Below are 144,179 nucleotides of genomic sequence, written 5' to 3' on the forward strand. Positions count from 1 at the left end.
GGAAATGTCACCTGGCATTATAATAAATAGCCACAGGATATTTTAGTGAATAAACTGAAATTTTATAACTAAAGCCAGCTTTACTTTTTGTTTAAGTTCTTTTGGCTATTATAAAACTATAATAAAAATTTGAACTTTAAGAGGAAGATTGAAACAAATGCAGTAATGGTAACAGCAGCAAGTATATTTTTTATAAAGTATTTTCTTAATTACGGGGCTGAATTTGATGATTAAATTGAAAATACACTATCTTGGAAAGTACAATTTGAACTTGAAAGTGAATACATTTAAAATGGATCAAGTACTATATTTCCTTCTTTGGCAGGAAGAATAAAATTTGGGAAATCTCTTATTTTTAATACCACTGGTTTTTGTTGTTTTGTTTGTTTCATTTTTACACAAATGACTGTTTGGGGACATTTTTTTGCTGGTGTCTACTACATTTCTCCAGAACTCATTTTCAACTTTTTGCACTTCTTAGTTGAAAACACTTAGAAAGATCAATAGAACAAACTAATTTTTACAAGGAAGATGTTTTAATGATTCATATCTCCTTTTTCTTTTAGAGGAGAATATCCTAAAATGCTGTTTGGGGACTTCTATTCTCAGTACCACAATGAAATAAACTTCAGGAAAGTTACAAAGCCATCGGTAGTCATTAGTTTTTCAGGATCAGTAAGTCAAATGGTGTTCCAACTTTTCTATGACAGAGCCTATATATCCAGAACCTATAAGGACAATTCATTGTTACCTTTGCACCTCATTGAGAACAGTTGATGAGATCCTGGATATCTTTCACAAACATTTTCACATAAAATTTGTTGCAGATTGGACAGATACAGGGTCATTGCTGTTTTTTCCATGGAATGGTGCACATGTATCTACTAAAGACATTGTGTGACATGGTGCTATACATGATCCAGCTATCAAGGGCTTTGGATCATTAGGGTAAGAGATATGAAATTAGTATCAGACTTTCAGCATCTTAGGTTTTGAGTGAGAAATAAGAACAGAAGAATTTCAGATAAACATTTTTACTGAGACCTTAATGCACACCCTGGAAGACAGCGGATGATGACTCAATTGCCTGTGTCCCTGCCACACACACAGGAGACTTGAATGGAGTTCAACCTGGCCCATCCCAGCTGTTGCAGGTATTTGGGGGATGAACCAGTGCATGGAGGATCTCTCTCCCTCTCTCTGTTTGTGTGTGTGTGTGTGTCCTGCCTCTCTCTCTTTCCATGTCTCTGTCACCCTGCCTTTCAAATAAATGAAAATGAATAAAGCTAAAAAAAAATCTTTTGACCATAAAAGGAAGCCTGGTTACAAGATGGTACCCAAGCAATGAGTCATTTATTTGAAAAAGTGAAGGCATATAAAGAAAAACACATTCTTTGACAATAGTCAATGTCTCACTACGTACATTTGGCAGGATTTGTCTGACAAATAATTAGCATGAGACAGTTAAAAAAGAAATGGGTTTAAAAATGATATTAGTACTTACAAAATTATTGGGAAGTGGTGAAAATTTTTGCTAGCATTTAACTTTGCTTTCAGCTTTTGAATAATCAGGAAATGTTAGGCATTTGGGAGGGCTCTACTGCCAGTATATCTAGCAGATTTTTTTCCAGGAGATTTCCCAGGAAAGCCACCAAACTTCATGTCTGCTGGAGTTCATTCATCACTTTATTCTGCCTAAAGACTGGATTTTGTTTTCCTTCCTTCTGTATCTCACCTGAGTCCTCTGATGATGAAGCATAAAGAGGTTTTCTGGAAGAAAGTATAAAAATTTAGTTTCCACTTCTCTGGTCCTGAGGACAAAGAAGGTGGTAGGAATGAAGTTGAGATGACAACAGATAGCAAAGCACAGACAGGCCAATCACAGTGTTTCTAGAAATAATTTCACTAAGAAATTTTAAGTTGTAATGCACATTGAATATGTATAATTTTTTAAAACAATGTATAAGAAGTGATTCTTCTATTTGCTTGTACCTCCTTGATACAGCTATATTTGTAATATTCTTAGTAATTTGGGCTATTTTTGTGATTATAAAATCATTGGTTTTCAGTTTGTTACTGACATGGTCTCATGATTATTCTTTACCTTTCTGAAATTCTATATATTCATCTTATAATAAGCACAGAAGATTAATAGTTTAAGAGTGTGATATTAATTGCATTAAAGGCTAGGAAATACCACAAGTAGTAGATGAATAAATACCTCATCCTATTTTCTACATTAGAAATATATAATGGAAATCCAAAAGACAGTGTAGGACAAAAAGGGTATGATTTTACTGCCTGTTATATGAATAAGAAGGGAGTAAGGTGTTATGATTGAGTAGTAGTATTCAGAGTACTGAAATACAGACAAAAATATTTAAACCATTAATAAAATATTTGGATGAGATGCTATCTTGCCCTTTTTGCTGTATACATTAATTTTGTCATTACAATAAAACCAAAATATAAACTGCCATGAATCTTACTTGCTTAAAATAAAACTTGTGTAGAAGGTAAAGTAGCAACATGCTTGTTCAATAAATTGCTACCAATGGAGGAGATTAAAAACTTGCTATGAAAAAGGTAATTTTGATTTAGTTGTAGGCTCATCACTAAACAGACTAAGAAGGAATCAAGTATTAACAATTGCCTCAGATTTGCTAGATGGTAATGATCCATAATTCTCCATGTGTAATGAATGTAGTAAATTTTAAGCATTCTTCTCACATAAATAGGCAGACAGTTTTGAGAGGTGTTTATACACTTAAAGGATTTCTGTACATATTTGGAAAACAGATATTAGAATCAGATAACCGCCGCTGGAAGAATAATAGTTTAAGTTTGTAGATTTATATCATGAAAATTATTGTAATATTCTTCATCATTAGCTTATTTTATGAATAATATTAACCTAATGCATTAGTCTTGATCTTAGTTCCAAATTGGATTGTGAAGTTGCCTTACTATTCACTGTTTTTTTCTTACAAACATTAGTGTTTTCTTCTCATTCTTTGTTTCTGATTTTTATTTATTTTAAAGGCAGAATTACAGAGAAAGGCACACAGCAAGAGATCTTCCATTTGCTGGTTCACTCCCTGATTGGCCACAATGGGTGAGGCTAGGTCAGGCTAAACCCAGAAGTTAGGAGTTTTATCTGGGTCTCCCATGTAGGTGCAGGAGCCCAAGGGCTTGTACCATCATCTGCTGATTTCCCAGGTACATTAGCAGGGAGCTGGATCAGATGTGGAGCAGCCAGATATTCAACTGGTGCCAATATGGGATGCTTTTCCCACTATGCTAAAATGCCAGTCCCAGCCTTCTCTTATGTGATACAAAGAATTATGTATGCCTAGCTAAAAATGTCTATTTGGGCTGATATGGATCTTTTTGCCATGTTTTGATTTTTACTGTGATAAAGGATTGGACATTTGACATTGTTATTGGAAATATGTGGCATTCTTTACACTAAGCTAGACAATAAATAATTCATTTACTGTGAATTTATTCAACTAGTGCTTGTATAGCATTTGAGTTTAAGAGCTTTGAAGTATGCAAGGGCTAGAAGACCTAGAGGAACTTCTAAGAGGTAGGCATATATGCTGGAGTTATCCTAGGTGGAAGATTCTACTTGTGCTTTTAATTGAAATTTTCAAATAAGTTGTACAAGCCACTATTCTTTATAAGAAATAACAATGAATAGAGTTTAAAATATAATATAATTTACTTTCTTCCTCTTATTTGATTAATATTTCAACAAAGTTTCTACTAACTGTATTAGCCCCTAAGATAACCATTATTATGCAAAGATCTGAAGGCAAAAACCTGTCCAGTAAAAGTACAAAAGAAATCCAAAGTAAACAATAGGAATATTTATGGAAAAATGGCAGTGCCAAGTCATTATCAATAGACACCTTGAATGCAAACGGTCTCAAGTCTCTGGTTAAAAGACACAGACTGTCTGAATGGATTAAAAAACAAAACCATCTATTTGCTGCCCACAAGAAACACATCTCACTAACAAAGATGTATGCAGATTGAAAGTGAAAGGATGGAAACAGATATTCTATGCTAACAGAAAGCAAAAAAGTGCAGATGGTGCCATCCTAATATCAGAAAAAAAATAGACCTTAACATAAAAACCTTTAAAAGAGACAAGGCCACTATGTAGTGATTAATAGATCAATTCAACCAGAAGATGTGACTGTAATAAATGTAAATGCACCAAATCACAGGACATCTGGCTATTTAAAAGAAATGTCAATATGTCAAAAAGGGAGACATATACTCCAATAAAATAGTAACAGGGTATATCAATGCCCACTTTCATCAATGGACATATAAACTAGACAGAAAATCTACAAAGAGAAAATAAACCTAATTGATAGTTTGGACCAAACAGACCTGACAGATATATACAGAACTTTTCTCTCCACAATTGCAGAATACACATTCTTCTCATCTGCACATAACACTTTCACTAGGATAGACCATATGCTGGGCCATAAAGTAAGTCTCAGAAAATTAAAAAAAAATCAAAATCATACCATGCATCTTTTCTGATCACAATGGAATGAAGCTAGAAATCAGCAATTCAAAAATCGCTACATCATATGCAAAAATATGGAGACTGAAAAACTTATTCATGAGTGAGCAGAAGGTCATAGAAGAAGTCAAAAGATAAATCAAAATATTTCTGGAAACAAATGAAGATGACAATACATCATATCAAAACTTATGGTATACAGCAAAAGCAGTGTTAAGAGGGAAGTTTATTGCAATAAGTGCCTAAAGGAAGAAATTGGAAGGGTACAAAATAAATGAGCTACCAATGCATCTCAAGGACCTAGAAAAATAACAACAAACCAAAACCCAAATTATTAAGAGGAAAGAAATAATTAAAATTAGAGAATAAACAAGCACAACTGAAACAAAAACAAAACCACAAATTATCAATAAAATGAATAGCTGCTTGTTTGAAAAAATAAAAAAAAAAAAGATACAGCATTGGTCTAACTAACCAAAAAACAGAGGAAGAAAATCTAAAGCCATAAAATCAGAGAGAAAAAGGGAAATGTAACAACAGACACCACAGAAATAAAAGAAATTATCAAGAATTACTACAAAGAGTTGTATGTCACAAATTGGGAAACCTAGAAGAAATGGATAGATTCATAGACACATACAATCTACCAACGGAGTCATGAAGACATAGAAAACATAAAAAGACTAATAAGCAAGATAGGCACTGAATCAGCAGTAAAGACTCTCCCAACAAAGAGAACCCTGGAACTGGATGGCTTCACTCCTGAATTCTACCAGATATTTAAAGAAGAACTAATTCCAATTCTTCTCAAGCTATTCAACACAACAGAATGGGAAGGAATCCTCCTCCACCCCTTCTATGAAGCCTGCATCCCCTTAATTCCTAAGCCAGACAAAGATACAACAGAGAAAGAAAACTATAGATCAATATCCTTGATGAACATAAATGCAAAAATCTTCAACAAAATATTAGCCAATGAAATCCAACAACACATCAGGAAGATTATTCACCTGGATCAGGTGGGATTTATCCCTGGGTATGCAAGGATGGTTCTGGCTAAAACTTCAAGGACTATATTAAATAACAGTGTTGAGAGTGGGCATCTTTGTCTGATTCTGGATCTTAAGGGGATTGCTTCCAGCTTTTCCACATTCAATAGCATGCTGGCCATGGGTTTGTCATAAACTGCCTTGTTTTTTTTTTTTTTTTTTGTTTGCTTGTTTGTTTTGACAGGCAGAATGGACAGTGAGAGAGAGACAGAGAGAAAGGCTTTCCTTTTCTGTTGGTTCACTCCCCAAAGGCTGCTGTGATCAGCGCGCTGTGCTGATCCAAAGCCAGGAGTCAGGTGCTTCTCCTGGTCTCCCATGCGGGTCCTGGGCACAAGGACTAGGGCCATCCTCTACTGCACTCCCGGGCCACAGCAGAGAGCTGGACTGAAAGAGGAGCAACTGGGACAGGATCCGGCGCCCCGACCGGGACTAGAACCCGGGGTGGCAGCACCGCAGGCAGAGGATTAATCTGTTGAGCTGCGGCACCGGCCTTATAAATTGCCTTGTTATGTTGAGGAATGCTCCTTCTATACATCCTTCTAAACATTCATTGTTAGCCATCACAAAGCACACCAAACACCGGAGTAAGGGAAAGAGTTTATTGGGAAAAGCCAGCAGGCTGGAGGGAAGGTGTGAAGAGGGAAAAGGAGAGTAAGAGAGAAAGAGGAGAGAGAAGAAGGGGGAGTGAGAGAGGAGAGAAGGCTAGAGAGAGTGAGCAGGAGAGAAGAGAGAAGCCAAGAGAGCCACGTGTTCAGGAACTGGTCCTTTTAAAACTTTGCCCGAGGGCGGGCAGGGAAGCAGGAGCAGAAATCCCATTAGGATGGGGGTGGAGCTTGACAACATGGGTTGGGCCATGTGGCCACCTGGCTTCCAGCAATGGCGAGGGGAGCCAGGGCATAGAATATAAATCAGGGTGTAGATTGTGCCATAGATAAAGCTGCACCAGTATCCTAACATTCATGAAATAAACTTGCATTTCAGCAAATGCTTTCTCTGCATTTATTGAGAAACCATATGATTTTTGTTTTTAAGTTTATTAAAGTGATGTATGACATATATTGATTTGCAACACCCAGAAATGGGTGAGTGCAGGGGCCCAAGCTGGGTGGCCTCAGATGAATTACTCAAATTCTATCCCTATCTGTAAAATGAACAAAATAATAACATTTATCTTATGGGTTTATTGTTTGGAAAATACGTGCAAAGTAATTTGAAAAATGTCTGACAAAAGTGTTAGACAGATGTTTGTTCTATTATAATGTTACAGACTTTTGAAGCAGAGAAGAACTACCTTTCAAAGCACATTAATTTCATCAAGGAGTTATTTTTCAGAGTACAATATCAATGGCTGTCTTATTGACTTAACTGTATAAGTCAATGAGTATAAGCATCACTGGAACAAATGTGGTGAGGGAAATTCTCCAGCCCTGCGTGGAACTCACTGCCCTTTAAGAACGTGACTGAAATGACATGCATGTGAATTTTGCACTAAAATGTACCTCAGCAGGAGACATAAAAAGAAGAATCACTGGTTTATATATATTTGTGCCTCTGGATTGTTAATGAGTATAAAGGCAAAACGTATTAGAATTTTCTGAACTTAAGGACTCATTGAAATGTGTTGTGTCTGCATTATTCATTCATACAAATGAGATTCCTATGTTAATATTTTCTGAATATAAGAAAAGAGCAATATTTCATTTTGCTACTGTATACTCACTCATCAGTACACTTGATGAAATGCTGTTTGATATTGGGTGCTAATCCCCAAAAAAACTATTTCAATTCAATTATTCTTTTCTTGTCAAAACTTCTCCCAATACCACTTTGCTTTCATATCAATAAAATTAAAAAGAAAATCAAGTAGAAATTGAAATAATAGATATTTACTTACTTTTTACAAAATTATATTTGATGATTACAAATACAATGCGTTCTGGCCTGGAATTTACTGTAAACCATATTGAGTTCTTCAGATTGTCATCAAATGATTGAGAAGAAATAAGTATCTTCAGTGTAACTAATATGAGTTATTATATGAATATATGATATATATTCATATAATATATATGAATGTATATTATATGAGTATATATTTTGATATATATGAATATATATCAAAATTTTTTTTTAACAGGCAGAGTGGACAGTGAGAGAGAGAGAGAGACAGAGAGAGACTTTTGGTTAAACTATTTTGAGATCAGTTTTGAGGTCACAGTGAAACTGAGTGGGAGTACAAGATTTGCATACACAGCTTCTCCCTGCCAAACACAACTTCCCCCAGTCAACATCCTGCATGAAAGTTGTACATTTGTTAATATTAGGTGAACCCGCACTGACACATTGTTATGATTCCAAATCTATAGATTATAATAGGGTTCAGTTTGGTGCTGTACATTTTATGTGTTTTTACAAACATAAAATAACATGCATGCAGCATAATGCTGTCATGAAAAAGAGTTTCACTGCCCTAAAATTCTCTGATGTGCCAGTATTCATCCTTGTGCTCCTCTGACTATGACAATCACCAATGGTTTCTCCGTCTCCATAGTTTTATCTTTCCCAGAATGTTCGTTATTGGAATCCTACAATACAGAATCCTTTTAGATTACTTCCTTTACTTGATAGTATGCATTTACAATTCTTCTATATGTTTTCATGATTTGATAGCTCATTCCTTTTTAGCTCTGAGTAATATTCCACGATGTAGGTTTACCAGAGTTTCTTTTTTTATCTAATCATCTAATGAAGGAATTATTGACTGCTTCCAAGTGTGGCAGTTATGAATAAAGCTTTTTCTGAAGACCCATGTGTAGATTGTTGCCTGAATCTAAGTTTTCAACACCTCTGGGTAAATACCAGACTATGGAGTTATTGTATGATAAAAGTGTGTTTAGTTTTGGAAGAAACTGACAAACTGTTTGTCTATAGTGTCTGTACCATTGTTCCATTCCCACGAGCTAGGAACAAAACTCCTGTTACTCTGTATCCTCATCAGCAATCTGTGTGGACAGTATTTGACTTTAGCCATTGTAAAGGTATGCAGTGGTATCTTGTTTCAATTCCAGTTAAAAATTTCAATGTATTTTTAAATTTTTTTTATTTAGTAAATATAAATTTCCAAAGTACAGTTTATGGATTATAATGGCTTCCCCACCCCCATAATTTCCCTCACACTCGCACCCCTCCCACCCCCTGCTCCCTCTCCCATTCCATTCACATCAAGATTCATTTTCAATTATCTTTATATACAGAAGATCGATTTAGTATATATTAAGTAAAGATTTCATCAGTTTGCACCCACACAGAAACATTTCAATGGATTTTTAACAGATATTGTTTTGAGGGTAACTAAACAATTTTGATTTCATTTACTTACCAATAAATGATAAGAATATAATTATTACAATGTTATTTCCACTTGCGTTTTTCGGTTGAAACACACTAGAAAAAAAGATAAGACTGTTAACAGATTGAAAACAAATAGCAACTGTTATGTAGTTAATATTCAATGACAGGTGACTTTGCAAAGCAGTGTTCTAAACAGTTTAAAATGTTAATAAAATAGCTATTTTATGAATATTTAGATAGTCTTAGCATGCAAAATAATTAAGAACAAGGACTTGAGCCGTACTATTTTTGTTAATATTCTCACTTTGCTTTTTATTAGTTATATGACCATTACAGGTTAAATTGTGTTCCCCATATTATGTGTTGACAATTTCTGGTATCAATGAATTTGAACTCATTTGTAAGTTAAGAAGATACCAGTAGGGAAGCAATAATGCAGTATGTCTGGAGTCCTTAAGCAAGAAAATTATTTTATGAAAAGTGAAACATAAAAGAAGAAGGACTTGGGACAATAGAGGCAGACACAGCTGCAAACCAAGGAGTACTAAGGATTCACAGCCTCCAAAAGAAGCCATGATGGAGCAAGGAAGATTTTTACCCTGTGTTTCAGTGAACATGGCCCTGCCAATAACTAGGTTTTAGACTTTCAGACTCTACAACTAAGATGATCATTTCTGTTGTTTTAAACCATTTATAGAGCTTAGTGTATAGCTGCTGTAGAAAAATAATGCAATGGCTTTGAGCAAAGCAAATGGCTTCCCTGTGCCCCAGTGCTCTTTATTAGGGAATATGGAATTCTATTCTGGCAAAATGACTCCCAAACTCTTGTTCTAAAGCATCATCACTCTATGATGCAAAATGTCTACTTCTACACAGTGATAAGCATGATGACAAATAATTCATAGTCAATTAAAATGCTTAAAGATGAGTTATTCTTTTCAAGTAGCAAAAATATGTGTTTAATTTTCTTGTTTGTTTAAAATTGGCATAAACTTTAAAACTCAGAAAGAAAACCAATATTCTCTGATGGCACAGTAGTATATAATTTAGCAAGAACATTTTAATATTTCCTCTGGAAGAATCTGAGATGAATCATTAGAGATGAACTATTATGTGGTTCAACTTCCCAACTACTGATAAGATGCAATAAAGCATCAACGTGCAGAGATATTATCCCTATGTAATATACTTTAAGTAATTATAACTACTCTTTTCAATATCAAAATGTGAAAGTTGCCATACAGACATTGAATTCTTATATGTAAACCAGCAAAATTCACATGATAGAGATATTTGCTGTTATTTTCTTTATTATAACTGCAATTATATTTATTTTTCCACAGACTATTCTTTGGTTTATCCTCAATGCTTTCTACATAGAGTATATTTTTCCTGCTTGTCTAAAATTTGATTTTTAGGTGCTTGTGAATACACAGCATTTCCTTTTCTTTTTTCCCTTCATTCAATACAACAACTTTAATGTTTCATAAAGCTTTCCATAGAATATAGGTTGCCTGGAGGAAAGTTGTAGCATCCTGATCACATAGTACTGTATTCAATTATGGTACGAAAAAAAGCAGTTGATGACAAAAACTACATATATCATTCCTTGGCTTTCCCTGGCTAATTGATTTCATGACAATCTTGAGTTAAAATTTTATGTGTCAGGGACTTCAAGTTAATTTGTATATCTAACAATATGTGTATTATAATTATTTGTTGCTGTATCCTTAATGAATATTATTGTATTCCTGTCCAGTTTGGAAATTTTGGCCTTGTAGAAAACATTTATAATTAAAATTAATCAATAAGGAACTATGAAATAATCTATGTATATGTAGAAATAATATTCTACATTTCTGTTGTTCTTGGTTGATTGTTAAAGAACATAATCCCACCCTTAAGTGACATCAAATGTATTTTCTTCTGGATTATTAAAATGAAACCTTGAAGTTTTGGTTCCTCAACTCATCTAAACCCTACTTTTGAGATTTGAGTTAATGGGAGAATGTCTGAAGGGATCTATTTCTAGAGGCAGCCAATTTAATTCTGAAATGAAGTTAGATTATGATAAACATGAACCTCAGGACCTTGTTCCAAAAGACAGGATTTCTTTATTTTTATGACTTAGTATTGCATAGTGTGTGTGTATATATGTATGTGTAACATTATATATATATATATCACATTTTTTCATCCAATCGTTAGCTATTGGACATCTGAGTTCATTCCACATATTAGCTATGAAGAATTGAAATGCAATAGACATGAGAGAGTACAAAAAACTCTTCCATATTCTGATTTCATTTAGTTTGGGCAAATTCCCAGGAATGGGATGACTAGGTCATATGGTAGATCTATGTTCAGATTTCTTAGGAATCTCCATACTGTCTTCCATAATAATTGTACTAGTTTACATTATCCCCAACAGTGGAATAGGGTAACTTTTCCCCCCACATCCTCATTAGCATTTATTATTTATTGATCTTTGGATGATAGCCAATCTAGTGGGGATGAGGCAAAACCTCATTGAGGTTTTTAGTTGCATTTCGCTAATGGTTAGTGATCTTAAACATCTTTTTGTGTATCTGTTGGCCATTTGAAAAAGGCCTGTTTATGTCCTTTGTCCTTTTCTTAACTGGATTGTTCATTTCGTTATTTCTGAGTTTCCTGAGTTTTTTATAGATCTTGGATGTTAATCCTCTATCAGTTGTTTGCAAATACTTTCTCACATTCTATCCTTTGCATCTTCACTTTGTTGAGTGTTTCCTTTTCAGTGCAGAAGCTTCTCAGCTTCATATAACATTTGTCTATTTCTGTTTGATTGCCTTTGCTTCTAAGGTCTTTACCAAGACGTCTTTGCCTATGCCAATGTCTTGCAGAGTTTCCCTGATGTTTTCCTCTAGCTATTTAATGTTATCAGTTCATATATTTAGATCCTTGATCCACTTTGTGTTGATTTTTTTATAAGGTATAAGGTAAGGGTCTTGTTTCATACCGTTTTATGTGGACATCCAATTTTCCCAACACCATATGTTGAAGAAACTGTTCTTTCTTCAGGGATTTTTTTAGCTCATTTATAAAAGATTAGTTGGTTACAGCTGCATGGATTAATTTCTGGAGGTTCTATGCTATTACATTGGTCCACCTGTCTATTTTTGTGCCACTACCAGCCCTTTTTGATTACAACTTCCCTATACTATGTCTTGAAATCTGGTATTGTGATGCCTCCAGCTTTGTTTTTGTTGTTTAAGACTGCTTTAGCTGTGTGGTGTCTCTTGTGCTTCCATATGAACTTTGGTTTGTATTTTCTATATCTGAGAAGAATGTCTTTTTTTTTTTATTGAAATCACATCGAATCTGTAAATAGCTTTGACTAATATGGGCATTTTGATGATATTAATTCTTCCATTTCATGAACATGGAAGATTTTTCTAATCTCTATGTCATTTTATTTCTTTATTTAATGTTTTATAATTTTTAATTTAGAAAATCTTTCACATCCTTGGTTAAATTTATTCCCAAGTACTTAAATTTTTTATAGCGATTGTCAATGGTACTGACCTTACCAGTTCTTTCTTAGCCATGGCATTGTCTGTGTATACAAAGACTATGGATTTTTGTGTGTTGATTTTATATCCTGCAACTTTATGAAACTCTCTTATGAGTTTCAATAGTCTCTTAGTGGAGTCTTTGTTGAGCTTAGATTGTTAGCAGAATTCATTCCTTTTTAGTTGTATGAGTGAGATTTGTTTTTCCTTGCTGATTCTCTGGCAGGGAACACTCTCATCTCTTATTGGTTGCCTACATTCCTTGTCATGTGGTTCCTTCTACATTCAAAGATGGTTCTAGAGAATCTCTTTCAAATTTGTCTCACATTTTGAATCCCTGTCTTTGACCTTGAGACTCAGATACAATTACACATGTGTTTAGCTCAGGCCCACCAAGATCATCACCTGTTAGTCTTAACCAGTTTAGAACTTGGATACATTGTCAAAAATCTCTTTACAGCAATGCCTAGATTAATATTTGATTGAGTGAGTTGGTGAGGCTTTGGGTAAAACAGGGTAAAGAGTTGGAAGACTATTTTAGATTTCTGCTTAGCACATACCATAAAGATTGCCAGAGTAACTGGAAGCTGGGAAAATATGAAGTCACGTTTTCCTAATGTGCATCTGTGAAGTATGGAACACATTTCTGATCTACTTTTAGCAACTGTCGAGAATCACAAGCCATGAGTACTCCAATTCTGTATGCTAATCTGATTTTCAGCCTTATTATTTCTGAAATTTAATTTAAGTTCCATCCTTATTCATTTTATTTTTCATACTGTATGTAAACAATACTATGTACTTTATAGAAAGAGGATGGAGAAAAATGTGTTTTTGAAAAAGACTCTACTTTCATGATTCCATTTCTGTTTTGAGATTATGTAAAGAAGATGTGATTTTACCATGTGGAAAAATAAGAAAACTTAGAGAGGAATATTAGGTAGTTTTCCTTGGAGAAAAGTATATAAAACCTGTTAAGCAAAGGCACAAACTGTGATTCTCCCTCAAAGCTCTTTGAAAATGAGATAAGTAATGACCTAGTTTGTGTGACTTAGCTATCGGCTTTACCAGAGGAAATGATTGTGCAAGAAAGCTATTTAATTTCAGTAATCCAGAATTTTACTAAATAATTATAGAGTACAGAGTAATATTTATCAGAGCTATGATAAATGTAGCAAATAAAATATTTTAAATTAAGGTATTTTAAAATTCATATATAGTGCCTTCACAATGCCTAGAAGTTATGTGAATGTTAACAGAACAATAAAGCAATAAATATGAGGTCTTTAACAAAATGTACTGAATGTGTGCTGTGTAAATTTCTAAAGAATGACAGAAGAAGCACCGTTTTTGTGCTCTTGAAATGCTCATTTATTCCAGAAAATGTTTCAGCTTAGAGTGTCTCATGTGTTTTTCAGTTTAGAAATCACAAAGTTGCATGCCACAGTAACACTGCTCTATTGAAATTATATACTGTGAAATTTTCAGCTTGAAGGAGAATTTGTGATTGATGGGTGCTTACAGCCTACTTTTTTCATAGTGCTCAGTCTTTCTTCATTTGCGGGCAGAATCATTTTAACAGGCATTAGGCTCTGCTGGTGACTTTAGAAGAAGAACCAAACTTGATTTAGGATCCATAAAGTAGTTATATATTTTAATAAGAAATCAATTAGATTTTCCAACCCCTATAAACAAAATAAGCACATAACTGTCCTAACAATGTCTTGTTGGAGAGTGGCAAGAGAGGGAGGGGAAGAAAGAGAGAAGGAGAGAGAGAGAGAGAGAGAGAGAGAGAGAGAGAGACATGTGTTTTAAGCATAGGCCTGTGGATCTATAAAAAGTGAACCCATAGAGGAAATCCCAATTATGTTTCTTTCTGGTTAAGGTGCTTGTTAAAATAAAGGTATTCTTGTGTGAACCATGTATGCTTTAGGAAGAGACAATGGCCAGTGTAAGAAGACATTGTAATGGTAATGTGGAGATGGGACTGGAAAATTAGCTTGGGAATTGCTTTTGAAGTCTGCCAGAAGCAGCAGTACAAACCAGAAATTTTTGTTCTTTAGAAAATGGGAATGGAAACCACCACTTCTGTTTTCTTTTTCTTTTTTAAAACATTCACAGTGCATTCTTTGAGAGAGAATGCTGGTGCATTGTAAATGATGAACATTAAATTATATTAATATTCATAAAATTAGGAAAAATTATAGGAATGAACTACTAAGGAATATATAACAAAGGGCTGAAATATGCTTTGTAAGTTTTGTGCCTGCAGTGTCAGCATCCCATATGAGCACTGGTTCAAGTCCCAGCTGCTCTACTTTCAATCCAGCTCTCTGCTATGGCCAGGGAAAGCAGTAGAAGATGGCCCAAGATGGCCATCTGGGGACTGAACCAGATGGATGGACCCCTCTCTTCTCTGCCTCTGCCTCTCTGTAACTTGGTCTTTCAAATAAAGAAATAAATCTTAAAAAAATAAAAGACAAAAGCTTACAATGCATATTTCAGCTGTTATAGCTGAAGATGGGCCATCATCTACTGCTTTCCCAGGCCATAGCAGAGAGCTGGATTGGAAGTGGAGCAGCTGGGACTTGGACCAGTGCTCATAGGGATGCTGACACTGCAGGCAGCAGCTTTACCAGCTATGCCACAGCATGGGCCAGCTTTTGTCTTAATAATAAGCTAAATCAACATATATAAAATCTCCCTTTTTGAAGTTTATAAGACATTTATTTCCCTAGGGTATGTATATAGTCTCTTACAACATCTACCTTTAAATGAAAATATTTAAAAAGAGTGTCAAATTGTTAAATCAGCAACAGAAGTCACTGTGTACTTACATCCCATGTGGGATCTGTCCTTAATGTGTTGTCTAAAGTGCAGTGATGCTATAACTAGTACTGAAACAGTATTTTTACACTTTGTGTTTCTGCGTGGGTACAAACTGATGAGATCTTTACTAATTATATACTGAATCGATCTTCTGTATATAAAGATAATTGGAAATGAAAAAAAAAAAAAACCTGGTGTTAAATTGGAAATGGCATAGGAAATTAATTAATTAAAAAAGTATTATGTAGGATCTCTGTCTTTAATGTGTTGTACACTGTTATTTAATGCTATAACTAGTACTCCAACAGGATTTTTTTCACTTTGTGTTGCTATATGGGGGCAAACTGTTGAAATCATTACCTAATATATACTAAACTGATCTTCTGTATATAAAGAGAATTGAAAATGTATCATGATGTGATTGGAAGGGGAGAGGGAGAGGGAAAGGGGAGGGTTGTGGGTGGGAGGGAAGTTTTGGGAGGGGGAAGCCATTGTAACCCATAAGCTGTACTTTGGAAATTTATATTCATTAAATAAAAGTTTAATAAAAAAAATAAAAAATAAAAAAAATTTGAAGAATATGTAAATTTGTTTTTATGGCAATAATTGTTACTGACGTAACTGTTTACTGACTCTATTCTTCATTAAATATAACCGGGAGATCTTTAAGGCTGAATTCTTGGCCCGGCGCTTTAGTAATATTTTAATAGAGCATATTTCTTTAAAAAAATCAGAAATGCCTTACTAACTAATGATTCATTCAACTTAGCATTTACACTCTGACATTGATACCAAAATCTACCATTCATTTTTTCCTCCTTAATATCAGTAGAAGATATTATACCAAAATCAGCACTCAACTTTCCTTGGTACCAGGATTTATACAGCCAATGTTGAATACAAGTATAAGGTAGGACTTTAGCACAGCAAGTCTTACATTGATGCTGTGGCAAAAGCAGGATTCCTGATCTCTGGGATCTCAGATGATGGAAGAAGGCTCAAGGACAGACATTTCAATGTTACATAGGAAAGTTTTTAGAATTATTGAAAACCTGACTGGAAGTGTTCAGTGGGTTTTGAATGAGAAGAAGGTTGTAATTTGTCAGCTTTTCTATAAAGATAATTAAATATTAGGTGATTATAATTTCATAATGATTGTCAAGCATAAAAGAATGAACTCAAGGAAATAGAGTGAATACACAATTTGGAAAATTTTGTACAGACTAGTTTGATTTTCCTAATATCCTCTGTTTCAATTAGTTGTAAAGCACTGAAGTTGGTCTTTGAATTTTCTACTTCCCGTAGATTTCAATCTCGGACTTTCAGCAATGCATTGTATTAATTTACAAAGTATAATTGGACTTTCCCTGCATATTTGGTTTAGGTTTAACATTTTAACAATAATCCCTGGAGTTTAAGGGAACATAGTGAAAGCTGTTCTCAAACCCGGAAACCAAATATAACTTTTGTTAATTTAGAAGTGTTCAGTTACAGCCACTCTCAAATCTTCCTCTTCTCAACTTGAAAAACTAATCTTCCAGGTGTACTCATGTGGAAAGCCGACTAATAGGCACAATTATAATTTTAAGAAGAACCTTTAATTTTTAAAAACCTCCAGTACCCCAATAAAACTTTGCTTCCCATCTGGTGCTAAAGACAGAAATTTTGAACTGATGTCACATAAAGTAGATTATTCATCATAAAATGTTTAATTTGATATGTCTCTTGGTGACCAAAGCACGTGCTAAGAGAATCTCATTTTTGGAACAAATGTTTAATAATGACACTTTTATTGTACCATTTGAGTTTCCCATGAAGAAAAATCAAAGCAGTCTTTTGAATTAAAGCCTCAACTAATCCATGCCATTTAATAGAATTAAGCTAAAAATATCCTTGAAAATGAATTGATTATAAAGAAAATATTCTTTTGTATTTACAACATGGTCTCTGAATTAATCTAATATCATGAATTCTGAGTTTCATTATTGCAATATTGCAATTCTTCAATTACAAATGTATCATTCATTAAAATGTGTCATAGTCTTAACATTCATCACTGGTTATTCCATCAAGCATTACATGATGGAACTATTAGGTAAAACAAATTAACTCTGCAAAGAATTGAATATTTTATTTGCTTACAAATTAGCATGTAACTACTCCCTCTAAATTTTAATCTCATTAATAAAACTAAAGCTCCAGTAATAATATGTTTTAGGAAAGATTCACAATAAATATATAAGGCTACTTTAAGCAATGTGTAAACTATTTATAAGCTGCAAGTTTAATGTACATCTGTTTATATGTGTGCAGTGTGTCAATGGTGGTAAGTGATTCACATTTGGCAAGTTAATTAGAGATCTACTGAGAAGAGCAACAAAATGGTACTCAGAGTAGGCTGCCAGGGGTAAGGAATTCTAGAATAAAAGACCTGAGTATTCATTGAGATACTAAGGTACAGTTGTCTGCAAAGAAGGTAAATTGTTGATACATCTTGTGCTCTCTCTCTCTTAAATATATTTGAGTTTTTCTTAGTATAATTTAAAATAGCATATTATAATGTTAATTAATATCCATAGACAGATGCCTTATCCATTGTGCTACTGGTCCTGAGACATTATTAATTTTTTAAAAACTTTTATTTAATGAATATAAATTTCCAAAGTACAGCTTATGGATTACAATGGCTTTTCCCTCCCCATAGCTTCCCTCCCACCTACAACCCTCCCCTCTCCCGCTCCCTCTCCCCTTCCAGTCACATCAAGATTCATTTTCAATTCTCTTTATATACAGAGCTGTGTTAATATTATAATTTAAAGTAAGTGTACAATTGGAATTCAAATTCTAAGTAGAAATTTCTCCAAAATGAAAATGTTTTGCTTCATTATCTGTGTGAAATGTATATTCCTTTTTGTGGTTTCAGACTTTTTGATATTAGACATTTATTAAATTATACCTTTGAGATAAAAGCTAATTTCATGCTCAGCATGGAATCTTATAGCAATTATTAAGTATAATTATACTGTAGTGAAACATATGATTTCCAATATAAACAATAGTACAGTATATTGTAGTCTACATTTTAAATTAAATGTTGGTAAAACTTATGTAGGTTTTAAATTTAATAATAGTAAAAACAATGAAACTGTGTAGGAGAAATTGATCTGGAATTTAAAGAGAATTATTTTTCAAAATAAGCAAGCTTATAAACTAAATTGTAAGAACATTTACAAAACAAAAAGCAAGAAAGTTATGTTTTATGATGGCAAGAGGTAAGATAAATTCGATTTAATATACTGTGAATGAAGAACAATTTCTAATATTAAATTCTGGATGAGAAACGTTTAGGAAAATAAATATTACATTTCCTATATGTATTATTACTAATTTTTCTTGCCTAGTATTTCAGTATAAAAAGCATTCCTTTAATACACTTAATACTTAGTTTAAAAAGTCACTAAAACAGATAAAACAAAAAAGAATACAGGAAGTTAAGATTAAAAAAATACTTAATCCATTATAAAAAGAAAGTTAAACTTAGAAGCTGATTTTTGATTTTCTTATAAATGTATCACACATTTAGTATAGTGGTTAACTCATTGCTTGGGATGCCCACATCCCTGCATGGAATCTCTGGGTTTGAGTCCTTGCTTCACTCCAGATTCCAGCTTCCTACTAATACTTACCAAGAGAGGCAGAACTGATTGCTAAATGGTCCCTGCTAGCCAGTTTGGAGACTTGGGTTGAGTTCCAAGTTCCTTGCTTTGCATTGACCCAGCTGTAGCTGTTGGAGTCATTTGGGGAGTGAACCAATAGATGGAAGATCTCCTTCTCTCTCCCTCTCCCAATCTCTCTCTCTCTCTCTCAAATAAAATAAATTGCAAAAACCATATCAATCAGTGCACTGTTTTAAAACCATAAAACAAGTCAGTTAATATAAAGCTGAAGTAAAATAGCCCATTGATAAGATTGTGACAAAAATAACATGCATTTCTCAGAGGAGAAATATTCACTTATTCTTAGATATGTGGGATTACCAAAATATCACCAAAACATGTTAAGATACCTTTGAGCTGATTGATTACTGTGCTAAGGGTGGCCAACAGATCTGTAGTCTTGGTGGTATTTCATAAGGAAATAGAAGTGATTTTAAAACCCAAGGATAAAGTGTTCTACAGGATTTGGTAAGGTACATAATATAATAGTTAATGATTTTTGGACACAGAAAGGTAAGGGTATTGAAACAAGGAATCAAAGAATTTTGAAGTATAAACTGACCTTCTACCTTTCTATTAAAGAATTGATAGGCCTTTCAGAATTTTCCTGGAAAGAACAAAACATTTGCAACATTTCTCTTCCTATACAAGAATCTTCCTGAAAAGTAAGTTGGTGAAGATAGTGGAAGGGTAAAATCATGTTTATGTAGAAAGTATACCTGTAGTTGCTCTGTATTCTCAGGTCTCTATGGGTTTTAAGATAAGTGCAGATGTAACAGAAGGATAGGGTAGAAGGGAGAGGTCTGAGCTCTAGTTTCCTGTGTAGTTGTCAGCAGAGAGGGTGACAGAGGGTGAACAGTCAAGTGTCAAAACACAAGCAGGGGGAGAGGCAAATTAAGCAGAAGAGGGGGAGGAGAGACCTATGAAAGAAAGATGCAAATAAACATACGAGCAAGATCATATAAAAATAAAATGGAGGAAGTGTTATTTTTTACTTTTTTGACAGGTAGAGTTATAGACAGAGAGAGAGAAACAGAGAGAAAGGTCTTCCTTCCGTTGGTTACTCCCCAAATGGCCACTAGGGCCAACGCTGCACAGATCCAAAGCCAGGAGCCAGGTGCTTCCTCCTGGTCTCCCATGCGAATGCAGGCGCCCAAGCACCTGGACCATCCTCCACTGCCCTCCGGGGCCACAGCAGAGAGCTGGACTGGAAGAGGAGCAACCAGGTCTAGAACTCGGTGCCTATATGGGATGCCCGCGCCGCAGGCGGAGGATTAACCAAGTGAGCCACAGCACTGGCCCCAAGGAGGAAGTGTTTTGAAAACTGGGGCTAGGAGTTTTATTTCTTTTAATTTGTCTCTAAATCTACATAATTGGCACCAGAGAATTTTTTTTTCTTTTTTCAATGAAGTACACTCTTCCATATGATACAGCATGCCATTACAAAATGTAATAAATTCAGAGACAGCTGATCATTTTGATCAAGGATAAATTAGTAGAGAGCAATCTACTGTTAACTGTAGTCACTTTTAAAAATAAGAAAATATAAATCAATTATCTGTAAAGTGACTAACCCACTTTATGTCTGCACTGCATACAACACACACCATGATTACACCCACAATGAATTAATGAATGATAACTTCACATTCTCTTCATAGTTAATCCAGTGAGGAACACCTAACAGAGTTCAATTAATGTAATCAATGATGTTGATATTTTTCTTTCTTCTTCATTATTTTTAGTTTTTTTTTTAAATTTTCAACAGATTCAATATAGTTCACAGATACAATTCTAAGTATGTAATGATATTCTCTTCATCCTTCCTTCTCCCCCTCCTCACCTTCTCACCTTCCCTCTTTCTCCCTCACTTTTTCTTTCTCTTTCTCTTTCTTGACATAACATATTTTTAAATTTACATTATAGTAAAGGGCTTAATGTGCCACCAAATAAAAAGTTTAACAAAAAAACAAAAAGACACCTAGTTTATTGGGAATATAGGCAATGGTTACAAATAATATAAATAAACTGAATGGAAAGATGCCCATTTCATCCATATACAGTAAATTTAAAGTAATCACAAATTATTGAAACTCTAGTAATATAATATATTCAGTTTCTCCAAGAAAACTCAGATCCTGGAGTGGCCATTTATACTAGCTATTAAGGCTCCTGAATACCATTATCAGAGTACCTGGATTTGATTCCCAGCTTGGGGTTCTAATTTCAACTTCTTGCCAATGTAGGCCCTGGGAGGCAGTGGTAATGGTTCAAATAATTAGCTTCTTGCCATCTATGTGGGAGACCTACAATTAGTTTCAAGCTCCAAGCTCCTGGCTCTCAGCTTTGGCCCCAGCCTAGGGCTTTTTTTGAAATTTGAGGAGTGAATCAGTGGATGGGATCTCTCTCTCTCTCTCTGTCTCTCTCACTCACTCTCTCTCTCTGTATCTCTGCTTCTCACATAAACAAATGAATAATTAAAAAACACATCAAATCCTTAACAACATGCTTTTCTAGTGGGTGCATATTTTTATATGGAAACTTAGCTGTGTATTACTTTTAACACAGAAATGTAACATTCATAATCATTTTCCAATTGCTAAAATTTAGATCAATACTATTGAGATTATAGGAACCTGATGCTTATTTTGTATTTATTATGTACTAAGCAGTTTGATTTGTGTTCTCTAAATATCGCCGTGAAGTAACCATGTTATACCCAGTTTTCACAAAGGAGAAGAATTATATTCAGAAGGCTAATCAACTTACGGTATAACAGGTAGCAAAAAGGGAACAGTTTAGGTCTAATTCCATAGTTCATGTTTTACCTAATTTATTAGAGATTTTTATTTTTTTACCAAATTTTGAGCTCACCTACCCCGTGTACCTAAACTATATGCCAGAAATTGAACCAGATGTTAGATATATGGTTGGATATTTCTGAGAATACACTTAACTTCCCATGGAAAAATAAGCAATACTTAAAATACTTACTTTGGAATTTTTCTCTGAAATTTATTTGAGATAAGGCTGTAAAATCATATTAGAATTCAATGATTTAATAATATGGTGGAAGTATAATTGAAGTTTACCAAGCTGATGTGTGACCTACATGACATTTGCACAGCCTTAGTGAGTTGAAGCCTGTTCTGATGCAATGCAAGAAGAGCTCACCTGGGAAGAGAAGGATAACAGGAACAGGAGAGAATCATGACCGCCTTTTCAGGAATAGAACAGACAGAGAATTTGAGGCCTTCCTTCATCAAGAAAGGAAATCAACAGCCTTTCAAAATATGGATCATAAGTCTCCAGAACTCCAAGATCCCTATTACTTTGACATTTTCAGTATAATGGCTATTATTTTTTCTGCAGTGTAGTTCTATAACATTTTGATGTGAGTATATCCCTGAAGCTCCCCACATCCCTAACTCCCTAGTTCGGTTAGATATAGATAAACGTGTTCTAGTAACAACGTTCCTTATTCTGATGGACAACCAATTTCACCTGCTTGACTAGATTTCCTTCTCATTTAAAGGGAACAATGATCACGTGATCATTATGTATTTGTAATGTAAGATCAGTCATAGATAAAATGTAAACAAATTGATGTGACAAGTTCCTATAAAGCTTTACAAAAAGTACAGTAAAAAATAATAAAAATTTACAAAATCCAGTGGCAGGCCCGATTTGAGCATCGGGTTGTAATCTGAAAACTCCTGATAGAGAATCCACATGATAAACAGATGAAGACTGTCATTTGTTCAGCTGTTGTTTCAATCTCAAGTCCTCTTATGAGGTTCAGCCAGGGTTGGAAGATCTACATCTATGGTCAAATGGTTTTCTGGCAGGCTTTAATTCCCTATGGTCTGTTGAATAGAAATCGCCCTTATTTCCAGTGTGTTAGTTTCTTAACACAGTATCTTACTTTCCATAGAGAAAATGAGAGACACAATGAGTAAGAGAGTGTTAAGATAGAAGCCGTAGACTTCTGATAATGCAATATCAAAAGGGACATACCATTACTTTTTCAGTATGCTATTGGCCACACAGAACAACTCTGGTACAAGGTGAGGGAGGCTACACGAGTGAGAGTTAGGAAGCAGGGATCATTGAGTGCCATGTTCGACCCTGGGTTCTCTAAGGTTCTGTATCCACCCATGATTGAATACTACGGAATCATTTCCTATAGGTGAAAGTAACAAATATGTTTTAAGTTTTTAATACCCTGTAAATAATGATTTTACTGTCTCTTTAAAAATGATTTTACTTATTTATTCAAAAGGCAGAGAGAGACAGAGATCTTCTATCCACTGCTTCACTCCTCAAACACGGGTAACTGCTAGGTCTGGACCTGGACAAAGCCAGGAGCCAGGAACTCCACCCCAGGCACATCAACAAGAAGCTGGATCAGAAAAACAAGAGGGATGTGAACAGCAGCTCAAATATACGACTCTGGTATAACAAGTGGTGGTATAACCTCCTGCCCAGTGTCAGCCCTCTGCCTGAGTTGTCCCATCAGCTCTGAAAACATAAGCTCTAAATGTGCTGGTTTGAAGAGAACAGGCTGACCAAAGAATGAGACTTGTGAATGTGGGACAGAGAGCATCATGATTTGTGATTTGGAAGCCCAGACACTGAATAAAGCTGAACAGAAATCCTGCTAGTAAAGAGGACTTCTAATAGGGTTTTGTGCTGAGCTCTGATCAAAAAGAAACACAAAAAGGACATTATTGCATAGTTTAGATAAATCATACAAGATAATAAGTCTTCAGTGGGATCCAATAAAAGCACTGAAATTACTCAAGAATATCTGATTATTGGAAAGTTCAAGTATGAAAAATACATGTTTATTATTATAATGTAAAACATATTTGCTGTATAATAGCTACAGATACACAGTATTTCTGACTTTCTTAGAAAAACTAAATAAATCAAACCAGCTAGGCCAAGAATAAAATATAATTATAAAACAGAAATATCACTAGGATTGGTCTTATGGTAATAAATCATTTTTATAAACCTGATGCTAAAGTGAACAACGAATAGCATAAGGTTTTCTTTTTCCCCTATGAGTTGTTGAAGTAAATGTCTTGTATGAATTAGATTTAAAGGAATTGTTTTTTTTTTTTTTTTTTGACAGGCAGAGTGGACAGTGAGAGAGAGAGAGAGACAGAGAGAAAGGTCTTCCTTTGCCGTTGGTTCACCCTCCAATGGCCGCCGTGGTAGGCGCACCACGCTGATCCGAAGGCAGGAGCCAGGTGCTTCTCCTGGTCTCCCATGGGGTGCAGGGCCCAAGCACTTGGGCCATCCTCCACTGCACTCCCTGGCCACAGCAGAGAGCTGGCCTGGAAGAGGGGCAACCGGGACAGAATCCGGTGCCCTGACTGGACTAGAACCCAGTGTGCCGGTGCCGCAGGCAGAGGATTAGCCTATTGAACCGCGGTGCCGGTGGAATTGTTTTTTAAAAAGATTTATTTATTTATCTGAAAGGCAGAGATACAGAGAGAGAAGGAGAGAGAGACAGAGACAGACAGACAGAAAGAAAGAGATCTTTCATCTGCTATTTCACTCCCCAAATGGCCGCAATAGCCGGGGCTGAGCCAGGCTAAAACCAGGAGCCAGGAGCCTCTTTCTTATCTCCCATGTGAGTGCAGGAGCCCAAGTACTTAGGCCATCTTCTTCTACTTCCCCAGGTGCAATAGCAGGGAGCTGGGTGGAAAATGGAACGGCCAGGACTTGTGGGATACCCATTATGCCCATATGGGATGCCAACACTGTAGGCAGAGGCTTAACCCATTACACCACAGTGCCAGCCTTTAAAATAATTCTTAATGAATGAGATATTAGATATTTTTGCACTGAAAGTTAGAGACTTTTAACTAGATACACATGGTTAAAATGAAGAATGCTATTAACAAAACTGATGCAAATACAAATACTAAGATACTCACTGTTAGTTTTATTGAACATTACAAGACAAAAGATCTATTTATAAACAGTCTAAGCAAAGCCAAATGATTCTTGATTCTGTAAAATTCTTTAACATCCCTTGTTCAATATCTCAGGTTAAAATAGAAATGGAAATATTACCAGATAATAGTGCAATAATAGATAAAAATACAGTATTCAATATACTAAATAATATAGTTTTAGATGATCACCACGTAAGTTTCTAACTTAGTTATTTAACTATTCTTGATGTAATGGTCTATCACTATAATCACTCTATGTTCTATTTGCATAACGAAACTGTTCTTGTTCTTATCAGAGTCATTTATGGTTGAAAGGTATTCTTGACTCAAACTGCAGCTAAAATTGTATTATAGGAAGAAGCCACCTTAAATAAACATAGTGGTGAACATACTTTATTACTGAAATGTACACATTTTAGTGCCACCTATTGGTAGGAAGAAGAGATTTACATAGAATTATTTCATTTATATATTTGAATTAATGGATAGTGTACACATGCTGAGGAAAATGTACCTAAAATGTATAAACTATCTTGGAATGGTTTGATAAACTAGCAGTAGATTAAAATATAGAAACTATAGGTAATTTAAGTAGTTGAATGATTAAAGAAAATAATATTCACAAGCTATACTTTAAATAAGTTGCAATTTTCATGTATTTGCATTTAGAAGTCTAAAAAAATTTGATATCTTTTTTGGAAAGTATGCCCACCACCAATCTTATGTCTTTATTTTCTGTAGACAGGGTTAGTACTGTGGTTATAACATGGACAAATGCCAAAGTTTAGGTCCACAGATGTATCTCAAGTGCGAAAATTAGTCCGAGAACTGTGAATATCTCAGAATCTGAACATTTCCTGTGCCAAATTTATATAATCCTCACCTATAACTAAGATTCCTGTGTACTGGGTGTTCTTTGAAAACTTCCTCAAGGCTAAGCCCAAATCCATTCTTCTTTCTTTAATGTTGAGTGATTCAATTCTGAGGAACCTGTCTCTTATCAGATCCTATTATCATTTTATAAACAGTATATACTGCTCCATTTTTTAGTAAATCATAAAGAGCATTTATAAAATTAAAAACTTTGGTTCTCAAATATGACTACCTAACACTTTGGATTCAAAGATTATTTTGGAATAAATAGCAGTTGATTCTATTGCTGTTATTATTTCTTCTGCAATAATTGTAATTCTGAAAGGCCTGTAACTGAGAAAGTAAGAATCATGAAAACAAAAGTACAAAAAAAGTCTCATGATTAGTGTTCTAGAGTTCACTAATTGATAAAATTTTATTGCAGTGCCTGTCTTACTGCTGTATTTTCATAAGCTATATCTGAATAACCAGTACTCCAGGTTGCTTATTTATTTTTCTCCAAACTATGGAACCTATATTTGAGATGAACACTTTTTAAATTTTATTTCAATTATGCAAGTTTCATGTATTTCATACACACAGATTTAGGAACATAACGACACTTCTCCCCCTATGCTCCCCCCTCCACCTGTGCTTCAACCCATCCTCCTCCCTCTCACATTCCCACTCTGAATTTTTACAAAGATGTATTCTCAGTTTGCTTAATGATCATATAGTTATTCCTACACTAAGTTAAAGATTTCAACAAATAGTGTGAAGAAAAAAAGAAAAGAAAAAAAACAAAACACTGCCTCAATGAAAGAGACAAGGATTTTTAAGAGCCGGGTGAAACAGATGCTGTGATGTTTACTTTACCAGTAAGGGGAAAGAACAAGCTACTTAATGTTGTAGTGACAGTATATCAGGAAGGCTGAAGCTCTTCAATTCATGCCCCAGTTCAGTCACATACTAATTGTAACTGAAATTCAGGGATAAGATTTTTGCAAGGAGTAAACAGGACAATGAATTACTCCTTTCTCATTTTACTTTTGCATAAGTTCTTGCACTGCTAATTCCACCTCAAGGTTTGCATTCCCAGAGGACCTCACTACTGTCCAGGGGACCCAACTCCTTCACTTCTTTTTATTGTATCCAAACTGGGATCATCTCTCATGTGAACCTCTGATGCAGGTTTCCAAATGATTAACCTCTGTCCACTCTGTTATTTCTTTTTTTTTTTTTAATTTTACAGGCAGAGTTAGACAGAGAGAGAAAGAGAGACAGAGAAAAACAGAGAGACAGAGAGAAAGGTCTTCCTCTTTCCGTTGGTTCACCCCCCAAGTGGCTGCCACGGCCAGCGCGTTGCAGCCAGCGCACTGCGCTGGATCCGAAGCCAAGAGCCAGGTGCTTCTCCTGGTCTCCCATGCGGGTGCAGGGCCCAAGCACTTGGGCCACCCTCCACTGCACTCCCGGGCCATAGCAGAGAGCTGGACTGGAAGAGGGGCAACCGGGACAGAATTGGTGTCCCAACTGGGACTAGAACCCAGGGTGCTGACGCCACAGGTGGAGGTTTAGCCTAGTGAGCTGGGGCACCGGCCTGTCCACTCTGTCATTTCATGGTTAACTAGTCAAACATGATTCAGCCTGATCATCTCTTCAAGCTCAGCTCACAACTATTCAGTTCTTCTCGTTTTCTCATGATAAAATCCCAAGCCCTGCATTTGGTGTGACTTCTGAACTGGCCCGTGCGTATTTCGGAAGGCCCTTGTCACTCTCTTCATCACATGAGATTTACCTTTTCAAATGCGCTCTGTGACTTGGGTCTTTCATGAGGTGACATCCATTTTGTGGATGCTCATGGACCAAAGAATTCCAGATGTATCTGACCAAGGGGCATTATGAAACACTGAACACTGAAACACACGGAACAAGTTTTGTAATCAATAACTACAGTCACTTTGTATTGCACTCAGAGATTTTCTGTTACTTTATTCACTCACAAATTTTTAAAGTGTTATGAATCACACATAAGCTGAAAAATAGAGCCAAAGACTTGGGTTTGGAAGATGACTGCTGGTAGAAATAGTCGTCACAGAACGAATGCAAACATCCTTGAAAACTTTTAAGATTTATTCCTACTTTTCTGGTCACTCCCTTTTACTCCACTCACTTCATCTGTACATATTTCTAACATTTTTCCTCTTGAGATTATAATGGTCTAACACACTACTTTTTTTCTTAGATCTAGTCATTCCAATCAAGTTTTACAGATAACAAGTGAAATCTTTAGAAAGTGGAATCTTATCGCTTCTCGGCCTTTTGCTAAGATCAAGTGCAGAAAGTGGAATTCTGTACACGGATCCTGCTTTAAAGTTGATCCTATTTGGGTGCTTCTCTGACTTCATTTTCTGCTACTTCTCACAATCAATCTTTTTTTTTTTTTTTTCAAGTCATAGTAGTTATAGTTGCCAGATCAGGTTATTTATTTTTTAAATCTTTATTATAAGCTTTGGTTATGTTAAACCAGATCAGGGCACCAAAACTAGTAATAAGAAATAAAGTACATTATTGTGGGGAAAGTGGTGGAAGAAAAGTTCTATAAGGAGATGGTTGGAGCATCAGAGAAAAGTCACTAACAAGGCCTTGTTGAGTAGATGACTTGAGACCATGAAGTTAACAAGCTCCATTGTTTTTTGCCCTTGACCTCTTATCTCTGTGCTCCCGTATCTGTGCCTGTATGGTAACTGGTGTCACAGTAACTGACAGGTTCAACAGCTTGCCTGGCTGCCCACAAGTCTGTTAGGTAAATGGTTGGCTCTGGGCCACTTTTGTTTGTAAACCCATGTGAGAACCTGGGGGTGGGGGCTTGGCTAGATGCAGCTGCTTGTGGATGTGTGGCTGTTTGACGCTAAGTGTGGATGTTTTAGATGCTGTGTGTGTGTCCAACTGCTGTGCTGGACAAAAGCAGATATCTCCTGTGGCCCCACTACTGTCAGGAGCCCATGGCTGTTCCTTGTGCATTTCTCACCACCACTGTGAGTAAAGGAGATATAAACCCACAAATAGCTCTGAGTTGTTCTCTGATCTGTCAGAATCCAAATCTGCTTGTCCTGGGCCCTAAGCCCTGGCCATACAGGGCCCTTAAGGAAAACTGGTGAAGTCTGTGAAAGTAGCTGCTTCCGTATCTGTTGGTGAACTTAAGTCAGTAGATCAGCAGTCAGGAAGATCAGATCTAAGTAAAACAGAAAAAGGCCAAGCTAGAAACTTTGAAAATATCTACAAGGACAAAGCAAAACTTGCTTCTAAACTGAATGATGCAATTAATCTGTAGAAAGTGCCTTTCACCCCAGAGTTGCATGTGCCTGGCACCGTACTTGAAGAAAAAGAGGGAAGAGATCTGATGGGAGCTGAAGGATTTATGGATCATTGAGCACACCAGTGAGAGGAGCCAGTGGATTAGCAATAAACCTAATGCTGGCCATGCATGGAGTCTCACATTGAACTTCTGTAGGTAAAACAATATCTGGACACTCCAAATATCACTTGTATTTCTTATGCCCTACTCTAACCAAGAGGAAAGGTGGCTTTGGAAAATTTGGTTCCCATGTGGCTAAATCAGCATAGTACAAAGCCACGCCACTCTGTTATTTACTCTCTAATCATTTTGGTGAGGTCAGTTTTCTCAACTGTATCACATCACCTCCTCTCCAATAGAGAACCCTCTTCTAACTCTACAACTTGTCCTAAATATCTCTCCTCTGAGAATGTTTGTAATTGTCTATCATTATACTTAATACATTATATATTGATTAATTATTAAATTTACTACCTGAATGCCATTTCTTTAAACCCGGCACATAAGATTATTTTAAAATTATTAATTGAGAGAAATAAATTAATAACTTTTCTCACATACTACCTCTGATATTGATTTATTTATCTGCCATCCCTACTATATTATATGCTACCTGAGAGTACAGTTGAGCAGTTTATTGGAGCATCTATATTCTCAGCATCTACCAAAAGCTAGTGACTTTATATATGCACAGTCAATTTTATTCAATAAATGATTGTATATACATGACTAGCTTTCTTTCCCAGAGTGGAGGGAGGCTTCCCTGACAGATTTGTACATTTTCCACTTGTTCTTACTGCTAATTGGCCACATAGGCAGAGGACACCTAATAAGTATCAGTTGACAATGTTCCAGGGAGTTAAATTAAAATCAATATATGAATTATAACTGACAATTCTGGATGCCTAATGGGTTCATGGATAGATATTTCATGAGTGACACAAGGAATTTTAATATATTTGTGATTTGACTTGTCAAAAAACCAACTCATTGATCATCTTTATAATCCCCAATGAAGGATGCTAACTCATGCATAGAGGAAATTACAGCTGCTGTCACAAAACATGATCAATCATTTAATAATTACTTTCAGTTAAATGTTCATAGATAAATTATATCATTTTGCTATTTGAATATCAGCTTTGCCTCATCACTTTTATGACTTCTCTTATCTTTTTGTGAGGCGTGTAAGTGCTTTGCCTACAAATTTGAGTAAAACAGACCATTTGCGACATACTCACATGTTGACATCCTAGGAGAAAAAAAAATCATTAAACTACTCACCAGTTGAATGTAATTTAGCACCAGGCAAGTTTACTAGGCAGCACATTTATTCAGCCTAATGCACTGTGTTCTGATTTCTAACAACAGAAACCAGCTGATTTTCACAGTCAATAACAATTTACAGATAAAAATATATCTGTTTTACTTGACTGACTTGCAAAATACCTTACAAGTATTAATGGTTTAGCTGTTTTTATTTTTCCAAAGCAACATGATTCTGATAATCTCAATTTGGTATGTTTCATAAAATAGCTTCCATTTATTCTCATTCTCCCTGCTTGCAAAAATCTCTTGATCATCTTTCCGCTTCTTATGCTCTCTTTTATTTACATTTTTTTTCAGTTTATATTTCTTCCAGAAAACCTTATTTAGGATCATTTAAAGAATCGCTTACTACTTTCATTTCTGAACAACTTCTATTCCTACCATAACAAGCTACATTTTACCAGATCGATTTCTCTCTGAAAGCAATAACTGTAAATGATGAATGATTTACAAAAGCAAAACAACAACAACACCATTGCCTAAAGGAAGCATGGAATGCTCAACATAGTCAATACTTCAGTGACCAAGTTTTAGAACAGAAATGGCTTAAAATTAGGTGAACAATGCATTTACTTTCTCTTTCCATAATCCGGATATGGGAGTTTTCAGATGTGAAAATTGCCATAACTCCAATTTGTATGTTCAAGTAAACAAAAAAAAAAAATCATAACTTTCTTCAGAGCAATAGAATTTGTAAATAGTTCAAAATAAATTTTATAGAACTAAAACATGAAGAACTTGATAGATAGTTTTAACTGTTCCTTAAACAGAGCTTAAGAGAAAATTGTTGATTTGGAAGGACCGTAGGAAATATCTGGATTAAAGTGAGAAGACATTAGAATGATGAATAACATAAAGATCAAACATAGTCTGTTGTAAAACACAAGAAACAGAGAACAAGAATAAGGTAGCAGCAATATTTAAGGAGATATTACCTTAGAATTTTGCAGACTGACATAAGCAATTGAGTCACAGATTGAAGAAGCGCTCAATAAAAGTGCATTTTAGACCTTTTCCAGGTATGTGCCATCTATCCATTAAAGCACTTTTATGTGATGTTTTATATTTTCATCTATGCTTTTTTTTACTTTCCAATATTTTCAGTCATATTTATTGATTCAACGCATAGATAATGTTCAGAGATCTCAATACGAGAGCGATCACAATACAATCGACCAGCAATACACGTGACTGCTTCTCAGTGTTGACAGAAATAAATGACTTGTGACAAAGCATAACATCTTCTTTGTGTAGCTAATTATGTAATGTCCCCTGGTACTACGGCAGAAGGAGGAAATTGATTCCTAACCTATGAGAGTAATTAGCTTTTATTCTGAGAATAAGGATTTATAATAGCTCTAAACATCTGTGTGAAGCCAATGGGAAAGAACCATTAAGATGTCTACTGTAATGGAAATTTACCTGGGCCAATGAAAAACTTTCTTCTGTGTGTGTGTTCATGAAATGTGTTATATATGCTTAAATCATTTTGTTCACATAAGTGTATGTATTTACTAAAAATTGGTAAAGATATAAGGGAGAGCATTTAGTGCAGTAGTTAAAATGCCACTTGGTTTGGCCACATCACATATCAGAGTCTGGATTTGAAACCTGACTTCACTTCCTATTCCATCTTGCTGCTGATATGTATCCTGGGAAGCAGCAAGCAATGGCTAAAGTCTTTGTACCTGGGCCTGGATTTAATTCCTGGACCCTGGCTTCAGCCTTGCCTGTCCTTGATGTTGCCGGACGTTTGGAGAGTGAACCAGTGCATGGGAGATCTCTGTCTCTGTCTTTCTGCTTTCGAATAAAATAAACAAATATTTTTAAAAAATAAATGAGAAAAATGTATCTTCCAATGGGAGATGATTCTCTGATTATCAGATACATGATTTCTCCAACACTATTATTGCAATTACTTGAAGACTCCCATTACAGTTCCCAGAGTTGTCAGTATTTTTTCATCATGCCCTGGCTACTAAATGAATATTCCTTTTTTATAAATGCCTTTGTTTATGACTCTTCACATCTAAATAGGAAATATACTTTCAATGACTTAGGCAGCTTTGGCTTAGTTCCATTGGATGTTGCAGAATCAGCAGGTGTTAGTAAGCTAATGTATTTGCTCGATAGTGTTGAAGCAAATGAACAGGTCTACACTTAGGCAACCTGATAACTTACTGTCACGCACCCTTAGCCAAGTGTCCTCCAATCCTTGATAAACTCTTGCTGAATCACTGGTTTGAAATGTGTTCTCTGTAGGACTTCCTTGGCAGCAGCTGTGTTAGGGTAGGACTCTCCATCTGTGACTCAAGAAAGCTGCTAATCTCTACCAACAAAAGATGTGATATCAAATGTAACAGAAAACTGTTTCAGAATCCACACAAAACATTCACCTAAAACTGCAAACCAAGCCAGTCATTTCACATACTCTACATTGCTTGGTGTTAATGCTCACTCGCTCCCTGACATGGTAAGGTGAATTATGCAATACCCATTTAGTTCATCAGGATCCAATAAGCAAACAAAATACCTTCAATGCAGTGCCATACTCCTGGAGCTTCTATACAAATTTAGCACCAGATTTTGGAAATAATATTAAAGTATGTTTTTGGAGAGTAGATAAAATGAGAATAAAAAACTTCTTAGCACTTTGTGTGCTCACTCTCAGTATTGTATTTAAGGAAGAATAAGAAAAATAAAAATTAATGCATTTCCCCTTAAATAAGCATGGAATCTGTTAAAGAGACCATGCAAACAGGTAATCACAATATAGTTTGACCTACTGAACATCAGGGCTAAGCTTACTATGTTGTGGGAACACAGTAGGGACACCTTGGGGACTTGGGTTGTGATTAGTACACAGAATTATATAGAGTGCATTGGAGACAAATATCTGAAAAGGAATGGCAAATGCTTTGTGCAAGGACACAGATTTAAAAAGGTCAGATAAGGCAGTGTGCCACTTTGGTGTAAAGCAGATAGTTCTGGGGTCAGTGTTGTGGCACAGACTGTCAAGCCACCACTTGGGGCACTTTCGTCTCACAGAGTAGTGCTGGTTGGAGTCCGAGCATCATTGCTTCATATCCAGCTTCCTGCTAATGCATCCTCGGATGCAACATTTGACACCTTAATTGACGCGGCCTCTGCCACTCACATAGGTAACTCAGATGCAGATGCAGTTATTGGCCCCTGGCTTTGAACCCTAGCTGTTGGGGACTCTTGGAGAGTGAATCAATGGATGAAGATCTCTCTCTCTCTCTCTCTCTCTGCCTTTCAAGTAGTTGAAAATAAATAAATAAACATTAAAAATAAAATAAGAGCAATTCCAGAAAAAAATAAAAGCAAGTAGACAAGTAAATAGAGCATCAAATTTGACAAAAGAAGTTATCAACGTAGTCAGAATCTAGAGCAAGGTGTTGGGCCCGGCACTGTGGCATAACGGTAAAGCCGCTGCCTACAGTGCCAGCATCCCACATGGATGCTAGTTCGGGCCCTGGCTGCTCCACTTCTGATCAAGCTCTCTACTATGGCCTGGGAAATCAGTGGAAGTTGGCCCCAGTCCTTGGGCCCTTGCACCCACGTGGGAGTCCAGGAAGAAGCTCCTGGCTCCCAGTTTCAGATTGGTGCAGCTCCTCCGTTGCGGCTAATTGGGTAGTGAACAATCAGATGGAAGACCTCTCTCTCTCTCTTTCTCTCTCTCTCTCTCACTCTCTCTCTGCCTCTCCTACTCTCTGCATAAATCTGACTTTCAAATAAATAAATAAATCTTTTAAAAAAAAAGAACAAGGTGTTAACATACTAATTAATGTGGATTTTGTCTTAAATGGAAAATGTGGAAATGGCATACTTAGATTTGCATGTAGGGAAGAATATTAACTTGACAATGTAATAAATGTCTAATCATATTCATACAGACACACAATTTTATATAATTAAGCAAGAGATTAAATAATGGCAGAAATAGGATCAAAATGAAAGGATCCATATTCCCATGCTTTATTTTGAAAAATTGCTTTTTACATTTTTTAAAGCCCTCTTGAACTAATTTTTAAGATTTATTTTATTTATTTGAAATACAGAGTTAGAGAGAGAGGTAGAGAGAGCTCCAAGATGGTGGAATAGGGAGGGAGCACACTGATAGTCCGGGCAAAGACAGTTTAGTAAAAGTGGAGATACTGTAGGTTCAGGGAAGAGTTAGGGAAAAAAACAGCAGAAGAAACTCTTCCTGAACTAGTGGGACATGGCAGACCTATGTGGAGGGCACGGGTGCCCACGTCTCGGGACCCCAGCCACCGAATCTATGAATCTATGCACCAGCGCTGGAAAGGGAGGTGAGGTGAAACCTCAGTAGCCCAAGACACTGGCAGGAAAGCAGAAGGAAGAGCCTAGAGGGAACGAAGCTTGAAGCCCTGTGGGGGAAATTTCACCAGCCTAACTAGAGGAGAGAAAAAAAAATATATATATATATATACATATATATATATATATATAAATAAAAGGGACCAGTACAGACATGATTCTCTCTCTCCACTCACCTTACAAAGATGAGCAGGACAAAGAGCAGGTGCCATTTTGGACATACACAAAAGCTGTGCCCACCATCAGCCAAGCAGAAAAACCTGACTCTGGTGGGGAGAAACAACAGGAGGTTAGGACCTAGTGAATGTGTGCAACTAATGAACTGAGACTGTCAAAACAAACAAACAAACAAACAAAAAAACAAAAAATGAGAGTGTGTGAGAGGACTCACAGAGTACCGGAGATGTGAGTACTCTCCGGAGACACCATAGTCTCAGTAACCTTGGCAACCCGGTGGGGGATTGCAGGGGAATTTGATCTTACACTGAAGACTGCACAGATCCTTTGTGTGGTCCTTGGGACAGAGCAGACAAATATTATACCACAGGAGCCAGAGCTCAGACATTGACTACCTTCAATTCCACTCAGCCGTGCGGAATTACTTCTCTTCTGAATAAAAAAAAAGAGAGAGAGATAGAGAGAGAGAGAGCAATAGAGAGAGAGAAGATTTACCACACCTAACCTGGGTGTGTCACCTTTGGCACACCCTTAACCATGAAGAACTAAACAGAGCTCCTTTGGCCACACCCATCACAAGCCTCTAAGGATCCATCAAAAGGAGACAGCCCACTTAATCTAGAGTCATAGTATACCAAGAAAAACCAACACGGCGAGGGAAAAAAAAAAAAGAAGAAACCAAAGAATATCTCTACAATGCCAAGCAACAAACGAAGAAACCAGGGAAACAAGAACAAGGAAGACATTATGATGCCCCCAAATGAACAAGACACCCCAATTCAAGATTATGAAGATGATGAGATAGAAGAAATGAAAGATACATATTACAAAAAATTTATGATAAAAACATCTAGAAGTTCCCAAAAACAAATTCTTGAACTACAGAAATCATTAATGGACAGGATAGAAAATCTCTCTCATGAAAATGAAATCTTAGGCCGGCGCCGTGGCTCAACAGGCTAATCCTCCGCCTTGCGGCGCCGGCACACCGGGTTCTAGTCCCGGTCGGGGCACCGATCCTGTCCCGGTTGCCCCTCTTCCAGGCCAGCTCTCTGCTGTGGCCAGGGAGTGCAGTGGAGGATGGCCCAAGTGTTTGGGCTCTGCACCCCATGGGAGACCAGGATAAGCACCTGGCTCCTGCCATCGGAACAGCGCGGTGCGCCGGCCGCAGCGCGCTACCGCGGCGGCCATTGGAGGGTGAACCAACGGCAAAAGGAAGACCTTTCTCTCTGTCTCTCTCTCTCTCACTGTCCACTCTGCCTGTCAAAAAAAAAAAAAAAAAAAGAAAATGAAATCTTAAGGAGGAATCATAATGAAATGAAGAAACTAGTAAAACATGAAACTGTGATAGTGAAATCAAAATGAAATGAAGAATTCAATAGATCAAATGACAAACGCATTAGAGAGCCTTAAAAATACAGTGAGTGAAGCAGAAGAGAGACTATCGGACTTAGAAGACGGAGCACAGGAAAGTATATAGTCAAACCAAAGAAAAGAAGAAGAAATTAGAAATCTAAAAAATATTGTTAGGAATCTACAGGATACTATTAAAAAAACCAACATTCGGGTTCTAGGAGTTCCTGAAGGCATGGAGAGAGAGAAAGGATTAGAAGGCTTTTTAGTGAGATACTAGCAGAGAACTTCTCAGGTGTGGAGAAGGACAGAGACATCCTAGTACAGGAAGCTCATGGAACCCCAATAAACATGAACAAAAGAGATCCTCACCATGACACGTCATAATCAAACTCACCACAGTGAAACATAAAGAAAAGATTCTAAAATGTGCAAGAGAGAAACATCAGATTACTCTCAGAGAATCTCTAATTAGACTCACAGCAGACTTCTCATCAGAAACCCTACAGGCTAGGAGGGAATAGCGAAATATAGGCCAGGTACTAAGAGAGAAAAACTGCCAGCCCAGAATATTAAACCTTGCATACCTCTCATTTGTGAATGAAGGTGAAATAAAGACCTTTCATAGCAAACAGAAATTGAAAGAATTTGTCACCACTCGTCCAGCCCTGCAAAAGATGCTTAAAGATGTGTTACACACAGAAACACAGAAACACGGCCATCAATATGAAAGAAGGTAAAGGAAGAAAACCTACCAGTAAAAGATCCTAGGAAGCTCAAAGCATATACTAGAAAATATCTTTGGGAAAATGGCAGGGCAAAGTCACTATTTATCAATAGTCACATTGAACGTTAATGGCCTCAACTCTCCAGTTAAAAGACACAGACTGGCTGAATGGATTAAGGAACAAAACTCATCTATTTGCTGCTTTCAAGAAACACATCTATCCAACAAAAGTGCATACAGACTGAAAGTGAAAGGTTGGAAAAAGATATTCCATGCCAACAGAAACCAAAAAGAGCTGGCGTAGCCATATTAATATGAGACAAAATAAACTTTAACACAAAAACTGTTAAGAGAGATAATGAGGGGCACTATGTAATGATTAAGGGATCAATTCAGCAGGAAGATGTAACTATTATCAATGTATATGCACCTAATTACAGGGCACCAGGTTATTTAAAAAATATGTTAAGGGACTTAAAGAGAGACTTAGATTCCAATACAATAATATTGGGGGACTTCAATACTCCACTCTCAGAAATAGACAGATCAACCAGATAGAAGATCAACAAGGAAACAGCAGATTTAATCGACACTATAGCCTAAATGGATCTAACAGATATCTACAGAACGTTTCACCCTACATTCTTCTCAGCAGTTCATGGAACTTACTCTAGGATTAACCACATACTAGCCCATAAAGAAAGTCTCAGCAAATTCAAAAAAATTAGAATCATACCATTCAGCTTCTCAGACCACAACGGAATGAAGCTGGAAATCAGCAACTCAGGAATCCCTAGAGCATATGCAAACACGTGGAGACTGAACAACATGCTCCTGAATGAACACTGGGTCATAGAAGAAATCAAAAGAGAAATCAAAAACTTTCTGGAAGTAAATGAGGATAACAACACAACATATTAAAACTTACGGGATACAGCAAAAGAAGTGTTAAGAGGAAAATTTATAGCAATAGGTGCCTACATCAAGAAATTGGAAAGGCACCAAATAAATGAGCTTTCAATGCATCTCAAGGATCTAGAAAAACTGCTGCAAACCAGACCCAAATCTAGTAGGAGAAGAGAAATAATTAAAAACAGAGAAGAAATCAACAGGATTGAATAAAAAAAAAATTACAAAAAATCAACCAAATGAAGAGCTGTTTTTTTTTTGAAAAAATAAACAAAATTTACATATGATTGGCCCAACTAACTAAAAAAAAAAAAAAAAAGAATCGAGAGAGGTAGAGACCGCTGGTTCACTCCCCAAGTGGCTGCAATGGCCAGAGCTGCCCTGATCCAAAGCCAGAAACCAGGAGATTCATCTGGGTCTCCAATGCGGGTGCAGGGGCCCAAGGACTTGGGCCATCTTCTACTGCTTTCCCAGTCCATAGCAGAGAGCTGGTTCAGAAGTGGAGCAGGTGGGACTGGAATCGGTGCCCATACGGGATGCCCGCACTTCAGTAGAGGGCTTTAACCTGCTGCACCACAGCACTGGCTCCATCTTAAACTATTTTAATTGACCTCACCAGAAGTTTGACATCGCTACCTCTGCTGCAGGTATACTGGGATCACCATTAGGAGAAGAGGAGAATTCAGTGGAGTCCTCAATAGGCTGCTGATTTATCTAAGGCCACAGAGAAAGAACAGAGAGCTCAAGGTAAGTTTCATGCACTTCAAGCCAGGGGTTTTCTTTTTTTCTTTTTTGCACCAAATATTATACAAAGGAATGCTAGCCAGCTATCTATAGAAATACAAATGTACTATCTAATCCTCTATTCTTTCATTTACCAGGATCATGGGACTAACTCTTGGCTATGTAGCAGAACTATGACATAATCTTTTAATTGAACTGGGAGTTTGAAATGTCTCACTTGTGCATTGTGAACCTGGATAGATGATGGCCTTTTCCTTTTAAGTTTTATTCTTTGACATTGTTTACACACAGTACGCCAGCCACAGTAAGTTATCACTAACTGACAATAGAACAACAGATTACCATTAACAACATGAGCTGCAATTTTTCCAAGAAATTATTATTTCTAATAAATATAATGCAATGCACAGGAGGCAGCACTGTATAAATGTGGAGAATCTGAAACCAAAATGAAATACATGGTAGCATATCTTGGAAAGGAAGTAATGATACTCATATCCATATTGATGAGGTCTCTAGAGGAACAAATTCATTTCAGGAAGAGAGCCATTGTAGACTCCCAGCTCCTGGGCCCCATGAAATAGCTGCAGCACTTTACCAAACAATGTAGCAATATGGAAATACATCATTAATAATTAAGAAATAACAAATAGTCTAGAAGTCTCAACAACTCTGTATGTACACATGATCTTAGCTTTTATAAACACACACATATACATACACATGTATATAGAGAGAAATGTAATTTGTGAACTCAGAACAAGAATTATGAATTATCTTTATTTGTCTAACAACACATTCATGCTATGAATTGACATGAAGAAGGGAGAGAGTTCTCTTCACTTGGATCTCCATAATAAAAAGTGGTTTTCTCTGCATGCACCAGTTTAAATGCCACCTGATGCAGCTCCTCCGAGCGGTCCCTAGAAAATAATGAGCCGTGAGACAACTGCCAGATGGTTTATGGGCTTATTCATTACAAGATACAACCGCAGCTTATTAACAACGAAGACGAAAAATAAAACCAAGCTGGATTTGAAGCAAGAGGTGAGATGTGTTAACTGAACAGAACCCCAGAATATTTTCATTTAAGTTAATTGTCACTTCTCTGTATATGTATTACAGACACAAATATCCAGTAGTTAGTTAATTAAAGAGTTAAATGACAGTGCCAGTATTTCTTCTGATTAGAGATTTTAAGTGGTACACTTTGATGTTTTAATATATGCTGATTCTCAGCCAATCATTAGCAGTCTTCCACACGGACAAACATATGTTATTATCCTTAACGGTGTTACGACTTCATAGAGTGTGAGGGTGTTCAGGGAGAACACACGTGGAAACTTTTTTTTTTTTTTTTTTGACAGGCAGAGAGAGAGAGACAGAGAGAAAGGTCTTCCTTTTCCGTTGGTTCACTCCCCAATGGTCGCTGCTGCAGGCGCACTGCGCTGATCCGAAGCCAGGAGCCAGGTGCTTCTCCTGGTCTCCCGTGCGGGTGCAGGGCCCAAGGACTTGGGCCATCCTCCACTGCACTTTCGGGCCACAGCAGAGAACTGGACAAGAAGAGGAGCAACCAGGACAGAATCTGGCGCCCCGACCGGGACTAGAACCTGGGGTGCCAGCGCTGCAGGCGGAGGATTAGCCTACTAAGCCATGGCGCTAGCCGGAAACATTTTTATCTCAAAAATCAGCCATGTCGGGGAGCCATTCCCCTTCAGCTCTGGGTAGCTGGGTTCCCAGGCAGCTGTAACTTCGTCTTTCTGGCAGTGGAAAGCTGATCTCAGGAACTGAATTCCCTCAGGTTTATAGGGAAACAGTCTGCTCCATGTGTGTCATTTTCTCAGCATATAGACGTTTTTTATTTTCAGTTTGTTTCATGCTGCCCTGCACACTTCCTCAAAATTACCTAGGGGTATTCTCTGCTTCAAATTCATTTGTTCTCCCCAGGAATGGGATCATAAAGGACATTTGTGAATGAGTTAGTAGTAGATTGCCAAGGTTATGGAAAGTTGGGTAAAAACTTTCAATACATGCTAAAGATAAAAGTAATTGGAACTCTAAAAGAGACTTCACTTCACTTGTGTGTATGTGCTAAAAACTAAGGTGGTTTTTTTATTTGCAAGAGTTCAGTGATCATTTTTATAAGAAAAAAAGTTTTTGATGGTTATAGTTTCACAAAAATTGTTCTGATAATCAAGAAGAAAGACTGAAAGGTGTATTTTATTCTATCAACAAATATTTCCTAAGAACCAACAGAAACCTTTTCTCTGTGAACTGATTCAGCAATCAGTAAACAGACACAGATCCTTTTCTATGGGAAGTTGTATGAGGGAAGACGCATGACAAATAAACAAGAAGACATATCACACATTGTAGCCCCCTGTTATCCATTGGGGAGAATTCCAGGACTCCTGGTGGATGCCTGAAATTATGGCTAATACTGACCACTATATATAGTATATATACCTATGATAAACTGTAATTTATTAATTAAATACAATAAGAGAGTAACAATAATGATGAAATGGAATATTTTAACAATATCATGTAATAAGTTATGTGAATCTGACTTTTTCTCCTCCTTTCTTCCTCCCTTCCTCCGCCCCTCCCTTCCTTGCTTCCCTTGTCTAAAAATATCTTAATGGATTTACCTTTGTTTTGATGATGTGAAGTGATACAATGTCTTTGTGATGAGATGAAGACAATGGCATAAGTATTGTGACTTTGTGTTTGGCTATGATGTCCTTGCTGCTTGAACACAAAAACTGAGATGCCATGGCAGCTGATTTAAAGCTGAGATAGCTAAAGTGGCTAATGGATAGGTAATATACAGTTTGAATTTACTGGACAAATAGATGATTCTTACACAAGACAGGAGAGAGTGAGGCCATGTAAGATTTTATCACAATACTCAGATGGCATAGTTCAAACTTTTTGAATAATTTACTTCTTGAATTTTCCAGTTAATATTTTCAGATCATGGTTGACCACAGGGCATTGAAACTGTGGAAAAGAAAACAATGGGTAAAGGGGGACTGCAGCAGTGTATCCTGTAATATGTGCTATGAAGACAGACAAAGCCATGTACATGGATGAAGAGGAATATGAAAATAAAGTTCTATTTTACAAAGAAAATATGAGAAAACTCTTTGCCTTTCTAAAAGGCTTGCATTTTATCTAAGAAACTTGCAGATAATTGGGGGACAACTCTCTAGCAGTAAGTGCAGAAGGTTAGTGAAGGGAGTCTGCTTTGCATGTTTAAATAGGAGCAAAAAGACCTTTGAGAGTTAAATAAGAATGGAGGATGCAAAAGACAGCTAGGGAGAGACAATTGTTAAAGGGAACTTTCTTAAAGTGAATTGATAGACAATGGGACTTATGGCAAAATATGAAGCCATTGTGAAAGGTCTATTTTTTTTTTAAAGATTTATTTGTTTCAGAGGACAGAGAAAGAAAGAGATCTTCCAAATATTGGTTCAGTCCCCAAATAGCAACAACCTTTAGGGCTGTGTCAGGCTGAAGCCAGGAGCCCTTAACTCCATTTTAGTTTTCTACATGAGTAGCAGGAGCTCAAGTACTTGGACTATCTTCTGTTGTCTTCCCAGGCATGTTAGCAGGGAGCTGGATCAGAAGTGGAATAGCTTGGACTTGAACTGACACTCTAGTACAGGATGATGGTGTCACAAGTACCATCTTCACAATTGCCACTGACTTAAGTTTTAAAAGGGATTCTTGGGACTGCAGGATAGGCAATTGACCAAACAGGAAAGAGTTGAAACAGTAATGCCTCAGAGAATATTTTAGTGGTCCAAAAAGGGGCTGGATAAAAATATTGGAAGTGGAAAATTGAGAACTGGTTAGATTTTGGATATGTTCAGAAATAAAACCAAAGGAAAACAGTGGAAAAGAGTAAAAGACAAATCCAAAGCTCTTGGCTCAAACAACTGGAAACTGAAGGAACCATTTACTGAGAAGCGAAGAAGACAGGCTCCCATCCATTTTGTTGTGAAAGACAGGGTTTCATTTTTTTTTTTTAATGGCTGAGTAGACATCCTACTCATGGCAAGGTTTTACATAAATCTTAAAATAGGATTGGAAGAAGAATGCCTGCTAGATTTTATTTTTACTCAACAAAATGAGAAAATGAATTAAAGATAATTTTCCTGAAAAGAGGGACTTCTTTATTCCAGAGATAGAGACATGAGTAGTAGGGTGAAGCACAGGCATCTCTGACAAGAAACCCTATGTGTGTTCCACGTGGAATAAATTTGTGTAAACTCTGCAGCAAAGGTGTCTTCTTGTACCTCAACTTCTGTTTTATAACCTGAAAGGACTAAAAAATTCTTTGAGAGGCAATCAGTGGCACATGATATTAAATCAAGAAGAGCTATAGTTCCATAAGGTTTCCAAACCACAATTGTCCTGGCGTTATTAGAAGAATGAATACAGAAGAACTGATGGGGGCCAGGCAGCCTGAACAGGTTTCAAGCTTTTGCTAAATGGACCAGAGAGGATTGGGGCTCAGTGAAAATTCCAATCATATCAGCAGAAAAGCAATGGAGGCTATTTTAAAAAATGAAAATAGTTACAGTCATACCCTGTAGCACAAGACAGAAGACAACTGCTGAAGATTTAAGACTTCCTTCCCCTGAAGACTTTTAGTTCAGAAACAATGAACCAAATCAATTTTAGTTTGCTTTTGATCAGAATAAAATCTCAAGAACTGACAAAGTTATACAATGGAGGGGATGTAGCACCACCATGAATTTGGTTATAAAATTAGAACATGTTCCAAGTTTTGAGACCTTGAGGTCTCAAAATCATTACAAGTATTTTCATATTTGATCCTCACAAGCCAACAAAGGAGGTAGACTGTGACTTCCTTTTTGACAAACGAGGAAAATTAACAACAACAACAAAAAGATAAAGCAACTTTCTCAAAATCACATATGTGGTAAATGGTAGATTTAGTTCTTTTTTTATTCTTTAAAGACTTATTTATTTATTTGAAAGTCAAAGTTACACAGAGAGAGGAGAGGCAGAGAGAGAGGTTTCCCATCCACTGGTTCATTTCCCCAATTGGCTGCAACAGCCAGAGCTGTGCTGATCCAAAGCCAGCTAGGAGCTTCCTCCGGGTCCCCAAAGTGGGTGCAGGGGCCCAAGGACTTTGGCCATCTTCTACTGCTTTCCCAGGCCAAAGCAGAGAGCTAGATCAGGAGTGGAGTGGCTGGGAATCGAACAGACACCCATGTGGGATGCTGGTACTTCAGGCGGCAGCTTTACCCGCTACGCCACAGCACCAGCCCCTAGATTTAGTCCTAAATCCAGAGAATCTAAGGAAGCAAGATTCACCACAATTTATAGATGAGGAAATTGAACATCATGGAGACTTGGTAACATGGTTGAAATAATAGAGTTGAACTCTGGACTGAGCAAACCAAATGTAAACAATTTTATTGCCTTGGTTAAAGGTATTGCCTCTGTATATTCAGAGAAATTCTCCTTTCCAGGGCTTATTCTAACTTGTTAGCTATGGTTTTTTTATTTTTAAACAGTTACAGAAAAAGAAGGAGAGAGAGAGGGCGAGAGAGAGAGAGAGAGATGTGTTTTTCACTGGGGGCTCACTCCTCCAAATGCCTGCAATAGCTGGTGCTGGGCCAGGCCAAAGCCAGGAGACAAGAATTACATCTGTGTCTCTCTTGTTGGTAACAGGGACCCAAGTACTTGGGCCATCGTTTTCTCTCTCCCAGGGTGTACATTAGCATGAAGTTGAATTAGAAATGGAGGTAGAACTGGATTCCAGGTACTCCAATATGGAATCTGGGTGCCTTAAGTGGTAACTTAATCCATTGTTCCATGATGCCACTTAACTACTTTTTAGACATTCACAAAGTATCATGAGGGGAAAATACAGAAAAGTGAGAAAAGTCTTCAAAACTGTATTTTCTATTCTACATGTACTAACTCAACACAGTAGATTCAAGTCTGGCCTGGCAAAGAGTGCACAAAATACAAATGTTGACTTTATTAGGACGAATCATGAAAATTGTACTCACTCATGTTAGGGTCTGAGTTGCTGTTTTTAGATAATATAAAGAAGTACTAGAGACAGGCTAATTTACTATTCTTAAGATTTATATATTTATTTGAGAGAGTTATGGAGAGAAAAGGAGAGAAATTGATTCTCCATCCTCTAGTTCACTCCCCAAATGGCCACAACATCCATAGATGGACCAAGCTGAAGCAAGGAACCAGGAGCTTCTTCAGGATCCCCCACATGGCTGCAGGGGACCAAGGATATGAACCATCTTTCACTGCTTTCCTAAGCATAATAGCAGGGAGCTAGATGGGAAATGGAGCAGCCAGGACCTGAACCAGTGCTCGTATGGGATGCTGAGCTGCAGACAGCAGTCCAACCCACTGTGCCACAGTACCAACCTGCAGACAAGCTACATGATGAAGGAAAGTGGTTTACTTAGCTCACATTTTTGGATGGCATCATATAGTCAGAGACAGGAAGCAGGTGTGTGTGTGTGTTTGTGTGTATATGTATGGTCTCCCTCTCTCTCTTTTTTCTAATATAGCCACAAATATTTAAACATAGGGGCTCCAACCTGTTAACTTTATCTAATCCTAATCACCTCCCAAAAAGCCACATCTAAAATCCTTAGACTAGGTTTCCACTCTTTAATAGATCACAATGGGGACTAAATTTCAACAATGAGACTTTGGGAGCAACACACTCAAAGTATGTCTGAGCCATAGCATCAAATACCCTATTGATAACACATGTAGCATATCTTAGGAGAGAGAGCACAGGTTTTACAAGTAAAATAACACTTTATTGCCTTACATTTCTTCTCTATGCTATCCTGAGTTCCTGGCAACTGGACTCATTCATTTCTACTGCTACTAATATTTGGAAACTTTTTTTATTAGAAATGCTTAATAGAACATGTAAGAGGACACAATGATGCTTATTTTATTATGTCTGTATGTGATTATAAGAAGTATCAAAAATTTATTCCATTAGTGTGAAGTTTAATAGTTTCAGAAAGAGCATGTCTCAGAAGTCATTAGCACTTTTGGATTCAAGTTTCATTATTAGCTTGGTCAGTCATACACAAAATATCTATCTAGTCTACTGACTCAATTTGGTTTTATACACAGGCCAGGGGACACAAAAGGGAACTTGAATACTAAGATGAAATTATAGCAGCTGCACTTTAAAAATATCAACCAACCAAGGAAAGGATACCTGAAAATAGATGCCCTGCGTAACTTTACAGCAAATAGGATAATATCTGCTGTGATTTAGGACATTATGTCTAAAATTAGCTTAATAAGTGGTTGCTTCCAAATTAGAACAACTCATTATTTCTAAGTAACATGTAAGACCTACTTTAACTAGTAAAGCTGGCTTTCTCTTTGATTTTCTGCTTTTCTTTTTCCTTGTGTATAATCAATATGTTGTGACCAACTTCATCTTCACAAACATTTTCACTTGTTCTTTGCTATTTTGTCCTTTACTTTAGAATGTTCTGAAGTTAAAGTAGTTTGGAGAGACTTTAATCTCCCATGTCTAGCCATTATAAATTCTCCCTTGTTCAAATACTTACACTTGCTTTCTATACATTTTAGTTCAAATTTGTTCATTCATCCATAGATGCATTTGCTGAACATTAATTATGTGGGTGTATAATGTGTAGTCTTGATGATACAAAGATGAGGACAGTTTTCTCTAGCTCACAAAAAATAACCTCTTCATCTCTTGTTTGCTTTTGAAGGTTTTCATCAATTAACCCTCAGTAACGAGTTATCATGTTCTGACACAGTCTGCATGCAGTCATGGAAGAATGTCTTCAAAGTTGACTATCGATTTCATCTCTAAATGTAATTCTTTTCTTTCTTGTGATTACTTCTATTAATAGAGTCCATCCTATTCAAGGACAGTGAATATAATATGCATCCACATAGAATCAATTGCTGTCTTAGTAACAACATTTAAATGTAAAGACCACACAAGTGTTCTAGTCTTAAGGGAGTTATCTCAATTCATTTATTATCCATTCTGTCATGTATGGAAGGAATCAGTTGGTGAATGGGGATGACTCAGCTGCTTCATCAGTCTAAGAGATTGTCATCTGTTAGGTGGCTGTGAGCTCTTCTGGTTAAATCAGTTTCTACCCAGAGATATCTGTATTTGCCATGGAGGTAATAGTGATTTAGTATAATCACAACTACATTGTCTTGATAAAGTTACCATGTCAACATGAGAAGCTATCAGTGCTATATTTACTTATTTCTGGAATCAATGCTGAATCACATTAGTCTGCATTTTAAGGGATTTTTCAAGAGTTTATGAAAAAATTTCATCATCATTTAAAAAATTTTTTTCATTTGTTACTGACCATCGTCTCTTGAGAAAGTAATGCAACAATTCCAGTGTCTAAATCAATGCAAATTTAGATTTATAATGTAGTCTAGGGAACAATGAAATGCAGATTAGAAATCATGAATATTTTGTAGAAATATTTTGCATGTTGAGTACTATCAGCACCACATTCTTTTCCTAAGTTGTCATCATAGCAAATTTACACATCTAAGTGGAAAATCAAATCCTGAGCGTCTCAGTTTCCCTGTTATTTTTGCCATCATTTTTATAAATGTTTATCTGGAGTAAACACAGGAAATAATTACACAGGACCATCACTTCAGTGTATACAAAGTGCTCTGAGAATACGACAGAGTTTCTATTAGCATGAACAAACCAAGAATGAAAGTTATGATTATAATATGTGCATACCAATAAATAAATGTAGTTGGGGAAAAGGTATATGAGGATGAAGATAATTTATTTAATGGCCAAAATCACCATCCTATGAGCATACTATTTTCTGATTTACTTGCTTATATATTTTTGAAAGTGAATATTCTTTATAGAATAGTCTATTTTCAATAAGTCTTATTATTTTTCATGACTATCAAGAGTGTTCACTCAGGTTCCTATGTCCAATATTCCTTTGATACTATTATCTCAAAATATTAGCAGGAATTACCTTTTCAGCAAATCAAATAATAACCTATAATCACTCATCTTTGTCACAGTTTATATAACACAAGACTTTCAGTTTCTCCTTGTATCTGGAATATTCATGACCCTTAGATTTTTTAAAAACTTATTTGCTTATTTTTATTTTATTTGAAAATTAGAGAGAAAAAAGAGAGACAGAGATCAATCTTTCATTCACTGGTTCACTCCTCAAATTTTCACAAAAGACACTGCTGGGCCAGGCCAAAGACAAAAGTCTGAAACTCCATGTGCATCTCCTCCTGGGTGTCAGGGACTCAAGTACTTGAAAGATCTGCTGCTGCTTCCCAGAAGGAAGCTGATTTAGAAGCAGAGTAGTCAGAACTTACATCAGGCACTCAATATATGGGATGTGGGCATCCTAAGTGGTGGCTTAAGCCACAGTGCTAAATACTTGCACAGACACTTAGATTTGATTATACTGTTCTTATTTGATGAGCAAATTTCTTCTATTTTCATCAAACTTTCATCTTTTAAGCTATCTTATTCCACATTTTTTAAAGCTTTATTTTATTTATTTTGAAAGGCAGAGTTATAGAGAAAGAGAGAGGAAGAGAAAGATAGAGGGCTGATTTCTGCTGGTTCACTCCCCAGATGACCTCAATGGCTAGGGGTAGGCCAGGCTGAAGCCAGGAACCAGAAGCTTCCTCTGGGTCTCCCACATTGGTGCAAGGACACAAGCACTTCGGCAGTCTTTCATTGCTTTCCCAGGTGCAATAGCAGAGAGTGGGATCAGAAGAGGAACAGTGCCCATATAGGATGCCAGCACTGTAGGCAGGGGCTTAGCTAGCTATGCCACAGTGCAGATCTACATGTTATAACAATATATATAACAGATTCTACATGTTATAACAATCCCTCTATAAAAGTGACACCTCTCTTTGCTGCAACCCATAATATTTGCCTACTAGAAAACTCTAATTTCTGTAACTAACTTCCAACTCTCTATAACTGGTCTATTTTAAGCAGCCAATATTTAACTTCATTTTTCTTAATTTGTATACTATCTCCCTTATTTGTTTTATACCATTGTTAATTTCATTCCCCATTGTATTACTGTAACATCACAAGAAATGTGTATTTGATCCTTGCTCTCCTGTTCCTGGGGCAAGAGCTTCTAAAATCCTTGAAATTTCCTCAGAGATTGAAGAGGAGCATATTTTCTTTTTCATAACAAGCATCTTTCAAATATACCTAAGTTTATGTTAATGAGGTAGCTCTCCATGGATCACTAAATAACTTTAAAATGAGTGAGGGCTACCAGAGAAATCAAGTGATTATAGGCCTGAACTTCCAAGCCCACCCCAACTTGCAGGGAGGGGAGACTGAGTTTAATCACTGATGGCAAGCCTACAAGATGACCTAGAAGTTCCATGGCATCCAACACCTTCCCTCACCCTGCACTGCTGTCCTATACATCTCTTCTCTATGGTTGTCCCTGAATTATATCCTTTATAAACTGGTAAAGATAAATCAAGTTTTTCCATGAGTTTGGTGAATAGTCTGGGAAATTACCAAAACTGCAAGGGGTTATGGGAAACATTGATTCATGGCCAGTGAGTCAGAAGTCAAGCAAAGCTCAGACCTGATTTAGCATCTGAAAAGAGGTAGTGTTGTGGCACTGAGTCCTTTGCTTGTGGAAACTGATGTTAACAGGTAGGTAGTATCAGAATTGAATTAAATTGTAGGACACCGAGTTAGAGTTTGCAGAAAAGTAGAGAATTGCTTGGTGTGGAAAAATCTCACACATTTGGTTTCAGAAGTGCTGTGAGTGTAAGATACATGATTTTCTTTGAATTATCAATAAAAAATCTTACTATACCATAAAGCTATCTATGAAACAGCTAAAATAATTGCACTTGCACAGCTATTCAAACATTTTTATGTTCCTGTCTTACAATGTTTATTGCCATCTTATATTACAGCTATCTCCATATCCTTTTCCTTTACTGTTAAGGGGTAGAATATATCCAAAGCTAGACAGGCTTGCATTGAAACCGATAGTATATATTCCCAAGTGTGAGATATTGGGTGTAAGATGTTAATTTTTATCCTTTCCTGACCTCTGAATTATTAAATTCAGAACATTAAAATCACTTGGTTGCTTTAAAAATTCTGATCACAGAATTATACATCCTGATATTTCAATTTAATTATTCTAAGATATGAGATGGTCATGGATATTATAGAGATTCCAAGATTATTGCAATCTACCTCCAAAGTTAAGGACACAGATTAATGTTAGTGACCAACTTTCCTTTTCCACATCTTTCTTTTATTAGGGCATTCTCATATACTTTTTGCTTAACAGTTATTTTTGAGTGAAGAATTATGTTGCAAGTTGATAGTTCACAGATGTTCCCAAAAAAGGAAAAACAAAGCCTAGAACAAGGCAGCTACTAAAAAGGCACGTGAAAGAAGCAGACAGGAAAATTTATTTGGGGTCAGAAAACAAAGGTGTGTGGTAAACTTGAGGGCCATTCATTTCTAATTTCAATGATTTAAATAAAAAAAAAAAGATCTGGTGAGAACTTTTTTGTTTATTTGATAGAGTTAAGACTGTGTGTATTTTTTTTTTGTAAATTTATTTATTTGAAAGAGTTACACAGAGAAAGAAAAAGTATCAGAGAGAGAGAGAGAGAGTGAGAGAGAGAGAGAGAGAGATCCTTCATCTGCTGGTTCACTCCCCAATTGGCCACAACAGCCAGAGCTGCGCCAATTGGAAGCCAGGAGCCAAGGGCTTCATCTGGGTCTCCCATGTGGGTGCAGGGGCCCAAGGACTTGGGCCATCTTCTGCTGCTTTGCCAGGCCATAGAAGAGAACTGGATCAGAAGTGGAGAAGCTGGGACATGAACCGGTGCCCAAATGGGATGCTGGCACTGCAGGTGGCGGCTTTACCCACTACGCCTCAGCGCTGGCCCAAGCCAGTGTATATCTTTTGAAATAAAATCTTTGTCCAATATCTGGCTGCTGAGATTTCCTTCCAGGATTTAATATGCATTTCTCAGGTTGTTACCATCTCAGATAAATCCAAACAAAACTAAGGAAAGCTTCAGGAAATAAAAGCTTTTTGGCTTCAACATTGGATGATTTTTGCTTTTATGAACTCATCATTTGCTTATGGAATCAGTTGACACTTTGAGAATTCTATTTATATTCCACACTGAACTACAGTGTGGAATTACATGATGATATGTAATATTTATGATCAAGGTATGTACAGTCTTGTGGAAAAGGTAAATGAGTAGAGAAGGAAAATAAAACACAAAAATGCAATGTAATGAATTTTATGCATTGAATATGTACAGCGAACAATGAGATCTGTCATAGAAAAGTCAAAGTTGTTTTGCTAAAAGATGAAAATAATCATAACCATTCTCTCCTTTTTTGATTCTCAAAGTTTAAGTTTAATATTTTAATTGCATATTGAGTTCTATGAAATTGAAAAAAATTTTATAGTGGATGGAAAGTGTGGTATTTCCAGTGGATTAGCAATGTTAGCATGCAATCATAATGTACGTAAGATTAGGCAAAGGGTTGCATTGTTAGAGCAAATCAAGGAAAGATGAGGAGAAAGAAAACCAAGTTGTGCTCACATCTTATTTTTTAGAAATAGTAAAACTGATGATTTGAGAAACATTATTGATATACTTAAATTTGGTTGATAGATCTCAATTTTATCAACTGTGCAGATTGAAAATTACTTTGAATAAATAATCATCACATACACATTCATGCACAAGACCAAACAATATAAAGACATAAAAAGATGAATGATAGATTAAGACAACTTGAGATTTAGAAAACTCTGCTTGAAAAAGATAGAGAATAAAATAAGTAAATTAAAATAGTGAACAAAGAGCAAATAGTACTATTTTTCCCACAAGAATCTATTTAAATTTTGCCATTCTTGGTGATGGAAGGAAATAGGAGAGCTGTTGCTAACAGAGAATCCAATGAATGGTGTTTAAAGTGGTGCAGAATGGATTTTCATTAATGAACTTCTAGGTCAAAATAATAATTCAGTCAAGAGGATATAAATCAGTTATGAAAGATAAGATGCACACTGAGAAGATAAAGAAGAAAGAAATTACAACACTTTAAAGAAAAAATAAAAGTATTAGATCTTTATGCATACAGGAATGTCTGAAACAGGAAGAGCGTCAATATACCAGACACATGTTGGATTCCTTAATCGAGTATCAACCCTGAGAGAAGTAAAAGCCTGGTTTGTCTGTCAATATGCTGCTTGATCTCCTTTAAACTGGATTAATTTTCCTTCCACAGTAAACCTCCCTTCATTGCGTGACTGCTGGACTGCTTTCTTCTGGGTCTGTTCCAAAAAGTGACTCCCTATCTCATCCCTCCGATCAAAACCTAAACTTATCCTCTGTGAACCCATGGCATTTGTATCTGCCCTAACTGACAGTTATAGTGCATTACGTTCATTTATGTCTTTCTTCACTAAGTTTGTACAGTGAGATTTTATGATAGTAATGCTTTCATTAGCAACCGAACTGTTTGGACTGACTGAAATGTGTTTAAGGAGTTCTCCAGTACTCTTGCACCGGAGAAGATAAATAATTTGAGAGAACAGTTAGCACACTACTGAATTCATAAGCTTTATATGCACTATAGCCTTATGGAAACAGATTTTAAATGACTGTTGCAAATCACCAAAATTTTTCAATAAATGTAAACATTCATTTTTTTCTGAGTTGAAAACATTTCAAAAACTTCAGATTTTTATGCATATAACAGATGGTTCTATTTGGTTTACAAAGTACAGTGTGTCTAGGGATAATTGGTAGTGAATATTGAGGAAATGTGACTGAACTGCTATGGAGTATAACCCATAAATAAAACATACCTGTAAAACTGTTAGGAGCGATAGTTAATTGTTCCATTTGGAATAGCACAAACAGTTGAAAGTGTTCTGATTGTACCATTTGTCTGCTAAGTCACTTAACATTGGCATTTTGCAACTTTATATCATATTTTCATAAACCAAACTAAATCCCTGAACTCATTCAATTCTTCCACAGCTTTCTAGTAAACAAATGACATTAAGCCAAACCACACCTAGACAAGTTAAAGATATCAGGATTAGATAAGTTAAAGATACATGCAGAAAGCCAGTAGCTGGGCCGTAATAATCATACCTTCATTATAAGAAATAGCAAACAAAAAACATCTTATGTTTATATTTCATTTAATTCTTCTAGTTATTCTTATGTAGCACATACATAAAACCCATATTTTCAAATAAGATATTTTCAAAGATTTCATTTCATTTTATCTGAAAGGGAGAGAAAGAGAGAGAGAGAGAGAGAGGCAGAGAGACAGAAAGGTATATTCCTTCTGTTGGTTCACACCCCAAATCCCTGTGACAGCCAATGGTGGGCCAGGCTGAATCCAGGAGCCAGGAACTCCAGCTAGGACTCTCACATGGGTGGCAGGAACCCATGTACTTGAGGGATCATCTGCTGCCTCTCAGGAAGCACGTTAGCAGAAAGCTGCATTGGAAACAGAGTAGCCAGGACTTGAACTAGGCACCGCAATATGAGAAGCCGTCATCCCAAGCAGCAACTTAAGCCACTGCGCTAAACACCCTTCACCAGATGGTAGAATTTTGACAAAGGTTAAAATAGATTAATATCAAACTAATCATATGGCAAAGATAACTTATGTTAGGATAACGGAAGGGATCACACAAACAAGACAAGTGTTTGCTAATACTAACTGATAGAATCAAAAAGGGAGAGAAAGATCCAACATGGGAAGTGGGATACACAGCAGACTCATAGAATGGCAGACGTCCTAAACAACACTCTGGCCTCAGAATCAGCCCTCAAGGCATTTGGATATGGCTGAAGAGCCCATGAGAGTATTGTAGGCATGGAAAGCCAAGATACCATGGAAAAGAAAAAAAAAAGAAGAAGAAGACCTAAATGAAAGATCTCTGCAAGTGAGATCCCAGTGGAAAGAACGGGGCCATCAAAGAAGGAGGTACCTTTCTCTGAAGGGAGGAGAGAACTTCCACTTTGACTATGACCCTATCGGAATAAGATCGAAGTCAGCGAACTCTAAAGGCTTCCATGGCCCTGGCAACTCATGACTAGAGCCTAGGGAGATTACTGACGCCATGAACAGGAGTGTCAAATTGTTAAGTCAGCAACAGGAGTCACTGTGTACTTACGTCTCATGTGGGATCTGTCCTTAATGTGTTGTCTAAAGTACAATGATGCTATAACTAGCACTGAAACAGTATTTTTACACTTTGTGTTTCTGCATGGGTACAAACTGATGAGATCTTTACTAATTATATACTGAATCAATCTTCTGTATATAAAGATAATTGGAAATGAAAAAAAAAAAAAAACCTGGTGTTAAATTGGAAATGGCATAGAAAATTAATTAACTAAAAATATTATGTAGGATCTCTGTCTTTAATGTGCTGTACACTCTTATTTAATGCTATAACTAGTACTCCAACAGTACTATGTTGCTATATGGGGGCAAACTGGTGAAATCTTTACTTAATATATACTAAACTTGTCTTCTGTATATAAAGAGAATTGAAAATGAATCATGATGTGATTGGAAGGGGAGAGGGAGCGGGAAAGGGGAGGGTTGTGGGTGGGAGGGAAGATATGGGTGGGGGGAAGCCATTGTAACCCATAAGCTGTACTTTGGAAATTTATATTCATTAAATAAAAGTTATAAAAAAAAAGGATAACAGAATCAATGAAAAGCTCTAAAGTTTAAAGGTATTAGGTATGCTTTTTGTATGCTTTACTGAATTTTAAACTTGCAACAGAGGTAGGCTGTGCATTGCCTGTGCTTTACCAATGGACATTTAAATCGCAGAGAAGTCATTAACTTAAGGTTACCCCGCACTCCGGCAGACTTAATTTTAAAATTCCTGAATTTTCCTTTTAAAACTAATGTTCTAATCTCCAGATCTCACTGATCTAGCAAAAAAAAATCATAAAAATAATTTAAAAGCACATAATAAAATCACTTTAACTTTCTCAAGAGTTTTAAGTAATAATTCATTGGATTAAGCATTCTAAGGAGTAGATAGGAAATAGGCTAAATATTGGAAATAGTACAATGAGCATAACATAGTACACAATAAAAGGAGAATTTAGTGTAACAAGAAGATAATTAAGTGTAATTTCTGAAACATTATGCTAAAGGTACCAGAGGAATCATTTTGATTTATATGTAGGAAATTAACTCTCTTCCAAGTTTACAACCGGAACCTATGACCCACCACTTATTAAATTCGAATTTTAGATTTGTCTACTGAAGTGTATTTGTAGTGCCCTCAAAAGAGGCATTTTGTCATAAAAATGCATTGGAACGGGTAGAAGCAAGAAAGTAAACTTTGCCTTGGTTTAAATTCTACTTCCTTGGGGGTTTGGCACTGTGGTGCAGTGAGTTAAAGCCGCAGCACCCGCATTCCATATGGGTGCCTTTTCGAGTCTGGGCTGCTCAACATTCTATCCAACTCCCTGACAATGCATCTGGGAAAGAAGCGCGGAGGATAGCCAAGTCCTTGCGCCTCTGTTCACCCATATAAGATACCCAGATGAAGCTCTTGGCTACTGGATTCAGCCTCGACCATTCCTGGCCAATGCAGCCTTTTTGGAAGTGAACCAGCAGATGGAAGATCTCTCTCTCTCTCTCTCTCTCTCTCTCTCTCTCTCTCATTCTGCCTCTCAAATAAATAAGTAAATCTTTAAAAATTTCTGCCTCCTTATCTTGCTAACTATGTAGTCTTGGCCCAGTTACTATAGATTATTTTATTTCTGCTTTCTCAGGTATAACTTAAAAATAATAGTACTCACCTGCTTAAGACAATTGCTGAAGTATTAAGATATAAAGGTTAAGAACAATGTCTGGCACAGAATGTGATCGACTGATGACAGTAGTTATTCACTTTCTACATGAAACAGAAGTAGAGGACTACAGTTCGGCTGCTAGTATATTTTTGTGCAAGAGGAAATGAAGGGAAGAAGTGAAGTTGTGGTGAGTCCAGACTCTAGTTAATTGTAGAATGAGGTAATTTTGGGATGGTGGGGACTTGGGAAGCAAAGAGAAAAATATTATAGGGAAATAGAGTCCTTGGCTGGCAGGTATGTAAAAAATTGGCTTAAGGGAAAAATAAGTTTAAGGGACATATTATTCCATGCCATGTTAGATAACACCCTATGGAAATAATTTTGAATGATCAAATGGATACGGTTCACACACACACACACACACACAGAAGCTACCCAGCTGAGCTTAGTGAACAAGGTGTAAGTTAGTGGTTTGATAATCTGTCCTTTGCTGCAACTTCTCAAATTCCAATTGTTCTTTTTTTTTTAATGTTATAACGTATCATAATAAATATCCACATAGTAAAAACAATGAAATTAAGTCCATTTAAAGAAAATGAATGCAGGCATCGAGTCATGAAGTATTTCCAACATTATTTTAATGTGAAATTCCAAGTTAACTACTGTGTTTATTACAGATTTGTGTCTAGAATTACAGATTCATTTTTAAAATTTTTAAATATTATTTAGTTATTCATTTTGAAAAGGAGAGAGAGAAAAAAATCTTCCATCTGCTGACTCTCCAAATGCCTGCAGCATCCAGGAGCCCAGGACCATATCCATGATCCTTGTCTTCCAAGTGGGTGGCAAGGATGTAACTACTTGAGTTGTCACTTGTTGCCTCCCAGGGCTCACCTTAGCAGGAAGCTGGACTCCAGAGTGGAGCTGGGACTTGAGCCCAGGCATTCTGATACAGTACGTGGGTGTCCCAAGTAGTGGCTTCACTGTTGTACCAAATGGCCATTCCTTTTTTCTTTTATATCCATATGTTATATAGATGATGCTAGAAGAATAATCTTGAAATATTTACCTTTTAAATATGCACTTGATAATTAAATGTGAAGGAATGGAGTTAAAGTACTTATTATTTTGAAAAGATTAGTGTTAGGGAACCATTCATGGAGAAAGTAACTGTAGTGCCTTTTGAAACAAAGTAACTGCACAGTAGCGCTGGAAAGAAAAGTAGAAAGGTAACCATGCCAGCTGGTAAGATTTGAAAAGGGATGGCCTAACTAGAAGGCCTAACCACAAACTGCCATTGCCATGAGGATGGGACCCTGAGGGGTCGGAATGTGGGCGGGGCTAGCCTCTAGAAACTGTATAAAAGGGGACCCTCAGCCGCTGTAAACCAGAGGTTGCTCAGCGTCTCTTCCCGGTGGTAGTGCCTAGTGCCCGCGGGGAGAAGCTCCTAGTCCACAGCGCCTAGTGCCCACAGGAGCAGGCTTGAGCGATCTCTCCTAGTCGCCTAGAGTACCAATAAAGTGTGTTTAGCTTGACCTTCCTCAGTCTCCTGGACTCTTCCTTCGTGGCAACCTGGCCAGTTTCCGGAGGGGGAGATCCTGACAATTAGTGTCAATAATTTGAAATAGCTTCTTTTAGGTCATAATGAGGAAATAAAATTATTCAGATGCAATGCAACTTTTTTCAGTTATAATGACTCAAAGACAAAAGTGCTTCCAGCTAAAGTATATTCTCATCACACAGACAGTAAAATGAAATTAAGTCCAGCCCCTCAATTCTCAGCATCTGCATTTAATGGCTAAACTCCGAATGCTGCTCCTTTCTTTTCTCCTTCTTTTGGATTTTGACCTCTGGGTCTCAGAGCATGCAAGGTATTCTGAGATCTTTTGATCTAACTTATTTTGCAATTCATTTTTCAGTCTGCCTCTAGTTAAAATAGATTAGTACTCATAGATATTATGTTACAAAGCCCAGGTCAGTACACTGAAATTTTGCAAGTCATAGCAAGCAAGCATTTAATTCTTGGTTTCATTTAAATAGTTATTTAAAGATTGGAACAAAATGACCTTGAGAGGTTATTTGGTCTATTTTTTGCACTTTGGCCAAAAATTATTGCTTAAATAGATGTCTGACTTTTTTTTCACTCTGAAAAAAAAAAAAACACACTTAAGGGACTTTAGGATCTACCTTAGTGTTTTATTCATCTATACAAACCTTTAAGATTATATTAATCTTATATTTAAATTGTAATTTCATTTTATTTCTTCTTTGTCCTTAAAGAAAATAACCAAGTGATTTTTCCTGCAATAACTTTGTGTTTTGAAGTTTCTTTTTCACGTGTTTTCTCCAAGTCTATTATCTTTTGGCATTCTCAGCTCCACTGCAAAGAATAACTTGCATGCGTCGTGTGACAAAGTTGAAAAGAAGCTCAGTTCCAAAGATGAAAAGTAAAATCTGACAGATTAATATTTATTCAATTCCCAATAGTTTCTTATTTTCTAGAATAAAACAACATTCATACTACTTCTTATAAACAGAAGACAACTGAGTGGGATAATGTTAATTAAAATGCATACTTTGTAAAATATAGTTCTTAAATTTTTTGACGCCTTAGGTTTTACATTTTTTCCTCACATCTTTAGCCACTGAAATCTTTTTGTCAAAATTAAATTTTAAAGAAATAGTAAGAAGATATGTTTGTGGCAACTAACTTCCCACTAGGGTTGAAAAGTAAGAGTGGAAGATGCTTGAGGAGTTTTTTTTTTTAATATTTAAATTTGAAAAAGAGAGGAAGGTCAAGACATTTCATGTTCTTTCTCTGAACTTCAGTCTTCTTATGCTCATATTCATTTGTACCTTCAAATGTGCTCCTCTCTGAAAAATCCCACTCAGCCTCCTCCTCACCAGAGTTTTCACTGTTTGGGGGGATGGAATTCATGGTGACACCACAGTAAGTCATAAACTGATAGCATGATATAAATGCTTACCAGTTGCACTTTTAAAGAATAATGCTACTACTCTCTCTCTCTGATCCTCAATTTTGCTTTCTGTGATTTCATTTACTCAGTCAACTGCAGTCCCCAAGTATTCAATAAAAAACTCCCAAAATAAGCAGTTAATACACTTTAATAAAGTCTGTTATACTATTTTGTTATAAATGTTCTATTTTATTGTAGTTATTGTTAATAACTTACTGTGCATAATTTATAAGGTAATCTGTTTATAGAAATGTATATATAGGAGAAACATAGTATACATAGCGTTGGGTACTATCTTTGGTTTTAGGCACACATAGGACATCTTGAATGTGTCCTCTGTGGATAAACAGGGGTTACTGCAATATTATTCAAGGTCCAATGTTGGTATATAAAATAACCAGTCCTTAGAAATTATGGAAACTGAATTTTCTCAGAGGCCATATTTAAGACAACTGTAATTCAGAGAAACTTAGAACATGTTATAATGAATTTAAAGAATAATAATTTTAATATTTCATAAATCCACTTTGCATTCTGATATGATTTCACAATTTAAAGATAAAGAAAATGAAAAAGGAAAAGAACTTGACTCATAAGTAGAAGAAACCTTACAAAGAGGATCAGATTATTATGCCAAATTGGCCCTCTGTCTATTATTGTCCCAGATTCTATTTTAACCTTATACCTTTAGGCATTTTTGTGCTTTTAAGGCTTTAACTACAAAAAAAAAAAGAAAGAAAAAGACATCGAGCTGTATTATACGCTTGATGCTCAATAATAACCATGGAACATTGTTTTTAATTGAATAAAAATTGTATATATTTATGAAGTAGACTAACATCTGGAAGTGTGTAACTTTATCAGAAGAATTCTTTTTTTAAAAAAAGATTTTATTTATTTATTTGAGAGGTAGAGTTCCAGATAGTGAGAGAGAGAGAGACAGAGAGAAAGGTCTTCCTTTGCTGTTGGGTCACCCTCCAATGGCCGCTGTGGCCAGCGCACCGTGCTGATCTGAAGTCAGGAGCCAGGTACTTATCGTGGTCTCCCATGGGGTGCAGGGCCCAAGCACTTGGGCCATCCTCCACTGCACTCCTGGGCCATAGCAGAGAGCTGGACTGGAAGAGGGGCAACCGGGACAGAATCCGGCGCCCCGACCAGGACTAGAACCCGGTGTGCTGGAGCTGCTAGGCGGAGGATTAGCCTGTTGAGCCATGGCGCCGGCCTTCAGAAGAACACTTGTAAGATTTTTAAATTTTATGATTTGCAAAGTAGGTATTCAGTATTTATTTCAAGTGAATTTAAAAATTTCATTTAAGTTATACAGGTTTCAAATATTTCATACATACATATTAAGGAACATAGTGACACTTCCCCTCCTACCCTCCCTCATGCCCATCAAGGATATGGTCTACATTTCTCTTTTTCTGTTGTATCTTTTTCTGCCTTAGAATTAAGGTGATGCAGGCTTCTTAGAAGTAGTTTGTGAGGATTCTCTCTCTTTCAATTATTTTGAATAGCTTGAGAAAAATTGGAATTAGTTCTTTAAATGTCTTGTAGAGTTCAACAGTGAAGCCCTCTGGTCCTGGGCTTTTCTTTGTTGAAAGGGTCTTTATTACTGATTCAATGTCCCTTTTGCTTATTCATCTGTATAGATTCTCTATGTCTTCAGGACTCAATTTTGGTAGATCGTCTGTGTCTAGGAATCTATCCATTTCTTCTAGGTCTCCTAATTTTGTGATATACAGCTCTTTGTAGTAATTCCTGTTGACTCTTTTATTGCTGTGGAATCTTTTTTACATTTTCTTTTTTGTCTCTGATTTTATTGATTTGGATCCTCCCCCCCTTTTTTGGTTAGTTGGGCCAATGGTGTATCAGTTTTATTTATTTTTTTCAAAAACCAGCTCTCCATTTCACAGATTTTTTTGTTGTTTCAGTTTGGTTTATTTCTTCTCCAATTTTAATTATGGATTTCTTATTGTTGATTTTGGTTTTGGTTTGTAATTGTTTGAGATAAACTGAAATTCATTTATGTGGTACCTTTCCAATTTCTTCCTTTAGGCACTGATTGCTATAAAAATCCCTGTTAGCATTGTTTTTCTGCATCCTGTAAGTTTTGGTAATGATATATTGTTATCTTCATTTATTTCCAGAAATTATTTCATTTCTCTTTTGATTTTTACTATGATCCATTGTTCATTCAGGAACATGTTCAGTCTCCATATGTTTGCATATGGTCTAGAGATTTTTAAGTTGTTGATTTTCAGTTTTATTCCATTTTAGTCAGAGAAGATGCGTGGTATGATTTCGAGTTTTTTGAATTTGCTGAGACTTCTTGATGGCCTAGCATATGATCTATCCTAGACAAAGTTCCATGCACTGATGAGAAAAATGTGCATTCTGCAACAGTGGGGTGAAAAGTTCTGTAGATAATAGTTAGGTTCATTTGGTCCATAGTGTCAATTAGCTCTGTTGTTTCTTTGTTGATTTTCTTTCTAGTTGGTATGTCCATTGATGAAAATGGGGTGTTGAAGTTCCCTGTTGCTATTTGTTGAAGTGCATGCCTCCCTTTCAATGTATTAACATTTCTTTTTAAATAGTCAGGTGTCTTGTAATTAGATGCATATACATTTATTATGGTAAAATCTTCCTTTCCTGCTGAATTGATCCCACATCATTACATAGCACCCTTCCTTGTCTCTTTTAACTGCTTTTATGTTAAAGTCTACTTTTGTCTGATATTAGGATGGCAACATTTGCCATTTTTTTTTTGTTTTAGGTTAACATGGAATATCTTTTTCCATCCTTTCACTTTCAATCTGCATGTATTGTTGGTGGTGAGATGTGTTTCTTGTAGGCAGCAAATAGCTGAGTCTTGTTTTTTAATACATTCAGCCAGTCTGTATCTTTTTTTAAAAGATTTATTTATTTATTTGAAAGGCAGAGTTACAGAGAGGCAGAGGGAGAGAGAGATAGAGAGAGAGAGAGAGAGAGAGAGAGAGAGAGAGAGAGAGAGAGAGAGAGGTCTTCCATCTGATGGTTCACTCCCCAGATGGCCACAACAGCCAGAGCTTCACTGATCAGAAATCAAGAGTGAGGAACTTCTCCAGGTCTCCCAAGGACCTGAGCCATCTTGCACTGCTTTCCCAGCCATAGCAGAGAGCTGGATCGGATATGGAGCAGCTGGGAATCAGCACCCATATGGAATGCTGGCACTACAGGCGAAAGCTTTACCCATCATGTTACAGTGCAGGCCCCCAGTCTGTATCTTTTAACTGGAGGGTTGAGGCCATTTACGTTCAAGGTGACTATTGATAAGTAATGACTTGGCCCTGCCATTTTTCCATAAATATTCCTATTGTTAACTTTGAATTTCTTTTGTACATCTACTGGGGGATTTTCTGCCTTCACAGTCTTTCAAAATGATGGCTATCTTTCTGTGTTTCAGTGTGTAGCAATTGCTTAAGCATCTTTTGTAAGGCATGATGAGTGACGACAAAATCTTTCAATTTCTGTTTGTTATGGAAGATTTTTATTTCACCTTTATTCATAAATAAGAGCTTTGCAGGGTACAATATGAGGGTTTGACATTTTTTTTTTCTTTTAAGACTTGGATTGCATCTTGTCATTGTCTTCTAGCTGTGAGGTTTCTGATGAGAAGTCAGCTTTGAGTTTAATTAGGTAACCTCTGACAGTAATCTGGCATTTCTTTCATGCACATTTTAGAATCATTTCTTTATGTTTTACTGTGGAAAGTTTGACTATAATGTGTTATGATGATGATCTTTTCTGGTCATGCCTGTTAGGAGTTCTGTGTGCTTCTTCTACTTGGACGTCCTTTCCTTCTCCAAATTGGGGAAGTTTTCTGCAATTATTTAACTAACTAGGCCTTCTAGTCCTTCCTCTATTTACACACCTTCAGGAATTCCTGATACCCATATGTTGGGTGGTTAAATAGTATTCTAGAAATCTCCAACACTGTTTTTAAATTTTCTAATTTTTTCTTTTTTTTCTGACTGTAAGATTTCTGAAGATTTGTCTTCTAGTTTAGATATTCTTTCTTCTGTCTCATCAAGTCTGCTGTTAAGGCTTTCCACCACATCTTTTATTCTCAATTAATTAATTAATCTCAATTTCATAGGAAAAAAATTTCATTCATGTCATGTATGGTTTTCTTTAGTTTGTGTATTTTCTTCTTATTGATTTTGAGTATCGTATGATTAATTTTTTCAATTCCATTTCCGGCTTTTCTTCAATATCTTCATCTTCACACTCTAATATTGAAATGTTGTTGTGTTCCTTTTTGCATGAGAAGTCATGTTGTGGTCATTATTCTTGTTTCTTGAGTTTCTGTGTTTGTTTATAGGTGTTTTTGGAGTTAATTTTATTCACCTTTGATGGCTTTTATCTTTGAGCTATGCCTCTGTGGCTTAGTGGAAAGTCTACGCTTTCCTTGAATACTAAGAGATTTGTTGTAGATGTGGCCAGGGAGCTCTGGTAAGCGATCAGAATGGGGTGAGTATTCAGGGTAACACCCAAGTTGGGAGAGGGATACCTCAATGCCCCAGTGTGCCCCCCGGTGTGTTCCTTGCCACTCTATGAACCACACAAATGTTCTGCATGGTCCTCACTGTGAGCATGGTTCCCAAGGAGCTCTGAGCATGAGAACCACACCCAGTGACTGCCCAAAGACCCAGCTACACCCTGTACCTTCTCATGTAACTACCGAGTCTCCACAGTTTCAGCATACAAGGCTCCCACAGTTGCTGGGTGCAGAGGTTTATCTCTGCCCTACCAGCCTATCCAGTCAACAGAGAGGCAGATGTTCCCCAAGACAGCTCCACCTAGACATCTTGATTCTGGGAGGCTGTGGGAACCTCACCTTCCTCCATAGTTGCCAGCCACCTCCCAGCCAGCCTCAAAGTCAGTGGGGACTACAGCTCATTCCTTCCCTAGAATCTCTGGATCACTTGTGTACACAAGAGCCACCGGCTGAATGTTGCTCTCTCCCCCCACTGCCTTCAGTACTGCCGAGAACATGGCATTCTGTCTCAGCCAGTTGCTGAGTGCCTGCACGAAGTCTTCCGCAGCTCCTGCCCAAACCCACAATGGTGCCTGCCCTTTTTCAGCCAGGCAGCAGGTGCTATTGTGAGGAAGTTGGGGTGAGTTAAACATGCCCCTTCTACTTCCACTGGGTCTTCAGGTAACCACTAGCAACTGCTAGCCCCCAGGGTTCCAGACCAGACTCACACCACACTCTCCCTTCAGCTTTATCACCGTGGGTTGATACAATACAGTCACCTCCGTCTCCAAGCTGCTTCCCACTCCAGCTCTCGGCTGCTGCAGTTGTGCATTTTGTTCCTATTTGTGGTGCATTTCCAGACTGCACCCAGGTCCACGGCATCCTCTTCTGCTTGTAGGATTCCCAGTGCGATTTTCTCTCCAATTCCCTTCCTTCCTTCCTTCCTTCCTTCCTTCCTTCCTTCCTCTCTCTCTCTTTCTTCCCTTTCTCTCTCTCTTTTTCTTTCTTTCACTGTTCATCCCAAGCCTAGTGCAATATGTTGTTCCCTAATCTATCATCTTAGAATCTCTGGGATGACACCTCTTCAAGTGATGTTAAAAGTAAGAGGTAAGGAGTGAGCATTTTGTGCAATGGTTAAGCTGTTGCTTAGGATACCCACATCCCATCTTTGAGTGCATGATTGAAGTCCAGGCTCCTCTGCTTCTGTCCCAGCTTCTGGTTAATGCAATATATGAAGTCTCAAATACTAGGATACTAGGGTCTGTGCCATCTGTGTGGAAGACCTGAACTGAGTTCCAGGCTCCTAACATTAGCCTCATCAAGCACTAGATGCTGTGGGCTTTAGAGGAGTGAGCCAGTGAATGGAAGATATCTCTTTTTCTATCTGTGTGTCTTTCTCCCTATCAATTGAAAAAAGAAAAAGTAAAGATTTTTAAAATATATTTAAGTAAATTTTCAATTTTACATGACAATAAAATATTTACATCTAAACATATAGCTTTAAAATAATTCATGGATACATTTTTATCCTTAGTGTATGCTCTTCCTCAGATTTTATTTTATTATAACTCTATTTTATGAAAAAACTGACAATTTTAAAAGTTTTTCAGATTTAATTGGATACAAAGTCTATGGCAGGTTCTTAATGAATTTTTGCATTCGATATTTTCTTGAAGAGTAGTCTAACAGCCTCACAAACACCATTTTATATTAAAATAAAATTTAGTTGTCAAGTGAAATGAAATCCAAATTCCTTAGAAAGCTCTGGATTAACAGTAGACTGGTAAGCAGGTCGTATGTGAGTTTCTATACCGCTTCTTGAACTTGTAAATTGAAGAAAACTAATTCAGATTGCTTAAGCAAAACATGTTGCTCTGTTTATGTTAAAAGCTGTGAGCAAGACAGCTTAATGAAAATTGGATACATTGCTGTATGTTGCTTCAAGCGCCTTGTAGCTGTAGACATATTTAATTATAAGTTCTAATAAGAATATCCATGTGACACAAGGAAAACATAACTATATTTTTCAATTAGGAAACACATTCATGGAATACAGAGAAACAGAACACAAAACCATGTCAGTATATATCATTCTGCATTTTTCAAAGGTGTAACCATGTGTGTTGTTACCTGCACTATTGTGAATCTGAAGTATTAAGTCAATAAATTGTTTTTCTATTGCCAAATTAATTAACCAATTAAGTACCATTTCTGTTATATCATTTGCTGTGGAATAAATATCTTATTAGACATGTGAGCTGTCTTTAATGACAAGTTGAAATTATTCTGTTAGAGATAAAAAGTTGGGGAAGCAGTGTCATGGGTGATAATCTGAAGAAAGGGCACCATTAGATGACACAAGAGGAGGATTTATAAAGCATATCAGGCAGAAAGCTGCTTCCTCAAAACCTACAACTGGAGCCCAAAAGGCCTGCTGACTTTCCATTGTTGGTCACTTAATACTCATTGGGAGCCAGTTAGAAGGAACAAAGGTTATTTTACACATTCTGGTTCTTGATTAAAAACCTTTGGGACTGGTGCCATAGTGCAGTGTGTAAGGCCACTATCGTGGGTAAATCCCATATGGGCACTGGTTCAGGTTCTGGCTGCTCCACTTCAAATCCAGCTCCCTGTTAATGTGCCTAGAAAAGCAATGGAAAATGGTCCAAGTGCTTGGGCCCCTACACCTACCCACATCGGAAACCAGGAAGAAGTTTCGGGCCCCTGGCTTCGGCCTGACTCAGCCCTTTGAGGAGTGAACCTGCGGATGGAAGATCTTGCTTGCTCTCTTTCTTTCTCGCTCTGTCTGTAACTCAGCCTTTCCAATAAATAAATAAATCTTAAAAAATTGCTTTCCTTAAATTTTCAGGTAGCATTAAAATTTAGGAAGTCTTGCTTATTTATTACTCTAGAACATATCATAGTGATTGGATGTGTGGTACAGAAAGAGCACCCTGATGAACTAGAATGATTTGAACATAGTTGTCACAGTCAGTAGTACAACAGAGTGTTGTTATCACCAAAGTAACTGAGTCCTGTCAGACAACAGTGAGTCACACCATAAAAGCAACAACCACAACAAACAACAACAAAGAGCAAAATCTTCAAATTTTGAGCAGTTTGTGTAGCTAATCGTGTTATCCCCAAGGATATCCCCAAGGCCTCCCTAGCAGAGCCATATCTGATAAGAGACAAGAGATTGAATAGAACAGGGTGCATATTGAGTTTGCATGGCCTGAAACTAGAGTGCTGTTGAACCATAGCCATGTCCAAATAGCTACGTGGCTGTATTTTATTCACCCATAACTTTTCTCAGAGAAATTAGACTTTTAAGGCAGCTCATTGTGTCAAATATTATTTATGTTATTACACAAGCAACTTTCAGTTCAATTCTTTCTCACTGTTTGTACTGACAGAAATTTTGAATGTATTCCTCTTTAAGTTAGATTATCTTCAGGAGTTTTATTCTCTTGGCCTTACTTTCTCCATGTCTGTATGAAGCAGGCATTCTGATAAGAGTCGGTGCAAAGATGTGCCTTTCAAAGTTGATATTTGTTAGCTTTCTGATTCCTGGGTCCCCGCATTGACTGACACTACATTAACATAAAATTTTGCAATTTTTATACGCCTGCTATTTTTAACTTGAATACATCAAAATTAGTATAGAGCTTACTGAGTTATTGAGAAATAGAATTTTTACAATGACCTTTGCTTTTTAAATGCCAGTAACATTAAGAGGAGGAGTTTAATATAATTAAATAACTCAATAAATTCACAGAGGATTTTAGTGGAATCTAATAACTGCAAGCCTGGAAAAAAGTGCTGAATTCTCAGGCACATCAGTAAGTAGCTGAAGCCAGCATTCTGATATGGGATGCCTGCATTTCAAGGCAGCTTAAATTGCTGTACCACATGGTAGTCCCTACTTCTGAATGACTAAATTTGCTAATTCTGATTTTGTGTGTGTGTGTGTGTGTGTGTGAACTGGCAGCAAGACGATCCATTAAAATGTCCTACCAAAGAAAGAAGGAGGAAAAGGAGGAGGAGGAGGAGGAGGAAGAGGAGACAATGACGATGACATGGGGCTGTTACCGGAGAATGGCAGGGTTCTTGTCTTCGCGCAAGAAAGAATTCAGGCGTGAGACAGAGTAGTGGAAGGTAGAAGTAGCAAAGTTTATTAGGGTAGGGACATCCACAAGAACGGATGGGCACCTCTTTGGACAGGACCTGAGAGAGACTGCAGTCTCTCGGATGAGGCAGTGGGGAGGAACAAGGTTACATGGTTGAGTGAAGAGATTACACCTGGCCAGGCAGGCGGGTGACTCAGCAGAGAGGCAGAGGGCTGAGTGCGCAGTCCGGTTGAGGCCCAGGGTTTTTAAGGAGGTGGGTCTTTGTCCTCACACATTTCCTTCTGAAACAAAGGATTTTATGGATGTAAATATTAAGAAGCTCCTATCTGAGTTTTCCCTTGAAGGTACCAGACAGGAGGAAGCCTAGCTGGCGCCATCCTGGGTTCAGAGGAAGGGTGAGCAAGACCCTCTAGAGAATGGGGATCCAGAGCAGGGTGTTTGCAATGCGGATACTGGGCTGCATCTGGGAGATTGTGGAAGATTTGTCAGGCAGAAGGGGCGGGACCTCCACCTGGCAGGTTATCGGGTAGAAGGGGGCAGGGCAGAATGCGAATACCGGGCTGCCCCTGAAATGTTATCGTGATGACTTTGAGATGCAGACGCCTATGCTGGACATAGATGTCTTCTCTTTAGGCCTGTCACACACACATAAGCTCATATCTAACTTCCTACCTAACAGGGCCGACATGGCATAGTGGGTTAAGCTGCTGCCTTGTGACACTGGCATCCCAAATGAGCACTTGTTCAAGTCCCAGCTGCTCCACTTCCTGTACAGCTCCCTTCTAATATGTTTGGGACAGAAGCAGAAGATGGCCCCACTACATGAACCCCTGTGACCCAGGTGGGAAACCTGGATGGAGTTCCAGGCTCCTGGGTTTGGCCTTGCCCAGACCTGGCTGTTGCTGTTGTGTCCATTAGGACAGTGAACCAGCAGATGGAGGATCTCTCTCTCTCTCTCTCTCTCTCTCTCTCTCTCTGTCTTTCAAATAAATGTATGGATATTTAAACAAATTAAGAAAACAGATACCATGGGTCCCATATGAAAGTAAGAGTTCAAATTGTTTACAGATACTTTAACACTATAATTTTTTTAAGGAATATGAGTTTATTTAACACTGTAATTTTTTTTAAGGAATAGGAGTTTAGAGCTAACGTCCTCCTAAAGGACATTTTTTAAGATTGGCATTTCAGCAAATGAAGGCTGTCAAAAATATCAGCAAGTTATTGGAGATCAACACCAGCTTGTGCTGTTCCTCACCAATGGTATTTCCTATAGTTGAGGCTTCTCACAGTAGAGTGTTTGCACTGTACGTATTATAAAACAGCAGATATTCCTGATCCAGAAGTGCTTGGACTCTGCAACACATGGGACACTAGAATGAGGTTTCTGGATTCTGGTTTCAGCTTCGTCTAATCTTGGCTATTGCAGTCATTTAGTGACTAAACCAGTGGAAAAGAGAGCTCTCTCGCGCGCTCTCATTCTTACTATCTCCCTCCTCTCTCTCCCTCTCCTCTCTCTATCACTTTCTCTCTCTCCTTCTCCCTTTTTCTGCCCTTCAAGTAAATAAATCTTCTAAAAAAATTCAGAAATGTATTTTCTTTTTTTTAAGTTATAATTTGTTTTTTTCCCCTGGAGTTAAAATATCCAGGAAGAAAAATCAATAAACAAAGTTCTCATTTGTCCATTTATTAAGAATATAGTTAATTTTCTTAGTTAATAGCACACATACATAAACCAGGAGTCTGTAAAAATCCCTTTTTGTTCAAGGCGGTGCCTGGACTGAAAGAATATCTAGGGGCTGGTGCTGTGGTGTAGCGGGTAAAACTGCTGCCTACCGAGCCGGTATCCCATATGGCGCCTGTCCGAGTCCTAGCTGCTCCACTTCTGATCCAGCTCTCTGCTATGGCCTGGGAAGCAGTGGAAGATGGCCCAAGTCCTTGGGCCCCTGCACCCATATGGGAGACTCAGAGGAAGCTTCTGGCTCCTGGCTTTGGATCCGTGCAGCTCCAACTGTTACAGCCAATTGGGGAGTGAACCAGCGGATGGAAGACATACACTCACACACCCCTCTCCCGTCTCTCCTTTTCTCACTTGTGTAACTCTGACTTTCAAATAAATAAAAAGAATCTCTAGGAAAAAGGGGAGACTCTAGGCTGGGAAGATTCCTGGGGGATCCAAAGGTACCAGGTCTTCCAGGAGTAAGAGATAAGTCAAAAGGAAGACCATTGATCAGCAAGATCCAGCCCTACAAAGACGTTCCAATTTTTTTCTTTCTTCTTTTATTTATGTGCTTAAAATATGCAATTTGATGACTTGACATAGGTTTGCATTGTGAAATAATCACAACAATGAAATATATATATATATATATGATATATCTATCACATCACATAGTTACTGTGCGTGTGTGTGTGTGTGTGTGTGAATACACTTAGGATCTACTCTCCTAGCAGTACAATTATACAGTACAGTAAAGTAGTCTATAGTCACTGTGAAGCACATTAGATCATCCTAATCCATTCATCTTTCATAACTGAAAATTTATACCCCTTGATCATTCCCTTGTTTTCCTTTCTTTGTAACCCTGATAACTAGTTTACAATTCCCTACTATTTTAATTTCTACACAGAATTGAGATCATACAATATTTGCTTTCTATGTTTGGCTTATTTCTCTTAGCACATTATCCTTCCAGCCCATCCATCCTGCTCAAATGGTAGGATTTCCTTGTTTTGTAATGCTGAATAAAATCACATTGTATGTATAGACAATATTTTCTTCATCTATTCATTCAACAATGAACATGTAAGTTGTTTATTTTGCTATTATACAATGAATATAGGGATACTAATACTTTTATTTGTTTATGTATTTGATAGATACAGTTAGACAATAAGAGAGAGAGAGAGAGAGAGAGAAAGGTCTTCCTTCCGTTGGTTCACTCCCCAAATGGCTGCTACAGCCAGAACTACGCCAATCTGAAACCAGGAGCCAAGTGCTTCCTCCTGGTCTCCCATGCGGGTGCAGGGCCCCAAGCACTTGGACCATCCTCCACTGCCTTCCCTGGCCACAGCAGAGAGCTGGACTGGAAGAGGAGCAACTGGGAGCAGAACCCAGCACCCATTTGGGATGCTGGCACCGAAAGCAGAGGATTAACCAAGTGAGCCACAGCACTGGCCCTGATAACTTTTCAAAATCTCATTTCAGTCCATTGGATAAATACTCAACAACAGTATGGATTACATGGCAGCTGCATCTTCAGTTTCATGAAGAACCTCCACTATTTTCTGTAATGGCTATACTGACTTAACACTCCTCAAAAAAGTGTTTCAGGGTTCTCTTATATCTGCATTCTTTCAAATACTTATTACTTTTGTTTTTTGATACTAGCCATTCTAACAGGTGTGAAGTATTTTCTTACTGTAAATTTACATGATGTGTGGTAATATTGAGCACCTCTGCTTGTATCTACTGGAATTTGTACATCTTGTTTGGAGAAATGTCTATTTAAATCCTTTGCCAATTTTAAAAACTGGATGATGTGGTTTTTTTTCTATTGGATTGTATATTTTGAATGTACCATAATATCCTATGCCATTGTCTTTCTGATGGGGCAAGAGTGTCTTAACTCAGTAAGAAGGATAAAAGAAGAATTAATAAACTAATTTGGAAAAAATAGTTAATATTTTACATTTTATATTATTCAGTTACCTCACTAGAGCATATTAAACATCTTTGATTCATCCAAGTATCCAGAGGGAGAATGAATGAAATTGTACATGATTAACTCCAATTAGTTTTCAATGGACTAATATAATTTATACATTTGTAGTAACATTATCAATGGTCATCTGACAATTAGCTTGGGTAATGCTAAGTTGTAAAAAGAGCTTCTCATTAATTAAGATATTAAGAAAATAAGTAAGTGGAGGGAGGTCCTGGATTGTGCTGCTATTTTATATTCATGATGTGCTAGTAACTTTCATAAATCTAAGACTTTTGTGCCAATAGCATAGGTACAGCCAATTAACTTTTCAGCATTAATTTAAAAGGAAGAAAATTGTTTATTTGATTCATAAAATCTTCTTGAAATATTCCATACAATGAAAGGCTTATTTCCTGCTTATAATTGTTTTGGTTCAGTGACTAAATTATATTTACATTGAATTTGTGACTTCCGATATCTCAGAAGATACTTTAGGAAGTCTGAGACAACTTCCTGTACATAGTTTTAATGAGACTGCCCTTATAAAGTGATTTCTAGTGCTACAAATAAATTCTTTCCAAGCTGGTCATCAGATTTTAAAGCAAGTGGAGGATAAATTATGAATTAAGAAATCATATAAAAATGCTTCAACTTCTACTTTGTCAAGTGTTTTAAAAATCAATGTTTCTTAAAAGAGGCCATGATGCACGACAGACTCCAACTAACAGTTGCAATTATATATTTACTATTGTTATGCTTGTCAGAACCCTTCAATTTAAGAATATAAAATTAGCATTGTTTGTCAGAAAATTCAAGCACAATACCAAAGAGGAGAACAAAATCTTCTATTTTAATTGAGTCTGATATTATATGGCTTATTAATGATTATAATTAAATTCTGAGAAGCATACAAACATCATTGTATTGGATAACACATTGTTTTGAACCAATAAAATTAAATTTTCTTTGATTCTGAATCCTACCAAAATTTGTTACAACTTAGTACACAATACCACATAAAAAAACCCCTTATGTGTTCTGATGACAACAGATTTCTGGGTTGCAGAATTTTTTACTTCTTTCAAATTACAAAGAGAGATAGGTGTTTGTACCTCAGTTGATGATGCAATAAAACAAAGGGAAAACACAATCAAAGCAGAATGGTTTAGCAGTAACGAAGAAGCGTAACAACTGTTACGGGCATTCACACACAATGATCAGGTACGGATGCACAGGACCAACATAGGGCTGCTGGGGGTGTGGCACTCATGTAATCACTCATTTATACTTCCTATTCTTATGACATTTCCAAGTGTGTAAGTCTGCTCATCCATAAATCTCCTTTCTCTTTCTCCCCTTCTATGTTTTGTGTAGTTTCTACTTTTCTGCAACCAAAATTCATCCTAACTGCTGTGTCCTGGTAAATTAGGTCAGTGCACCTATACATAAGACATAAGCAAAGTTCCCTAGTAGTATTTTCTGAAGGTAGTACTTATAGTAGGTGACTGACAGATTGGGAAATTATATATTTAAATAAATAATGGAATAACAGTTAAGATCTAGAAGCAACTATTTTAAATCAGCAAGCAACCACACAAAAAAGATAAAATAAAAGAGAAATGAACTAACATAATTTGTCAAAGGAAACACATAAATTACCAGTTTCATGAGTAAGTAGAGAAACTAAAACTATAGTAGCTAGATAGAAATCTTTATCCATAACATTGACAAAAAGATAAATACTGTTAAAGTTGATAATACCAATTATTGATGAGAATGTGGGAAAACAGAACTTTTCATGCACTTCTAGCAGAAGTATAAATAGAAGGAAGTCAAAATAAAATGATCACTTGCAGTATTTAGCAAAATCAAGTAATGTATGCGTGTATTCAATATCCACCTAACTCATTCTTGGGTAAGAGTATAGGTATAGAGGGAACTCATACAGGGCTATCTATCATCATGACAATTCAATAGTTGAGATTTAAATCTATCTAGACATCTATTAATAGGCAAATGTAAGGGTGAAGCTTAATACACCTATAGTACTAAATAGAACAAAAGGGAAGCTATTTACAATAGTCAAACATAAAGCACTTGAGGCAGGCATTTAGTGCAATGGTTAAAATGCCATTTGAAACACACATTATCATGTATTGAAATGCCTGGATTCAAGTCCTAGCTCCGATTCTAACTTGAGCTTCCTGCTAATGTGCACCCTCACAGGCAGAAAATGAAGGATTAAGTGGGTGGGTCCCTGCTACCGATGTTAGAGACTTAGACTGAGTGCTGGGCTCCTGGCTCAAGCCTGGCCCAGCCCTGGATCTTGTAGGCATTTGGGGAGTTGGAAAATCCTCCCCCCAGTCCCCTTTACAATGAATGAAAAATATACACATAAATTTAAATCTTGACAATTAGTATGATTTAGTATTTTGCCTAAAAGTTGCTTAGAGCTTAAAATATTGCCTATTCCTTAAAATAATTTTAATTTCATAAAGGACACATTGAATTGAAATAAAAAAGCAAACATTAAAATAACTTCATTCCCTTTCACTGTGGCTCATACCCTCCAATATTTTGAAGTTCAATATCTGGATGTATCAAAAGGAGAATTCGCAAAGGTGCAATTTATACTATTCCTATGCAATTTACTTTTTGATTGAATCTGAAAATGATTTCATAGGCACTCAATTCATATTGATGGCTAACCTGCTGTACCAAAAGACATATTTAGAAACAGCGCATATTGATTTTTTGTGCCAGTAAAAACGTAGATATATTTGAATGCTGTGATAATTTATCTGAAATACAAAACATTTAGGTGAGTTTTCTTAAATACATTTATGTTACCCACTGGACAAAGAGCTCTAAGTCAGGCATCCTTTTGTCCTTGCAGGCTCAATAATAAAAAAGGTTTTATATACCTGTGAAATCTATGTATACAAGGTGGCCAATTTCACACTTGTACAACTCCATTATAAAAAAGCATTCGTTCAAGTTTGTTCAACATTTCATCCCTCTATCTTACTAGTCAGAAGCAGCTATTCAACATATAGAAAGGAATATGACATACTTTATTCTAAGATAACCCTGGTGTGGTGAGGGACTACAAAAAAGTGTGAAATAGGGAATAGTCTCTTCCTTCAAGATTAATCTTTTTTTCACTTTCTGATACCTATATCTTTTCAGTCACTTGCTCTGGTTGTTCTACTAAACTTTGAATTTCAGGTTTTAGTAGGCAATGGGAAAAGCTAGAGCAAGAGAGCTTTTATGAATGAGAAATTAATATTTCTACTTAGGTACAAGTTTAAAGCCATAGAACTTTTTACATTCCGGCAAGAATGCTTATGCCTGTGAGTTGAATGATCAAACCTAGAATGACAAATCTAAGAGTAGGCATTGAACAGAATTGCAGGTCAGCAGGCTACCAATTAACTTTGAAAGATCTGAGAAACAGAGTCCAATTCACAGATGTAGACATCAACGGGGGAGTTTAATTCATAGGAATTGTGGGAATAAGGAAAGTTGAGAATATTAGAACTAGATCAGACAAAGCAAGATAGGACAATAACTTACAAGGCGGGTATGAGGATACTTTAAAAAGTTCATGGCAATGTGCAGATGAAAAATATCAATGTGTTTCAAAACATTTTCACACCAAAGTAAACTTATCTTTTAATTCCTTTTTCCATGAATTTTTGAAGTGCCCTCATATTGCAAGCAAATATTCAGAAATGTCTGAACTGAGTACCATCACTAAAATCTCACTTGTGACTCAAGTAAATTATATATTCTACAATACATATTACTTTAGAATTTATTTCATTCTTGAGTTTACAAAATCTTCTATGTAAAGTTTAACAGGGACAAATAGTTCTAGAACTATTGAAGTTCTCATATTAATGATTATAACTGAGTCAAAAATTTGGAATAATGTAAAAGTTAACCATAAGGTGAGACAATTGAAGTATTGATTGAAATTTCTCCTTGTATACTAAACCAAGGGCATGATTATTTCCAAAGTGCTGATTGTCTTGAATTTATAGTTCAGGGTCAAGAAGAACAGTTATGTGGAATACTAATCAACCAGAACTTCAAAACCAATATCTAATAAGATGCTACAAGAAAATGACTTCCATATAAATTTGCATTTTAATAAGAGAAACCTTCAGTACCCCCAGAAAATCAATCTTTAATGTTAGAACTATCAGGAAATGATGAAGACATTTATGAGAAGGAAATTCTTATCAAGAAATCTATTAGGTATGTTACTTCTTGAAATCCTTTATTATATAGTATAGATAATCAACTTCTCCTAAGTGTAAAGTTGCATCTGTTATATATATCAAAATATGAATAAGGCAAACAATTGGAGTCACCCTTTATAGTTTGTCATTTTATCACAAACACATAGAATAATTAACATTCATTTAACATCCAAATGTGGACTGGCATCTACTCATATGCCATGTCTCAGCTGTTGTATTGTTTTTGTTTATTTATTTTTTTGCTTTTATCATACTGAAACTAGTTCTCTCAATTTTTTATTCATAATTTTTAATATGTTCTTATACTATTCCACATTAGAACTATATGCTTGTATCCCCAGCCAGAATATGATATTTCGTGTGTAAATCTTTGTGTAATTTTATGTATTTTCCTAGCAAGTAGTATACTGGTCAGTTGGCTCTCCATAGGAAACAAAGAACGTTGATTGTGGTATCTGTTAAACTGTGAAGCACAAATATTCTACCATGGTGCATTTCAATTGACCAGCTCGGCTTCACTAAATTGAATGTTTAGTTGGGAAAAAATTAATAGCTGACTCCTACAGAGACTGTATGATATGAACCCAGCATTCAACTAGTCACTGAAATAATACCCATTAGTTCTTAGTCTGTGCTAGGTGTTAGACTTTCCATATATAACACATTCAACAAATATCTAAACTGCATATATTTACTTCTGATAAGTTGACTAATGCTTTTCAATTCCAAAGGAATACACAAGTGTAATTCAGAAGCTAAAGTCATTAAGATAGAAATCATATGCACCAAGACGCCAAGCTCTCTAGACTTCAACTGCCTGGATTTGATTGTCGGTTCAAATGTTGAAGAACTTTGTGATCTTGATTAAAATGTTTGCAATGAGGATAATCCTAGCCTTATATCTAGGAATTGATATATAAACTGAATATTTTTATCTCTTTGAAGTAACTAGACCTTGCCTTATTATTAGTAGGCAATCTGTAACTACCAAGTTATATCATTTCTTTATTTTTATAACTGAAGAGATGTCTATGAAACACAATGCTTTAATTGCAAAAAAATCAGCATCATTGATTAAGCAGGGATGAAGTTTTTAAGAGAAATCCCTTTCTGAGTGCTGAGGAAATAAATATTTCAGGTAAATAATTGGAATCATGAAAGCTTGTTTCAAGTAGTGTAAAGATTCTACTGCTATATTCAAGACATCAAATAATAGGGATGCTGAGAGCATTTCTTCCCATCTCATCTAATAGCTTGCATTTACCTGGCCCAAGGAAGACATGATGATGTCCCAAGTACACCCTAGTTTCTTCAGGCATTAATGTTACCTAAAGTGGCTTACTATCAAATTCAGAACAAAGAAATCAAGTAAAGAGCAAAACAAGACAGGACTGAGAAAATACATGAAGTAATTCTATTCATATCTCACTACAGAGAATCTATATAGACATAATCTGTGGCTACAAACTTCTCTGAGATGCCTAAGTTATGTTCTGGGGAATTTAAGTGTCCAGCTAAATGCAATGTTTCTATAACCAAGGAAAGAAGAAGAGAATGGATATGAGAGCAGAAATAACAGTTATTGCCAGAACTGCTAAACATCAGTGCTGCACTTGCTTATAAGTAAATATGTCTGGTGGCTTCCAGGAAAGGTTCAAGAGTTTGTGATTCTCTGGAAGGGGCTCCAGTGATGCATGAATCGTCTAATTTCTTTCCAAATGACCTTCAGAACTGCATAATCTCTGTACTACTTGAGATACTGTAATTATTTGTCTTGATTGCCAACTTTAAATGCAGTATGTACATCTTGGGTTGATATTGTAGATAGATCCATTCAGGTGAAGTGGGAGTTCTCAGCTCTCAGAAAGTAATGAACCTTATCATGGGTATAATTCAGTGGTTCAGGCATGTTAGCTATTAGCAGATGTTCTTTTGGCTGAAAGATTGGCAGCATCCCTTGACTCTCCCATTCTGATTTTCTTTTATAATACATACAGATCACTGTCTACAAAAGGAGGCCACAAGTAAAGAAAAAGTCAATAAAATGTTTGCATTTTTTCTGTCATGTTTTGAGAGGAATATTTTACATGTTTCAGAAAGTATGATTGAAGGCAAGATTTCATGGCCCCTAAAGGGAATGAATTTAAGATATTTAAATTACAGGTAGCTGGATTCAGATATAGTATCATAATTTTATATGCTTCAGTGGAAAGGCAGAACAAAAATAAATCAATTGATGAGTCAATTTTGCTTTGTTCTGTGTTACTCTGAAAGTTTTTAAAACTTGTTTGTTTTTTTTTTTAAATCCAAGACCATGGTAAATAACTCATCACTTGTTAATAATGTTCTTAAATTTGATATTTGCCCCTTTGGGACTGGCTTAATTCACTCAGCATAATGTTTTCCAGATTCCTCCATCTTGTTGCAAATGACAGGATTTCATTGTTTTTGACTGCTGTATAGTGTTCTAGAGTACATGTCCCATAATTTCTTTATCCAGTCTACTGTTGATGAGCATTTGGGTTGGTTCCAGGTCTTAGCTATTGTGAATTGAGCTGCAATAAACATTAATGTGCAGACAGCTTTTTGTTTGCCAATTTACTTACCTTTGGGTAAATTCCAAGAAGTGGGATGGCTGGGTTGAATGGTAGGGTTATATTCAGGTTTCTGAGGAATCTCCAGACTGACTTCCATAGTGGCTTAACCAGTTTGCATTCCCACCAACAGTGGGTTAGTGTCCCTTTTTCCCCACATCCTCTCCAGCATCTATTGTTGGTAGATTTCTGAATGTGGGCCATTCTAACTGGGGTGAGGTGAAACCTCATTGTGGTTTTGATTTGCAATTCCCTGAAGGCTAGTGATCCTGAATATTTTTTCATGTGCTTGTTGGCCATTTGGATTTCCTCTTTTGAAAAATGTCTATAGGCCAGTGCCACGGCTCAATAGGCTAATCCTCCACCTTGTGGCACCTGCACACTGGGTTCTAGTCCCAGTCAGGGTGCCAGATTCTGTCCTGGTTGCTCCTCTTCCAGGCCAGCTCTCTGCTGTGGCCCAGGAATGCAGTGGAGGATGGCCCAAGTGCTTGGGCCCTGCACCCCATGGGAGACCAGGAGAAGCACCTGGCTCCTGACTTCAGATCCGTTGGAGGGTGAACCAACGGCTAAAAGGAAGACCTTTCTCTCTGTCTCTCTCTCTCACTGTCCACTCTGCCTGTCAAAAAAAAAAAAGTCTATTGAGGTCCTTGGCCCATCTTTTAAGTGAGTTGTTTGTTTTGTTGTTGTGGAGTTTCTTGATCTCTTTGTAGATTCTGGTTATCAACCCTTTATCTGTTGCATAGTTTGCAAATATTTTTTCCCATTCTGTCAGTTGCCTCTTCACTTTCCTGACTGTTTCTTTTGCAGTACAGAAACTTCTCAATTTGATACAATCCCAAATGTTAATTTTTGCTTTGACTGTCTGTGCTTAAGCCAGTCCCAAAGGGACAAATATCATTTGTTCTTCCTGATCGGCGACAACTAATTGAGCACCAAAGGGGAAACCTGTTGAAGTGAAATGGACAGTATGAAAAACAGTGACTTGATCAGCTCTTGTCCTGACTGTTGATGTACAATGTAATACTTTATCCATTCTAGTATTTTTTTTGTTCTAGTACTATTGGTTGAACTCTGTAATTAACACAAAATTATTCTTAGGTGTTTAAATTTTAACTGAAAAGTGATCCCTATTAAATACAAGAGTGGGAAAAAGAGAGGGAGGAGATGTACAATTTGGGACATGCTCAATCAGACTTGCCCCAAATGGTAGAGTTAGAAACATGCCAGGGGATTCCAATACAATCCCATCAAGGTGGCATGTACCAATGCCATCTCACTAGTCCAAGTGATCATCTTCAGTTCACAACTGATCACACTGATAGGTCTAAGAGTCAAAGGGATCACACAAACAAGACAAGTGTCTGCGAATACTAACTGATAGAATCAAAAAGGGAGAGAACGATCCATCATGGGAAGCAGGATACACAGCAGACTCATAGAATGGCAGATGTCCTAAATAGCACTCTGGCCTCAGAATTAGCCCTTAAGGTATTTGGATATGGCTGAAGAGCCCATGAGAGTATTTTAGGCATGAAAAGCCAAGACACTCTGGCAAACAAAACAAAACAACAACAACAAAAAAAAACACACCTAAAAGAAAGATCTCTGCAAGTGAGATCCCAGTGGAAAGAATGGGGCCATCAAAGAAGGAGGTACCTTTCTCTGAAGGGAGGAGAGAACTTCCACTTTGACTATGACCCTGTCAGAATAAGATCAAAGTCGGCGAACACTAAAGGCTTCCATAGCCTTGGCAACTCATGACTAGAGCCTAGGGAGATTACTGACACCATAAACAAGAGTGTCAAATTGTTAAGTCAACAACAGGAATCACTGTGTACTTACTACTCACGTAGGATCTGTCCTTAATGTGTTGTCCAATGTGAAGTAATGCTATAACTAGTACTGAAACAGTATTTTACACTTTGTGTTTCTGTGTGGGTGCAAACTGATGAAATCTTTACTTAGTATATACTGAATCGATCTTCTGTATATAAAGATAATTGAAAATGAATCTTGATGTGAATGGAATGGGAGAGGGAGTGGGAAAGGGGAGTGCTAGTGGGAGGGAAATTATGGGGGGGAGCCATTGTAATCCATAAACTGTACTTTGGAAATTTATATTTGCTAAATAAAAAAAATTTTAAAAAGTCCTTAAATTTGGAGACATGTTTATAATCAACCAATACTTTTAGAAGCATATTTTAGCATGCAGATTATATAGTGAATTTAAATTGTTCTGAAATAAGTCAGATAATTTTACTCTTATTCACAATTCTGTGGTTTTACTATCTTTTATATGCCCTACGGATGATGATATTCCATTCCTCATTTGGGAAGAGTAGCAAAGTGAGTGTGGAAGATGATCCAATCTACCCACAACTCCTACCACCCTCCTTCTTGTAGGTACTGACTAAGGAATGGAGAGATACCTAGAAAGGACACATGCTTGAGAGTCCGTGAGATCTGGGCTCTGACTCCTGACTGCTCTTTTGCAGCTGTGTGCACTTTGATGATGGGCTTGCCATTCTGTGTCCTCCATTCACCCTGATCTCCATACGCCTCATCCCTGTCTCCTTAGGTGCGTGCACATGAAAGGCTGGCTTGTGTTTGGCTTCAGCTAAAGGCAAGGCCCTTCTGAAACAGGTTCAGAAACTTTGGGGGTTGAAACTTTGACCAACTTCTTAGAGAAAAATAATATAAAATTATACACACAAAATTGGGTAGAGAAGTAAATATTTATTTAGATTGAGGAAAGGAGTCACAAAAGTTATGTCTTCTAATATGTGAACATAAAAAATTCTTCAAAAGAATGTTCAAGGCAAATAGCATGAATTTCACAAAATCCAGAAAAATGCATAGTTTTGTGTTCACTAAGTGCCTCTCCAAGCTTCTTTCTATGTATTTTTTGTGTATTATTTTCCAATGAAAACCATCTTAATAATATCCTACAGAGAAGTGAAAGATAATTTGTACATACTGATGTGCAGCAAAGCAAAAATCTGTATTTTTTTATGACATGGATTTCAGAAAAGTTTATTTTAAAACTTCATTTTGATAATCTTATGTAAATATTGGGACTGTTGTCAAACAAGGAAAACTTAGGGTTTTTTTGTTTTGTTTTGTTTTGTTTTGTTTTGTTTTCAGTGCATTAAATGTGTACAGTTTATGATTTGGAAATTTTTCCCAAAAATTTATTCTGATGTTTTAACCATACTGCACCTTTTAAATTTTTTCTTGTTACATACTTACTATCCCAAATGTCCTAAACATATTCCTATGTGACCCCACCTCCGGCTGTCCACCTTCTCATGATAAAGACAAATGAATTTACACAGAGGTGATAAGAGGATTTCTGTAAGCCATTTCTACACTGGCATGACTAGCAATTATCTAACTAAATACAAAAGGGCTTCTGACCCATAATATTTATCCCTTGAAGTAAAACTAAATTTGTTCCTAACTCAGCTTCTTCAGTTGACACTCAATATACCATCAGCCTCTCCAATACACCCACTAGGAGGGGATGGGAAATTAGAGTGAAAAAAAAGAATTCATAGTAAGTAGTGATTTTAAAAATGTGTTCTTTGAAGCTTAAGCTTTATTAATAGTCCGAAGTTCATCCAATCCAGGCAAATCGTGACCAAATGGGAAAGGAGAAAGTTTGACATATTTCTACCTTGATTCCTCTCTGCTGTGGGTGTGATTTCTGGCAGAAGCTGTGCCCTCCCGGCTTATTGTCTTGGGGAGTTCCTCTTCCATATGCTTCCTGTTCTCACTAGAAAGACAATTTTGCTACTTTCTTGGCCTCAGTCCTGCCAGACGACAGATAGGCAGTGGCTGGATTCTCTACCTATGGGTCTGGGGCCTCATGTGATCCTTTCTCTGAATAGTGCATAAGATAGTGGATAGGCCAGCGCCACGGCTCAATAGGCTAATCCTCCGCCTGCGGCGCTGGCACACCAGGTTCTAGTCCCTGTTGAGGCGCCGGATTCTGTCCCGGTTGCCCCTCTTCCAGGCCAGCTCTCTGCTGTGGCCCGGGAGTGCAGCGGCGGATGGCCCAAGTGCTTGGGCCCTGCACCCCATGGGAGACCAGGAGAAGCACCTGGCTCCTGGCTTCGGATCAGTGCGGTGTGCCGGCCTCAGTGTGCCAGCCGTGGCGGCCATTGGAGGGTGAACCAACGGCAAAGGAAGACCTTTCTCTCTTTCTCTCTCTCTCACTGTCCACTCTACCTGTCAAAAAAAAATAATAAGATAGTAGATAGGCATATTGAAATTTAGATGGAGGTGGAGGTGGAGATAGATTATCTATATTTATATCTATATCTATATCTATACATATAAATAGTGATAGAAATAGAGAAAGGAATGGAGATAGAGATATAGAGGGCACTCCCACCTATTAGCACATTCCCCAAATGCCTGCTAGAAGTGGGCCAGCCAAATCTGGGAGTTGGGAACTTAATCTGGATCTCTAACATGGGTGGCAGGGACTCAATTACTTGAACTACCTTCTGCTGCCTCCCAGGGTCTGCATTTGTAGAAAGATGGAGAGAGGGATGGAGCTAGTTAGGGAACCCAGGCACTATGATTGGTATTTGAATATCTTAATTGACATCTCAACAATTAGACTAAATGCTTGCCCCCACACTTTTTTGTTGAAGTATTATGCAGCTATTGAAGTAATATTTTCAGCTAATACAACATTCATGAAATCTTAGAAAAATAAAATTAATATTCAAAACTGCACAAATTACAAGCCCAATATTTTTGTTTTTTCATTCATTTTTTATTTCTACATTTGTTTTAATTGACACCCTAATTTATGGGATGTACTGTGATTTTTAAAGGTGATGGATAGGCATTTTGAAATTTATTTTATTTGAAAGGCAAAGTGACAGAGAGAAAGGGAGATCTTCCAACCTCTGGTTCACTCCCTAAATGGCTGCAACGACCTGGACAGGGTGAAACTGAAGCCAGGAGCCTGGAACTCCATCCAGGTTTCCCATGTAGGTGGCATATGGCCAAACACTTGGGCCATCATCCACTGCTTTCCCAAGCACATCAAGGGGGAGCTAGATTGGAAGTCGAGCAGCTGGGACTCAAACTGGCATTCGGTGTTGATGTTGGCCTCACAATTATTGCCCTAACCTGTTGCATCACATTGCAGCCCCCACTGTGATGTTTTGATGTATATACACTATTGAAAGATTCAACAAAGCTAATTGACATATTCATTCATATTATTCATTTGACATATTCACATGCCATATGTCATATGAGATAATTGACATATTTATTTTTATTATTAGACTTAAAATATATAATTACAATTCAACAAATGTAATCATGATAAAGAAAACATAATGAAAATAAACAGAACACACTCATCGAAAGTGTACATTAGTGGTGCCAGCATTGTGGAATAGCATGTAAAGATGATGCCTTCGAACTCGGCATCACATATGGGCGCCAGTCCTTGTCCCTATTGCTCCATTTTCAATCCAGCTCCCTGCTAATGGCCTAGGAAAGGCAGTGGCAGAGATGACCAAGTGAAGTACTTGGGCTAGATGACGCTTCTGGCTCCTAGCTTCAGCTTGGCTCAATTTTGGCCATTGTGGCCACTTGGGAGTTAATCAGCAGATGAAACATTCTCTCTCTCTCTCTCTCTCTCTCTCTCTCTCTCTCTCTCTCTCTCTCCCCTCTCTGTCTGTAAGCCTTTCAAATAAATAAAAAAAGGTACACTGGTAACTAATATAGACTGAACTTCTCTTATTGAGAACAAGTAAATAGCTGTGACTTCATCATCACTCCTTCAACCACACATGGAAAAATGCTGGATTGCAGCATTTAATTCTGTTTGAGGATATTTGAAAGGAGCAGTTTCTTTTCATATCAGCTACCCATACCCTTACTGTCTTTCTTATTTCTTTCATATTTGTTTAATTTTTGAAAGGTAGAGCAACACGAGGTTGGTGTGGGGGAAGAGAATTTTCCATCTGTGACAACCAGGGATGGGCCAGGCAAAACTCAAGAGCCAGTAACCCCATCCTGGGTTCCCATGTGAGTGGCAGGAACCCAAGTATTTGGGCCATCATCTGCTGCCTTCCTAGGAGCAGAGAGATTGGAGAGCAGTTGGTACCAGAACTGGAGCTCCAATATAGGATGCTGCATCAAACACGTTGGCTTAACCTGCTGCACCACATAATTAGCTTCTGTCCTTTTTTCCTTATGTTTTTTGCTCTTGAAGGGATATTTTGTAATAAAACTCCTCTGAAACATTCACCCAAAGCCAGATTACTTGGAAGAGGCTGTTTACTAGAAATAAATTATGCTTTTATCAAAAACCATCCACTAATAGTAGAATCTGTGCCTGTTCAATATCACAATTACCAGATGACAACTTAAAAAGGGTGGGCATTATGCTAAGATTCTACCTGGGTTACCCACATTCCATATAGGAGTGCCTGAGTTCAAGGTCCAATTCTATGCCCTATTCCAGCAGCCTGCTGATGCACACCCTGGAAAGAAGCCAGTGATGGTTCAAATACTTCCTTTCCTCCCACCTATGTGGGAGACCCAGATTGAGTACCATTTTCCTAGCTTGAGCCTGGCCCAGCCCTGGCTGCTGGAAGCATTTCAATGTGGACCTATTGATGGGAGCTCTGTTCATCTCTATGCCTCTTAAATAAATAAAATAAATAAATAAAACTATTTTTAAAGGCTGCCAATATGCCAATGGTCTGTTCTCAGCACAATTCGGTATTACACTTTATATTTGGGCATTAGAAAAAAAAAAACTAATATGTAGTTCCATATTTGCAAAGCTTAGGCTCCTAATTTTGAATTAAGTTTGGATACTTTCCTTGCTAAAAACATTGTTATGAGTGTTCTGCCTATGACAAAATAAATTAATAAGTCAATATGCAGTGAATTTATCCATACACATCTCTACCTACATATCTATCTCTGTAACTGTATATCTATCATTTATCATTCTATTATATATCTCTATCTATTGTCTATCCATCTATTGTCTATCTATTGATATACTATCCATCTTTGTGTTTGTATGAGATTGTGTGCTTTCATTCTGAACATTACATATAGAAAATTCTGAACTGGACTCTACCAGTAGGTTTTAGAGTTTTAAAGAATAAGAGGCTTATTTTTAATGAAAAAGGTTAGGCTAGGGAGAAGTAAAGGGAAAGATTCTTGAAGGGAAAAGGAGAAGTTTCATTTGAATGCATACAGCAAGGGTTGCCATGGGAACCTTGCTCCAAGTGTGAAAAAGAGCATTTGTCCTGCCCGTTACCGGGAAGTCCATCAAGTGCTGGCAGCTGCAGAAAACCTGCTCTGATTAGTGCAAAATTTTAATTTTCTATAGGGCTTAGGTATGGATGAATGGTTTAAATGGTGATAATGCCTCTCAAAACAAGCAACAGCCATTATCTACAAATTTGATCCTGATGACAGGGTTATCTATTTTCTTCACTAACTGCTGTCATTTTCTAAATGTCTCTTGTAACTGCTTTGGATGCAAGGAAATGTTTGAGGACACAGAGTCCCTTTGTAATATCATTTACTATTTGTCCTAAGCCAACTAAATCATATGTATTAAGCGTATAATGTGTATATTAGTCATACAAAATTCTTCCTTTTAGTAGTATTTACAGAAAACAATTTAGAAGATTTTTCTTTTTTTAGGATTGCAGTGAATTTTGGTATCTGAAGTCTGCAAGTACTGGCAAGTGGCCAGAGAGTTAGTCGACTGCACCTCAGTCTACAATTACAAAGGATTTTATGATTTGGGGAAAATTATTAATACCCAGCCAATTTTTATTAGTAGAAACTAATACGTTTTGAGATCACTGCTCCTCCATTGGCAGCAAACATTTCTTCACTTGAGATGCAGCTCAGCACGGTTAACAATGGAGATCATGGCTGGCTGGAGCAGCTGCCTGGTTCAATCCTCTGTCTCCCATTTACTGGAAAAACAGGGGGCTTCAAAAAAGTTCATGAATAAAACACATTATCTTGTAATTGCAGTTTGCAAAGACCCCTTGTGTGAACTTGGGTAACACTTACCCTCTCTATGTTCCATTTTCTTCATTTTTAAAACAAAGGTTATGGGAATGCCATTGTGACACAGCCCATAAAGCTTTTGCCTGCAATGCCAGCATGCCATATCGGTGCCAGCTTGTGTCCCAGCTGCTCCACTTCCAATCCAGCTTCCTGCTAATGTGCTAAGGAAAGCAGCAGAAGATGGTCCAGGTGCCTGGGCCCCTGCACCCATGTGGGAGACCCAGAAGAAGCACCTGGCTCCTGGTTTTGCCTGGCCCAGTCCAAGCCTTTGAGGCCATTTGAGGAGTGAACCATCTGCTGTTCACTCTCTCTTTCTCTCTGTAACTTTGGTTTTAAAATAAATAAAATACATTTTAAAAATAAAAGAGATTGTTATGATAATATTCTATACAGTTTTTGAGATGAAAATTTTATTAAACAGTTTTCAAATTTTTTTTCTGTAAGGATTTCATTCTGCATAGGCCAGGCAGTCCCTGTAGCAACTAGTTCACTCTTCTTTGTAACATGAAGCGACCATAGAAAGCATTAAAATTATTAGATGTGGCTGTGTTTGAATAAAACTTTATTTACAGAAACAAACAGTGGGGATAGATTTGGTTTATCAAATGTAGTTTTCTGACTCCATAAATCAGAACTACCGGATAAGTGCTACATTTTAACTATGATGTACTGCACTGTATGTTTATGGTTGATTTTAATTTAAAATGAATAGAGCTCTCTAGAGTTATCAAAATAGCAACTCAATTGAGTCACAATTCACCCAGGAAGAAATGTTAATGTCATGTGAGTAACTCAGTTTTTCCTTCTGTGCAATGGAAGGCCATGCTACTAAGAGGAATTGTTACAGTGGAGACATTTCTAGTGCGATATGAGTTAACTGAATAGAATCGCTTCCCTCAAAAAGACTGGAATGCGTGATCAATGAGTTAAAGTGGGGGAAGGAGCACAATTTGTTTTTTAAGAAATTTTAATGTTACATGGTGTTCAATGAATTTTTTTAAAGATTGATTTGTTTATTTTGAAAGGCAGAGTCACAGAAAGCAGAGGGGGGTGGTTCTTCCATCCATCTGCTGGTTCACTCCCCAACTGGCCCCAACGACCATAGCTGGGTAGATCTGAAGCCAGGTGCCTGGAGCTTCTTCTAGGTCTTCCACACAGGTGCAGGGTCCCAAGGACTTGGGCCATCTTCTACTGCTTTCCCAGGCATAGCAGAGAGCTGGATTGGAAGTGGAGCAACCGGGACTCAAGCTAGCTTTCATATGGGATGCTGGCACTGAAGGCGGCAGCTTTACCTGCTATGCCACAGCGCCAGTCCCTCAAGGAATAATTTTAAGCAGCAAGACTAATATACATACCACAGAAAACATTTTGTTGAATTAAGAAACAAAACTCAGAAAACTGATATTTGCTGTGAGAGAAAAGTATCATCAAACTCTGACCACAGTTGATTCTACAAAATAAAGTTTAAATGTTACTGATAATTATACTTGTGCTTATCTTTCATAAACAAAATGTGGGAATCATTTGAAATTGTAACTATGAAGTAGCAGAAGGTGAAATTCCAAATACCTATTTCAATGGTAGTAATATTTTATTTAAAGCTTCTACATTTAAAGGACTAAAATGCCATATTTTCCCCCAAGAGAGTAGTGTTATGGACTGCTCTGTAATTAGGCAATATAAGGACTGCAGTTTATCAAAATGGGCAAAAAAATACCTGTCCATTTCTCAAACCACTCAATATGAAATCAATAAAATCTTCCAAGATTCACTTGAGAACTTAGCTTCCAAATGTGCAAATTTTTTAATGAGAATAATAATTTTAAAAGAAAACAAAAATTAGCACTGGATGGCAATTCGTTATTTTTCTTGGAACAAAATTTATTGACAGCTAAAGATCCCAAAAGAAACATCTGTATTGGAACATTAAATTTTCTTTTCATTTGCAGCAGTTGTTTCTCAAAATAATTTGATAACAAAGCCCCTAGAAAAATATATTCAAATTGAATTAACTAATCATGGATATACAACAAATTTTGTTGGCTTCAGAAATTTATCTTTAACTCACTTCTCAAGCACATGCTATCTAAAGGCTTGAAGTTGAATTTCACATAAATTGTTTTTAAATTACAACTGAACAAATTTTCAATGAGACTCAGTTACACATTACTCTAGAGAGACAAATTGAGAGCTGTCTTTGAAAATCTGATAATCTTGCACATTGATTTTTGAATTTTCAAAGTAACTAAAGGGTATGTTTCATATTACTAATTTTTAGGCTTCATAAAGTGGAACTATCTGATATGCCAAAGCATATATGTGCTTGTTAGCATAAATAGAAATCCTATTTCATCTAGGACAGACCCCGTTATGCCTGTTTCATTAAAAACTGGGTTTGATTTTTACAGTGTCCTCATTTGGAAAAATAATATGTGTAGACACACTAACTTTCAGTTACTTACTTATGCTTAGATAATGTTGACAAAAATTTTAGGAGTTACCATGTGCCAAGTAGTCTTCCAGGCTCCATGTGATTCTTGCTTTGATATATTTGTAAGAAAACCTGTATGAATAGCTGAAGAGGTCAGAGGGGCCTTTGCTTTCCTCAGAGTATTACAACAGTAATTACAAGCTGTTAGTGCCTATAAAGAACAGCCTTGGCTTCTGACACTGACGGACTCCAGTGGAAAGCTAAGTGATCTTCACTGAAATTAGGAAACTAAGCAGAAATAATTGTCACAGCTGGTTAGCAAACAGCCCTGGCATCAAGGTCTAGAATAAAATGAAAGATTTCCATCACTTTCTGTAACTAAGAGGCTTGAGCCCCCAAGCATTACATATTAATACAAAGCCCAAAACAGGGATGAGGAGTAGTTTGCACATCTAGCACAGAGGCAATGAAATTAAATTCAACTTAAATATAAGACATGATGGAGCAAAATTGGAATAAAGTGTCTGAAATAACCTTATGTGAAAATTGAGGTAATCAGACTGGAAATAATCCAATAAACATGACCAGGCACAATACCTTCTCTGTCATTGATTCCAAGATGAATTTCCATCAGCTTTGAAGGTGGCTCCTCACATTATTAAATTGATCCTTACACAAATCTTGAAATGTGTTCAGCCAACATAATCCTAATTTTACAGATGAAAAAATTGAGGTGTACAAAGGTTAGTAAATACAATGACTTATTAAATAATAAAAGGTTATGTATGTGATTTAAAGACCTAAAAAATACAGAAAATATTATTTAAAGTATGCATTCATGATATTCCACATTCAGATTCCAGAACTAAACGTTTTCTTATAATAATGCTATGGTTGTCTCTCTTCCCCATTCTCAGAAATTTTATTTTTCCACCCTCTATATAATAAATTTATTTTTCTGCCCTCTGTTATTTTTCCACTGCGTTTCTGTGTATTATTACTTTTGGGTTCTGCTAGATATATATGTGTATGGGTGCATAGTATATATGAAATATGGAGACACACACACACACACGCACACACACCAAGGTTTCAAGAGCTCTAAGACCCCAGCAGAAATGATCTAAGCCTTTTAAGTAATGCTGCTGAAAGCGGGTCACACACTCTGTTTCCAACAGAGTTTTTGAGACTAAATTTAAACTACTACATTATAAACCAGGTGAATCAATCTGCTTTTATCTTGAGGCATGCAGACCTCAACTAATTTAAAGGAGAGTCTTATCATCAAAGGAAATATTCTCCTTAAAAATTGTAGGTGCTAAAGATGGGGCAAGTCTCCCCAGTGGGGAATTTTCCTGGGAACACTAACAATGTTCTTATTTTTAACTTGAGGAGCCTGTACTTGTTGTAAGTATATGAAGGCAGGCTTCATGCTACAAAGAAATAGCACACTGCCCCAATAATTGTTCCAAGTTCCAGCTGCCAATCTCTGCCATGTCCTGGTTCTAGAGAATTATTAGTATCTTCTACTACTTAGGCCTAGATTAATCAAGGAAACTTAATTAATTTCAACTACTTAGGTTAATCAAAGCAAATTTGAGCCAAAGTGGAAAGAAATGGGAAAGTGGAGACAATAAGGAGAAAAGAAACTTAGCAAAGAAAACAAAAAGAGTCAGAAAACTGTCTTTATTTATTTATTTATTTTTGTATCTCTATATGTAAAGACACTATGAGGTAAGTCTAGAAAAAAGGATATATGTAATGTAAGATATATTACTTACTGCCAGTTTTCCTTTCAGTTTTACCAATTTAAATTCCTTTGAATTGCCATTTTTGAACAAAAATTACAGATTTGTTTCATGATGCCCCAGTCAACTTTGTCAGCTACTGTTGAGGAAGTACTGAGGCAGACACAATTCCTGCTGGGAAAACCAAAGTGTGCTCAGGAGTTGTGGGTAACAAGGAGGAGGAGCAGTCTTCTGACCTCCCAGGGTCGGGAGGGGACTGTGGACGGGGTTTCAGGGAGAAGAGGCTGATTAACCAAGTTGTAAACAAATGGGATATGAATTTCCTCTGGAAATAAAAATGGAATTACTTAGTGGACAAGTGGGTTTAGTTTTCAGAAGTGAGGTCAGTATTTCAGATATAAAATCTAAAGTTCAGGATTCCTAGCACAAACGTTCAATCAGCTCATTCAAATTTTCAAATTTCTTATTACAGAATTATAATTGATCCTCAAATATGGATAAATGGACATATATATGTGTGTGTGTTTATTCTTGTCTACAAATAAGTATGGTTTTCCTCTATTTTCATCATTATAATTTAAGGAAAATTTCTTATTATGGTTTTGGGGTCTATACAATTTTTAGACTTATTCTGTTTTCCATCTCTATAACTTATTGGTTTGTCTTTTAAATCCTCATATGTTACTGATTCTCAAAATTTTCTTTCAGTATTTTGTTTTTCTATCTTCTTTATCTCTTAGGTTATTTATATTTATTATCTATTCACATGTAAATAACGTCACTCAGGCTTGTGTGTCCCTTGTTTATTTACCCATTCATTTACTATTTCCAAATCTACAGTGCTTTGTTTTAGATATAACTGGCATACAGTGTGCAGTCAGATTTTATTTTTTCATCCATTTTGACATTTTAGAGTATTTGAGTGGTTTTTCCCACATTGATGTTTTCAGGCAGGCTCCTGCCATCTTCTCTTAGGCTTGCTGTGTTCTTTGCAACATGTTTTAATTTGTGCAATGTCTTTTTCCATTACAATATGTTCTACTGTGAGAAGGGCCATACTAAAGGCTGAGAATGCAAGTGCGTCTGCTGAGCAGACTCCCTGTTTTAATTGCCAGTCACTCCTACTGTTACTGTGTCGCGTCAGAAATCTCATTTCCTTTTCTTTAACATGCTCTTTCTTGTCTCTACACGTTTTGTTGTATTTTTATGTAAAAAATGATCCTCTTACTTGGCCTTAGATTGGTCGGAATTTATTTGTAAAGGATTTTCAAAATCTCATTCACTGCAATCTCAATTTCCCTGCTCATCCTCAAACAGGGATTTATTCTCTTTGACAGTGTTTCCTCAGTACTCTGTTTATTCATGACATTTTATAATTAATTATTTATGCCAGTTTTTTTTCATTGTGATATTTTTGGTGTATAGGATGCACATTATTTTTTATTTATCTTTGTGGAAAGGAGATATTGTTTGGTATTTATTACAAACATAGTAAATATATATTAGTATTATTTGTTGAAATAGATGAATGGAATATTTTGTCAAAGTGTCAATTATAGTTTATCTTTAAGATTTCCAAAAGTGTTTTCAAAAAATGTTTTCCTCAAAATTAGAAAGGGCCAATTTAATGGCATTTTGGTATAACAGGAACTTGCATTTTCTCCTGCTTATACCTTATGGATTTTGATATTACAAATTTTAGAATTATGATAATCACTTAGATATAAATTCTTCTGCAACATCTGACATTACAGAGAAATTTTCCACTACATTGGTATTTACCTTGAAAATAATTCAATTTATTCTTATTTATTTGCAAAAATATTGATAGGAAGTCAATAGTTATATTATTAAATGGTTTTAGGATGAACAAGCCCTTCCTATCTGAATATTTGAGCTCAAAACATCCTACTGGAAAACTTAGAATTGTTTTTTCTAGTTTGTGTTTTTTCATCTTTAGAAACATGTTTATAATTCTTAAGTAAAAATACCACATTATAGCTATCGTCTCAACCTCAAAATTTCTATCTACTACTCCTCTGGATTTTGATGGCCTTTGTTTTCATGTTTGTTTTCTATGTCACATGTCATAAGATATGTATTTCTTTTTTTGATTTTCATTTATTCTAAACATGTTATTTTAAGTATTATGGCATTTTGTCCTTTCAATTTGCAAAGCACCATGTTCATTTTAAATTGCTGTCATTACATGTCAATATTTTCTTTCTATTATTGTTTTCTTGAATCATATTTAGGATAATTTCTATTACCACTTCTTCTATTACAGCTACCTAATACTCTTTTAGTTAGCACATAGTTCCAAGGCCACATCTAACATAAGGAGAGCTGAAAAAATGTGTTTTATTTCATTTTGTTGGTGGACAAAAGTGCAATCAGGTAAAAATTGGAGGTCACAATACATAGAAGAATAAGATGCATTTTAAGGAGAAAGCTTCCAAATACAGGGAGGAAATACTTCTTTTATATACAGAATACTTATTAATCAATCATAAGTGGGACAGAGGGAATAACCAAGCAAATAGATGGGAGGTTTAAAGGCAAAGAAAGGAAATGAAAAAAAAAAAAAATCATCAGTAACATGTGTCAGTTCGAATCTTCTCAACAGCTAACACCAAGATAAGATTCGGTACACAAGAGGCTTATTTAGGATACCTCTATGAAGAATCAACAGGAGGTTGTCACAGTTGGAAAATTGAGGGAAAGAGTTATTGAATTGGAAGAGAGGCAGATGAGAGTGTATTTCTAAGAAAAGTCTTGGGCTTGGTTTTCAAGATGGGTCAATAGAGAAGTTCAGGATTTACCACCTCCTCCATTGAGAAGACCCAAAGCAGCAAGTGAGCAGCTACATCTCAAGGTCAGCGCCAGAGGAAGAGCACCTGAACATGGTCAGACACCCAGGCTAGGCAAAGCAGCACACAGAGAGGAAAAAGCCAACCAGCACCTGAAAACCTGACACTACAGCCAGGGAGGTTCCCTGAGCAGGGAAAAGGGTGAGCAGGAGAACCTCAGCAGAGTCCATCTTCTCAAGTCCCTTTCATGGACAATACTTGCTAGAGAGTAAAACAGTCACCACAGTCCCGCAGCTCGTAAGGAGAGCTCCCTCGAGAAGTCTCAGCCACTTTGCTTCAGAGAATGAATTCACCCCTACCCTGATGAGAGTAGGCAGTGTGGCACCATCTTGAGAATGGAGAGACTGTTGGAATCTAAATTGTGGTAGGAGACAGAAGTCCTCCCTAGAGCCCCATGGAGATTCCTACCTTCTACTAAAAAAGGCTGAGCCTCTGGGCAAACAGAGCAAGGGTGACCCCAGTACCCTAACACACCCAGTACTCTGTTCCTCAAAGGTCAGTGGGAGCAGGAGTGATAAAACGTAGTCCAATTTCTGAAAGAAAAACAAACTGCCAATCCAGAAAGTTTTATTGACTGAGACTGTCTTTCATAAGTAAAGGAAAAATAAAGCCTTCCAAAGATAAGCAAAAACTGAAGATATCCACCATCACTCAACCATCCTTACAAATGATACTTAAGGGAAACAATGAAAGGAAGCCTTTGTCATCAACTTGTGTGAAAACAGAATTAATGTACATTGTAGACATGTGGACCTGATATACATTTTCAGAATGTTCCAATCCATAATTACAAAATTCACATCAGCACATGGAACTTCCTCTAGAATAGACCATATACTAAGCCACAAAATAAGTTTCAACAACTTTAAAATTTGAAAGGAGGAGTGACAGAGAATGAAGGAAAGAGATTCAAGCTGGCATTCCATATGAGCACCAACTCAAGTCCTGGTTGCTTCACTTTTGAACCAGCTCTCTGCCAAGATGCCTGGGGAAACAGAGATGGCCCAAGGACTTGAGCCCTTGCCACTCATGTGGGAGACCAAGATAAAGTTCCTGGTTCCTGGCTTCTGCCTGGTTCAGTCATAGACCTTGCATCTATGTAGGGTGTGAACCAGTAGATGAAGGATTTCTCTTTCTTCCCTCTTTCTCTCCCCTTCCCTTTTCTGTCACTCTGCCTTGCAACAATAAAAAAAGTTTAAAAATCTGACTTTACCCATTCAATGCTTAAAATATGTATCACACATTTATTACTGAGTGAAAAATTTGCTGAAAACTTAACATGGGCATGTGTTAAATGTGTTCTTTGGCTAAAAATCTTCAAACTGGTATCCCATATTAGAGTGCTTGGATTCAATATCTGGCTATCTGGCTCTGGCTCCTGACTCCAGCTTCCTGGTAATGAGGACCCAAGGATACAGGAGATGATGGCATAGGCAGTAGAACCTATTCCACCCAGGTGGCTCCCAGCATCTGCTAAGCCCTGTCCCAGAAGCTACAGGCATTTTGTGAGTGATCCAGAGGAGGGTAGCTCTTGCTACCTTTCTTTCTGTGTCTCTGCCTCCCAAATAAATGGATATTTTAAAATAAAAAAGAGAATTTCTAAGTGACAGTTGTTCATTCATTACCCTATCTATTATTTCTAGGATATACTTCCCAATCCTTTACTTTTTTTTTTTTTTTTGGTGGAGGATTTTTTTTAATTTAACTTTTTTTTAAAAAATTTTTTTAACTTTTATTTAATAAATATAAATTTCCAAAGTACAACTTTTGGATTATAGTGGCTTCCCCCCCCCCCGCCATAGCCACCCTCCCATCCGCAACCATCCCATCTCCCACTCCCTCTCCTATCCCATTCTTCATCAAGATTCATTTTCAATTATCTTTATATACAGAAGATCAATTTAGTATATACTAGGTAAGGATTTCAACACTTTGCAACCATACAGAAACACAAAGTATAGAGTACTGTTTGAGTACTAGTTATACCGTTAATCCACATAGTACAACACATTAAGGAGAGAGATCCTGCATGAGGAGGAAGTGTACAGTGGCTCCTGTTGTTGACTTAACAAATTGACACTCTTATTTATGATGTCAGTAATCACCCGAGGCTCTTGGCATGAGCTGCCAAGGCTATGGAAGCCTCTTGGATTCGCCATCTCTGATCTTATTTAGACAAGGCCATAGTCAAAGTGGAAGTTCTCTCCTCCATTCAGAGAAAGGTACCTCCTTCTTTGATGGTCCATTCTTTCCACTGGGATCTCACTCACAGAGCCCAATCCTTTACTCTGGATGGACTTTGGAAATGTCTTATTTCCCATTGGTTTCTCCCTTTACTGTTCTTAATTACCACATCTTTTATGTTGAATAACATGTTATATTCTTAATGGCTAAGGAATTTTCTGGACCTTGTTTCCCTAAAATTTGGAAACCTAAGGGTTATTTTTTTGTCTTGGAGAAATAATTGTTTTTAACCCAGAGTCATGATTTCTTTCACAATGCAGTTTTCTAAAAAAAAAAATATGAAGAATCATATATCTCACTCAAGTCCTTGTGCCCAAAGCCAGGCTTCTAGCTATTTTCCACTTAATTGTAGGTATTCAGAGCCTCTCTTCTTCTGTTCTCTCAGCCATTTTGTCTAAGTGAGGGATTTTGTGGACAGGGCTTTAATCTATTTACAGGTTTGAACAATGAGTGCACTAGTCACACCTGGGTTTCATTCCTGTAGCACTGGTGGTAACTAACCAGTCTCTGTTGTTCACAGGCATTCCCCATTTGCAGTTACAAATGGAAGATAAGAATGAGTTGCCTGTCTTGCCTGTTCAAACATTGTAAGTCCCCACATTTCTGTTTTCTGCCTTTCTTCTCTTTAGTCCCTGTTTTAAATTGTGCTTTTATCTTTCTTGTAACACCTTATCAAATGTAGCCAATAGCATCTAATTTATACTACCAACTTTGTCTTTTTTAAGTTCTTTTTAAAGATTGATTTATTTATTTGAAAGTCAGAGTTACACAGAGAGAGGAGAGGCAGAGAGAGAGAGCGAGAGAGAGAGAGAAAGAGAGAGGTCTTCCATCCGATGGTTCACTCCCCAGTCGGCCACAAGGGCCGGAGTTTCGCCAATCTGAAGCCAGGAGCCAGGAGCTTCCTCCGGGTCTCCCACGCGGGTGCCGGGGCCCAGGGGCCATCTTGTACTGCTTTCTCAGGCCACAGCAGAGAGCCGGATCGGAATTGGAGCAGCCAGGTCTCAAACCGGCGCCCATATTGGATGCCGGCACTTCAGGCCAGGGCGTTAACCTGCTGCGCCACAGCACCGGCACCTCAAGTTCTTCTAAAGCAATGTTATTATTAGGGATGTTGTCTACTTTCCATATTATTGCAAGAGCTAATTTTTAAAAAAGACTTATTGATTTATTTGAAAGGCAGAGGAGAGTGAGAAGGGGCAGGGGTGGTGGTGGGGTAGAGGGAAAGAGAAAGAGAAAGATCATCCATCCACTGGTTTACTCCCCAGATACCGTCAACAGGCAGGGTTAGGCAAAGTTGGAGCTAAAAGTGAGTGAGGAACTCCTTGTGGGTTTCTTGTGGGTCGCAGGCACTCAAATACTCAGACTATCATTTGCTGCCTCCCAGGCACGTTAGCAGAAGTTGGATTCGAGGCATGGAAGAGCCAGGAGTTGAATCAAGCACTCTGATAAGGCATATAAATGTCCCAAGTGGTGGCTTAACCCACTGTGCCACAATACTGGCCCTAATGCAAGAAACAATTTTAAGAGTTGCTGAACAGCAAAATGACACCCACATGCTTCTAGAAGTTGATAATAATGTCTTCACTATCTACAAACCAGTCCCTAAATTAATATCAGATATGTAGGGTTTTTTCTTTTTAAATATTTATTTAATTATTTGAAAGTCAGAGTTACCAAGAGGCAGAGACAGAGAGAGAGGTCTTCCATCCCCTGGTTCATTCCCAAAATAGTTGCAAGGGCTGGAGCTATGCCAATTCTAAGCCAGGAGCTAAGAGCTTCTTCCAGGTCTCCCATGTGGGTGCAGGGGCCCAAGTACTTGGACCATCTTCTAAAGCTTTCCCAGGCCATAGCAGAGTTGGATTGGAAGTGGAGCAGCTGGGACTCAAACTGTCACCCATATGGGATGCCAACACTGCAGGTGGCAGCTTTTACCCGCTGTGCCACAGCACTGGCCCCAGATATTTAGGATTTTTTAATGGCATCATAAGCATCTAACTATCAACCTTGGTGTCAGACGTAATAGAACTTTATATGTTGCTAAGAAGGAGGAGGGAAAGAAAAAAGTTAGGTGCTTAATTCAGCAGAAGCCTAATTCCTCTATTGCACATGTTCATTATGGGTTGGCAGGGAGCTCCAATTGTTATAGTCACTTAGGGACATAAGATAACAGGACAGAAACCATTTTAAATGTTGTCAGTTGCTATGACAGACAAAAAGATAGCTGTGGAGGGATTTGTGCAATAAATTAAATAGTCTGACCCAGAGGAGAGTACATCGTTTCTCAAGCTACATAACCCCACATAATCATGAGACCATCAATCATAAGGTGTTCCTAGGAGAGAGAAACAGAAATATTAAAAAAAAGAAAAGCATTGATAACTACCAAACATATACACTTAATTCTCACTTAAACCTACAAATTAATGGTATTATTTTATTTTTAATTTAATTTATTGTTTAAATTTCTAAAATTTTTTTGGGGAAAGACTCACACACAGAGATCCGTCATCGCTGATGACTCCTTAAATGTCAAAGCTGGGAGCCCCGGCTGGCGCCGCAGCTCACTAGGCTAATCCTCCGCCTGCGGCGCTGGCACTCCAGGTTCTAGTCCTGGTTGGAGCGCCAGATTCTGTCCCGGTTGCTCCTCTTCCAGTCCAGCTCTCTGCTGTGGCCCGGGAGGGCAGTGGAGGATGGCCCAAGTGCTTGGGCCCTGCACCTGCGTGGGAGACCAGGAGAAGCTCCTGGCTTCCGACCGGTGCAGCGCGCCGGCTGCAGCGTCCACTTTGGGGGTGAACTAACGGAAAAAGAAAGACCTTTCTCTCTGTCTCTCTCTCTCTCTCACTGTCTAACTCTGCCTGTCAAAAAAATAAAAAATAAATTTAAAAAAACCTGGGAGCCCCAAGAATCAATCCAAGTCTGCCATGTGTGGAGCAGGAACTCAATCGCTTGCGCCGTCACTAATGCCTGCCACTGTCCTCATTAGCAGAGGAAGCTGGAGCCAGGAGTGGGGACAAGTCCTCAACTTGAGTATTCCGAGATAGGATGTGGCATCTTAACCACCGGGCCGTATACTCATCCCATTTGTACTATTTTATACGGATAAAGAAACTAAGCAGAGAAATGTTGTTATCTGGTCAATGTCCTGCGTAAGAAGTTAGTGGGGCCAGAACTGAAAGGCCTCCAGCTCCCTGCAAGCGGGCTTTTTATCATTACTCTATGGTACCTGAGCATGATGCAAAGAAGGTAGAGAAGGAAACCAAAATTCCCTTAGATTAAAATCCAAATAGCAATTACACTGGTACTACACATGTGCTGCTTGCTCTTTACTCTTTTTTAAAAAACTATTTTCATAATGATGAAGAAACTAATCTCATAAAGCTTTTTGACTTGAGCTCCATTAAATAGCTCTCAACACGTGTAGTTTATGCCTGTGCTCTCTGTTTTCTTGATAATGAACCAAAAGTGAGTAGCAAGTGCTGCTTCTTTCAGAATCACACACTTGTATGTAATCACCATCTGTCCACTTCCATCTAATTATGAAGAAGAGCATTTATTCCCATGAAGTTGGTCTCCTTTGCTCAAATAAGACAGCTCCATGAGCACGAGTTTTTCTTTCTATTTTGCCATTGAATCAGATATTTAAGAAAATCATAAGGACTTAAATCAGAAATATTTGTTATACTATATAAAAATATTTGTAAAATAAAGAAGTTGAAATTGAACTGGAAGAATAAAAAATTAAGTTTATAAAACATGACAAACATTTATGTGGAAACATTGAAATGGCAAATGACCATAAGAAAAATTTCATGTGACAAACTTTATGAAGGACAGAAAAAGAAATGTAAAAACAGATCAAGTAAAACCACTTAACAAGTAACATCTGTGTGGGTGACTAGATGGCATCTATATTTGCCTAAATAAAACAAACTTTATTCGGTGGCTTATAGAAGCTTCAATGTTTTATTCTTCCCATGTATTTTTATTCTTCCCTTGATTTTTAATTTGCTTCTGTGTAAGATGCCATCAAAATTAAGGCTCACTACATATATATTTACTTTCCAGTTGAATTTATGCATTCAAGTGTCCTTGTGCCAAGTTTCTTGAGCTATTCAATAAATCTGTCATGAAAAGGATGATAGAAAACTTGCAACAGATGCATTGATCTCATCAGTTGCAGAAAAATACCCCATTTAGTGTCATAAACATTTCAACATTCAAAAACATTGGCATTTAGTAGAACAGAGAGCTGACTCACAGGATTTTATTTTATTTTTTTTTATGTCACAGAGCATCAACAAGAAAGCATCTACCAATATACAGCAGTTACTGTGGACATGGCATGAAATATTTTCCACTAAAGACACAAACATTGCTCAAATAAAATTAGCTGTTTTGCTCTTCACATTGGGAGCTGATACTCCATAGCAGCTATAAAACTTCACAGAAGAGAACGATAATATTAAAAGGCTACTGGAATTTTAACATGCTAACCCTCTGAGTTACATCTAGCATCATGATTTTAAAGCTCTTATAGTGCATGTGTGATTGAGTGGAAATCAGAAAATCAGTGCAATGTACCTAATTCTAATTCTGCTTACCTAGGTAATCACAAACATTGCACTTCAATGAAAGCGGAAGTAGTGAACTGGACTATTTGTTAGACAATAAAATTTAAAATGTTAGTGAATAAACTATTATAAGATTAACAAATATTACCAGAGAATGCTACACTAAACTAAATATGAGTAAGTAATGTTACATCAATGTGTGTATGTTTTTTCTTCTTGATGACTGATCTTGTGCGTGTTTCAAAAACCAGAAAAATGAAATTGAAAATATGATTGTCTTGTATCAAAATACAATTTTGAAGTGGATAAAAGCATGACACGCAAATGCAAATGAATGCTATAAATTGAATATAATTAGAGAACTGTGAAATAGGGTATTTGCAGGTCTGTCTAAAAAAGTTGGATCAAGATTTTGTTGCTATGGAGGAAACAAAATTGGTTCAAGTCTTACAGGACAAGAAAAATCAACATCTTTTATGTTATCTTCTTTATTACTTAAAAATCTGCGAGTTAACATGTGCCTTTGTGTTACAGGGGCCTATCAAATAGTATATCCTAAAGTGAAGGACATTTCCTTTCTTCTTGGACAATAAAAAATTAATAAAATGTTAATCCAAGCACACGAATTCGCAGTAAAGCCGCCACCTGCGATGTCGGCATCCCACATGGGAGCTGGTTTATGTCCTGGATGCTCTACTTCTGATCCAGTTCCCTGCTCATACACCTGGGAAAGCAGCAGAACATGTCCCTAGTGCCAAGGTCTCTGCCACCCATGTGAGAGACTTGGATGAAGCTTCTGGCTCCTGGCCTAGCCCAGCCCATTGTGGCTATGTGTGGAATGTACCAGGGGATGGAATGCTCTCTCTCTCTCTCTTTCTCTCTCTAACTCTGACTTTCAAATAAATAAATACTTTTAAAAAAAGTTCATGGAATCATTAGTATGAGTTTAGTAAAAGATTGGATTGGAACTCTCCTCTGTACAAAGCCTTGGTCATTGTAAATTGACATTCTTTTTTTTATGTAAATTGACATTCTAAGAACAATTTCTCCCTGAAAACAAAGGGTTGGAATATATAATAGTATCACTGCTGATTCAACAAGTGGAAAGCTTATACTTAGAGAGATTTGCGGGGGGGGGGGGGGAAGGGGCTGGCGCTGTGGTGCAGTTGGTATAGCAGCCGCCTACAGTGCCGGCATCCCATATGGGCACCAGTTCAAGTCCTGGCTGCTCCTCTTCTAATCCAGCTCTCTGCTATGGCCTGGGAAAGTAGTAGAAGATGGTCCAAGTCCTTGGGCCCCTGTACTCACATGGGAGACCTGGAAGAAGCTTTGGCTCCTGGCTTCAGAGCAGCATAGCTCCAGCTGTTGGGCCAAATGGCGAGTGCACCAGCAGATGAAGACTTCTCTTTTTCTGTCTCTCCTTCTCTATGTGTAACTCTGACTTTCAAGTAAAATAAATGAATCTTAAAAAAAAAAAAAGAAAAGAAAAGAAGAAAGAAAGATTTGGTGCCATAATTCCTATGATCTGTGTGGCCACAATGAGATTTGAAAATTATTGAATATTGTTATTATTACTCTCAGGAGCCTTGGAGAAATAACCAAAGTATTCTGTGAAGGAAAATTTGAAAATTCAATCCTTAAAGGATTCCCACGTGGTACAAGTGTTTGGTGCTCCTTGGAACATCCCCTCCTCATCCAAGTGCTTTGGCTTGAGCCCAGGCTTCACTTCTGTTTCCAGCTTCCTGCTAAGGTATACTCTGGGAAGCAGTAAGTTCAAGTGGTTGAGTGTCTGCCACCCACAATAAAGAACTATATTGAATTTTCAGCTCTGGGCTATGTCCTGGTCCCATCTCTAGCTGTTGTGGGCATTTGGGGAGTGAAGTAGATGATGACAGATTTCTGTCTGTCTTTGTTTCAAATAAATGAATTTATAAAAAGGAAAGATGAATTCTCATTTAAAACTTCTAAATAATAAGCTCCTAATAATGTTAAAATTAAAATATTTATTTTAAAAAAGCCCCTACAGGTTTAAATATAAGGATAAACAGGATGAATTGAATGCAAAATCAGGTGAGTGGAGACTACAGATAATATAGTCAACAAAACAATTTAAAATAAGCCTATTCGGTATTCATGAGAAAAATAAATGTCGGGAAGAAAATATGAACAAAGAGTCTATCAAAATGACAAGGCAAAATTGAAGGTAAGTTAAATATTATTTCTAAAAATGAAAAACAGATAAGACAGACCTGATTTTTTAAAAAGTAAATACAGCAAAGTGGATGACAGATTTCAAGAAAATCACACAGAAGACAACACAGTGAGACAAAGGGAAATAAAATTTGAGAATCAAAAAAGAATAACACATGGAGAATAGAATTAGAAGTTCCTACCCCAAGCCAAAAAACAGTTCCCAAGAACACATGATAAATTTAAACAGTGTATATGGCTGATTATTTACTTGCAATCAATCAAATACACCAATTTCCCCTTAATGCAGTCTTGCAATTTCAGCATACTAGTAAGAAATTAGATTGATTATTTCTTGAGTGAGTTCTAAAAAGGTTAGTATAACATCATGGTCAGTAGATCCTTGATCATTGCTGGATCAGCACGCAGAGATGGGGGAGAATGTGGTGCCTTGATTCTTGCATATAAGTAGTTCCTTTCCACTGAACAAAATCCACTAAAATTGCATATGAAATACGTTATGCATATTATATTTTAAAGGGAGAACATCTCCACAGGTCAGTATGCAATGAAAACTATTTAATTTCGTTATTTCTAAGCAGTTTATACTCAATAGATTAAATAGAACCTCATTACATGTTAAAAATTTTTTCACAAATCCAATTCTTTAAATTATTTGTGAAGCTAGTTTCATTCAGATATCATAATTCTGAGATGAGTGTAAAATGTATAGAGCTTTCTTGTTCAACTTAACATTGCAAGAATAAAGATACATTTGATAGACAAATTAAGACATAATTACTAATGTAATTCTATATTTAATATGTGAGGGAAACTGCCCCTAGGGTTATCCCAAAGATTACTACTTAACATAATTAAATTGTGATAATAAATGACCTTAGCTAAAAAAATTCTTTTTGATTTTTACCAGTAGCTCTAGAGAATCTGCCAATCAGAAAACAATATTCTACGGTATGCATATTCTATAGGATTAAACCTTGGCAGAATAATCATTAAACTTGAAATTTAAATTTGCTAATATTGTGCCATATGATGAATATTTACTGTGAACTTCAGAAGGACACCAAATTCTGCTCGTTCAATATGAAAGAGCCACATACAGATGGATTATTAGGATCATCTTCATCTTAAGGCACAAAATGCTTAGCTTCCCAGAATTCATAGAAGAGATTAGAAGAGAAATATGTTCTCTTTATATGGGTCAAATAACTCAGAGATTAACGCATTCCCTGATCATCAATTGATTTCTTTGCTCATTTATTTAGCAAACAATTACACAGCAGTGGATTGCCATAAACTATCAGGATTCTGATTTTTCACGCTGAGTCACTGATAGGGCTCACCAGGGCAATGACAAGGTCACGTTTGCCTTGTATGGATCTCTGCTTTGCATTTGGATGGATTATGGGATAGAGGGGCAACAATCATGCAGACCAGTTAGAAGCTTGTTCACATTCTAAGTAGGAGACAATGAAGGTCTGAGCTTGAACTGGATCCAAGGTACCAAAAATAAGGAGAAAACAATCTCTTTGGAGAAAGATTTAAGTGGCAACATCATCAGGCACTGGTGACTGATGGTATATGCAGGCGGGTACGGTGAAGTGAAGGAAAAGTTCAAGCATATTTGGAGTTTCTTGGGGATGATCAATGAGTTCTATCAATCAAAGAGCCAACACAAAAGTAGCAATCGAGTAAATATCCCTTAAATACAGGAGTACTTCAAAAAGAGGGAAATGGAATTTAAAGAAAAGTTTACCTGGGTGCAAAATAGTTTGAAATCCATTCATGATTTTTTCATAACACACCTTTTCCATGAACTTTTTGAAGATCTCCTACATGGCTTTTCTCTTGATTTTCACTGTTACTCAACTAGTCTTCCTTTAAAAAAAAATCTTACTTTTCTAATTGCAAAGCTGTACTAAAGCTAAGTGCTACTGGAGTCATGTGGAAAGCAGAAATCTTCCTTAGAGCTCATCTCCCTAATTCCTACCAACTGTTTGGAATACATGTTTCTAGCTTTCCTGATTTTAAAATGTAAATTATTTGTGAGATAGGAGTGAAAATGAAGCTATATTTTTGTATCCAATTCTCCTTTTAAAATTTATATAGCAGGGTGGGCATTGTGGTGCAGGGAGTTAAACTGCCTCTTGGGACAAGCGCTTTCCAAAGCAGAGTGCTGATTGGAGTCCCAGCTACTATGGGCTTTTGATCCAGCTTCCTGCTAATGCACCTGGGAGGCAGCAGATGATGGTACAAGAGCCTGGGCTCCTGCCAGCCACAAGGGAGACCCAGATGGAGTTCCTGGCGGCTGGCTTAAGCTTTACTTAGCCCTGGTTGTTTGTGGAGTGAACCAACTGATGAAAGCTTTCTCTTCTTTCTCTCTCTCTCTGACTCTGTCAGCCTTTCAATTAAATAAATAAATCTAATAAAAACTAGTAAAAATTTTCAGTTGGGAAGTTTTCTTTTGCCACCAGATGAATCTCATTGGACTCCATGAATTTATGCTGACACTTAGGTAAAAGAAAATTTTGTGAGTTCCAGCGTTGTGGCATAGTGGGTAAAGCCTCTGCCTGTGATGCTGGCATCCCATGTGGAGTCCAGTTCATGTCCCAACTGTTTCACTTCCAATCCAGCTCCCTGCTGTTGGCCTAGGGAAAGCAAAAGATCACAGCCCAATTGCTTGGGCCCCTGCCACCCGTGTAGGAAATCTGAATGAAGATCTTGATCCTGGCTTCAGCCTCATTCACCCCTGGCTATTTCAGCCACGTGGAGAGTGAACCAGCTAATGGGAGACCTCTCTCCCTTTTTCTGTTTCTTCCTGTCCCCCGCCCTGTTACTTAAACTTTCAAATAAAATGCAATAAGTAAATCTTTTATTTATTTATTTATTTATTTATTTATTTATTATTTTTTTGACAGGCAGAGTGGACAGTGAAAGAGAGAGAGAGGCAGAGAGAAAGTTCTTCCTTTACCATTGGTTCACCCTCCAATGGCCGCTGTGGCCAGCGCACCGCGATCCGAAGCCAGGAGCCAGGTGCTTCTCCCATGCGGGTGCAGGGCCCAAGCACTTGGGCCATCCTCCACTGCACTCCTGGGCCATAGCAGAAAGCTGGCCTGGAAGAGGAGCAACCGGGACAGAATTCAGCGCCCCGAGCAGGACTAGAACCCCGGTGTGCCGGCGCTGCAAGTCAGAGGTTTAGCCTATTGAGCCATGGTGCCGGCCGCAATAAGTAAATCTTGAAATAAAATTCTATGATCGCCTTCAATTTTAAAACATATCAAAAATTAACAATTAGAATATCCAGTTCAATATATTAATTGTCATTTGAAAATTAGGAACCTTTCTACTCCCCTTCTTGGACACCAGCTGTGGCCTACAGAAATCAGGTGGTTGCCATAGGGAAGAAGTGTTTAGTTTCTTCTTTCTCACTTTTCTTCCTTCCCTCTCTTCAGTTGCATAGCTGCTGACCACACCTCACCTCGGTTACTGGGTGAAAATAAGAATAGAGCAACAGAAAACTCCTGCTTGACTGGATGAATTAGAAGCAAGATTTATGCTCTGTGTAGCTGAGGTAGAAATCAGCCTCTTTCATTAAAAGCTTCCCAGTTTCTCAAAGGGCTCCCTCTGGCGGCCACTCCCTTAACTGCCACTCCCTTTTACCAGTCTTCAACTTAATTTAGATTCCATTTTAGATGCCTTCCTAACCCAAAGATTTCATGGACAGAAAACAAACTGCTCCAAGTGGCAATCTCTCCGGAAGATTCTTGTCTAGAACACAAGAAAAAAATGTTTTTTTTCTTACATGCCCAAATCTAAGCACCCTCATGGAAGATGTTTTCAGTGGCTTTCAGGGAAGAAAGTTGTCCACCACCAATTTCCCTTGAATGTGTATGTGTACTCAAAACAAGACTGTAATTATTTGAAAAAAAAATCACACAAATTCTCTCCCAGTCACCCTTCTTTCAAGTTTTTTTTATACAGTTTCTGTAGCTTTATTCCTTCTGAGTTATTTATGGCGTTTTTGTCTGAGCACTGGTTAGAGATTGTTTTCACAAACCATTGAAATCTTCTGCCTTCTTCACTAAACACTATTAAAAAAGACACTCTAGAAATATTTTGGTCAGTTTACTTTTAGTATAGGTAATATGCTACATGATATCACCAGAAAGAAAATAATACCACCAAGAGCACTGTGCACAGCATGCTAAGGTATCTCTTGTGATGCCTGCATCCCATACTGGAGAGTCTGGGATCTGTTTCCATCACCACTTCTGATACAGCTTCCCACTAGTGCACCTGTGAGGCAACAGATGATGGCACAGGTACCAGTGGGGGATCTGGATGGAGTTTCTGGCTCCTGGCTTCAGGCCTGCTCAGCCCTGGCTATTGTGGCCACTTGGAGAATGAACAAGGGATGAAAGATCTCTCTCTCTCTCTCTGTCACTCTGCCTTTCAAGTAAAATGAATAAAGAAATCTTAAAAAAATAAAATAGCAATACTTATGAATAATCTTTTAAAAGAGTATATTTCCTGGTGAGATTACCAATAAGGGATAATGAGAAGACATATACTTTCGCTTCTGTAAAGGCTTTTTAGAATATTACATCTGAAGTTTCCTAAGTGCTTAAAAAATTTTAGTACATTCACAGAGAATATTAAAAATCAATTTTGAATTTAATGAAATTGAACAGGGAAATAGCAGTGAATTAAGGTTGTTATACCCAGAGAAATCATTATATGCAAAGTATAAATGCTTAATGCAGAATCACAGAGCACAGTAGGTTCCTGAGTAACTGCTTTGTGGAAACACAACTTCCACTTTACAAATATGAAGCCCCATTGTTGCAAGACATTAACTCAAAATTGCAGGGAAATTTTTCATTGATTAAAAAGCAATTAACAGGGGCTGGCACTGTGGCATAGCAGGTAAAATCATATGGGCGCTGGTTCAAGTCCCATCTGCTCCACTTCCAATCCAGCTCTCTGCTATGGCCTGGGAAAACAGTAGAAGATGGCCCAAGTCCTTGGGACCCTGCACCCACCTGGGAAACCTGGTGGAAGCTCCTGGCTCCTGGCTTCAGATCAGCCCAGCTCTGGCCACTGATGCCATTTGGGGAGTGAACCAGCAGATGGAAGACCTACCTCTCTCTCTGCCTCTGCCTCTGCCTCTGCCTTTCTGTAAGTCTACTTTTCAAATAAATAAATAAATCTTAAGAAAACAAAAAAACCAATTAACAATGGTAACCCAACAGTTTAAAGGCCATTTTTGTTTCCTTTCTTAACAAATTTTCCATTCATGAACTCTTATGTATAGAAAATAAGACTGTATGTTATTTTTTTCTACTGAAGGGTTACAACAGATTTGAAAATGATGTAATTTGGGGCAGTACAATACTGGTAGGAAGAAAAACAGTGTTGGGAAAAAAAAGTCACGTTCGCTGATTAATCAAATATTTGCTTAAGTCCTACATTTGTGGGAGGCAACTGGAAGAAGTGCAATAGATTGCAAAGGATCATGGCTGGTGAGATCAATAAGATCCTCCAGCAACTGACCACAAAGGCAGTTGTGGTGGGAATGAAGACAATGTCTAGGTGAATTAAAAAACATCATAGAAATACTTTAGAAAGTCATTTTCATGAAGAAATCCATTATACTCTTTAGCTCTAATGATCTGCTTCTAGTTCATACAATGTAAGTAAAATTTCTGAAAATATATATTTTGACCTACCTGCATTGTGTCTGATTTATTCTTTCAACTTGATGATTTATTAAATGACCCTCATGTTTTTGACCCTTGAAATGCTTTTTATTCTATTTATCATTCTGTATGTTTTCTTATTATATTATTTTTGATTACATTTTTTTTGACACTTGAGCTCCTTTCTCCAAGTTATACTTCCTGGAGAACACAACTGCATATAGTCATGGTCAGATACTGTCATTTTCCTATCTAATACTATGCTCACGAGCCCCAAATACTCAAGACTTTGTGTAAGGGAAGATTCAATAGGAATCATGAGTGATGTGAAAATTCTTAATTTGGTCAATGTGTGTTTGCAAACCCAGCATCCATTCTAGCTAATTAGAGCAGAAAACATTTTATAGGAAGATGATAAAAGACATACTGAATTTCTAGGAGAATTGAACAAACAGATTCTGGACTTGGCTAATAAAGTAACATTTGACACCTCAGACTGAATCTTGCAAGACTCTGCTGTTACTGCCACACCAGGGAGCTATAGACTCAGCAAGTTTTGACTAACTGCTCCAATTCCATGCCTCCTTTGCTGTTTTCCATATTTATGTAACATATGCCTAGAAGACTACTTTTCTTCAGGACTTATAGAGATGCACCTTATTGGCATATGTTAAATCAAATGTCTAACATTGAAAGGCTGTTAGAGGTCTGGGATATACATATTCCTATCCTTCCAGCCTTTTGAATTTCAGGATTTCAGAAAGCACAGCATGAAAATTTTGGAAGAGAAACTGTTTCCATCAAATTGCCATATCAGTCATACAATGGTGAATCTGTAGATTAAAGAAACGTGAGAGCGCACATGAGAATTTAATATTACCTCTGTATATGATTAAAAGTTTTCTTAATGTGAAAAAGAAGAAATGAAAATAAAAAAGGTTTAAAAGTCCTATTTTAGTGCAGCAACTGAGAACGAATAAGTGGTAATTGTGGGTCTGATGAACATGTCTTGTCCAGTCAAGCACTACTGACCAAATTCCCTTCTCTGACAGATGTGATGATGTGGGCTCCTAGAGATACACTGGGATATCAGATACACTGCATCCACAAACAGGGAATTTATGACTAGTATGGAAGGAAGATGCTAATTCAGCAATTACAAATGCTAGGAATGTCAAAAAAGAGAAATATTGTATCCTATAAAAATTCATACAACCATATTACATAATAACAATATATGTCTTGAGAAATACATCATTAGATGATTTCAAAATTGTATAAACATCATAGAGTGTACTCCCACAAATATAGGTGGTATAGGTTGGTCACTTAGTGTGGCCTCATTTTATAAGCGCTGTAAGAATTTATATTTTAAAAGGTTTTGAAATTTACTTTGTTGTAAAATTCCATGAGTTTTGTCAAATGCATATAATTGTGTAACCACCACCCTAATCCAAATTCGGAAGTTTTCTATCAACCTGGAACATTCCCTCATGTCGCCCTAGATAGTCAATTAGTCCCTCAGCAGCAGTTGCCATCAGCCCCTAACCTAGTCCCTGACTCCATAGTTTCAGTTCCTCCAGGTAGTCATATAATGGAATTACACACTATGTGATTTTTTGAACCTACATTCTTTCAATTAACAGAATGATTTAAGGTTGTATGTGTCATTGCTGAATAGCATTGCACTATACTTATGTGAATATGCCTTTTTTGTGTTTCCCCTCAGCAGTTAAAGAAAATCCAGTTATGAATAAGCTTCTGCATGCAGCCTTTTATGTAAACATGTTTTCATTACTTTTGATTAAATAGAGGAGTAATGCCAAATCATATTTTAGGTGTATGTTTAACTTTTTAACAAAATGTCAAATTGTTTTTCAAAGTAGTTGTGCCATTTTTAACACTTTAAAATCTTAATTGACATATGATTATAGGTATTTAAGGGATACAGCATGATATTTGAGTAATAGTGTTCAGGTCAGGGTAATTACTAATTTCATGACATCAAATATTGACTATTTATTTGTACTTGGACATCATAAATATTCACTAGCTATTTTGAAATATGGAATTAAATGTTGTCAACCATAGTTACCCTATTGTGCTGTGGAACATTAGATGTCAGTCCTCTAATCCAACAATCTCCCTTTTCACATTAACCATCCTCTCTCCATCCTTTCCTTCCCCTATCCATCTCAGCTCCTGAAAACCATTATTTTACTTTCTACTCCTATGGAATTATCTTTTTTTAATCAACCATGTATGAGAGGGAACATGAGTATTTGTTGTTCTGTGCCCTACTTATTTCACTTAACAAAATGATCACAAATTCCACCAGGTTGCCAAAAGCAACAGATTTTATTCTTTTTGTGATGAAAAACACTCTAATGTCTGTTATTGAAAAAGTATTGTGCCTCTTGGGGTGTCATATTTCCTTGATTTTTAGTGTTTTTTGTATACCTACACTACAATCTGCACGTCTAGTACAAGAGTGGCCATTTACAATTTTATGGCATGTAATCCTCATGCCCCCAAACACACACACATAGGGAGAAGCTGTGTTCTGTTAATGGACACTGGAGTGGTGCTTGAGTGTGGTGTTAGCTCATGTTTCAGGTGGACCCAGTAATGTTGTCTCTGTGAAGTTTCTTCAGCTATAATCCTTGTTATTGTTGATTGTGATTGCAACAGTGGCCCAGGATGCAGGTATTTGTGATTGTGGAAGCATGGTGTTGTTTTCTGGGGGCAGGACTGCCACCTGGCTGATCGTTGGTGTGAACATGGGCAACTTTGTACTGGGCTTTCTGATGAGAGGCGGTGCTGTCTAACTCTTGGGCCGGCCATATGGATCCCATGGCTGAGTGGTGAGCTCAGCAGGAGGGTGGAGCTGTTGCATGGACGGCTGTTGGTCTGGACTTTGCTCTGGCGAGTACCATAAGCCAGCTGTGGGATAGGCTTTCTGGGGGAACAGTACCAATGTTTGGCTGGCTGCCAGGCCAGGCACAGGAGCACAAAGCCCGTTGGCTGGCTGCTGGCTTTGCCTCTGGGCAAGCCTACCTGTCCCATACAGGATGGGTTGTCACGCATGGATTTCGAAGTTGGAGTCTCAGTTTTTCTGCTGGGGATAGGCTCTGAGCAGCTGGGGTTTGGGTGCTGAAGCCAACCATATGAATGTAGTGAAATAACAAGTGTTTAAAAAATGAAGATAAGCTGTAGCTACCAGTCCCACTGAGCACAATGTGTGTCTTTCAGATTTTTCCCGACTGTATGTAGAAAATATTTTTTAGAGACATAATTAGGAATTCATGGAAATAGTTCAAGCAAGAGATTTTGATGTCCTGGACTAGAGATAGAGAAGAATAGATGACATGAAGAAATTTGGAGACAGAGTTAATAGAACTTGACATTTGTTGATTAGTAGGGATGAAGACAATTTAGGGGTCAAGGATGACTTCAGGGTTTCAGGTTAAACCAGTTTGATAAAGAAGGGGCAGACATAGGGACACTTCGGCAAAATCAAGTTTGGTGGGGAATAATCATGAATTCAGATTAAAAACTAAGAATATTGAGGTTCTTGCAGATAAAAATATGCTTGTTAGCTTTGTAATTATAAAATTAAAAAAAAGATATACAAAGTTCTGGCAAGGTGCTTAGCAGGGAAATAACTCAGTCACTGACAGCGATTTTACTTATATGGATTAGGTTAGCAGTTTAGGAAGATAATATTTGATTTGTTTGGGTCAACAGGTGGTTATGAAATCAAGAGCATGAATGATATTACACACACACACACACACACAGAATGTAAACTTAAAAAGAGCACATATGACCCAGCATCAAGTTTAGAAGGAAAAGGAGATACACTCATGGCTCTAGCCCTCAAACACGAGAGTGCAGATTTCCTGGTCTCCAAGATGAGTTACCTAGTTAAATTCTGGCAATCCCATGTGTGTTTATGATATTTGCCTAAAGGAATACCAGAAAATAATTTTATCTAGATGTATGAATTTCTAGCATAGAGAAGTAACAGGTTCCATATACTTCAGTTTGACTGGAGTTCTGTAAAATATTCAAACTCAAATATTAAAATAAGAAAACAAGAACAAAAAGCATTTACATAGGCAACAGGTACATGCATACTGACATAATATGTTGCCAGTTTCATAAATAATAGTAATAATTGTCATTTACAGAGTTCTAGGCACCAAATATAATGTGTATATATAATTAATGGTTATAAATGTAATTTTTATACTTGCAAGTATAAGAATAATATTTAATTCCCAATTAACAAAGGAGGAGCCATGAGGTTTAAAGTAGTGAATTTCCCTGTTTAATGATATATGATAAGTGGACAGATTTGGGAATTAAACTCTGCTTTAGTCTAACTCAAGACTAGAGACTTTTCCACCATCATTAACACTTTACAATAGAAAAGTCTACCATGCAGACATAAAGACCAGTCCTTGCATGTTGCTATAAAATGATGCAGGGTCATAGCAAGAAATTTTTGCCCTTATTCATATATCAATTCAATGTGCCCTTTGGTATGTAGGCTCTGGGAAGACAGCAGTGAACAAAGTAAACAAGTATTTGTCTACTAATGCTCATCTTGAGGGTAAGAGAATATACGTGTTTTGCTAAATATAAGGCATACACCATCCAGTTTTGTTTCATTCCATAAGATACTAGCATGAAACTGCCAGGAACTGAGCCTATCAATACAATGACAGTTATCCACCTTCTTTCATTCTGCCTATCCACTACTGCTACTTGACTTCCACTGCTTTGGCCACTTAACACAGCACATCTGTAACAGATTGCAACACTCTGATGCAGAAGGTATGTGTTGGCTTTGTCTTTTGTTTTCAGTTTTGATTTTGTTCTTGACAACGTGGGGGGCTAAAGTAGTGCTGTAGGAGAAATATAACCTGGAAGAGAATACCCAAGGACCAATAATCTATTATGTCCAAGATCAAGGTTTGGATTCTAATCATCCTTGTCATATTCCTTTGTGGACATTTATTTCTTCCTTGGTTCTGGCACATTGTTTCTTGTTCTCATCTTATTTGCTTCTCTTATGCTTTGGACTTTCTGGTTCATACTGGGGCCAGTTCCTGCTAACTCACAAGAGTCAGTTGTCAACTTTATGGGACTTTTGGAACCAGCTTTTAAACACAGAAATTATTTTTTTAAACTTTTATTTAATGAATATGAATTTCCAAAGTACAGTTTATGGATTACAATGCCTTCCCCCCCCCATAACTTCCCTCCCACCTGCAACCCTCCCCTTTCCCGCTCCCTCTCCCCTTCCATTCACATCAAGATTCATTTTCAATTCTCTTTATATACAGAACATCAGTTTAGTATATATTAAGTAAAGATTTCAACAGTTTGCCCCAACATAGCAACACAAAGTGAAAAAATACTGTTGGAGTACTAGTTATAGCATTAAATAACAGTGTACAGCACATTAAAGACAGAGATCCTACATGATATTTTTTAAAAATTGATTACTTTTCTATGTAATTTCCAATTTAACACCATGTTTTTTTTATTTTCAATTATCTTTATATACAGAAGATTGATTTAGTATATGCTAAGTAAAGATTTCATCAGTTTGTACCCACACAGAAACACAAAGTGTAAAAATACTGTTTTAGTACTAGTTATAGCATCACTCACATTGGACAACACATTAAGGACAGATCCCACATGAGACATAAGTACACAGTGACTCCTGTTGTTGATTTAACAATTTGACACTCTTGTTTAAACACAGAAATTATTAAAAATTATACTTTATAAACTTACAATCAATCTGTTACATTAAGTGCAAAACTAATAAATACCCACTTTAGCACTTCCTAATTATTTCACAACATTTTCTTATTGCTTTGTTCTTAATATTACATAAATCTATAATATGCATATGTTGGGATACTCTGGGATGAAATGTTACCATTTGTCTCTTCCCAACTCTGTGTTCAGTGGCATTTCATTAGTAGCTTGAAACTGGCCATGGTGGAAGAGAATTTATACAATAGAAATCAACTAAAGCTACTAGTCAAGGCTTGATTGGTTGTGTTGATTATACTTCACAAAGTCATAGAGAAAATATTAAGTATGTAGATTTTATTTTAAAAGTGTGTTGCCTCTTTGTTTCATTATAAATAATGCAAAAATTTCTGAAAATATTTTTTTTTAACAGGCAGAGTTAGACAGTGAGAGAGAGAGAGAGAGAGACAGAGAGAAAGGTCTTCCCTCCTTCCGTTGGTTCACCCCCCAAGTGGCCGCTACAGCCGGTGCGCTGTACTGATCTGAAGCCAGGAGCCAGGTGCTTCCTCCTGGTCTCCCATATGGGTGCAGGGGCCCAAGGACTTGGGCCATCCTCCACTGCCTTCCAGGGCCATAGCAGAGAGCTGGACTGGAAGAGGAGCAACTGGGACTAGAACCCGGCACCCATATGGGATGCCGGTGGAGCAGGTGGAGGATTAACCAAGTGAGCCACGGCGCCGGCCCCTCTGAAAATATTTTTTCTGATTTTTGAAGACTATTATCTGATTAAGCAATAATTCACACGACTACCAAGTAAGTGAAACTGTGACATGCATGGTGTAGAGATGAAAGTAGTTTCAGTGAAATGAATATAATTTATGGAAAAGTCAGTCATAGGTTAGTAGATTATATATAAAAGCAATTAAATTATTGAGAAAAGACTTAGTAGATTGAGATTGAGATACAAAAATTCCACTTGTCAAAGCATAGTTGAATTGCAATCATAATTTATCTACAGAGAAATGAGTTCAACAAAATCAACCAAAGCATTTTCTGAGAATCAATGGGCTATATAGAACCAAAGATAGAGTAATGTGTATTTACTACTATTTTAAAATCACATGCTATGCATCTTTTTTTTTCTCCTTTTATTTATTTGAGAGGTAGATTTACAAAGAGAGAGAGGGAGAGACAGAGAGATAGGTCTTCCATCTGTTGGTTCACTCCCCAATGTGGCTGCAATGGCTCGAGCTGAGTGGATCCAAAGCCCGGATCCAGGAGCTTCTTCTGAGTTTCCCATGTGAGTGTAAGGGCCCAAGCACTTGGCCCATCTTCCATGCTTTCCCAGGCCACAGCAGAGAGATGGACCGGAAATGGAGCAACTGGAACTTGAACCAGTAGCCATATAGGATTCTGGTGCTGCAGGCAGAGGATTAACCTACTGTGCCACAGAGCTGGCCTTGCTGTGCATCTTTTTATATTAGCAACATTTTAAAAATAAGCTGTTTATGTACATGGGTATATTTACATATAGAAATGTAGTGATACTGCCTAAGTGTTCATAGTGAGACCATAGCCTCCTGAATATTGGACATGGCTGTGCTCCTGTTTCTGCCTAAGCAGGACTTGTGAAGGCATATCTTCCCAAGTGGAATGCAGCTGCAGTAAGCAAAAGGTTTGGGTTATTATTAGATATTGCTTTCAGGAAAATTCCTTGTCATACTCCAAGGACATAGAAGATGAGCCTGGAGCAGCATGACCGCCAGTAGTAACCTGAACTTTTGTTTCCCACGATAACTGTGTCCCATGACACTTACCTCCCTTGCTTATGCCTGCTTGTTATTCTTTTACAATGATTAGTCTGGCTGTGCCTTCCTAAGTTTACGTTATTGGTTGAACCCTAGACTAAATAATAAAAAGTGCCATCTGGAGCTTTTTGACGACGTTCTTCCGATGAAGATGTCTGTGTTTCAGCTCATCATTTGAACTCCACATAAATATGCATATATATGTGTATATTTTTGATCTGTGGAGTTGATTGTTAACATTATAAGCATGATACTAATAAGAATCTCTTTGCTTTGTATTATCTATTTGGTTTCCATTCAGTCACTTCTATCCTAAACAAACACAGTTTTGTACTGTTTTTACACTGTGTTCTGCAGGTATCAAATTTTCCAGCTATGCTTCCTGGTATTTGAAGACTTTACCCGAGTTTGTTGTTCATTAGTTGTTCATAAAACACTCATAAAAGAGTGTAGTGACTAACAGTAAAATCTTTTACCCAGCCTATCTCCATTCATATCTAGATTCAGAATCTTACTAGCTCTATGACTTTGGAGAATCTTGCTTACTTCTCAGTCTACAAAGTAGTAAAGAAATCATTAGTATGCATTAGGTGTCTGGACATGCAATGTTCTTAGAATGGTGCCTAATTGAAATACTAACAAACATTTTTCTTTAAATATATTTATTTATTTGAGATACAGATATGTATATATATATATATATATATATATACATATGTGTGTGTGTGTGTGTGTGTGTGAGAGAGAGAGAGAGAGAGAGAGACAGAGAGAGACAGAGAGAGAGAGAGAGAGATGTCCTATCCACTAGATCACCCCTTAAATGCCAGCAAGAGCTGGGGCTGGGCCAGGCTGAAGCCAGGAGCTGGGAATTCAGCAGGTCTCCAATGGGTGGCAGGGACATTAAGTATTTGAGCCATCACTTGCTGCCCTCCAGAGAGCACATTAATAAGAAGTTGGAATCAGGGGAGAGCTGAGATTCAGATCCAGGCACTCCAGTATGGTGTGAGAGTTTACCAACTGATGTCTTAATCACTATACCAAACACCTTTCCCACTGTACTCTTTTTAAAATTGTAAATACTATAAGTATTCAAACTCTGTGTGTTGGCCCCCAATAACTAAAGTTGCTTTTTTCCTCCATATCTTTACTGCAAGCTGTCCTGTATCTTAAAAATGCCTCTTAGTCCTCCAGGGAATGGGGAAACCATAGCCTTATTATGATCAATTCAGGGGATAAATATCTTCCATGGTTTATCTTTATAATCCTGGACAGGAGCTCAAAGTGTTAAAGAAATCTTCTAGAGTGTTCTAGATGGAGACTGGCTACATCTGCTTAGCCAAGTGCTATTGATGGTTTTATTCAGACCTCACATTGATTATTGACCCTGTGTGAGGTTTCATAGGCCATGAACTCGTTTTTCCCAGATGGGTCTCAGGGTCTTATGTTCTGATTGGTAGTGGGGTCATCTATAAAATGTCCTAAAACTCCAAATGGTATATTTGTGGAATAAAACACGTTTAGGTATTTTGAGAAGGTGTATTTTAATATTTTATTTCTTCTGTTTTCTTCTTTATTTAATTGCTTTTCTTTCGTCATCCTTTCCCTTCTTACTGTCTTCAGCCAGATAGATATCAATTGCTGCATCCAGCATTAATTGATCTGATTTCCTCTAGTTAAGAAGTCTCCATTTACTTCAAATGTAAGCTGTCTTCATGCTCAATTCACATAGAATGATTTATTATTTTATAACTACAGATATTCTTTCTGTCAAATATTTGTGATTTTCCCCATTGGGAAAGGAAACTGACTCAGAAATCTGAACATAATGGGAAGAACAGTAAATATTTCTTAACATCCATGAAAGCAATTGGAAAATGTAGAAATTTATTCATAGAGGATCAAGTTGATATTTATAGAAGATATTTGGTCTAGAATACATGGATTATAAAATCTTACTTTTATTATATCAGTAACCTTTATTTACCAAGGACTTTGTTTGCTCATGTAATACCCCCATCTATTTAAATACCTAGATACTGTTATCGATATGGAACTAATCTCTGATGTAGATAGGGTCCATATTTCTTTTCCCAACAGAAATCTTTTGATGCTGAACAAAATCTCTTTTGAAAAGGGGAAAAAAAGAAGCAAAAGCATTTGAATGAGTAATTTATTTTTTAGTTGAAATCTATGTTAGCTCTTTCTTATTTCCTATCTCACTGACATTTTAAAAACTTTATACAAAGAATGTCTGTTGGGGAATGTCTACTATTTCAGATTCAATGAAGATTCTAAACAGAGTATAAGTCAGCCTTTTTCTTTTATGAAAATGAAAATGCAGAGTTCCCAAAGCACCAATACATGCTTTTAAAAAGAGACATGGCAGGTGTTAGTTTTAATTTCTAAATGTGGTGAATTGTATTCAAAACAGTAAACAAAAATAAGTATTTACGTAATATGTTACATACTTATAAGTTCTTTCAGTATGTGTAAAATGCTAATTGATGAAAATTTACACATCCCAACAACCTTGTGTTTTCTGTGATGTAAAAAAGATTTTAAAACATCAGATCTCAAATTATTATTTAGAATTCTATTCTGAGGGTCAGCATTGCGATACATCAGGTAAGACACAGATTGGGATGCCTGCATTTCATATTGGAATTCCAGTTTGAGTCCTGGCTACTACATTTCCAACCCACCTTTCTGCTAATGTACATGGAAAGGCAGTAGACTCAAGTACTTGTGTCACTGCCACCCATGTGGGGAAATCGGTATTGAGTTATTGGCTCCTAGCTTTGGGCTGGACTATCCCCTACTGCTGTGAGCATTTAAGATATGAGCCAGCTAATAGGAGACCCCACTCTCTCTCCCTCTCTGTTGTTCTGCCTTTCAAATAAATACATCATTTTTTGAAAGAAATCATTTCTATGTCTTCAAGTTGCAGAGAAACTCTACTCCTGAAAACACCATTACATTGCATATACTGTGTTATTTTCTGGCTAGGTCTCTCTGAGCTGGCAAATAGAGAAACTTAAATATGTATTTGGCTCCTTTAGCTTAATAACTAGAACTGCGTTGGGCCTCAGTATCTGATTCTTTTATGCTCAATTTCTCCCAGCTCTGCTATTTTTACCCAACTTAGTCTTCTTCTCTAACAAAAGGGACTCAGGGATTTTCTCCTGCTAATTTTTAAATGATATTTCTTACTTCACCCACTGAATACTCTCATCTCTCATCTTTCATGTAGGATGGAAATCAATGGGGGGGGCTTTTCCTAAAAGTGATATTTTTCTGAGTATTATTATTTCCATGATTCAGAGACACTTTCTGTTTTCCTCCTCACCAATCACTTCTTAACCATGTTTCCCAAATTCCAGTGAACTAAAAGTCACTAGGCAGTGCTAGCTAAAATATATATGCATAGGCATTCTCACAGATATTCTGAATCAAGATTTCTAAGAGATGGGTTAGGGATGATGAGGAGTGTAATAAAGTTCCCAAGTGATTAGTAGGGTGAGGGAAATTTGACAGACACTAAGAAGTATCCCCAAACTTCACTTCATTATGAATCTCTAAAAAAAAAAAACACACACACACACACACACAAGAAAAAACTGCTGATTCCTCTCTGCCTTCCATATTCTAACTTAATTAGAATATGGTACCATCAGGGAATTGCGAGTTTTATTTTTTTTTAAACAAAATTGTGTATTACCTAAATACCCAGCAAAGTTCAGAAACCACAGATACAGTCACTGAGACTTGTTAGACTTGTTGCAATATATCTCTGGAAGCTTAAGAATAAGACGTTTCTATAGCCTTGAAATCTGTTTTTTTTTTTAACCACTTTGTGAGAAAAGGGACTTTGGAACTCTCAATTTTATTCACATTCTTAGGGGAGAAGATGACGGCATATTTGGTGGAATGGAACATGGGCACTGGCCTTTGGGCTGGCTGCTTTGCCGTGTTTTCACCCTTACAGAAAGTAAGGGGTATGCCATATCCTACTGGTTAATTAATGAAATCTTTCACAAGGCGTCAATGAATCAGCAATGAGAAAGCATTCCTTTATATCTCGGCTTTGTCACATAGTACCCTACATGAAGGTCAGTCTCTTCTCTGGGCCTCTCTACTCCTGTCTTTAAGGTTGGACCACTACTACTTGTCAAGTTCTCTCCCTAAAGGTAGTGTGAGTCTGCGAGTAGGCTGTAAACTGTGCTAATAAAATGAAGTATCATCATGTTCTCCTCATGGCTATGGAATATGAATAAAGTAATTGGTTTTATGTTATTCATCACATTCTGTTTCTCTTTTCTTTGCAAAGTGTTTGTTAAAGCAAGCCATGGATATCCATAAGTGACCAATTATAAGCAAGCAGATAGACAAAGAGCTTGTAAAATGAATTTTTCTTAATAATTTTAGTTTCTTACACATTTTAATGTTTGTGTTACCAACGTCGTGTGCTGATCATGCTTGTTATTTGAAATAGTTGATATTGGTGCAGACATTTGTTATAGTGGTGAGGACACCAGTTAGGGTGCCTTGTCCCACATGGGAATACCTGGGTCCAATTATTTATTTAGACTCCCGATTCCAGCCTCCTGACAATACAGACCCTGGAAGGTAGCAAGTGATGTTTCAAGTAGTTGAATCTCTACCACCAACATTAACCAGGTTAACCAGCATTAAATCTCCAGTTCCCGTTTTGACCTGGCCCAGCCACAGCCATTGAGGGCATTTTGGGAGTGTACCAGCAGGTGGGAACTTTCTCTGCTTTAGTTTCTCATCTCTTTCTCTGCCAAAGAAAACATATATTATTTTTAAATTTTATGATGTTTGATATTAGGAATGGCAGCTGTGGCCCAGTGGATTAAACCACACTTAGGTACCTACATACCCTCTTTGGATTCAGCTTCTTCCTAACATGCCTGGAAGGTAGCTTGTGATAGCTGAAGTACTTAGGTTCCTGTCACCCATATGGGAGACCTTGATGAATTTATAATCTAGAATTCATCTAGGAATTTGTAATCATAATATCTGCAGTACTAATTGTTACTATAAATATGCCTAAGGTGCTTAAGTGTACACAAATTGAATCTTCCCTAATTTGGATGGAACAGTAGGAAAGAGAACATTGTTGATGAGGAAGCTGTATTTCAGTTGACATTGAGAAGTATGTGGCCAGATGGAAAGTTTGGGTGGATGGAGAGTTAGAGTTCCAGGGAGAGTGAGTGACACATTCCAGGGTCTAAAATTAAAAGGGAATGATCCGTCGTAGAAATTATATTCAGAGGAGCTAAATACAGAAGCAAAGGGAAGATAATAAAGATAAAACTGACAAAGCAGAAGCCTGGTTTCTCAAACCTATTTGACATGAAGGATTATCCCTCCTCCCTCTATACACACACATACACACACAAATATGTAAGGGACTGGTTATATTCAAATGCAGTAACAATGCACTAAAAGAAAAATAATAGATGCTAAAAATAAAAAAAAATACTATTTTTATGTGATTAAATCTAAGACATTAAATCTACTTTATAAAATTATTATAATTTATATAAATTTTCAAATTTTGTATTTATTTTATCACAGTTGATGTACTGATGTGACTTTGTGGGCTACATTTTATAAAACAGGAATCAGTAAATATTTTCAATAAGAGGTTGGTGTGCTATAACATTTCTTCTACAACTACTTTGCCAGTGTACCTTGAAAGCAATCTTAGCTTATATGTACGTGAATGGATATGGTTGCATTCTAATAAAACTTTATTTACCTGGTTAGATTTGGCTGCATTTTGTCAATACTTGTTATTGTTACAGAGACTGAAGATGCCTTTTCAATACTGCCTTAGAGGCAATATCAGAAAACAGTGCTAGAATAAAAATAAAATTTGATTTTTATCTTGATCACAGTGCATAATGAAGTGTTAAGAGATGGGATACAATGAAATCTGTACTCAGGTGATAGCACTCAAAAATAGAGAGGCACGTAAGCTGTAGAGATGTTTTGAAGTGTAGTTTGACATGAATAATCAAATGTACCTGTTTGCCTTGGACTGGGCAGTTTCCTGGGACACATAATTATCAATGCCAATGCATGGAATTATGGTGAGTTGATAATGCTGAGACAGGACAAGGGAGCCTTCCATTGAAAAGCACCGCCAGATAGTCCCCAGCCAGCACTTTTTGTTATGGGGTACAAACAACTGTACACACAGAAAAGCACGTAGGCATAATAATACATTGACAAAAGTTCATTATAGGAATGAAGAAAACCAGGCTTTATGTTCCGTGACAAGAGATCCATATCAGGCAGTACATTCTGACCTGTGTCGCAAGCATCCAGAGCTTTGATCATAGTCTCCAGCTCCTGAAACCAGCGTTCATTTCCAAGGACAGATTGCCCGCCCTGCAGCCTCCTGCTGCAGCATTCCATTGGGAGGGTGTGCCCTCGCCCAGCCTGCATAGACAGAGACAGGACTGCAGCCATGTCCTATTCCAAGGGAGCGTGCTTCCCTGAGAACTTGTAGGCAGTATCCTCTATGTGGAACTACTCCAATATTTCTAGCTTAAGAAACTTAGTGGAAAATAGTAGCGTTAAGTAAACAATGTAGAAATAAATGGAAGTGAAAGATGGTTTACCATCTCCATTATACACAGACACATGTGTGTGTGTGTGTGTGTGTTTCTGTTGAAATCCACAAACTATGAGGTATCTAAGAAACAGAGCTTGGAACTGAGCAACACAGAATTGATATATGTTTCTGGATTTCACACACACACAGATGAGAAATTAGAGATAAATACCAGGAAGTTAATAGATTATTGATGCTCACTTGTCAAAGACCACAAGGAACGTACTTGTACTCCAATACCGTTAGATTCATTGACTTCTTGAAGAGCATAAATCCTTGTACCATGGGGAACTGTGGGGTGTTTTAGTGAAAGGATGGTAGGAACATCACGGGTTAGTAGTTGGCTTTATGAAAAAAGCATTTTGGAGAGAGCACCAGGAAAATATTCTAGACTGGACACTTTCAGAAAGCAATCCTATGAAAGAGAAGCTGCTATAATTTGAATGTTTATCATCTCCGAAACTCACATTGAAATTTAATATTTCATTGTAACAGTATTAAGAGGTGGAACCTTTGGAAGGTAATTGGACAACAAGGGCTCCACCCTCTTGTTGGGTGGATTGGTATCATTATAAAAGGGTACTACATAATGACATTTTGCCCCCTTATGTCTTTTTATCCTTCCACCATTCGCTGTATGAAGACAAACCACTCCTTCCAGGAGCCGGCCCTGTGGCATAGTGGGTAAGCCTGCAGCCTGCAGCACCGGCATCGGTTCGTGTCCCAGCTACTCCACTTCCAATCCAGCTCTCTGCTATGGCCTGGGAAAGCAGTGGAAGATTGCCTAAGCCCTTGGGTCCCTGCACCCACGTGGGAGACCAGGAAGAAGCTCCTGGCTCCTGGCTTTGGATCGGTGCAACTCCAGCCGTTATGGCCAACTGGGGAGTGAACCAGCGGATGGATGACCTCTCTCTATCTCTCTCTCTCTCCCTCTCCTTCTCTCTCTCTGTAACTATTTCAAGTAAAATAAACAAAATCTTTTTAAAAAAGAAAAATAAACATAGTATTTGAGACTAGGTAATTGAAAAAGAGGTTTATAAAAACAAAACACTCCTTCCCTCAGGAGGATGGACCATTTTGGAATCAGAATCACAAAATCTATGCCTTGATATTGAACTTTCCAACCTGTAAAACTGTCAAGCCATAAATTTCTGTTCATAAACTACTCAGTTCCAGACACTTAGTCATAGTAGCATATATAAATGACAGTAATATACCAGTAATTTTTATGCAGAAAGATGAAAGAATGAAATAGAGCTACAGCTACAGCTGGAAGAGCAACAACAGGCACTCCTATTTGTACTGAGAGGGGAATATTTTGTTCTCCTGTAGTTTTTCAGTGTTCTGTCTTTTGTCTGCACTCAAACATGATTACCAAAAGTCTTATTTTTCTCTCATTCCTTGTTTGATATTTGTATTCTGTGAAATTGTTTATGTTAAATAAGGAACACCGTATTCCAGTTGCTATAGGAGGACAAATATCAACTCGTAGATAGCAGCACTTTGGTTTCTCAGCACTAAAGTAGCAATTTAAAACTAGATCATATAGGAGGTGGTCCCAGGAGGCTGCACAGATGGCAAGATGAAGAGAACACACGGTCAGCACTGAAGAACGGAATCAGTGCTTGGAAATATCTATCACCCCTTCCTTTTCAACTGTTCCTACATCAGCTAAAGATGTTCCTTTTTATTTTTATTTTTTATTTTTGATAGGCAGAGTTAGACAGTGAGAGAGAGACAAAGAGAAAGGTCTTCCTTCCCTTCGTTCACCCCCCAAATGGCCTCTATGGCCAGCTTGCTGCGCCGATCCGAAGCCGGGAGCCAGATGCTTCCTCCTGGTCTCCCATGAGGGTGCAGGGCCCAAGTATGTGGGCCATCCTCCACTGCCTTCCCAGGCCACAGCAGAGAGCTGGACTGGAAGAGGAGCAACCAGGACAGAATCTGGCGCCTTGACCGGGACTGGAATCCAGGGTGCTGGCGCCGCAGGTGGAGGATTAGCCTAGTGAGCCGCAGCGCCAGCCAGCTAAAGATGTTCTTTTGGTCTTAGGGTAATCTAGAAAGATCAATCGCATTCTGCCTCTAGGTTGTTGAGAAATTTTGTTTACATGAAACCAGCAATATGATATCCGAAGCTCTCTTCACAAGAATACATTGTTTTAAAAATCTGAAGATCATGGAATCCTGTTCTTTCAAATTTACAGCAGGAGGAAAAGCTTTGATTGCTATTTCTGAGTACATTAAAAAGAATGTAAAGAATACTTAAAATAGAGAAGAATGTATGGGAAAGTTGACTGAAGAAACATAGCAGCTTCAAGGTATTGTTAAGGTTCCAAGTTAAATTAATCATCAGGTATTTAGCCTCTTTCACGCTTTGATCATTCTTATTAAGATCAGAGGTGCAAGATCTTAAAACATTAAAACCATTGGCAATTATTTCCTAGCTAGCCTTGCCTTTCAATGCTGACCTCTTGTTTCTGTATTTAATTTCAGTTATTCCTGGCTGTTCCACATTGCCATTAAAGGCATAAATTCAAGAATGTTTCTTAGTGTTCCAATCCTACATGATCTTTGATGGTGTGCAAGCTAGTCCATCTGTGACCAGGAGCAGGCATTTGGAGCAGTGGTTAAGTAGACGTTTGGGGCACAAAAATCCCACAAGAGGGTGGCTGGTTCAAGTCCTGTCCCTGCTCCTGATCCAGATTTTTGTTAATGTACACACTGGGAAGTTGCAGTTGATCGTTCAAATACTTGGCTCTCTACCACCCACATTGGAGACTCACATGGAAGAACAAGGATCCTGGCTTTGATTTGACCCCGCTCTGGCTATTGTATCTGGGCAGTGAACTAACAAATTGAAGTCTCTCTCTCTCTCTTCAAATAAAATTAAAATAAAAAGGAAACTTAAATTTTAAATTAAAAAAATCCTGCATCTCAGTGTCATCACCCATAATGTAGAGATAAAAGCTTCATATGATGGCTATAAATAAGATCCTATATGCTAGTTTTTTAGCATGCAGTAAGTACATTTTTAAGATTTTATTTATTTGAGAGGCAGAGTTATAGACAGAGAGAGGGAGAGACAGAGAGAAAAGTCTTCCATCCACTGGTTCACTCCCCAAATGGCAACAATGGCCAGAGCTGAGCAGATCTGAAGCCAGGAACCAGCAGTTTCTTTTGGGTCTCCCACTTGGGTGCAGCGGTCCAAGCACCGGTCACGGAGGGGAGGGCGGTTGCAGGAGTAAGTCTTGTGGGTTCTTTTCTTCAGCTTAATATAGAAATAAAAAGCCAGGAAACAATTTTCTAGGAGGAAGAAACTTTTATTTAACAGAAAATAAATTTTTATTTGATTGGCAAGAGATGGAAAAAACGTCTGGTTTGAGAGACTAGGCAGAGTGCCACAGCAGGACACTGGTTTTGAGGAATTGTCCTAGGTTTTTAAGGCATTACTATCTGTTAATTGGGTCATCCTATTGGGGGTACCCATTGGCCAGGGGGTTTCACATGCATATGTTGATTGGCTTGGGCTCATGGAGATGGCAGGGGTCTCCTGGAGTCTGCCCATCTCTTTAGAAGCTCAGCTTCCCTCTCTTCTGCTAGCTCTAGGTGAAAGATTACAGCCACCCTGGAGGTGTAATTAAAGCCTAAAGGTCACACAAGATACCCTAGATCTCCTGGAACTAGTCTGACTCTCCCCAGGGGCTTAGCCCCTTGCCCTGCCAGGTCTGAGTGAAAGATTGCACCCACCTTGAAGGTGTGAAGGTCACCTATGTAACACAAGAAGCTATTAGTGAGAAAGATGCCAGTTGGTCTGGAAACAGGCTTTCCAGCCATAGCTGTCAGCTTGCTTGTGAAGGACAGTCTAGTCTACCTGTTAGGAAACTGGTGCAGGTTTTGCCAGGTGGCCGCATGGCCCAGCTACCTGAGCCAGGCTCCACCCCCATCCTAATGGGATTCGATGCTCCTGCTTCCCTGCCTGCTCTCAGGAAAAGTTTTAAAAGGGCCTGTTCCTGAACACATGCTCTCTTAGCTCTCCTCTCCTGCTCTCTGCTCCCCTCTCTCCTCCTCTCTGCTCTATCTTCTCTCCTTGCCAGCTCCTCTCCTCTCTGTTTCTTTCTTATATTCTCTTTTTCTCGTTTTCCTTTGCCGCCTCTTCACTCCGGTCTGTTGGGTGTTCCCAATAAACCCTTTCCCTTACTCCAGTGTCTGGTGTGTTTTGCGACGGCTAACATTAATATATAACACTACCTCTGTCTGAGGGGGCCCACGGACTCCCAGCCCCACTGCATGGCCTCATGTCACCTTCCACTGCTTTCCCAGGCCACAAGCAGAAGCTGAACCCTAAGAACAGCATCCAGAACATGAACCAGCAACCATATGGGATGCTGGCACGGCAGGCGGAGGCTTAGCCCACTGTGACACAGCACCAGCCCCCCAGTACTTACTGTTAAAAATTTGTTAATGTCATCATTTTTGTTGTTTGTAGTATTAGTAGTGTGGTGAAGAACTAACATTCAGTGAGAGAAATCTGGCCTTTGTACTAACTCCTGTTGCATAACCTCTAAACTTGGAATTTCCCAACTTGTAAAATGTCTTTGTTATTCAAGGTTCCTAGTAATGAGCTGACAGGAGCTAGCCCCATTTACATCAAATAGTCCTACAGTGAGTGCTGGCAATAGAGAAAAAAATTAGCCATGTTATAGGAGTTGACATTTTGGGCCAGGAGATAATTAGCTTGAAACCTGGAGAGGGAAGGAAATGAGATGAAGTTCATCCATGTGCTGTGATTCAATTGATCATGTCTAGGCAATGGAAAATCAATACAAATCTTTAGGACATGGAAGTTTGGGGGATCTTCCTGGGCTGATAATACTGCATCTACATATTGGCATACATCAATGATAGGAAAGTAGCACACTCCCTAGGAAGTGAAATTTTCATTTTTGGAAGGCTTCTAGTCCCGAATTCCAGCCAGTACATCTCTTCTGGATGGTTTTAGTTTGTGTCCTTTTGCTACAATAAAAGGTAAATTACAAGTGTAACACCTTCTTGAGTTCTGTGACCTATTCCAGAGGATTATAGAACAGGAGGGTGATTATGAGAAACTAAATTTGTAGCCAGTTGCTCAGAAGTGGGGGTGGTCCTGGGACCTTCACCTTCAGTTGGTTTGAGGTTTTGACTAGGCTAGGAGACTGGAGAGCTATGTCTTTAGCCTTGAGTTTGAATAACCATGGAAATAAGCAAGTTAATATGCATAAATTTTCTTGTTATGTAGGAAGTACTGTTTAACTTTTAGCTATTACTTTGCTTTTGTTGTTAATATTATTATTTTGGGGTTTATGTCTTTTGCCTAGAAAAAATTAATTGCACTTTAATTTGTTCCTGTGTTAGAAATACTGTACTCCACATTTCCTATGTTTCCCTGGTCTCCTGATCATAACTATTCTAGATGCATCTATTCCATCCCCAACATATGTCCACCTTTATTCTTGCATCCTAAAGTATATTTTCAATATATTTCAATATATTTTCAAAATGATGTAACATTCAAAGCTGTCTTTTAAAAATATAGGGCAGAGGTGCCTGTGCTGTGGCACAGCAGATTAACGCTCTGCCTTCGGTGCTGGCATCCCACATGGGTGCCAGTTCATGACCTGGTAGCTCCACGTCTGGTCCAGCTCTCTGCTATGGCATTGGAAAGCAGTGGAGGATGGTCCAAGTACTTGGGCATCTGCACCCATGTGGGAGACCTGGAAGAAGCTCCTGGCTCCTGGCTTTAGATCAGCACATCTCTGGCTTTTGCGGCCATCTGGAGAGTGAACCAGTGGATGGAAGACCTCTCTCTCTGTCTCTACCTCTCTCTGTATCATTTTTTCGCTGTTTCATGATTCATGACAGCAAGCCGCATTCTGTACCCTTCCTTAAGCATGACTTCTAATTCCAGCCTCATTGCTGGGTATTTACTGTACATTCTACCTGGATTCAAAGCTATCCCTGCCACAAACCCCATTCTTTATGTAGATGCAATGTCTACTAATATGCTGTCTTCTCAGAAAAATCACATTAAGTATGTTTTGAGTAAGTGGATGAATGGGTAAATAAGGAAGGGAAAGAATGGTTTCTGTGGATGAATGAATGAACAGGTGCATTCCAGTACTGGTAATGAAAGCCTGCTTATGAAAACAAAGCTCTTTTGAATGACTGTATTAACATTATTAAATTTTTGTTCACTATAATACCAGTTTTTTTTAATGTGAGGGGGAAATTCAGTGAATATTATAGCCTGAAACAAGCAGAAGATTGATTTGTCACCTAAGTGAGAAAACAATCAGCATAGAAAATTAAAGCACAGGGAAAAATGCTGATTTTGTAAGTGATCTGGGAGACTTTAGTTGTGATTAAAATAACAGTTCTCAGTTCACATTAGTTGTAAAATGCAGTGCAATAAATACATAATATGTACATATGTACATATAAGATGCAAGTGTTTTTTTATTCTGATGTATATTATATAATAATATACATTTTAAAATGTTAAATATAAACAGGATGGGGCTTGTGAACTTTAATGATATTAATTTTATATATTATATTTTATTTTGAAAACCATATTTAAACATACTGCTTTCTTAAGTTGATCTACCTAGACTCTTCACTCAACACGATTTCTTAAGTACACAAAGAAAATGTAAGTACAATGTATCTAAAATTGTGAGAGTGCATTTATGTCTTCTGTTTAGATAGATATTACTTTACATTATCTTTGATAAGCAATCAAAATTAATAAAACATTTTATAGGAAAAATGTCGAAAATTTCCAGTTTGTATTGACAACATGCTTAACTGTTGATGTTTAATTTTTAACAATGCTTTCTATTTAAAAAAAAATTTCCTGATAAATGTAACAAAAGTTGCTTTTTTAAAAAACTTTTATTTAATGAATATAAATTTCCAAAGTACAGCTTATGGGTTACAATGGCTTCCCCCCCCCCCAAACTTCCCTCCCACCCACAACCCTCCCCTTTCCTGCTCCCTCTCCCCTTCCATTCACATCAAGATTCATTTTCAATTCTCTTTATATACAGAACATCAGTTTAGTATATATTAAGTAAAGATTTCAACAGTTTGCACCCACATAGCAACACAAAGTGAAAATTACTGTTGGAGTACTAGTTATAGCATTAAATCACAATGTACAGCACATTAAGGACAGAGATCCTACATGATATTTTTTAAAAATTGATTAATTTTCTATGTAATTTCCAATTTAAAACCAAGTTTTTTTTTTCATTTTCAATTATCTTTGCATACAGAAGATTGAATCAGTATATACTAAGTAAAGATTTCATCAGTTTGCACCCACACAGAAACACAAAGTGTAAAATACTGTTTCAGTACTAGTTATAGCATTACTTCACATTGGACAACACATTAAGGACAGATCCCACATGAGAAGTAAGTACACAGTGACTCCTGTTGTTGATTTAACAATTTGGCACTCTTGTTTATGGCATCAGTAATCTCCCTAGGCTCTAGTCATGAGTTGCCAAGGCTATGGAAGCCTTTAGTGTTCACCAACTTCGATCTTATTCTGACAGGGTCATAGTCAAAGTGGAAGTTCTCTCCTCCCTTCAGAGAAAGGTACCTCCTTCTTTGATGGCCCCGTTCTTTCCACTGGGGTCTCACTTGCAGAGATCTTTCATTTAGGTCTTCTTCTTTTTTTTTTTGACAGAGTGTCTTGGCTTTCCATGCATAAAATACTCTCATAGGCTCTTGAGCCATATCCGAATGCCTTAAGGGCTAATTCTGAGGCCAGAGTGCTGTTTAGGACATCTGCTATTTTATGGGTCTGCTGTGTATCCTGCTTCCCATGTGGGATCGTTCTCTCCCTTTTTGATTCTATCAGTTAGTATTAGCAGACACTAGTCCTGTTTGTGTGATCCCTTCGACTCTTAGACCTATCAGTGTGATCAATTGTGAACTGAAATTGATCACATGGACTAGTGAGATGGCATTGGTACATGCCACCTTGATGGGATTGTATTGGACTCTCCTGGCACGTTTCTAATGCCACCATTTGGGGCAAGTCCGATTGAGCATGTCCCAAATTGTATATCTCCTCCCTCTCTTTTTCCCACTCTTGTATTTAATAGGGATCATTTTTCAGTTAAAATTTAAACACCTAAGAATAATTGTGTGTTAATTACAGAGTTCAACCAATAGTACTAGAACAAAAAAATACTAAAATGGATAAAGTATTACATTGTACATCTAGAGCCAGGACGAGAGCTGATCAAGTCACTGTTTTTCATACTGTCCATTTCACTCCAACAGGTTTCCCCTTTGGTGCTCAGTTAGTTGTTGCCGATCAGGGAAAACAAATGATATTTGTTTCCTTGGGACTGGCTTAATTCACTCAGCATGATGTTTTCCAGATTCCTCCATCTTGGTGCAAATGACAGGATTTCATTGTTTTTGACTGCTGTATAGTATTCTGTAGAGTACATGTCCCATAATTTCTTTATCCAGTCTACTGTTGATGAGCATTTGGGTTGGTTCCAGGTCTTAGCTATTGTGAATTGAGATGAAATAAACATTAATGTGCAGACTGCTTTTTTGTTTGCCCATTAATTTCCTTTGGGTAAATTTCAAGGAGTGGGATGGCTGGGTTGTATGGTAGGGTTATATTCAGGTTTCTGAGGAATCTCCAGACTGACTTCCATAGTGGCTTAACCAGTTTGCATTCTCACCAACAGTGGGTTAGTGTCCCTTTCTCCCCACATCCTCTCCAGCATCTATTGTTGGAAGATTTCTGTATGTGAGCCATTCTAACTGGGGTGAGGTGACACCTCATTGTGGTTTTGATTTGCATTTCCCTGACTGCTAGTGATCTTGAACATTTTTTCATGTGTCTGCTGGACATTTGGATTTCCTCTTTCAAAAAATGTCTATTGAGGTCCTTGGCCCATCTCTTAACTGGGTTGTTTGTTTTGATGTAGTGGAGTTTCTTGATTTCTTTGTAGATTCTGGTTGTCAACCCTTTATCTGTAGCATAGTTTGCAAATACTTTTTCCCATCCTGTTGGTTGCCTATTCTCTTTCCTGACTGTTTCTTTAGAAGTACAGAAACTTCTCAATTTGATGCAATCCCAAATGTTAACCAGACTGGGATGCCCACTCTCACCACTGCTATTCAATATAGTTCTCGAAGTTTTAGCCAGAGCTATTAGGCAAGAAAAAGAAATTAAAGGGATACAAATTGGGAAGGAAGAACTCAAACTATCCCTCTCTGCAGATGATATGATTCTTTATTTAGGGGACCCAAAGAACTCTACTAAGAGACTATTGGAACTCATAGAAGAGTTTGGCAAAGTAGCAGGATATAAAATCAATGCACAAAAATCAACAGCCTTTGTATACACAGGCAATGCCATGGCTGAGAAAGAACTTCTAAGATCAATCCTATTCACAATAGCTACAAAAACAATCAAATACCTTGGAATAAACTTAACCAAGGACGTTAAAGATCTCTATGATGAAAATTTCAAAACCTTACAGAAAGAAATAGAAGAGGATACCAAAAAATGGAAAAATCTTCCATGTTCAATATCATCAAATCAATATCATCAAAATGTCAATTCTCCCAAAAGCAATTTATACATTCAATGCAATACCAATCAAGATACAAGATACCGAAGACACTCTTCTCAGATCTGGAAAAAAATGATGCTGAAATTCATATGGAGACACAGGAGACCTTGAATAGCTAAAGCAATCTTGTACAACAAAAACAAAGCTGGAGGCATCACAATACCAGATTTCAGGACATACTACAGGGCAGTTGTTATCAAAACAGCATGGTACTGGTACAGAAACAGATGGATAGACCAATGGAACATAATAGAAACACCAGAAATAAATCCAAACATCTACAGCCAACTTATATGTGATCAAAGATCCAAAACCAATCCCTGGAGTAAGGACAGTCTATCAATAAATGGTGCTGGGAAAATTGGATTTCCACGTGCAGAAGCATGAAGCAAGACCCCTACCTTTCACCTTACACAAAAATTCACTCAACATGGATTAAAGACTTAAATCTATGACCCGACACCATCAAATTATTAGAGAACATTGGAGAAACCCTGCAAGATATAGGTACTGGCAAAGACTTCTTGGAAAATACCCCAGAAGCACAGGCAGTTGCTTTTTTTTTTTTTTTTTTTTTGACAGAGTTAGACAGTGAGAAAGACAAAGAGAAAGGTCTTCCTTCCATTGTTTCACCCCCCAAATGGCCGCTAGGGCCGGAGCTATGCTGATCCAAAGCCACGAGCCAGGCACTTCCTCCTGGTCTCCCATGCGGGTGCAGGGCCCAAGCACTTGGGCCATCCTCTACTGCCCTCCCGGGCCACAGCAGAGAGCTGGACTGGAAGAGGAGCACCGGGACTAGAACTGGCACCCATACGGGATGCTGGCGCCACAGGTGGAGGATTAACCAAATGAGCCACGGGGCTGGCCCCAAGAGAATTTTCTTTGTAAAATATTTATAACTTGAAGTAAAAGGACACACCATAAAATAATTGCAATCCTTTTAAATGTCCAAAATGCTTATATTTGTGTTAATGATAAGGAAAAACACATTTCATGCGTAAAAAAGAGAGTAAGGGCTTTAAATATATTAATTTAGCCTCAAAACTCCCTGCAAGAGGGAATAGCTTTCTCGTCTACACTTAGCAGATGAGGAAAGTAAAGCATGGACATTTGAGCAGCTCTCCCATGCTCACTCAGCTGAAGAATGTGACGTGGGTCAAGCCAGTCTATCCCAGAGTTTCCTTTTACACCTGTAGTGAAATGAGCTCTCCTTTAGAACTAGTTAAGATTTGTTTTGCCTTAGATCCTTAGACTCTATGAAAGAATCTTAATGGCATTGTGATATTTTAGCTTGTACATTTTTTGATATATAGGTTTTCAAATGGCTCACATTATGACCCAAGAACACATGATATGCATTACATGAAACATATAATATATATGCATATATACATATACAATTATATCATATCCTTATCTGTATCTATATCTCTCTATCATTGTCAGATATATATCTGACCAGGAAGGTTGCCATTTGTAAATACTCCTGTATATAAATCCAAGCTAAAATAGAAAATACTACCTTCCAGAGTTTTATACTTTTTATAACTAAAGATTAAAATTTATTTAACTCTCAAAAAAAAAAAAGAATTTTTTTTTCAGGAAATGCTACCACAGTGGAGGGGCAAGGCAGTATGTGATAGATTACCATGGAGTCTAATTTTTTCTTGCAGCTAATGGCACAGGCTCTGGCATGAAGAATGAACCTCTTTCAAGTGGTTGTTCTTGGAAAAGTGACACCCTGTTCTGAAAGTCAGAAACTGTAGCTGTATTCTTTTCATAGAATGTTTTGTATAATGAAATATATCAATTATGTATCCCACTGACTGTTAGCTGCCATTATTATCAACTTCAGTAAATTGAAGTTATGAATTTCTTTATTCGCGGACAGAGATCGCTCTGATGCCAGAAGTTACAATCTTTTGGTCTATTACTTAATCCTATGCTACCCATATAAAATAGGCTATTATAGTCTATGATTTGAGAAAGGTCACACTGCCATGTTCACAATCTTTGCATGCAACTCTCATAAAAGAAATCATTTGTTCACAAAAAAAGTAAGGCAATTAGCTTCTACTCATGGAATCACTTCTCTCCTCACATGTCCCATCATCAAGGAACAATTAGCCCTATACTACAATGTAAATATTTGCTGAAGGGTGCATCAGCTGATGGGAATCTCTTGTGAATAGCATCTGTTATATTATTTGGCTACTGGCCAACTATAGGTAGTTCCATTATTTTCAAAATTCATGATTGCAAAATCTCAGGGGTGGAAGTCCAAATGGCCCTTTTCACTTTGAGACTTTTACCCTATTTGCAAAACTATTTTTTACATTGTTTTAACTATGGGGTTGATGGTCTATTCTAGGTACAAGGAAGAAGAAATCAGGGAGTTAGGACCTTATTTTTGGCACTTGTTCATATTGTTATGTCCAATGGTTTAAGCGCATGGATTAATTTAATGACTTTATTCTGGTGGAGACATCAGAACTCAGATCTCTCTACAATTAAAATTCAGTTGTTTGGTCTGGCGCCGTGGCTCACTGGGTTAATCCTCCACCTGCAGCACCGGCATCCCATATGGGCGCAAGGTTCTAGTCCCGGTTGCTCCTCTTCCAGTCCAGCTCTCTGCTCTGGCCTGGGAGTGCAGTGGAGGATGGCCCAAGTGCTTGGGCCCCTGCACCCTCATGGGAGACCTGGAGGAAGAACCTGGCTCCTGGCTTTGGATCGGCGCAGTGCCAGCCATGGCAGCCATTTGGGGGGTGAACCAACAGGAGGAAAACCTTTCTCTCTGCCCCTCTCTCTCTCACCATATAACTTTATTGGTCAAATAAAAAATTTTTTAAATTAAAAATAAAAAAAATTCAATTGCTCCATCATATAAAGCATCATGACTGGATGAAATACTAGAAGAAAATGCAATGAACATCGAATTATTTTGTGGTTCCCATTGTGTTCCTCTATTTTAAGTAGGGTAGTATATATATATATATATATATATATATGCCATAAGTTACAAAATCAAGATAGCTCTGTGGTAGAATTAACCAAATCAGATCCAGAACTTTTTACAGTCAGTGATGAGACACATTGATTTGTGCTACTTGGTGCAGGAGGGACTGGATATGTACATTTTTGAATAAAAGATATTTTCAGAAAAGTGACAGAATATGCCACCCCAAATTATGCCACTTTGGCATAAAAAAAATTTGAGCTATAGGCAATTGATAAACAGTCAATTCAAGAAGGGTTCTAATCTCTTTTTTTCTTTCCCAAAATAAGAGATAGAAACTCTTATGTGAAAGATGCCATCCTCATCCTAGGGAAAAATAAAACATTTTGTGATGGAGATGCATAGCTTAGAGAATTCTGTATAGGTAGGCTTTGTTAAAATAATGCTTCCTTTAGTCTCCCCACAAAGTTTAATTACTTTTCCAAAAATGCCTCTTATTCAACCTACTATAAAAGTGTTCAGTTTTTGACTGTTCTTTGAGCATTCTTTTCCTTATAAAGGCTCTTGTGCCAATAAAACTTATATAGATATGTACTTTTTGTTAATATGTTGAGACAATTTAACTCTTAGACTTGGGAAATAACCCTAAGCAGGTAGAGGTATTTTCTTTTACTTTCCTACATTGTTTATTGTTAATAGACCAAGATGCATTATTGAGAGTTTAAATATGATGGGAGTTATATGATGATATTAGGAAGGCAAGGAGTGGCTGCTTTGGTCACGTGTGTCCCCTCATCATTTTTAGACACCCTCCTCCTTATTTCTTTTTGGCATGTCTTAAGCCATATTTGCTACCTTTCCATGGTACAAACAACAAAATTTACTTTTTTTGGCCTTTCTTGCAAATTCAGCACGAACAAGCATCTGCACAAATCGAAAGGAGAACAGCAAGTGAATATATGAAAAATCCTTGGTTTAGCAGGTGTGATGGCTCTGGAAAGCAGCTTCAAACAGCTGAAAATGAGCTGCCACACTTCACCTGTGTAGATGGCAGTTGCGGTCCAACATCAAGTGTACAGGAGGGAGAATCTGCATAAACCACAGTGTTGGTGCCCATTAGGAACAGTTTTGTGGTTCTTGCTAGAGCATCCCCAAATGCATGTAGAGATTTTAGTTGTATAAAATGGAAGCCCAACTCCAGGTCCTTTCCCGAAATTTTGTAATCAAACTAATATCCTTTAATGCAATCTTATTTTCCTATGCAAATGGGGGCTTATTCTGTTGTTCCCAGATAAGAGTATCCATTGAAACATTGAGCAATAAATTGTAATAGTTTTGATACAAAGCACAAGCTACTTTAGCTTTTAACAAAAAAAGAAAAATAGAGGGGCAGAAGATTAATAACCAAAGCACCTTGATAACTGACTTTACTGTCTTACTCATCTAATATATTCTAGAACAGAAAAATAACAGATAGTAGAGGATTTTCTTAACTTTTATTAGTAAAGGCATGATAAAAATTACTTCAGGAAATAATATCCTGCCACTGAATACAGTAAACAGAGTAACTTTCACAAACAAGAAGAGTATGAACCTATAAAGAATAAATGCAGTGACACAGCAAAAGGTCAGTGAAAAAAAGAAATAAGATGTAATATAGGCAGAGAAAGCCCTTTCATAGTATAAATTATTGAGTGACTGAGCAAATAAAAAAGCAATGAAATGGTGCCCTCCGAGATCAAGTATTCATTTTTGATGCTGCAAAGATCTTATTTCACCCATAAGTGTAAAGATTTCAAAGGTTAGGACTTTTTATTTAGTTACAGTAGAGCTGATTATTTAGGATAGAAACAAGGGCCAACACTGTGACATAGGGGTAAACCCACAGCCTGTGGCTCTGACATCCTATATGGGTACCAGTTGTGTCTCAGCTGCAACGCTGAGGATCCAGCTCCCTGCTAATGTGCCTGGAGAAAGCAATGAAAGATAGCCCAAGTATTTGGGTCCTTACCACCATGTGATAGACCTGTATGAAGCCCTAGCTCCTGGCTTTGGCTGGCCTGCCCTGGCTGCTGTAGTTATCTAGGGAGTGAACCAGCAAATTGAAGTATCTGTCTCTCCTTCTCTCTGTGAATGACTTTAAAATAAATAAATAAATAAATATTTTAAACAAATAGGATAGGAGGGACCAGCCCTGTGGTATAGTGGGTAAAGCCTCTGCATGCAGTGCCAGCATCCCATATGGGCACTGCTTTAAGACCCAGCTACTCCACTTCTGATCCAGCTCTCTGCTATGGCTTGGGAAAGCAGTAGAAGATGGCCCAAGTCCTTGGGACCCTGTACTCACGTGGGAGATCTGGAAGAAGCTCTTGGCTCCTGGCTTCAGATCAACACAACTCCAATCATTGAGACCATTTGGGGAGTGAACCAGCAGATGGAAGATTCTCTCTCTCTCTGCCTCTGCCTCTTTGTAACTCTGCCTTCCAAACAAATGAATAAATTTTTTTTTTTTAAAAAGTAAAAAGTAAGATAGGAACAAAAAATTTAAGAAGAAATCCATTTTTTAAAATCAATGAGGTCAGCAGTAACAAGTAGAGTGGATGAGAACCAGAAGTGGCAGAAAGGTTTTGAAATATATAAGGAAAAACTGGATTGTTATTCCTTTATGTAACTTAGATGAAGTTCAACAACAATAAACATAAAAAGTTGGCTTCAGACACAGATATCGATTACTAATTCACTCAGGAAAATTTTATTCAATACTAAGTATTTCCCTGGCATAATGCAAATTTCTGAGACTCCAAAACAAATGAGTGTCTCTCCTGTTTTCCAATAGCTATAATTAGGAACATTTTTAATATTTTACATTTACATAAGGTGGACAAATTTCACCTATTTCATAGATACAGATTTAGGGGCATAGTGATACTTCCCATGCTGCCCTCTCTTCCGTTCATGTTCCCACCCTCCATCCTCCTTCCTTTCTTATTTTCTCTTTTAAGATTTACAATGGCATTCTTTCATCACCTTTCTGCAGTGTAGTGGTTATCACATTCGCCTCACACAATGGCATATTTCAGTTTATTTTATAATCACAAGCTTACTTTAAAAACTCCATTGGCAAACATAAAGAGGTGTGTGAAGTGCTATGGTATAAGGAAGTGCAGGATGACACCAAGTTTTGGGTCAGGGATGCAGAAGTCTGAAGGAGACCATCTGGGTGCTGATTGCCTTAGACAGGGGAGCTCCCAGGAGAATATCCCCGCAGGAGGAAGTGCTTCACCTGAACTTTGAAAGCCCACTAAATTTAATTGAACCAGGAATGACTAGTGTAAGATATTTTGTACATCTTCTAAGAACATTTGGGAAAGTAATGGTTTCACTTATAACTAGGAGTAGATAAAATATGCAACTGATTTGTCCCAACTATCTATCCATTCTTTCATTTTATACACTTGTTGAATAGCCAGTACATGCTAATGCCTTCTACAACTAGGGATTCAGCAGGGAACAATCTAGACGAATACTGAACCCTGCTGCAGTTCACATACTGATGTAGAAATACATCAAGTTCCAGTTTCTATATATAACACAAAATATATTTTCTCATACCTCTCCACCTTGAACTTCCCCTTCTCTACTCCTTAACTTTTCTTACATATCTCTTGTCTTACTCTACCAACACCTATGTTACAACTTCATTTTGGAGCTCTGTGCATTTCTTCTCTGTTACATTTAGTACATTGGACATTACCTGTGCATTCCCTCTCCTCTTCGCAGAATGTAAGTTGAGAGAAAAGAGATGCTGCTATCTTAACATCTCCTTATTCCAAACTACTTATATAAACCTTGGCATAAAATAGAAGCTTTATTACATTAATGAATTGAGTAATTATGTTTTCTGTTCAAATTCTAAATTTTAAATTTTAGACAAAATCTAGTAGTCTTTAGTGATTGTGTGACTGCATGAGCTGTAGCTTTTATACGGGCTCTTTTCTCTTTGACAAGTCCTTTTGTCCTTTGGATAGATGTGGAATACAGTGTTTAGCATATTTAGAATAAGTTTATCCTTAGATAGAAATTGATTTTCAATATTTAATTTATCTGAACAACATAATAACTACAGAAAAGATCTCCCTAGTTCTTAAGTTACTATATATATATATATATACATATATATATATATATATTTTTTTTTTTGACAGGCAGAGTGGACAGTGAGAGAGAGAGACAGAGAGAAAGGTCTTCCTTTGCCATTGGTTCACCCTCCAATGGCCGCCGCGGTAGGCGTGCTGCGGCCGGCGCACCGCGCTGATCCGATGGCAGGAGCCAGGTGCTTATCCTGGTCTCCCATGGGGTGCAGGGCCCAAACACTTGGGCCATCCTCCACTGCATTCCCTGGCCACAGCAGAGAGCTGGCCTGGAAGAGGGGCAACCGGGACAGGATCGGTGCCCCGACCGGGACTAGAAGCCGGTGTGCCGGCGCCGCAAGGCGGAGAATTAGCCTAGTGAGCCGCAGCGCCGGCCAAGTTACTATATTTGTAATTCAGTCTTGCTTCAAATTGTTCTCTAAAAAAATATTTGTACAGAATTTGGTGCATTTTCTCCTCTTTTGGTATCTATTTTTCTTTGTTTCCCTATTCAACTTATGTTAGCTAACAATTAATTAACAAAATGGAAAAAATGCTAAAAGAAATTTATCATCTGGAACCAGATCTAAGTGTTCAATGAAATTTAGAATATATAAATCTTACATAATTATTATTAGAATTAAAATATATAGTAGAGTTAGCATCTACAGTCAGAAGAGATATACAGCATTTTAGTAATTGTTTAACATTTGGGAGAAGCTTTAGTTGTATTTCTAAATCATGTCATCCACCAAATTGCATTATATGGATTAAATTAATCTGTAGTGAAACAGAGGGAATGGGTTGGGGGGAGGTGGAACAGTAAAGTCTTTTTTCTGATTTATCAGCATTGAGAGCATTGCAGTACACATTTTATTCTATGAGTTTATTTTTCCAATACTTCTTCAGCTTAACAGATCAAACAAGCTAACACTGCTCCAGTATAAGTTTTATTGTTATGAAAAATATGATTTTTTGAATCATTATTCTGCAAAGTGCTTGATTTCAGTAGAAATTATATTATTGTGGTGTGTCTTCAGTGTTGTAGCATGTCAGCTTGAAGATAATTTCCAACAGCTTTAGGTAGCAGATTATAAGATCTTAAAAGGAATAAAGGAACCCGTATTGGACCCTTAAGGAATGTCTACCTAAGCAAATCTGCTGCAACATTCATTACTAAACATAACTTTACTTTACATACATTTATTATTTCTCTAAGACAGATTGGCTACTTTGGGTTGAGGTAAAGAGCATCTTTGATTTGGCCATTGTGAGAAGGGATGTGAATGTCTAGAGAAAGTTGTGCTGTATTTATTCATGAGCTCCGCCAGTCTGTAAAATTGCCTGGATATAACGGCCAGTTCTCAATTTTCCACTTCCCAGGTTTCTTAGGAATACAGAAATCAGTTCTTTTGATAAGAATTTATAATTAATATGAGTGGTTGAGTCTATACTAAGAGCAAGAACAGAGACATATGATGGGTACACTTGTATTAAGGCAGAGGTTTTTATACTTTATTGTTTCTAGAATTTCTTAAACCTTTCTGAAAATTCCAAAAGTTTTTTTTCAAATGTGGAATACAAACATTGATATTTATTTTATTAGAAAATAAAACTGAGAAAGCTTTAAATCATTTGTGTTTGAGTCATGAGGAAGCAGGAATGATGTGTCAATACTCCATATACATAATACCAAGATGTTACATCATATATATATGTATATATTACATATGCAAAATCTTAGTATTATAATGAAAATAGTTTTAACCTTACTAATCAATTAAGGAAGAATCACTCTCTAACATTCAGTTTATTCTAGAATATAAAATAGCATAAAAGTAATAAAAATATAATTGGAATTTTATCTCCATGCATAGTACCTGAATCTGAAAGAACTATGAGATGTTTAAAAATTTTCAGTTTCCTCATTACTTGGGTCACCTTCCATTCCCTACACAAGCACATTGACAGTGAAGTAGGCAGGAATTGGAGCAGCCAAAATTCTGATAGTGAATGCCAGCATTGTAACCTGTGTCTTAACCTGCTACATCACAATGACTGTCCCTCAAACGTTTTATATTTACATGGGGTCTCAATTTCATAATCTTACCTTATAAAAAATGGATCCTTTTGTAGCCTTTAAAATAATAGTATAAAATATTTAATCTGCATAACAAAGGGAATAATTAACAATGTGTAGAGACAATATAGAGCTTGGGAGAAAATATTTGCAAGCCATATATCTGATGAGGGATTAATATCCAAACAACTCAACAAAAAGAAAACAAAAATCTGCTAAGAGATGTTCAGGGATCTGAGTAGGAATTTCTTAGAAGAAGGCATACCAGAAGCCAACAGAGATATGAAAACATGTTCAATGCTGCTACTCATTAAGGGAATGCAAATTAAGGCCCCAGTGAGATACCATCTCACATCTGTCAGAATGGCTTTTATCAAAAGAAGAACAATAAAAAGTGTTATCAAAATGTGCAAAGCACAAAAGCAATAGAATCCAGGAGATGGGATGTGCAGTGAGTAGCAAGACTCCAGCGCAGACCAACAGAGAGTTTCCTAAAGAAAGAGAATTATTTTCATTGACCTTGCTCTGCTACCAGTTTTTACAATTGAGTTTCCTCCTGTAATACTTATTTTTGTATGTATAGTTGGAAACAACCCAACTTACTAATAAAATGTAAAAGGGCTTATAGTTTGATATTTTTCTTTTCCTATATTTATCAATTTTCTATAGCAAAATATCTTGGTTTTGTAACATGAGAGGAAATATCTGTTTAAAAGCTAAACCACAGGAATTTGACTGAGGTAATTCTTTCCCTACTGAAAAAAATCTAGAATGATATACAATTCATGATATAGACATATTTAAACAAATCTTTTTTTTTTCTATTTTATGGAAACTTTCAGTCCATTTTTTCCCAGCAGTGTAAGGAAGCTACTTAAAAAATACCTCAAACTTTATTCCATTTTTTTATATCACAAATTTGAAAAATCAAAGCTGAGGTAATCAACTAATTGATACACCCAATTTAAAAATCCATAATCCTTACTGCCATTTTAGAATTATTCAAGAGCTCCACACATAAGTATCTATTTTTTTTTTTTTTTGACAGGCAGAGTGGACAGTGAGAGAGAGAGAGAGAGAGAGAAAGGTCTTCCTTTACCGTTGGTTCACCCTCCAATGGCCGCCGCAGCCAGCTCGCTGCGGCAGGCGCACCGCGCTGAACCGAAGCCAGGAGCCAGGTGCTTATCCTGGTCTCCCATGCAGGTGCAGGGCCCAAGCACTTGGGCCATCCTCCACTGCACTCCCGGGCCATAGCAGAGAGCTGGCCTGGAAGAGGAGCAACCGGGACAGAATCTGGCGCCCCGATCGGGACTAGAACCTGGGGTGCCAGCGCCGCAGGCGGAGGATTAGCCTATTGAGCCGCGGCGCTGGCCAGGTATCTATTTTTTAATCTGTGACAGCTTATTATATTAATGTTGACATGAGCTTCAAAAAATTGTCTAATAGTTTTTTGTTCCTCCCAAACCATGGGAAGGCAAATCACTTTAAAATAAAAATTAATGTTTTCAACAAATATATGCAATCTATGATTATTCTTAAAGCAAATAAGAGAAGTTATTTATAGTATCTTTCTTTTAAAATCTGATATTCTATATGTCCAAGTTGGTGTGAAAGTGTACACTAAAGCAGTTATTTTGTTGTCCTGTTACAGACCGCTAGTTATTAATGGGCAGCACACATGCTCCTCCCCAATCCAGGAATATTTTTCTCTTGTCCTTTAATTTTTGTTTTTACGTTTCTATACAGTTATTCAAAAGCCTGTATTTATGACACTATTAACTTGTCAAATTATAGGTATTACTAGTGGCATTTTTAGGCTTATCCAAAATGATTTTTAAAATATAACATTTGAAGAGCCTGAAATTCCGTAAACATCATTCAGATGAACTTAATTATTCAGTTAATTTTTGTTGCATATCTCTTGATGAAATGAACATCTGACTGATGTTAATCAATTGCAGTTTTAAATTAGGGAGCTTGTTAGTAAATTATATCTATTCATATTTTTTCACATAAATTCTTATACTGGTTATTTGAGACCTAAGGATGTTCGAGACCTAAGGATGTGCGTTTTCTAAGAGGTCCATATACAAGGAAGTTTTGTGTTATTTTAATCTTCCTGGAGACTAAAAGAAACAACACAAAAAATCATCACATAGGGAATGTGGATGCCAAATGCCTGTTCGGCTGGAAAGCCTGGAAAGAGTCATTCTAACGTCATTAGAGGGAGCCAGAACTTGTGGGGAAGAGTGCAGGACAAACCCCCAGGCAGGAGTCTCAGGTGGGTGCTGCAAGAATTGCTGATAAGCTCAACGGAGACCCTGCCTTCTCACCCTTACATGGATTCAATCGCCTGTGGTATGAGACTGGGCTGATGGTCAGTTGGTTTTATTTGGCAAGAAACAAAATTTTATGGGCCATATGGGAAACCTAGCAGAAAGAGAATTGATCTTTAGCTGAAAGTTGGAAACTGACAGACAAGAAATGGCTCCACAAATTGGAAGATCTGAAGAAACACCTCCCTTGGGATCCTCTTTGGGTAGAATCAGTGGTGGGGAAATTGCACAGTTGAGTTCTGGGAATAAAGATGAGTAAAATCAGAGAAAGAAAAAGAGATTGAGGAACATTAAAGCAGCACTGACGGGCACCAAAGAAAGTAACAGGGAGCTCTGAATTCAATGTGAGCTTTGCACTTTTTAAAAAACTTCTCTTCCTCGTTCAATAACAAGAATAGAGCAGACACTGAAATCTGAAATGAAAATTAAAGTGATTTAAACACAAGAATCAGACAGCTGACACAAATCCCTCTACCACAAAGATTTGTGCCTGAAAGATCACATGATATGAAAAATAAAGAACAAAATTTTCTACTTTATTTCTCCAATGACCTCAAAAAAAACTCTGATTGTTTAGAAAATTACTTTGGTCTTTCTAATCCGTTAATTGACTTTGAAGAATCAATAACTATACATTGGATATAGAGTGATATATATTATCTTTTGACTGGAATTGGAAATTAATTTTTCCAAAGGTATGGTTCTCCCAAACTGTCAATGGAAAATGATATTTATTTTAGGTTTTCAAAGATTTAAATAGTATTTATATTTTAGTGTGCATCACCCTTCTTCACATCCTTATTTAACCAAATGAATCTGTTCATTATTCAATTAATATTTTATTAATATGGCCATTAATGGATATACTCATTATTAATATTATGATGATTTAAAATATTAATTATATATCTAAAATGATTACATACCTAAGAATATACTGTTGTAGGTAGTGGGCTATACTTCAGAGAAAAAAGGAGATTTAA

The sequence above is a fragment of the Lepus europaeus genome, chromosome 16 (genome assembly GCF_033115175.1).
Source record: "Lepus europaeus isolate LE1 chromosome 16, mLepTim1.pri, whole genome shotgun sequence".
NCBI classification, from domain to species: Eukaryota; Metazoa; Chordata; class Mammalia; order Lagomorpha; family Leporidae; genus Lepus; species Lepus europaeus.